Source organism: Oenanthe melanoleuca, chromosome 1 (assembly GCF_029582105.1).
Source record: "Oenanthe melanoleuca isolate GR-GAL-2019-014 chromosome 1, OMel1.0, whole genome shotgun sequence".
NCBI lineage: Eukaryota > Metazoa > Chordata > Aves > Passeriformes > Muscicapidae > Oenanthe > Oenanthe melanoleuca.
This window is the reverse complement of record NC_079333.1, coordinates 69,251,673-69,395,851: the sequence shown is the minus strand read 5'-3', so window position 1 is coordinate 69,395,851 and position 144,179 is coordinate 69,251,673.

Sequence of the window (144,179 nt, the reverse complement as noted above, 5' to 3'; positions counted from 1 at the left end):
AGCAAAGAAGAAAATCTCTTGGCCCTTCTCAAGAAAAGAGGATTGGAACCTCAGCTTAGGCCCTCTATTTCTATCTTCTGATTAACACAGAAGATCCTATTTTTTGCTTTGTCAAACAAAACAAGGGAATTGATTCGCAACAGTCTTGTTAGAAGAATTCAATATAATGCAATAGCAGAAAATTAGTAGTTGCTGCATAATTCTTTCCCAAAATCTAGTCTGCCAAGGCTTCAAGGAAGTGCTTTTCAGGGAGTTTCTGCAGACTCCCTTGGGAAGACAGTAATGATTCTGTGAAATCAGAGTAGTAGCAAGTAGTGTCACTCAGGAGTCATACTGTGGCTGGTACTGTTTCCCATTCCTTTAATAATGAAATAGTGGGACTCAGTGAACCCTCAGCAAGTCTGCAGATGACACCAAGCTGTATGGTGCAGTAAATATGCTAGATGGAAAGGATGCCATTCAGAAGGACATTGTCCTACCTAGATTTATAGATTTTAGTAATGCTTTTGACATTTTTTCTCACAGCATTCTCCTGGAGAAAATGGCTACTCATGGCTTGGACACTCTTCACTGAGTGAAAAACTGGGTAGATGGCCAAACTTAAAATGTGGTGGTGAATAGAGTTACTTCCAGATAGTCTGTTCCAGGTGGAACCTCCAGGGCTCAGTTGTGGGGATAGTCATGTTAAATTGGGGATCAAGTTCACCCTCAGTCAGCTTGCAGATGACACCAGTTTGAGTGGGAGTGTTGATCTGCTGGAGGGTAGGAAGACTGCAGAGAGATCTGAACAGGCCGGATCAATGGGAAAAGGCCAATGGGAGGAGGTTCAACAAGGCTAAGTACCAGGTCCTACTCCTGGATCACAACAACCCCCATGCAATACAGTAGACTGGGGGCAGAGCTGCTGGAAATTTGCTCCACGGAAAAAGAGCTGGGAGTGTTGATCAGCAGCTGCTTGACCATGAGTGCATCCAGGTGCTCAAGAAGGCCAATGGCATCCTGGCCTGATCACAGCAGTGACTGTCCCTCTGTGCTACACACTGGTGAGGTCACACCTTGTCTTGTGTCTGGTTCTGGGCCCCTCACTTCGAGAAAGGTTTTGAAGTGCTGCAGAGTGTCCAGAGAAGGGCAACAAAGGTGGTGAAGGGTGTAGAGAGTAATTCCTGTGGGGAGTGGCTGGGGAGATCAGGTTGCTCAGCCTGGAGAGGGGGCTGAGAGGAGACTTTATCACTGTTTATGACTACTTGAAGTTGCCAAGTAACAAGAGATAGGACAAAAAGAAATGGCCTAAAACTTTCTAAGTGAAGTATAGTTTGCATTTTAGAAATATTTTTTTTCACCAAAAGTCTATAAAGCATTGGAACAGGCTGCCCAGGTTGTGTCTCCATGGCTGGAGGCACTTAAAAGATGTGTAGACGTGATGCTTAGGGTCATGGTTTAATGGTGAACCTGGTGTGCTGGATTAATGGTTGGATTTAATTTTCAGAAAGTTTATTCAAACATAAGTGATTGAATGATTCCATGACAGGCGTGACGAGCATATCCAGTCTGTATGAGGCTCATAAACTTCAAGATCAAATGCAAAATACTGCTAGAGGGTTTAAAATGCATGGTCTTTAAAGGTTCCTTCCAACCCAAACCATTCTACTATTCAGTAATAACTGCTCTTGGTTTTTTTTCTCCTGTTCCATGCTTCCTTCTCTGTCTTTTTTTATTATTTCTTGTTTCTGTCAACTTTTATGACTTTTATTTCGTGTTCCTCTTATGTCCTAATTTACCAGGTTTCTACCCTTGTGTCAAGCATTTATTTACTTATGCGTTCCTCTCTTCCTCCTGAGCATCCTCCTTTTACTAAGCACTTTACTGCAATGGATGCAAATAGACTGAACAGTGAAGACTACTGTTCCAGAACAGATCCTTCACTTTCATGTGAATGTGCAGTTTCTGCTTTGTCAGAAATGGGAGACAAACAAAATTAGTTTCAAACAGCTCTTTTTCAAAGATGTCTCAGTAGGCTTGTTCAGTTTTGCAGTTCATTCATCTCTCAGTCAGTGATTGCACAATGCTAGAATTTCTTTACATTTTTATTGTGTGCTTTTTTATCACATAGAATAACCTCAGCCTGAGCATATTCAATATCTATACTTTCTCTAACTTAACCAATTGGAAATCTTTCTGATATATTTCTCACTTCAATATTCCCTTAAAAATATGACAGTTCTCTTTTATGCCTTACATACTCATAGCTTTTAAAATGTCGCACTCTAACATTAGAAAATAGGGAGAACACTAGAAAAGGGAGAAAAAAAAAAAAAAAGGACAAAAAAACAAGGACAAAGCCCTAAACCCAACCTTTTATTTCATGCTTTCTAGCTGTCATTCTGAGTGTTTTTAAAACAAACATCTATCCAAAGCTTAATGACACCAACATAATAGAATTATGAAAAAATTCTAGTCCATATCTAAATGGTTCTAAAACTGGGGAAAATAACTCCAATAAAACAAACAAAAAACAACTTCTGTCAATGAATGGCTATGCATACACAAATATTCATACTGTTTCCAGATCATACAATATGTAGTTTATTGTTGAAATTCAACTAAATAGTTTCAGTTGAAATTGTGCCATATACGTCCATATCTTGAAATATTTTTAAAAAGAAGTCATCTTTGCCTTTTATGTTGCTGAATTCTAAATATTTTTCGAAGTCAGAAAATGCTGAAAGAACAAGGTACTGCCATTCTCAGGGCAATGAGAGAAACAACAAACAAATGAAAGAAAAATAATTTTATGGACTTCAAAGGGACAACTTTTACTGTAGAGATTCCAGACTTCAATAGCTAGGGGAATGACTGATGTAGTCTGTAACAACTGATGACAAAACAATTGCCTTGGAATGTGGGAGAGAAAACCTCTTTCCTGGAAATGCTCAAGATCAGCTTGGACAGGTATCTGAGCAACCTGCTCTAGCTGAACATGTCCCTTCTTATTGACAGGAGGTTGTACTGGATTACCTTCGAAGGTGTCTTCCCACTGAAACTGTTCTGTGATCTATGATTGAATTTAAAACTAATAGAAAATGAGATTTGAATGCTATGTACTTTTTTCCCAGAAACTAAAACTCTGTTTAGCCTCACTGCAAACACTGCGTGAAGTCTTTTGTTATTCTCTTAAAATTATTTCCCCTCACTTAGAATTTGCATTTTTCCAGTACTTAAAGCCTGTCATATCCTAAAAGATATGTACATAAATTTTGATATATAAAATGCTGGAATCAATGAAAAAAATCTCATTTCATGAAAATGATTAAACCCTAAGGTAAGTATTTTTTTCATGATATATATCTGTAGAGCAGTTTGACAGGTTTCTAGTTCTTAAGGTTTCTGTCTTGAATTCCTTCCCCTTGTCAATGTTTCATTAATGGGACATCTGTGAGTAAGCATATCTTGGTGAGCAGGCTTTACCTCAGGATGTGATGAGAGGGAAGCATTGGTTTACTACAGGCAGCTTCTCTTTTGTCTCTACATCTAAATCAATCAGGCTATTTTTGTGTTACTTGTCTGGCTACATAACTTTTAAACTGCTGCCTCAAATGCTATTCCTACAACTCTGCTTTCTCTAGAATTGCTAAAACCAAGCAAAGTACCTCTTAATGTGCTTTCAATTAAGGATGAGAACAATGTTATTACATAGGCACATTTAAGTACTTACCTACATTTTGAAAGGGTCAACACTAAATGATTTGTGATGTTTTCTTGAATTTTATCTGTCCTTGGTGCCAGATTTTATTTGGAATTATAATTTGGGTTTACGGTTTAATTTTATTTATTTATATTCTGCCTATTATTCTCATTTTCCAACCTTCTTTTTCATTTTTTCTCAAGTTCCCAATTATGTTTCATGTGCAAATTCCATCAACATAGTTTATCTGATCTTTCAGGCTATTGATGAGAAACAGCTCAAGTGACAAAATCATGGCTGACCCACTGCAGAGAGCAGAAGAATAAATTTACAGTGAAGTATGCAGATATCACATAACAACCACACACATTTGCAAGTCTTGTTTAATATGTAGAGCACATACTGTCATTTTATATCATGCGTTAGCTACATCCTTTTCTTTTTTCTTGTATTACTCTATTACTTTGATCTCTGAAGACTAAATTTTACAAGACCTTACATGTTTTCCATATATTAAAAATAAGTAAAATTAGTTTGATAAAATGATAGTAAAATATTCAATGAATCATATATATATATCAGGGTGACATATTTTTTTTATAAAATATTTTTTTACTTGTTAAATGGAATGTATTTTTAAAATACATTGAACACTTCAAAGGACACTAAGACTGTTCTATGTTCCCCAGAAGGGCTGTGAAATAAAATGCAGAATTTGTTTAATTGTAGTGTTTCTGGAAGTACTCTAAAGAAGAATTAGGACTAAGCAAAATATTATACTTACATAATTAATATCCAGTCCAGAGATGCAGGAATGTTACTGTACTGGATGTCATGTTGCAACTCGTATTAGCACTAATTCTACAGAATTCACTCATTTCAATGTCATCTTCAAACTGTCTTGGAAGTGCTATTTTAACAACAGAACTGCACTGTACATTTATTGTTACTAAAGGCAGTTATTGTTTTATTTGGTGGTGCAGAAGAGACAATTTTCTGTGTATTCGTTACAGCTTTAATGAACAAGGTCTTTTACAACCTAAGTTATCCCAAATTTGAATTCATGATCCCAATATTTCTTCTTTTGAAAAGTCTATCTGATATTATTATATAATTGATTACCAGTCACAGTTTTGGATGTCTTCCCAGCCATGTTTCATACATAACTTAGTTTAGACTCAGATTTCTCAGGGCTGTGCTCAGTTTGATTTTGAATTTTACTCCAGAGATAGACACCTCACAGAATTCCTGTACAAACTGTTTCTGTATCTGACACCCTCAAAATAACCAAGCAATCTTTTTATGTGTGTTAAATTGAATTTTGTGTATTTCAGAGTATAACCATTTCTTCTTGTCCTCACTGAATCACTGAGAATAATTTGTCTCTGCCTTGCTTGTATCTCCCTCCCCTTTGTTAAGATCTCTCTGAGCTCTCTGTTCTCCAAAATTAACAGTCACAGATATCTCAGGCTCTCCTCACAAGACAGATGCTCCTTCATTCCTCTTCGGGGCAGACCAGCTGATCAATTTACAAAAAGAGCAAAAAGAATTGCTTGTAGTGGCCACCATCTAAGCCTCCATTTACCAGAAGCCTAGAGTTCACTGTGGGCTACCTATTCTGTGAACCTTTCTTATGTATGGCAATCCTTGGTCTGCTGCAAAAAGCTGAGAATTCTCCTTAAAAAGCCTTTATAGCCTGTGCTTCCACTGCACTCCCCAGTAAACTCCCTCCTGCTCCTGCTCCTGCTCCTGCTCCTGCTCCTGCTCCTGCTCCTGCCAGTGGGTGAGGACAGAGGTGCATTCACAGTTTGAGGTGGATCTAGCTGGCTGTCCCTTTTCTGCGTCAATTTGAATTTATCCTAGAGATCTCAAAGCAAAGAACTGGTCTGCAGCCACTGACTGTGTCTGGAGGAAGGCATGTGCACTCACTCTCCCACAGACAATTTATGTCTCAGGAGAGGAAATACTTTAACCCTGACAGCTGCATTTGGTATTCCTTACATACCTGACAACCTTTCCCCACAAGCTGAACTAATCCTCCTATTGTCTTTCCTTGGGACAAATTCTTCTGGGACCTGCCAGGTGCCCGTGTAAAGTGCTTTCTCAGCTGGGAAAAGACTGGCTCTGTTTATAAGTCTAATCACCATCCAGTGCAGGTTAATTCAGTCATTTGAAACAGAAAATCTTCCTCCATTTCACTCCCAAGTTTGAAACATTAGGTTTCTGTCGGATCATACAAATTTGCAAGGCTGATCTTTGCCAAATTTGATGCCCTTCAAAAAAAAAAGTCATGCTAATTAGCAAAATCTGTCAGTAGCAGTTGGTTTCTGAAATATCTTGAACTTTTAAATAAATTTGCATTACTCAGAATAGCCATACAAATTTTTTTTTATGCAAACTGTGTGAAAACAAACAAAATTTATTCTTTTTCCCCCTGGTGAAACTCAGTATTCTAACATGACCCTGGTGTTCACAATATAATTTTCAGCAGACTGACTTTTCAAGTGGGAGACTCAACTCACTCAAGGACAGTAGAACTGTCTGAGTAAAACTATTTCTCTTGATTGATTAAAGAGGGTGACTGTATTTTAACACAAGTGCCTCAGTTGACTGCAGCACAATCAAACTTGAGGGAAAAAATGTCAAATTCTAACATTTTTTTAAATTGTTCTATAAATTACATCAGTAGACTAAGTGAAAATCATTTAAGTCCTTTTAGAAATTGACTTGCAAGGTCATGCAAGTGAGCAATGGTCTCGTGTGATAATAGACATGTCGACACTTTCATAAACATTAATATTTTTATTTATATTTTTAAAAGTGCAACTTTATGCAGCAGTGTTTTGTGAAATTTTTGGCCTACTTGTGCATTCACCAATGTTTTTTCTCAGAGTACTTTAGCAACAAGAAGCTGTTGTTATTGTGATGCTTTTTCTAATAACTCAGACTTTCAAAGATTATTTCTTTTTAAATTTTTTTAAATATAGTGGTTAGGATAAAGAATATTGAGTACACAATCATTTCTGTAAAAATCAGAGAACTATTAATCAGCAATTTCTCCAATCACTTCTAGAATACTTAGTAAAATTCTTGTACTCTTCATAGTTAGCAGTTGCCCAAAGGAAAAAGAACAAAATTAATAGTTTAGTTACTGTGCTCATGTGATGGTTCAGATACAGAGATCCTAAGAAGTGTCACATTCCATTTCCAGCATACAGAAAAAATTAAAAACTTCAAACAGTTCTGCAATGTTAGTTTATTCATACTGCAGGATTTGCTAATTTTTGTTTGAACTGCTGGAAATTAAGAGCTAAATATTTGACTTTGAAGTGAATCATTGGTACTCATTTGCAGACTGAAGTGCATGACCTACCAGTAAACACATGCAGAAAAAAACACTTTAATATGTGCTTGTAAGAGGAGTCTTTTTTGATTGACAAATACTTATAGTGTAGCCTTTGAACAAATTAATTTATTGATACTAAACCATTTACTTAACAGTACATTAAGTATGAGTGAGACTCCTCAAAAAAGGACTATTGTTTGAATTAATACATTGTGAGATACCAGTATACACAAGGAGAGAATGATGAAAAAACATCAATACAAATGCAGAAATATAATATGATAGTAGTAAGGTACTTACATAGAACATATTCAATTTCTTAAACTCTATACAATTTTTATATACTATTCAAGCAAGCATACAAATAATGGAAAGAGAGGAAGGGATGAGGACAAGAGAAGAAAGAAAAATACTGTAATAAATGTAAAATGTCATTGTCACAAAAAAAATGCTGCTTGATATGATATTCCTAATTGAACAGGTTTCAAGTACTGTTTATCAATCAAAAAGCAAAGCATTTTTCAAAATTCAGAATACAAAAGAATTGTTCCGACAAGAAGAGAAAGAAAAGGCAAGAAAATATTCACTTCACTGTTATCCAATAATTATCTGTCTCTCTTTGATAGCTGATATTTGCTGGAATAAAATTCAAGTTCAAATGTTAGTTCTTTAAATGTGAAAAAAAAAGTTATTCGGTTTAATAGTCACATTCTGTATATAAAATTAAGCTTGACGAAATTGACAAATGCAATATAATTTTCCCAATAGATGCATGTTATGTGAATATCAGCCAGAGGAAGATTTTGTGTAGGAGGATCCAAAAGCAAATGCCATAATGACTAATTCTGCTTTGTGAACTATTTGTTCATTTTTATGGTTTTATTTTTTAATTAAGATATATTTAAGAAATGCTTTATTATTTTATTTTAAATTCACCTTGCACAATAAGGAGGGCTATTTTTAATTAGTTTATTCATTTTTACATCATAGTGTGTCACTACATAGACATTTCATGTATGGTCAGATACAATTATTTATCACAGGCAGCTCTAGTCAAAAATCATGTTTTCAAAAAGAGAATAACACAGGAAGGATAAAAAGGAGCAACCAAAATTGGACTTCTGTTTCCTAAGTGGTGACCTTTATGAAACTGAAAACCCCATGGAAATAAAGAACATGTCAGATCTTCCTTCTATTTTCCTTCACATAAGAGAAAATAATGAAAACTAAACATTAAATGAGTTCTGCCATGAAGAAAATAATGTCTAATAGAAAGTTTAAGGACTGTTTGGTTCCCCCCCAATCCATTAACCATAACTCATTTATGCAAGTAACAGAGGTACCCCGGTGTCTGAAGGGCCACTACCCCACTTACTTCAAGGCAGATGCTACAAACCAAGACTGACCACTCCTTCTGACTCCAACCAGATCCCAGTAGCTGGCACTTACTCCTTGTAGCACTCACACACAGGCAGAATAGAGGGTGAGATTATGGAGAACTGGTTAGGATTAAATAGGACAGGACAGACTGTGCTGGTCAGGCACAAGGCTCAGCCACAGAAGTGATCTGACGGTCCCATTTCACATGTGAATGCATCTTTCTGTCTGTTCCCTCTTTGATCCTTGCCAGTTTCCTTGAACCACACATTTCTTTATTCATTTGCACAGATTTACCCACTCCATCTGTGTCTTTAGTTCCCACTTTTTAGCTACAAAATGCAGTTAATCCTCTCCACACCTGTATTTGGAGTTTTTAATAACCTGTCCAGTACTGTGACTGACATGGTTTGTTTCTTGCCATTATCTCTATTATTGTTTGCTTGTAAGGCCTGTGTCTCTCTGTTTTTTACGTGCTACCTTCTCCTTTTCTTTATGAGCACGTTTAACAAGGTCTTTAATCAGATAATCCTCAGGGAGCAGACATGCTCTCTTTCTGCAAATTCTTAAAAAGACCTGAAAGGATAAAACCTTGCACAATATAGTCTGACCTCATAGGTGACTTTGCACTGAACAGTAGACTGGCCTAGTGGCCTTCTCAAATGCCTTCAGAGTTATGAGAGTTATTGAATTACCCTACTGTTCTGTAAGGGCATTTAGGAGATTATGCTAATTTAGGGATTTTGTAACACCTATTTAACGACATCAGAGGGAAGGAGACCTTCTTTGTTAAACTCTGTAATTTCCATGCTATGTAGCTGACATTCTCCAAGACCCCAGGTTGGAGTATACTTCAATAAGTATGGAGATTATTTTTCTCTATCTCAAGAGTAATGCTTCAATTGTTAACTGTCTACACGAGATAATGTTTTGATGTAACCAAGAAAGAAGAAACGCTGACATACTGAAATCAACACTAGTAAAAATCATTCCTGCAGCTCAAGACAGATGCAATCCCCTGGAGCTATTTCCATATAAAACTCTACTGTAGTCATGTTATCACTTGACATATATGTATGTCAGCCATTTTAATGCATTAATCAACAACATTTGAGATACAATCTTTTAATACAGCCCTGAGTTTTTCATCCTGAGGGAAGGATGAATACCTTGCACTGGGTTTACATGGCTAGGTTTTGCTAGCAGGAGGTGTTTGTAATGTAGAGGTGACTCCTGTGAGGATCTGCCAAAAGCTGTTCCCATGTCAGCCAGTTCCAGCCAGCTACAAGGCAGTCCCGCTGCTAGACAAAGCTGAGCCAACTAGCAACATCAGCAACGCCTCAGAGATAACATTTTTTAAAAAGTAAAAAATGTTCCACAGCAGCTGGAAGAGAGATTTCAGAAAATGTTAGAGAAACAGCTCTGCATATATCAAGGTCAGGGTAGAAGAAGGGAAAAAGGCTTTCTAAGAGCCAGACCGGAGCAGGAGAAGAGCATGAGGAGGAAGAATCAGCAGAAATTATGAAATGAACACAACTCCTATTTTCCATTCCTATGCACTGCCTATGGTGGGGGGAAAGAAAAGATTAGGTAATGAAGTTAAGCTTAAGAGGGGAGAGATGAGGGAAAAGTGGGTTTAGATTTTTTCTTATTTCTCACTATCCAATTCTGCTACAGTTAAATGGCAATCAATGGAATTGAATTTCCCTAGTTGAGTCTATTTTGCCATGATGGTAAATGGTAAGCCATCTCCCTATCCTTGCTCAGCCTGTGGGCTTGTGTCCTATTTCCCCCTCTGTCCTGCTGGTGGAGGGAAAATGATAGAATTGCTTGGTAGGCATCTGGCAGCCAGCTGAGACCAAGCCACTACATTCTTTAAACTAATGTCTAAATATAAATTTCCAGAGAGATGAGTAAGACTTATTTATGCAATTTCAGAAGCTTCAGTACCGTGTGAAAAAAGAGTTACTGCCCAATGGTGTGTGTCTCATTCAAATTTGAAAAACTTCTTTCTCTCCTGAAAGAAAAATTTTCTCTTAGATTCACATGAACATATTTTGTATATATACTCAGAAATAAAAGCTGAGATATTCAGTGTGAAAAATATAGGTAAATAGTAGAAGGTGCAAGGGGATATAAATGGATAAAATGGAAGTAAATGTAAAGGAATATTTGTGGATGTCAGTATGAGCTTTTAATTTGTCTGATATTTGCAAGAAAGTTAAATTTCAGAGTTACTGCTCCACTTGTGATTATTTATTATTTTCATTATATTTCTTATCTGAAGATACTGCTGATGGCTATTTTGCATATTTTCTTTCTCCTTTTTCCTTTTTTTTTACTGAAATCTACATATATCCCTTTCAAATCAATTTATATCAACAATTTTAAGCTTCTTCTGAAAAAATAAGTTGTCTTTAATATCAAAGCTAGAGCTTTTCCATAATATGGAAGTGATACAATAATTTTGGTTCTAATACATCAACACAGTTCTAGAATAATACTTTTTGAACACCTGTGCAATTAGGGCCTGGTATGGGGAATGTTCAAAACTAAATTATTGTATTTACAGCTTAGAAAGGAAGAATGAAAAATCCCTTTTGTGGCAACACAGACACTTGGTAGGTGACAGATTTATCAAAACCCCCTCAAAAAGTCTGGAGGTATCATCACATAGAATCATCAGTATTTGCTCAGCCCTTGCACAACCCAACCACAATGCAGAAAATTCAAAATAATGCATGTAATAGCCATTTTTGCTGAACAGCAGTGCGAACACAACAGAACCTCATTTAAATGTGCTTATAAATTGTGATAAGAACTAGGCATGCGCTATAGGAAAATACAAATCAATAAGTATTTCCTTTATATCCATTACATTTTTCTCTACACTGACTACAAATGGACAAATTAGAAGTGACTTTTGTTTTAGGTATTGGAGATCAAACAGAAGAAAAACAAAACAAAAAACAGCGCTTCAAGGGACTTCATGCTGTGAATCTTTCTTCCCTGATGAATCATCATTTGCCTCCATTTACAGCTAAAACCTTAGAGATTTAATGTGAAGTACAGAGAAATTAGGGTTGAAGAAAACTACAAGAGGATTTCTCCAAGTGTTTCCCATTACCAACAGCTCAGCATTTTGTGACTTATCCTTGATCCCTCTGTCCTGCCAAAGCCATTCAGTACCGATCCTTAGATTACTGGACCTGACAGTAACGTAGTCCCATGAGTGTAGTCTTCACTTCCTAAAATCCCCCTCTAAAGTACAATCTCTAACAAGCAGAAAGAAGAATTGGATTCTCAGATACTCTAGCAGAATGAAAACCAGCTGTCCTTTGGAAGACAGTGATAAGCAGATGGAAAATGCAGCTTGAGAGTTTTGTTAGCTTGGAACATTTCACTGCATGTTCTCAACAGGTGTCAAAGGGAACGAGTTAATTAGCAGAAATAATCAGCATGCATTTTATTTAGTAATACTGATCAGTGAGTTTCAGGTATAATAGGCACATGAAAAATCTACCTTTTCTTGCAAGAATGAGAATTTCAGAAGTGTTCATCATGGAACTACGTTTATTTTAACTGAAACCATGTGAATCCTATATTTTAGTTCAAAGACAGCAAGTGAACCAATATGCATACTTTGCCAATGAATTCTTTGCCTGTTGTTGAATTAATAGCAATAAACTAATATAAAGGTTTATATTTCTAGGAACTTTTTATCCATAAGGGCCAATTTGTGTAGTTTTGCTAGCTAGGTAAGAATTAAGCAGAAATCTAAAAACATTTTTACAAATACGGAAATTTCACATGCTACTCTGGACATTCTGGCATCATCAACTATTTCTCCAATACAAAAAACCTGCATGTGGAGCATATTCTCATTTTCATAGCTTGAGATCTAAATAATTTTGTTCTGTTTTTTTTTTTTTTTTTTTTTTTTTTTTTTTTTTTTTTTTTTTAATGGAGCTCTGCTTAGCCTCTTTTTAGAAAAGTAGCATACGAAATTGAATTCAAGTGGTCCTTCATACAGCTCAGCATTGCTCTCTATCTCTTTTTATTGCAAAATTATTCACTCATTTCTTAAATGGTCTCCATTGTGTTATACTACTTCCTTAGGTTTTGTTATATCTGTTTAGCATTTAAATTCCCTCTATTTTCTTCACATCAGCTAAACAATGTTGGAATGTGTCTTCTCCTCTTATATTCCTGAAATTAAATAGGTTTTTCTTGATTCCTGTATGGATATGATTCCAAACTTCCAGAGAAGAAAATTAACAAAACAATACATGCACCGTAACATTTATAGAGAGCTGAGAAGATAGAAGATGGAAGAGGGAAAAAAAAAACCCACATTCTATGAAGTGTGTCTCAATTGTTGCTACTCCTGAGTGCTCTTATCCTCTGTGATGTTGGAGGAAGAAAGACTGTAATGAAAATAAAAGTCAAAGGAATAATCAGTGTAGGAGACATGACATGGATCAAGACATTCTGCGCTAAAGAAAGTTCTGTAATAGTAGTCTGACATTTTTTGATAACAAGGCACTACTTTACAAATCATCATTCCATTAATATTTACCCCAAATTCAATTGTCCCTCTTAGGTCACACTGGGCACTTTTAATGACAGAGAGATTTAAAATTGCCAGTGAATTTCTTGTATAAATTGTCTATGATTTCTTAATAGGTTGTAATTTTTTCTGATTCTTTTATTGCTGTTCAGTCAGCATGAGCTGAAAAATACAACTTTGAAGAAAAAGGTAAAAAATCTGCTCACTTGGGCCATAGTCACATTATTTCTGTGTCATAAACTGAGACCATTGTTAAAATACTAAAGTCCACACAGCCCTCTGTAGTTTTTCTTTGTTTCTAATTGCTCCTATTCCACCGGGAGAAAAAAAAAAAAAAAAAAAAAAAAAAAAAAAAAAAAAAAAAAAATATATATATATATATATATATATATATATATATATATATATAAAATATATAAATATATATATGTATCTTCCACTGAGTTCTATTATCTGATTAATATTGCAGTCTTCAAGATGTTAGGACTGATATTGAGAACTAACAGATGGAAATAGGAAGAATGGAAAATCCCTTTTGTGGCAACACAGACATAGGCTAGATGAAAGTGATAACCTAGGTGGGAACCTCTGCTTGCAAATATCCTTTCTCACCTAGTATTTAATATGTCTGACTACCAAAGTAAGATCAGAGCAAATACAGGTAAAATATTTACCTCCCTTACAAATCTGTGATCCAGAAAGTATTCCTAAACTTATAAGGAGAGAGAAAGCACCTAGTTGTCTTAGAAAAAGAAGTCACAATAGCACCATGCGGTCTCTCCTTTTTTTTTTTTTTACTTTTTTTTTTTACATTCAAAACTTTCAAACTATAAGTCTTTAATAGAGTTCTGTTAACCAAGGTATTTTTCACATCAGATTTTGCAGGACAGTGCAGAAAAGGCAGTCAGCAGCTCTGCTGAGGACAGCATAAGCAGCTCAGCAATAGTGGTAATATGCCACAAGTTCTGGATAGAGCAGGAGGTGGGCTTGTTGTGTTCAGGAGTTAGGTGGAGTACCATCTGTGTCATCAAATGAAGGAGTTACAGAAGCCTGTACACCACAAGAGATAACCAGAAGGAAATCAGTAGGACCTTCTCTGAGACCCTGAAGTTGTAAGAGCAGTCTTAACTCCCAGCTCTGGGATGTTGTAGAATCTGTACTTTTAGGAATGGGAAATGGACTTGCCTATCAGCAGCTCATTACTGAATATAGGAAGCTGTTCCACTTGTAGATTTGCAACTGTAGAAGAGCTTTAGTGCCCTGGAAGCAGGGCTGAGAGCTTTTCCCAATGAAACGTTGAGCCTGAACCCTACAGCATTAAGAAACATTAAGAAATAGCCTCAGGTTTGTGGGTCTGATTTTTTTGGAAATTTAGCCAGCTCTGTATCAGCTGGAGAGAAAACACAGCAGGGCACAAGCAATCAAGGAGGTTTCTTGAGTGCATTTTATGATAACTTCCTGATGCAGATAGCCAGTGAGGGGAATCTGAGCTACTGGACCTCATACTTACAAACAAGAAAGAAATGGTTGGGAGTATGAAGGTTGAAGGTTTGATTGAAATTACCATGAGGTGGTTCCATTGAGGATCCAGATGAGAGGGAGCAGGGCAAAAATATACTTTAGGTGAACAACCCAGATGTCAGTAGTGTGGTCAGTACCACGTAATATCTTCTTCAGGATTGGATGCTGGGATTGAGTGCATGCTCAGCACTCCAGGTGATACAAGGACAGGAAGAGCTCTTGGTACACTATCTGGTGTACCATCTGAGCTTCCAAGGGATTCAACAAATTGGTGAAATTGGCCAGTAGCAACCTCATTAAGTACATAAAAGGGAATTGAAAATTCCTGCACCAGGGGAGGAATAATACCCATGCACCAGCTCAGGGCTGTCTGGCTAGAAGCAGCTCTAAAGAGAAGGACTGAGGGTCTTGGTGGACAGTGAGCTAACCCCAGGTCACCTTTGCTGAAGGCCCCCTTCTGTGTCCTTGCAGAAAGAAAGGCTAAAAGCCTCCTTGGTTGTACTAGGAAAAGTATTGCCAGAAAGAAAGTTGTTTTCTCCCCTCTACTCAGAACTGGTGAAAGACATTTGGACTTCTGTGCTATTTTATGAGTTCTCCAGCACAGAAGAGGCAGGGAGCTGCTGCAGTTAGTTCAGCAAAGGGTCACAAAAACAATTAAGAAATTTGAGCATCTTTCATGTAAGGACAGACAGCTGAGGTTGTTCAGTCTGGAGAAGAGGAGACTCAAGGTTTGATCTTATATGATTGCATTTGTACTAGAAGGGAGTGTGTAAAGAAGACAGGACTAGACTCCTCTTCAAAATATCTAGTGACAGGACTTCATCAGAAAATTACTTTTTTACTTCAAAGAGTGTCTTGAAATGAACAGCTCCTGGAAGAAGTGGCCTAAAAAGATTTGGGGTCATTATATTTGGAGATCTTCAAACTCTGCCTGGGCATGGCCCTGGGCAACCTGTTCTAGGTGACCATGAGTGAGCAGAGTGTTTGCACTAGATGATCTCCAAAAGTTTCTTTCAGCATTATCCATTCTGTGATTCTGTGATTTGTGATTATTCCACAAGTATAGGTAACTTAAAAAAAAAAAAAAAGAGAGAGAGAAGCAAAAAGAAAAAGGTTAAAAGGATGACAAAGCATTGTGCTATAAATGTCAGGAGCTCAAACTATACTGTGAAAATAATCATTAAAATAGTTTTGAATTTATTGAAGTAATGGGCATGTTTCAGTTGCCTACACATCAGTAATCTTAGGCAATGTGGAATATTGTTCTTCGGTGCAATTGTGCAATCTATTAAATTCTGCATCTGTCAACAAAGTGCTGATATCAGTGAAATCTTAGAATCTCAAAATGGTATTAGGCATCTATGTTTAGACACCTTAAATTCTTTCAAAAATACAAATGCTTGGAAAGATTTTTTTTTATTATTATTAATTTTGAATAGGAAACAGGAGTTGTCACCCATTTAGCTGTATTTGTCTTTTTCTTCCAAATCTATCTCAGAAATAGTTATTACTAAATATGATCACTATGAATGCTGGGAGCAAAGGAACTCCCACTTTCATATTTTATTTTGGTCTCAGCAAACTCTTAAAACATCCTGAAGGATTATATCAGGTTCTACAGGAATAGTAATGTTTGCCTGTAGCAAAGTCAATCTTTCGCTTACTGACATCATTCAAATACAAAATTCCTCCATAAATTATTAGAATTTATTGCAGTTGTGGAATTTTATATTTTATACATGTGATAAAATGAAACATAAATTTTATAAGGCACAAAAAATTACTGTTAAAGTGATGACAAAAGCAGCCTGATGAGATGAAAATTACTTTGAGAAAGCAAGAATATTCACCAAATAAAGATGATGAAAAGAATAACAAAATATCAGAAATCTTTTCTGTCTAGAAACATGTACTGCAATGATAAGCTTTAGAGAAAGTGGTGCTATTTAAAGTGGCTTTAAGTATTGCTTTAAAAAGATTGGAGCTCTGAGCCTTGACCAAGGTTTAATAGACTAGAAGGAACATTGGCCCAGAGAGCTTTGCTTTTTTTGGTTTTTGGTGTGTTTTTTTTTTTTTTTTTTTTTAACATTTATAGAAATAGTAAAAAGCCACTTTAATACTCCGATTATAAACTGTCTTAAAATTCTGAATTATGTTTGGATTTGAAGGGACATCTTCAGTGTAGTGTTCCTGATTTAGGAAACTACTGTAATAGGATCACCCATTGTGACTTTCCTTCAGACAAACTTAATAACTTTTGGAGTACAGAAGGAAAGAAAAAGCTTCAAGATGCCTCTTGAGAGATGGGGATATTAGTGTCTCAAGTGGTTCTTTGTTGAATGCTAGGTAAACTTTAGTGCCTTTGACATCTTTGTCATGATATTTTATAAACCCCATCGAGCAGGTTCAGGAGAAATGGATTAACTATCAGTGACTAGCTGGTACTCAAGCTAGGACTCATTACCATTTAGACATTTATAATCTTAATATAATCAACAGGTGGCTACACTCTATTAATTGAATTTACTTTTGGCAGAAGATAGCAAATTTATTACATACTCTTTTAAAAGGAATCTGTCAATTTTCAGAAAATTGCAAATAGAAGTATCTGCCCCTTCTACAATTTTATCTGATCATATCTAATGTCAAGTCATTCCGTGGAAAGTAAGTGCAAGCTGGATTTTCTTAGTGAAACTCAGGAGAATGACACAGACTTTTTTGTAAAGGAGCTTGTCATGCTTGCCCTCCATAATTCATATCAAGAACTTTTCATCAAAATAAATCCCAAAGGCATAAACACTATTTTTACAACTTTGAAATAACGTTTTACTAATTATGGAAAAAATCCATAGCTATGAAACCTGACCACACTATTAGTTACTCTAGTGTATATATAAAATAGTTCCTATGACTTCAGTGAAATTGTCTGTAATTTAAATAAATGCAGATAGCGAGCATTTGTCCTAAATTCAGATTTCGCAAGGTCTTTCAAATATTATTAACAATTAAGATGGAAGAAATATTACAATATTAATCTTATGCTGGGACTGAGAGACAGGACTTTAATATTGGAAGGAGTGCAAAAAGTAATCCAAGCAAAAAAACAAAACCTGAGCAAAAAAAAGACAGAGCATCTGAGCGTAGAAGTACAGGGTATTGAAATCTGAAGTCTTGAAGTCAGATTGAAAACAGTTTATTGAAGTCAAAGCATCTTGAAGTCCAAGCACAGAGTTACAGGGTATTAAAGTTGTTGAACTCAATATTGTTCTCACAGTTTAGTCTTATACAGGGTTGCAGTTCCCAGCAGTTACAGCTCTAAGCAGTCACATTTCTAAGCAGAATTTTCCCCACTAGTACAGAATCAGCCTATTGTTTGAATTACTTGGCAGCCTTACAAAACCATATAGTTTCAAAGACCTCTCTGGCTGAATATGCTGTGCCTTTTCATATCTACAAGTTCCTGCTTACAGCCCATCAAGGCCATAATATCTTGTTCTGCTGTGCTCTCTGTTCCATCTCCCATTTGTTTTCCCACAATCTTATTTTCTTGTCTATCCCTTTTTCAGTAAATACTTCATGAACTACGTTTGAAATATGAAAAATAATGAAATATCTGTGAAATAACAGTAAAATAGTAGAGTTGGTTATTTTTTAAAAGCAAGTAGGGTTGATGTGCCACTTTGCTTTGATCATACATCTATGCTTATACTAATATACAAGCAGAACAAAATCACACAGCTTCATATATAAAGGTTTGAAACAAAAACCAAAACTATTCTTCCAGAAATTAGATTTAAGTAAGAGAAATTTCATGGATGCCAGGACTACATCCTACATCAGAATTAATATTCTTTAAATGCTTTTTTATCTGTGTTTATTTCAAATTTCCTCCCTAATATTATAGGAAAATGAACTGTTTATTTATGACCTGCCTTTTTCTATGTTTATTTTTGTGGCTGAGGTATGATACTATGTCAGTATTTTTACATTGCATAATTGTTTTGAAAATTATTATGCCTGTTCTGAATAAACAAGCCTCAGGTTTTTGAGATCATGTAGCCAGGTTAGAGTGTTATTGCACAGTCCAGCTAATGGACACTACTTCTTTAACTGTGCTACTTGTGTTATGTGTGATATGAAGCTCAGGTGGAGCTACTCAGCCTCTTGCTTGACACTTCATTTTGTAATGGAGTTATGTTGGGTGGTATTCTGATCAGATGTAGACAACTACTGTGTATATTAATCACCACAGTCCTTCCTGTAAATGGAGAAAAACAGCTACTTGTGTAAGACAATTAATCTTGCCCTAAAATAGATGCATAAATTAGGTCAGATGAATAGTGCTCTGAAGGAGACCATTTCTCTTAGCTGACAGACTGACTGACAGTCACTAATGAAGCCTAAGGAGAGCAGGGAAAATGTAATATTTGTGTTGTGTACTGCTAGGTTGGATGAGAGGTGTCCCATGTACTTTGTGAATATATATATGTAGAGTGTTTGGGTCAGATCTTTCGTAGTGTTGAGAACTTGTTTTGTACAAGGAAATACTTCAAACAGACACAATTTAATTGTATAAATATTCATGTTTGTTGTTGAAGGGCTGCTCGTTTGTTTAAAATTAAATGCTGATATGAATAAGTAATTCATGGCAATTCTATAAATAGATCCACTTGAATATTTACAGTGATGAATATAACTATTAGTGCAAGAGTGCATTACACTTTACAATGGAAGGTACTGTTACAGTGAAATACAGGCAGATCTCACTCATCTCACTGATGTCAAAGATAAAATATTTCTTGTTACCAACATCATAATAGCTGTATCCTGGTATTAAAAAAAAATCTGTTTTGACATTCAGAATTTCTGATTCATCCCATAACTTGATGTCATGCATTTACAGAGGCATAAATAACAAAGAAAGTAGTTACCAGCATTTGCCCATTATGAATGAAGAGATTACCAATGAAATATGGAAGGCCAGCCTCTTATTATTATGGGGAGAACATTTAAATTCTATATTTTAATATCTATATTAATTGATTCAGAAATAAATGTGTGAACTCACAGACTGTTTGGGAAAAAAAGAAATAGGAAACTGTAAATATATTAAATGATTCTAAGCAAGAAAACAAAAAATCATAACAAAACCCACTAGTGACTACAGATTCAGTGATGACAAGGGGCACTACCATATCTTCAAATATTTTATTTTCTGAAATATGTGTGAAATAATAACAATCTGTAAATGTTTTTACATTGTTTTCACATTTCAAATTCTAAAAAGAAGTATCAAATTAACAAATCACCATGATTATAATCTTCTCCTTGAAGCAAAAGTAGATCATAGAAAAATTAGAGCCTTGTTTTTCTGAAAATGATGTGGCCCCAGCCCAGGGGCAGTTGCCATTTTGCCTTTGTCTGGGAAACCATGCCAGGCACTGTCTTTGGGAGGTGTTTTTGCTTGTTGGGTGGTGAACACGCTTTTGTGGGTAAAAGTCTCTCTATTTTTTATATATTCTTTTATTAATATTTTTGTCGTCATTCCACTAATTGCCCTCAGTCAATGTTTCTGTCTCAACATGTATGGAAGAATTAGTTATAATAGGTTAATATCATGGGTGACATTTAACATTATTCCTATAAAGTTTTCTGTATTGGAATAAGTTTTATTTAGTGTAATTTTCAAAATTTGTGTATACATTCAACAAATTTCAATAAGAAATCCTCAAATATCTTTTCAACCTGCAGATACACATCAAATATTAAATTACTGAATAAATTTTAAAAAGGGCACCTGAAAATATCTCTGTCAGAACTGTTTTTGAAACCTAATTCAAATATGATTGGACATTTGTTAAACCAAAATCAAATGGGCTTAGGGTTTGCCAAGTTGAATGGGCTGAGTTAATGCTTTGTGAGATGTTTTATGTTGATTTAATGCTGCTCTAAACTTGTGCCAAAGTTCTCTGATTTTCCAGTAAAGTGATTTTTGTTGTTTTGAATGCTTAAGAATATTGTGTCAGTATTTCTCCCATGTGTGTAACTCTGAGTGCATGGAAAACCATAAGCTCTTTTAAGATTCTTGTCTAATGAGGTTTTTTGGGGCCTTACAGTTGACTCTGCAACAGAAAAAAAAAATAAAAAATTCTACCCTAATGACATTTTGAGGCACTTCACTTACAGACTCCATTTTTTGGAGGGGACAAGGAGTAGCTTAGATATTTTAATTACCTATTCCTTCTATAAATAGACTAAAATATTGGAAGAGATTATTCTATTATCTCTTCACCTTTCCTTTATCTCAGGTCGTGTAGGGTAAAGAGAAGATGACAGAAATGTGATTTTGTGTTGATGTTCCCACAAAATTCTAGGTCTGCTTCCTTTTTCTGATTTAGCTATGTCTGTGTGGAACCATTGGAAATGGTACTTTCAGTCTAAGCAGAAATAACAATTCTCAGTGGAAAGCAACATTCAGAGTGGGCATGCCACATTTTTTTGTGGGACAGATATATTCCATATTGTGCTGTAAAATTTAATAAATTAATCTATAAGGGAGTTATAACTACTTCATTTGCAATGAAACATCATAAAAATAATGCCTAAGTCATCTCATAAGAGGACTTCTTTGTGGTTTTGCTATTTAGAACAACTTTTTTTGGTTTGTGCCTTTTCTGAGCTGACAGTTTTTAATTATGTAGATGTAAACATCAATGATTGCACCTACTCCCACTTGCATACCCTGTTTTTCTTTCCCAGCAAGTGAAATTCAGTTCCTTTTAACTTAATATTGACTTTCCTTCCATGCATTGACAGGAATGTTTCCGTTAGACACTCACAGCTTTTATATTTAGTAGCTGAAAGGCAGAACAGTAGATGAGCTTCAGCTGTGAAATTCACTGTTTCCATATGGAGCACTCACTGCTCTATTTGCTGAAAGCAAAATTCGTCTCAGAATTAAGGCTCCCATAACTTCAGGGCTTTTAAGAACTGAAAATTATGAACGAAATGCTGTAGATTCCTACATATTATGAGAAAATCTAACACATGATAAAAATCTTACACAGGATGAAAAATTACTGACAAGGAAATCTATGTGTTCAGAACAATTCTCATGTCTAGAATTGCTAGTATTCTTGAGTATTGAAGTTGAGGTGAAAGAGCATTCAGTAGCTGGAAAATACAGTGAGTATCTTTTAACATATTTTCTTTTTTTTAACATAAGTTTTCTTTATCAGAAATGTTGTATAATAATTTAAAAAACCCTTTCAAATCTGACATCTCAAGCCTCTCTAAACTCTGCTTGCTATTCTATTAGGAAAAAAAATAAAGCCACAACAGTAATTTCAAACAAGCATTTTATCCCAGAGCCTTCAGACTATTAGATATTTTATATAAAGTTTCTTAATCTCTAATTCAAAGAAATTTATAAGTTGATTGTTTAACTTTTGCTGGTGATATGTAGTCATGGTACTACTAAAGTTACATTCTGTATCCTGCAAAAGAGAATCACAGGAAAAAAGTTCTAACTTCAGGGAATAGTAATTTACTTATTTACTTCAAAAGGTGAGACTTCCTTTCCCTTCTTGTTAATGCATGCAAATTTTTGCCTCTTTATTGTTACTCTGCAGTAACAACTGAAAAAAACCCAAATAATGCAACACATCTAGCTCCAGGCTGCATTTTGTACCTCCCTGAATACTCTTTCTCTGCATTATCTGACACCCTGGGAATAATAACCTGTTGAATGAAATTGCTGTGAAGTGCTCTCCTGACATCCACTTTTGCCATACTCACTCAAAAATGACATCAACTGTTATGACTTTGTGGTATCTGTGGTGATTCCTGAAGGGATGTGGGAGTATATAACTGAATGGCACCTAATTTTGTTTGAGTAATTTAATTTGTAGCTCTTGGAGGTGATAGACATGGTATTTCATAACCTAAAGGTCAGTAAAGGAAGAGTAAAATACAAAGACTGAGGTGCACAGAGAAGTTCACAAAGGTCCACCTCTACCTTGAGGGCAGATAGGCACCCTTGCCAACAGCTAGTTTTTTTTTTTTAATGTGATGTTTTTGGATATTAAAAAATATATTTAGTTAATTCAAACAGCTACATTTCAGAAGCATATCTAACCTTCAAAATAAGAAAAATATGTAAATAGTCATCTATAATAATAATATGAGCAGAAAATGTAGTTCTCTCATTTGATAGCTCAAAAGAGTGATAAACCTAAAATTATACAAGCCACCATTCTTATTTATCCAGCTGTATAATTTGGTGGTGCAAATGCACTATATACTACATTTATACAGGCAAATAAAAACCATCTGAGTTGCTTTCAAAGTGTATTAAATTTAACTAATTTGGAATGTAAAAGCAGGAGCTATGAGAGGCAGTAAAATTCTGTAGAAATGCTTCCTTATATCCATTAACTTTCCCCCTAAAGAGCTTAACTTTTTTTCTGATTGTGTCCTGAGTTTTATGTGTGCATTTAAGAAGCATAGGTGAGAGCTAAAGGACAAGAAAATTATTATATATATATATATATATATATATATATATAGTCATGGTATTTTTTCTATTAGTAATGATTTCTATGTAACACAAATATGTTTTGTTGAAGCTGATGTACATCTTTAAACAGCAACTATGATTTTGTATAGGAGGTACTAATTAGTTGATCTAATATTTCATTGTTTGCAAGGAACTTTCCCTTTTGATAGCAAGGAGGAATTTTCTACATAGTAATAAAAGATGATACAAATAAATATAGTGTAAAGTGATAATGTGTTATCTTTTTGTTTAACAGGACATAAGTTTTTCAGGCCTAATGTGTTTGAGTCAATGCACAGTAAAAAGGAGGGCAATTCTGTTTTGTATGTATCACTTTACTCAGATAAATTTGATGGTTAAACTCCCTTTAGCAAACCAATAATTTAAATAATAAGCAAATTATAGTCAAGTTACATTAAAATTAAATTTTGCTCATTATTTCTTATTTGTATAAATAATTTTGAAAGCTGTAATAAATAACTTGACTTCCAAAAAATAAGACATCAGAAGTGAAATACATGTCTTATTTTGGCAGTAATCTGCAGGTTTTGGCATTTTGCTTCACCTGTTTTCCAAGCTTAACAAAAACAATTTTATTTTACACTATTGCATGAAAAGTCATACACAGTTTTCATGCCACAGTTTCCAGTTTGTGACAAAAAAAAAATAAAATGGCTTTTAGTTGAAGATTAAGTAGCAATCCCAGTTTGTCACAGGCTCTGTGACCTTCCTTAAATTCCTTATACCAGTTGGAGGAAGGAATTTGACCACCTCGTGAGCTTTAAACCAAAGTTGGGAGTTTATTTACTATTCATTATTCTTTGTTTCTTCTATTTGAGCTGTTTCATTAATCCAAGAGAGGTTTGCAGAAACTAATGTGACTTAGGTGATCAATCACTTAGAATGAATAGTAAAGAGCCATTATAAACAACTCAAGGACAACTGTCAACAGTCAAAGTGTTTGACATACCTTTGTTTCTTTCTGACCTAACTTGCCTCGGGTGTTTTAGCTCTTTGCCTGCACATGTTTAGTGTCTGAATGTCACATTTTTTCTGATCTAGTGTCAGAGTTTAGCATATCACGCTGTTCCTTGTCCTTTTACCAGTGAAGTTTGATACTAGAATTCGTTCTTTTTGAGAGCTCTCTCCTAATACTGTGAAGTCACAGTTGATTGTCCATTAGACTGGGAATTCTTAGTTCTTTCTAAGGTCTTGCTTATGTTCCAGCAACTGCTTTGGGCTGAAGAGTCAATTACTCTAGGCTTCAGGTAAAATCAGAAACCACACTCTAGAACTCTCTCTTTTTTTTTTTTTTTTTCCCCCCCATTACCTGATATTCTGTCATTATCAATGTCTACTGATTTAAAACATCTGAGAAAAAAACATTTCTAGAAGGACTGCTATTAGTCCGTGGAAACCACCTCATCTTCTTTTCTGACACTATTTCCAACTGTACCTTATTTATTTCATCAGAGATGTTCCTGTATCATCACCTAGCTAAGTCATTGACTTAAGCCTAAAAAAAAGGCACCTCCATATAGCAAAAAGTAGTGATATTGTTTTTATAATTACATTATTTTTAGAAAATTGAACTGATCTTTTCAGCTTTTCAACAAAAGATTAAAAGCTATTTCTTGTACATGTTGCTTTCAATAAATAGTCTGGCTTTAAGAATGTTCTTTACATAAGGAAAATTAACTACAATTAAATTTAAAGCTGTCAAACTTTTCTGTGTGACAATAAGCAAATTTTGAGTTATCTGTATGTAAACTTCCAACATTCTTTTGAAGGATACATCAACATAATCAACTTTTAAAATAAATCCTTGTTGCCAAGCTGTTCATTATAAACCTGTAGAAAATTATTTTTCTCCTATAACTTTAAACCTAATTTAAATTTATTTTAAATCCAGAAGCTGTTTTTCTTTTTTCCAGGGGAATGAGAAGGAAAATATTGTAGAGATAGATATACTCTATAAACCATATTTACTTAGGTAATTAGGCTAATTCAAAATTTTACATTAAATTCCAAAATATATTTATTTTTATGCAGTCTTATAAATTGCTCTTTTTTTTTTTTTTTTTTTTTTTTTTTTTTTTTTTTTTTAACCTGATGAGGCCTTCTATGAGAAGGAGTTTTTTTCTGAGTACAGAACCTTCTTCTGGTGCTATAAATAATTTGATCTAGCATATATTTTCCACTGCATTTATGCAAAGAACAGAAACAGTTCTAATTTTACAAATTTTATTTAAAAAAACCCTCAGTTATCAAGAATTTTTTTGAGAACTAATTTGAGTCTTAGAATCAAGTCTTAGTACTGTACACTAAAATGGCTGCTCTATTTAAAGGCTTCAAGTAGTTGTCATTTCCAGCATGTGAAGTTTAGTTTTCTTCAAATCTAAAGAAATTAAAAAAAAAAATAGATATATAAAAAAAGAACAGTATTTTCACAGTACCTTTTTCTGGTTCTCAGTCAGCTCTACAGTGAGCGCACTGATTATTCATCACAGTTCTACAGTAGAGTACTGTAATCACTGCCTGAAAAGCTGTAGTTATACACTTGTAGCACAAATAAACAAGAAAACAGCTGATGCCACAACAATTGCAGAAAATTCAACAGGAAGTCAGAATAAAGGAGGAAAAATAAACAAGTTTGGAAGTTAGCAAAGAAAATTCTTGTTTATAGCTAAGGATTCTGTGAAATATTTATAATATTGTCTTTCTCAACCACTTTTTTTTAAATGAAGATTCTATTTTAAAAATAAAATTAATCTTATGATATATAATATAGTATTAGGGAAAAAAAAGGGTGAAAGAAGAAAAAGGAAAAGAGAGCTGCACTAAACTCATGGTTGCAAATCTGTTGTAAATAAAGTTTTGCTTTTAGCTTGTGACTAAATGTGGCTCTTGAGAGAGTAACCTGGAGAGGTGTCCCTCCTCAGGGAGAGATCCTGATATGCAGCTGGGCAGGAAAGCTCATGGGGTCTCAGCTGCCCACTGTTTATGGAATGTGACAATTAATTTATAGTCATATTTGCATACCAACTAATGATTTCTTTCTTCTAATGGTTTCTTCCATATGTGACTTGAGTCAGGCCTTGACCAGTGTTATGGTTTGGGAGATGCATTGCTCCTGTTGAACCTTGGCTATTCTGTTATTATCTGCCTCCCCCAAAATGTGCTTTGAGGATCCATTATGACCCTCACTGTCACAAGGAGACACACAATATTTGCTCTTGGAAACTAATTCATTCGGGGACTGAAGTCCTCAGAGATTTTTCCAATCAGTTTTCCAACAGCTCTGAGTTCACTGCAGTAGGTACAGCTCTGCAGACTCTCCTTCAAGGAAGTGACACTTCAGCAGGGACTTGCAAGTTTACAAAATACACACTCTTCATTATTTGCAGCAGAAAAACACAGATGAAACATATTTTACATGCCTGCAATCTGTAAATTGTTTTTTTATATCTGGAATTACGGTTTTGGGATGGTGGCAATTTAATACACAAACATAAAACAGTTTTATTAAAAATAAAAATGTAAAATAAAGATGGATTTTCAAAAGAAGATCTTGTCTGAGGAGACTGACTGAAGAAGCACTTTTGAAATTTGTCTTGGAGTTTCTTGTCCTGTCAGTGCAGTCAATCATAGCTAAAGTATTATCCATCATCTTAGGGTTATGCATGTCAGAACTTCAAGAAGGAATACATGGCAGATTTGAAAGAATAATTCTTTATTCAGTATAATCACACAGTGAATAAGAACAGCTCCTCTCCACCCCTACAGATGCCTAATGTATTTTTTACTGGCTTCAATCAGGAGCATTTTCACCATGCAAATAAGGGCTTAATATGGGTGAATACCTTGCATTAGCCCAGCTACAGCTCTGAAAAAAGATGCTCCTCTCCCATTTCATTTTTCTCATACCTGGAATGAAAAACAGAGCAGCATCTCCTTTTCAAGTTTAATAACATGCTGTGTTTTCTCTTATTTACACGATTTTAGAGGTGTTTACCAACCTCAATGGTTTTGTGATATTATTTTCATTGTAGTTGTGGTCTGCACAATAGCCTATAGGTGTGTATGTACATATAAAAATATAATATACTCTGTAATAAGTTATATATGTATGTCTATATGTATCAATATGTACATCTATATGTATCAATATATACCTATACACACCATATGTAAAAAACTTAGCTTGCTCATGATCGGTTTTAGAAGAGCGGCCTCAGTCGTTAATTCTTTACTTCTGAGACAAAAAGAAGCTGGAATTATTTTATATGATTTATTACTTGTCTTGCCATGAGTCTAAAATGGAGAAAAAGCTATGCTTCAGATAAAAATTTTGCATATTTGACATCTGCTTTAGTTCTGATGAACTAGGATCCATCATCTAAAAAGGCAAAGCAATAAAGGGACATGATCTAATTTTTTTCTGTTAAAACATATTTTATAACCAAATAAACAAAATATCTCTATGCCCCTTCCATGATTTTTCTAGGTTTAGACTGGAAGAGGAAAATAAGCTTTCCTCTTTCAAGCTCTTAATCATATCTCCTCTTTCCACTAATAATATAGGGGAACTTCAATAGTGAAGCAAACTATAAAAGTATTTAGTCAGGTGGTTCACTGCTGAAAGCTAATTTAGCATTTCACCAAATACAGACACAGAGGTGATGACCTTAGCTGGTTAAGCAATTTGCTTTCTTTTAAAACTTCAGCTACAGATATGATTATTTTCTTACTTTTATTAAATTTCTGTATTTTTCGATTTGTGATCTCAATCAATAATATGAACTTGAAGTCTGAAAAGGTCATAACAAATATTCTGTACATTTCCACATCTGAAAACACTCTGCTAATGCTCTCGCTGACCCATTAGTAAGGTCAAGTTGTTCTCTTTCCGTAACAACAAGTACCTCATTTCTAAGGAGATGTGTTCTTTCATTTTTAATGCAACTTGACAGTTTTGACAGGGAAAGATAATGACAATCTAAAATAGCTTTCAAAAAAGTTCAAAGACTAAAAAAAGATAGATGCATGCTCTATAGCTTTTGAACTGTTCAAGAAATTGAAGTAAAATAATTTATTTATGGTGCTGTATGAATGCAAATAATATGCATCTGGTATTAAAAGGGTGGGACTCTCAAATTATGATTACAGGTAGTTGTATTTGGCAATGAAAATGGATTATGCTCGCTCATTGCAAAAAAGTATTTGAGCTGAGCATTTAAACACACTCTTGCTTGTTGCTAACTTGCCTTGTTCTAACTTAGGCTACAGACCCAAAAATCTAAATATTATGGATCTGTGGAGTAATCAATATGTTTACTTTGCACATGTAGTGGTGCAACCACGGGCACCAACTCAGCTCTGCACAAGTGCTCACTCAGTACCACCCACAGTGAGATGGAGGGAGAATCAGATGGGTAAAAGTGAGGAAACTCGTGGGTTGAGATACAAACAGTTTAACACTAAAAAAAACAAAAACAGAAAAGTAAGCCAACAAAGAGAGAGGAACAAGCCAGTCACTTTTTATAAGACTGAATGTCTTTATGCCAGCCTTAGAGTTCTGCAAACTTTTTTGCTTTGTAAAGCTTCATAGAATGACATCTGCTCTGAATATTGCCTTGACCTGTTAAGATAACTGAGGCAATTTTATGTAGGCACATCTCATCTATAGCTATGCATCACTTGAACTGCAAGATTTCATTCTGATTTTATTTGGTTTACTCATCCTAGGAACCTTTGTTAAAAAACTTCACATCTACCAATATAAAATCTTATACAATTCAAAATCGCAATTGTCATAGAACAAAAAGAAATGTTAAACTTGAAATTCTGATCTTTTAAAATCATAGACAGCTGTACACACACACACACTTATGAACAAATGAAAACACAAGAATTTTCAGTATTACCAGATAAAATAGATACATTTCAGGGAATCATTCTGGAATTTAGGCTAACCTGCAAAGAAATTATCCTGAAATAATTGTTATGTTTAGTAGAAAACATTTTAGGTGAAGTGTGGAATTGCTACTTTATCTCCATAAATTCAGTAAGCCAAGTTTAACCTATGAAATTTTAAATGAAATCCCTACTATCATTTTTATGATCATAAAAGAAAGAATGGAGGTAAAAAGTACTTCCCTTTTTAAAACATTAATAGGATCTAATTACTTCTTTCCCTTCACTTTTACATATTCAAGTTTGCAATTAAAAATAAAATATTTTAAAATATTTCTTTAAAAATTATTAAGGATCAGGTACAGAATTTACATTTGGATGTTAAGAAAAAAAAGTGAAGTGCACTAGTTTCACTCTTTACATCACAATGGTTGGATGATAAGAATTTTGTGCTGAGAATAGAGATGAACCTTCTTTTAGAACATGAATTTGTTTTTATGTCTGAGCTTTGAACTCCATCATAAGCATACAGGCCTTGGATTTACTTTAGATAAAGCAAAAAATGTTGGAGAAAAAAATGAAAGGAAAAAAGTTATATTTCTTCATATATTACTTTTAGGGGGTTATATTAAGAATTAAAGATATTTTGTTGTTTGTAAGTTCTGAGATACTAATGTAATTTTACTCAGATTTCTGAGCTGTTAGAAAAATAAAATCACAGAACAATGGAATGGAATGGAATGGAATGGAATGGAATAGAATAGAATAGAATAGAATAGAATAGAATAGAATAGAATAGAATAGAATAGAATAGAATAGAATAGAATAGAATAGAATAGAATAGAATAGAATAAAATAGAATAGAACAATTAATTTTGTCTGTAATAGATATCCTGAGATCATTTCCTCTCATTCTGTCACTGGGAGAACAGACTGACCCCCACCTTGCTGCAGCCTCCTCTCAGGTAGTGGTAGAGTGATAAGGTCCTCCTTGAGCATTCTTTTTTCTAGGTTAAAAAAAAAAATCTCCCTCCACTGCTCCTCATGAAACCTGTACACCAGACCTTTCAGCGGTTTTATTGGTCTTGGACATGACTAAGGTACAATCACTTACTATTTGTTAAGATGCAGATTGATTACAGTATTGCAAGTGTCAAACATAATATGGTCTGTATAGCAATCCTTAATCTCAGATCTAGTAGGAAAAACAGTGTTACAGAGTGTTAAAAATGGAGAGAGAAACACTTCTGTCAAAAGACTCTGAACATTTTTTGTGTCAGTTCAAAGAATACACTGTAGACACTTTGACATATCTTTACCGCTTTCTGATTGGAAAATTAAGAGAACTTTACTGAAAATCATGCAGTCTTGATTAATTATTGATTTGGGAAAGTATAACAGAGGTCTACTGGACATATGGGTGAATTACAAGTGTGTTAGAATGGTATGTAATTGGTAACATCAATACCGTCAGATCCTGCAGGAACACTGCCTTTGGCAAAAGAAAACTGCTCTTTTCACTGAAGAACCTAATTAGTTGTGGAATAACAGCTCCATATAACTTTGAAATCCCCATCTAAAAGTATTTGGCAATTCAACAATTTTATTTGAGAAACTGCTTCTGCTGGGTCAAATTCTGTAGCTTTCCCTGGTTAATGTTCTGTAACGTGCTTTGCCTCTCTAGATATGAATATTGCTATCTGAATCTGTTAACTGGCAATGTGTTGTCTGAATAAAACATTCAGTACGTGAAAGGAAACAGAAAAATTATTCCCTTATTTAATTTCTTGGATTTATTTAAAAAAGAGTATTGATTGAGAAAGGAATAAAGCTTTTAAATGTTTGTCAACTGTTTGTTTATTGTTACAGATGCTTTTTCTGATCTCAAAGAATTTACAACCTAAACAAATACTTTTGGAATTCTACATATCATACAGGTAATCTTTTGAACTATTTTTTAAATAACTTTTTGTTTTCATCTTCACTTTTACCTGAACCACTAGAATAAGTGCAATCTGCTTCAAGTAGAAAAATAAAATAATGAAAAATCTAAATCTACCTTCTTAATTTTTACTGTATTTTAGTATAGATGGGCCTAAATCAAACTACACTCCTGGGTTTCTGAAGTGGACCATATTGATAGAAGCAACTTTCTCCTGTATTTTTGTCTAAGCTGGAAACAAGTTATAAACTGTACCTGATTGCAGCAAGATGCAATCCCTTCTGCTCTAAAACCTGGACTTTTTAAAGCCTAGAAACAAGTGTACAGTGTCCAGTTGATTGTTTTAAGGTATGATTTATATTGGTGACTAAAATAGCACTTAAAGCAGTCACATATAGGGACACAAAACGAGCTGTTAAAGAGTCCAGTTCACAAGTACAAGGGATGTAATGTCAGGCAACAGTGTGAGGCTTGTACAGCATTAAGACTTTTTTCTACCACTTAAGTCTGGACCAAAAGGCATCTCTAAGATACTAAGATGTACTGATACAAATTCTCACAAAGTCACTGACCTTTGAAATACACGTGAATTTGCATTTAAGTATGCAAGCTGCCTAAAAGGTACATGATAAGACAGGATTGTTAAAAACATTGCAGTTTTGTGCAGAGAACAGCTACAAAAATTATTTAAGAAAAGAACACAAGGGAAATTTAATTACTATTTTTACCTGACATATTGAACTCTGCCATCACAAAGACAGGGTGAGTGAAGTAATTGAAGAAATTATAGGCCATGTCTCCATGGCCATTTGGAAGTAGATATTTTAATTTTTTTAATGGAAAATAAACACTTAAAACCATGATAAGGAACCATACATTTTGCTAAAGTAACTAGAACAGGAGTTGGCAGGCTTCAGTAATGTGCAGTACAAGTGCCAGTTCTCTAAGTTACCACATGTATCTGCAAATAGTCAGGAGATATCAGAGGATTTATGGAGGTCTCATGCCTTTCAGAAGCAGAACGGAACTTTGGGATCCTCCAGGACACCTCAAATGGCAAAAAAGATTTTGTTTAAGCAAGTGGATCATACTCCAGGCATTTTCTGGTTATTAAAAAAGCCAGGTCAATCAGCCCAACTATAGATATTTACAACTTATCTGGATGCCTCAAGTTATTTATTGACTATCACTGTAGTATGTGAAGGCCTCACACTGAGCTCAATCAGGGCACTTAAAACCTCTTGGAACACTTAGGGTGTGGACAGTCTACTCCAATACATTACTGTCTCTTTTTAACTGAATATGTTTTCCTACATGTTTATATTTTCATTGCAGCATCCTGGCGTCACACTTAGGGCATGTTTGCAGAGCCTTAGTCCATGACATATCAGGTAAAGAAGCCTGATGACTGAGGGTTTTTTTTTTGTTTGTTTGTTTGTTTGTTTGTTTGTTTGTTTGTTTATTTGTTTTTTAGTTTATTCAGAAGAGTTAAAAACTTGTCATTTTAGAGATATGCATACCCACAATTACAGTTGTAGACGTGTGGGGCAAATACACCCACAGTGTAAGGCAGCATCCAAGCTCTCATGCTGGCCTTATAAAAAAAAAAGAATTGGATAGTTACCTGAGAAGTTTTATAGGACATAATTCATACTTCATTAACATCCTATTTGAAAATATCTGTGTATGCACAGATGTGGCCACTGAAATTTGTCCATGTCCTAGAATTTTTGAACTGCTTGTTCTTAGATTTTATTCATAAGGCTCAAAAACTTTAATTGTAAGTTGTGAGCACAAGATAAATTGAAATAAAATATTGTCTATTTTCAAATTTAATATCTCTAATTAAATTTCTGTACAATCCCATTTATTTCATATGAACAAATCAGATTGATCTTTGTAATCTGAAATTTGAGAACAGAGAATCCTGAGAATGACTTAAGCAAGGAACATCAATCAAGAGACAAGATCAAATAAGGAAAAAATACTACAACTCTAAAATAAAATAAAAAAAGTAAGCTGAGTTAAAAAAAAAAAGACCATTTCTTCCTTGTTGACTACAGGGATTTATTGTAGCTAGTGATAGATACCTTAAGCTGCTTCTATACTGCAGGATAAGCATACAGCTTGATGTGTTTTACCAGATCACCTGGTTGTCCAGACTTATTTGCTTGTATTGATTTTGCCAGGAAAAAAAGAAAAAAAATCACTTTAGGAATAAAATTCTTAATGTTTTATGCAGCAATCAGTTTTTTTCTCAGTTATTATTCTCCCCCTATTTAGTTTTAAGGCACATCATATTGTTTGGAAAAACTCTCAAACATGGCACATGTTGGTAAATTAATACACTTTCTCTTCATTTTTAGTATACATTTACTAGTTTTAACCAAAGGAAGGTTCTGAGTTGCAAAAGTACCACTCTCTTATCACAGTTTCTCAGAGCAGCTCCTGACATTACACTTCCCTTAGTCTTGGTATTAAATGTTTAAATACACTTGGGATTTTCTCTGAGAAACCTGATCAAAAGAGATTTAAATGGAAGTACTAAACTTATCTTAATTTTTTAAAAATTATTTTTCTACTCATAAAAATTAGTTATACCAATAGTAACTAAAGTTCAGAAATATATAATTGTTGCTCATCTTTTTCCACTTTAGGAAAAAACAATTGTTGCTTATGGGATGAGAAATCAACTTAAAATGTGATGAAAACATCTAAGAATTATTATCCTAGAAGTGGATCAGGAAAGGATTTCTGGAGTATATAAAATGAAAACTTTTAAAGTAAAAAGTATTGTAATTAAAATATTTATTTCTATAATTAAATCAGAATTCACAAGACACTGAAAAATTTTGTCATGGAAGGTGTGCTACAGAACTGGTTAATTGCCAAATAAGACTGATAAAATTAGCAAATCAATGAAATTTCAATTGCTCTTTGCCATGCTAGTTCCAAATAATTTTTGAAATTATTCTTCAGTTTCTTTTTTTTTTTTTTTTTAATTTTGAAGTGTTATTTTTTTTCCTTCTGCTATTTTAAAAGACAAAAAGTTAGCTTTTTTTTTTGTACCACAGTACAAATGGGTTTGTTATACCCTGAGCAGCTGTGACTGTTCTCTGAAATCTTATGACTGTGCATCACAGTATGGGGCAAACTGCATTCTACTAAGTATTACAGGGATAAGCCTCGTGAGAGTCAGTTCATCCCTGATTCTGCTCACTGTAAGGTTGAAATGTTGTGCTACAAAGCTGATAAAAATTCATGGCAGCTACCACACTACTTACAGATTTCAGCCTGGCATATTCAAGGTAGAATAAAAGTCCACCCTCTCAAGTGGAAGGAGTTTGAGGGAGCATTATTCTCTACCACTGTGCAAGGGTGCCTATAGATCTTGGGGACATTCTTGCCGTGTTTGGCATATGTTATTCTCTCTTTTGAAAAGGGGTTTTTGAAATGAAATTGCCATTGCTTGATTCTTTAAAATTTAATTGTAATATGTCTGCAGTCCCTATAAAATATTTTTAGACCTGAAAATATACTGGTTATTAATAAAGGGATAAATTCTACCATAAAAATTATGAATTTTACTTGTCTTTAGCAGGTTTTTTTTTGTCTATTTATCTGGATGATTTTTTCTACTTTTACTTTTATGGAAATAAATTAAACATTTCTATTAAGCTTCCTTAATAGCATTATTTAGTATGTGTTTTTCACATGTCATTTGATTAGTTGCTTCCTTAAATTAAACGGGACCAGTTTATTATTTTGTTGAGATTTTTTTCCTTACTCATCTTTATTTGCCTAGTATGTCCCATTGCTTATTAAGATGCAAGAAAAAAAAGTTTGTTAGATTAATTCTTCTAGAGAACACACAGTAGCTTGCCTAAAAGTGAAAAACGCTCTTTATACCTTACTTTTCTATAGCTGTTTATTGCTGGGAATATGCTCTTGAGGGTAAAACTACATGTATTTTAATTAGATAACACTGAATATTTTAATAAAGACCAGATAACGCTAGAAAAAATGTAATATTTTCAAAATATTAAAATATATATTTAGTATTTAAATGCTTTATTATTATTTTTATTATTATTATTATTACTATTATTATTTTAAAAATCATATAGTCCTAAGTTTCCATTTTGAATATTTAAAAATATGAAACCATGCTGTGGACACAGGTATTTGTACATATATAAAATCAATGTAAATACATAAGCATTTTATTATACCATCATAATGAAGCAGAGAGATAAAAGGGCAGCATTCAGCAGTCCTCATGTAGATGTTTAGTGTCACTTGAGGTCTCTTGGGTTGTCAAGGATAATAATGTAAGTTTGACAAATACAACACATGTTTTCTGACAGACTCATGGCTTTTTATCTAATCCTAGTATGGTCAGGTGAAACACTGGAGGTCACCAAAACTAAAGAAAAAAAGTCTCCATTGTCAGCTGAATCCTACCCTTGGCAACCATTCTGGTGAGTTCTTACAAGGGAAAGAAGTTAAAGGACAGTAAGGTACAAAAACTCTTCTTTAAAATGTTGCTTATTCTGACATCCTAAAGTATTTTAAGTGGTTATATATAGACCAAATTCAAGACTCTGGATGAATAGATTGACAACAGACTGCATGAGACCTAGACAGCTGAGCCTACCCCAAAATGAGTTATATGGAGTGGTATTCCTTTCTCTGCATGAAGGCATCTACCAATTTCTAGGCACCATGAGGTGCCTTTCCCAGCTTCCTCCTTGCTGCAGGAGGTAGACCTTTTACATTTTCTGTGAGTTGGGTCTACACAGCAGAGTAATGGTAGCAGCAGGGTAGGAGAGGGGGGTGGTTCTTGTTTCAGGGGTGGCTGCTGTGGGAAGCTACCAGCCCCTGTGCCCAGGAGAGCCAAAGCCAGCTGGCTCCAAGACATACCTGCTCCTGGCCAAGGCTGAGCCAGCCAGCAGCGGTGACAGTGCCAGTGCCTCTGGGAAAACAGATTCAAGAAGGGGAAAAAAGCCCTGCACGGCTTCAGTCAGAGCAGAGGAGTGAGAATACCCAAAGAAAGATTGCTGATTTTGTTGGATTGTAGTGTGGCTGCAATCCCCACATATTGCAATCATATCAGAGCTCGTACAAGTTAATTGAAACAGATATGCCTTTTATAAAAAGAAACTTTATGCTTCCCACTGACATTCTACTATGAATCAGACATTTATAATGTAGTAAAGCAGAGGAACATACTTGTGATCAGGCTGGAGCTGGGAAAATTTGTGGAACATTGTACATTTACATCCTGGTTATGCCGCAGACTTATAGTAGTGCCTTGGACAAAACAAGTGCTAGATTCAAATGGGAAATAAAAAACAGACTTAAATGTAAAATTTAATAAAACATGCTTGGATTCTGCCTAGTCTTAGAAATGCCTTGTGGCTTTATTTTTTCTATTATGGTTCTAAATAAAAGGAAGCATTGGAAATATGAATCTTTTGGAACCAAGAAACACGTTACACATCTGTCCTAGTTACAGCTAGGGCTGTAGTTGTTAGAGTGCTCTCTGTGTTTTGGATTCAGAATGAGAATGGTACTGATGGGGTACTCTTCCCCATCCAAAGAGGGTGGGGGGAGAGAGGAGGGGATGGAGTGAATGGCTGTGTGGTGCTTAATTTCCAGCTGGGCTTAAACAACATCTGATGCCTATTTGCACAGCGTATTACTGAAATAATATTACAAGTGTTAGAAAGATAATCTGTGGCTTCTGTGTTGAAAGTATTTCTATTATATTTACAAAACACAGCAATTTTCTGGGAGAGTCATATTCCAGGATAATTAAGATAGTAGCTTAAAACACACAGCTAAATATAACTATTTAATTTGGTAGCATTTTGCTCACAGGACTTAATTGTGTTTTCACATAGTTGATGTTGACAAGTTTATTAACTACCTCTATTTGTTCAGCAAGCAGGATCAGAGAACCTGCAATACATCACAAGTTAACTAATTTTCTGAAGTAACTCTACACTGAGTCTTTGTTATCTGGAAGTATATTATTTAAAACTTTTAAAATATATTGACTACTGTTTGCTTTCTACTGATGTACTTACTTTCTGTCTTAAACTTCCTGCCCTCAAATAATATATATATCTTTCTAAAACAATAGAATAGTTAGTTAGATCACAAAGGATCAATACATGGTTCCTCCTGCACAATAATGCACAATAATGCACAATACCTTCTTCTCTGATGCTGTTGACTTGTCATAGTCTTACAGACTTCTGGGGCTTCCTTGACTCCAATTTTTTAAAAAATTGTTTTGCATTTTTAACTTTTAAGTTTGTGCTGGTTCTTTTTCTGTATTCCAGCATCTAAGACATGAAGATTCTCAAGAAATTATGGCTATTTTAGTAACATACTAGAGCTAGCCCTAACTCTCACTGAAGTAGGTTGAATAAGGCTATTGATGTTCACTCCTTGAATTATTGGATTCTTTAACAATACATTCTTTACACTGTTTATGCATTTTTATAAGATTTTTATTGTTTCTCATGGTAACACTTGAATTTTTTCTTAGAAAAAAATACTTTTTGCTTTTAATTTACGCTTTTCAAATTACACTTGAAAGTAAAAGCTAGAAACTCTTACTTAGGATTTCATACATGCTGAGTATTTTAAGAAAATAGCATCATGTCTTTATTAGTGATATAGTTAGGAAAAATTAATTAAAGCAATTAAGTTTTACATAGTATTTTATGCATCTTTTTTCATTTCATCTTACTTTTTTGCTTAATATGTTGACTCACTTATTATTGTTACTAAATTTTTGGAAACATTTGAGAGTTCTATAAAAATCCTGATGAATGTGCAGAAAGTTATTTTAAAGTACCGAATTGAATCACATTTCAGTTCATCACTGACTTGTACATGTGGGACATGGAATTTTGGCTGCCTAAAGGGGAATGAGTAGGAAGGAGTGGGAGTGCTCTGAGTTTCCCATATCCTTGCAGTTAATAGGTCATAGAGATAGCTCTACTTACCAATATCTTTTTGCACAGTTTTGCAAGAGGTAATTATGGTCTATAAATAAACAAAAAGTAGATTTATTATGCACTTAGAACTTGCACTAATCCAGCACAGTCATTGGAACAGTTAAATGTAAAAACGGAAATTAAAATATTTAAGAATATTAACATCAGCAGAACAAGACAGAAAATATGTTGCAATTAGATACAGAAATAAAAGATTTGAGTCTAATTTTAGCAAATGATGATGATACAAGGAATTAATCTAAATTCTGAAAGAGGAATCCAGGAAGCTATTTTGCAAAAGTAATTTTAATGCATTATTATTATTATACAAAAATACTTTGTTGATCTTTATTTATCTGCATTTTTCTCCAGTTGTGTTTGCAAAAATATGTTGATTCTTCTTCCTGCTCTGGGGATATTGAATCAACTTGGGGGCTGAAATTGGACTTTGAGATAATAATGTCTCAAAGTGTTTACAAATGCATTTTCTTATCATTAACAAAAGCAGCATCTCTCTGTGGCAGATAAAAAGTACCAGTTTAGCCATGCAGATGGAATACTCGACGAGGTTGTAAATCTGCAATTTGGACTGATTATATGTGGAACACAAAGAATTTTAATCTCTTTAACAATTAACTGGCTGAACTATGTTCATATATCAGCTACGACAGAAGGCAGCTTATTAATAAGTGAATATCCTTTCCATCCCTTCCATTTGACCTTGTAGATACTTTCCAGTAAAATAAGTTACTTGAAGCCTTATCTTTTGAGTCATTTGAAACAGAAACAGACATAGCTGAGAAAACAGAAGAGAGGAAAACAACTTACTGAATATAAGATTTGAGGCTATGAGTAGTGCCAAATATGTAAATCTGTGACCACATAAACAAAATTATCTTTATTTCTGTTATGATGACAAGATGGTTTGTGATGATATTAGTAGAATTATTGCTTTTTCCACCTGCCCTTTATTTTCTGGTTTTCTGTCCACACTCATTTTTTCTCATGTATTCTCTTTTAGTAAGGAGTTTTCTAGCTAAGTTTTTATAAGATAATAATAGGTGGAAATTTTTACTAATAAGGTCATGTTGTGTTTCACAGTCTGGAAGAACATGTCTTACCAGGTGTTTTACCAGTCTGTTTTAAAGTATTTTTTACAAATTCCTTGCTAAAGTCTGGCATTGCCCTACCTTCATAGAATGTCTGATGATGACCAAAAGTCTAGTGGACCATATAATCCACTTAGTAGATCATCTTACTGTGCCCATGGCAACTTCAGTGCAGCCTCCAAGAAGTGCTGGTGGTTAAAAGCCAAATTGCAGCAATAATTGTAGCAGCAGAAGCAGGAACTGAGAAAATATTTAGAACTTGTTTGGTTTTTTTCCAGGATACCTAGTCTAAGGAAGATCAGTCAATTTTAATATAGAAAGCAGGAGAAAAAAATAAAAGTCTCTGTGAAGTGTCTAAGAGAAATAAAAATATTAATTAGGTCCAAGATGGCATAATTGACAAGCAGTAATCTTTATTTTTTTTGTCTTATTTTTATAAAAAGCCCAGTCTTTCTTTCTCCATATAACCACTCCATTCTTCATGGAGCTTCTTATTAAAAGGTGACTCAAATTTGATAAGTGGAATGTTAAGTGCTGTAATAGCCATGCTTTCAGTACAAATATTGTGTAGTAACCCAAGTGACTCCATTAATCTCTTTGAAATTAAGAAAATAATGTCAAAAGCTATAAATTACTTTACCTACATAAAGCTATAATTTAATAAATGTCTCCCCAATTCTACCCTGTCACTCTAGCTTGAAAACTCTATATTGCTGGTTTCTACAAAAGATCATTATGCTAATTAAACTTCAAGTGATTTGCTTTGCCTAAAAATACCCCAGGTAGCTTTTGAAGTGATATTTTATTTCTTTGTTTCTTGCTGTTTGCCTCTTCCATAGGAGAAAACTTGTTAGAATTTCAAGAGTGAATAAATCTCAGTCAAAGAAATAAAACCACAGGTATGCAAACACAATGAAAACCCAGAAATGATTGCTATGTTTTATATTCAAACAAATGTAATTAAGAAAAGAATGTTGTAATCTCTGTGGCAGTTTTTCCTTTCAGTATATGCAAGTATAATTCATTCATGTGAGTTCAAAAGTGTCTTTGGAGAGGAAATGACAAATGACTGAAATAATTAGATTTTAAAACAGAATTTTAAACTATATCCATGAATATGTTCTTTAGAAGACAATATCAGCTCCAAGTGTTAAATAATGAAACTTAGGACAGCTCTGTCTGGCATAAGCTTTATTAGCTAGAATAGCATTGAATGAGCATGGTTCTCTGAGTGATTGCAGAGCCACAATGTATATACTGCCTCAGAAAGAAAAAAACAAACAAAAAACAAAAACAAACAAACAAACAAAAACTCCCAAACAAAAACACAAACAACCAAACCAAACCAACCAAAAAAAAAAAAAAAAAAAAAAAAAAAACCAAAAAAAAAAAAACATGCAAAAAAGCAAAACCAGGTATCTGTGCCTGGAAGGGATGAACTCCTTAAGTAGCTTCCTAAGTGCCACACTTCCAAGAGGGATACAAAAGTAAATAATGAACCATGTAAGGATGACTCTTCGTGGAGCCTGTAGAAAAAAAACCACAACCAGTATCATACTAGCTCAGAACTGGGTAGTGGGGAATCATCACAGGCTGTTAGACTGTACTTGAAAGGAATGCTCTTCTACTTAGGATCAATTTCTTAGTTGAAGAAACTAAGTACTTGAGAGCTTAATCTCTCACTTCACAAGCAACAAACTAGAATTGGAGAATTGGATATAACATATGTCCAAAAACTTTTCAAGGCTGGTAATGCTGACAATAATACTGAAAACAAAAATGAAGTGCTAAATTTAAAAATTACAAAACATTTGTAAAGTGATTAGCTTCCAAGTTTCACTATCAATGTAATAAAATAATGTTGACACCCATGAAACCATTACACAAATTGAAAATTATTTTTTTTGTCTGATCAGATTAGCACAGTTTTTTTTCTTGTGAAAATACTCTGTACAAAGTTGAGATATGTAAAGGGCTGCTGGCAATTCCTTTTGATACTCCTTTATGTTGAGAATTGTGATGCCCAGGATGGTATGATGTTGCTATTAATGTCAGCTGCCTGCTGGAAAAACAGTTAGCTTACAACAACAAAGATTTTCAAATGCACAGATGAAGAAAAAAACCATTAATAGGAAACCAGATGAAATAAGAACAAGAAAGGAAAGGAGCTTTGATAAAGCATGCAGTCCAAGATAACTAAAAGCACTACAAGGTGACCCTGGGTTTTTTTCCCCATTTATTTCCTTTTTTACTGCTGCTATATCATCATGTCATTTTGAGAAGTGTTGTTTTAAGATCCTAAACAGAAAACAAATTTCTTTTATTCTTTGTACAGCAGCCACAGCTACAATAAAAAAGAACAAATTAAAAAAAAAATAATACACTTTATTTTGCTAATCTATTGTAGATAAGTAAATAGAGAATTTAAGGTACAATAATGGGTTGCAAAGAGATTTAAAATAACAAATTTAAGAGGTAATGAAAACTGATATAAATTGCATAGGTCTTCATTAGGGGAAATGTGCATTAATTTCATGCTAATACTGCTGTTAACTTACATTATAAATTCTCAAATCCGTTCTTAAAAGACTGCATCAACTATTTAATAGATGACAAGTTTTTTGGGTATGTTAATGTTTCAATTGGTTTTCAAAAGTATCCACTGTGCTGAATTGGAAAACATAAGTCCTTTTCATAATAAAAGCTTTTGTCTCAGAGGATGCAGAGCTTTTTGAGTCTTGGAGCCTTCCACTGAAACAAACATTTCCCTCCTTGAACAACTTGTAGAGTTGTTAATATGTTTCTCTCTAAGTAACATTACAGTACTTGGGTAGAAACGAGCAAGAGAAGGCAAGAATAGAAGTCATTCAGTGTTTGGAGTATTATGCTGCATGTATACTGGTCAAATGGTTGAACTTTACTAGTCCTCTACAGAAAGGGGACTTCTAGTCCCAATTTTTTTTTTTTTCTTTCTTTTTTTTTTTTTTTTTTTTTTTTTTTTTGCCTTCTAGTTGGATGTGATATGAAACCTCTTTAGTAACCATGACATGGTTGTGAAATAACAGTGGCATCTAGGATTGTGGATGCAAGTGAAGCAATCACATAGGGATATGAAGTAAGACTAAAAGTGTAATCCATTATCCTGAAACTTAACTGAAACTAGTGTGGACTTGGCTACAGACATATCTTCATGTGATTGTTCTATTCTGGCCAACTATCTGTGAAGGACATTATTATCTCAATTCAAAATATTAATCTAGACTGTTTAAGTTAAGAGGTTATTGTCTTAGGACACGGGAGAATGTCATGGTTTAAGAATGGTACTCCCCAGTCCAGTGCCCTCACCAAAACCTTTTCAAACTAGATGTGAATCACTTGCTCTCCCTCTTCCCCCTCCCTTCTTGCTTAGGGGTTGGAGTTGAGAACTGGAGGCACAAAAGGTGAAATCACGGGTTGAAATAAGAACAATTTTAATAGAAACAGCAAGATAAGAAAACAAACAGTAAAAGCAACAATACTAACAAAGGTGTACAAAGAGAGGGTGTAAGATACTCACCAAGCTCAAGAGAATGACACAGTGGTAGATGGACCCTATTCCCACCATGCTTCCTTCCCATCTGGAAAGAAATGCCCTTCTAGGAAGCAAGAGAGTCTCTTGACCCAGGCAATAATAAGATGGTATAAAATAACTTTAGGGTCTTGCCTATGCTTACACAAAGCCAGGCTCTGCCTCCTCATGGTTACTGTGAAAAATTAACTCTGTCCTTGGCTGAAACCAGAACAAAGAAATAAAAATCCATTTGCATTGCAAATCAGATCAGGATTTAAATGCACAAAAACCCCACACCCACCCATATTTTTTAATAATTTGTGTGTTGTCATCTAAAGTTTCAGAAGAACTAGAAAGTACAGAATGTTGTTGGGCAAGAATGTCATAAACTTTTAAGATGGTTTCAAACTCCAGGCTCCAAATATCTAACTGCAAGTGTCTGAATATAAATGTTGAAGTTTCCGTCATGGATGTAGGGCTTAGACCAATTGTCAAAATTCCCTAAATTGCCTTAGTTTTAAGTGCAATTTGACATGGAATACTATCTTGCCTGAGTTCCAGTTACCAAATTGTGGGAGCAGAGATCAGCTGAAGGTCTAGCCTAATGAAAGTGTCTCAAATACCCTAAGGTGTTTCCAATGACTTTTGATACTTAAGTTTGCTCCTGAGAAACTACCCTCTAATTAACAATGTTGGGAACTGATCTCTCAGTTTAAGGTAAACATCTACAGTTTGTCACATGTATAGCTCTCTGAATCAGTGACTTGCCAACATAAGCAAAGTGGATCCCATGACTAAATTTAGAAGCCTGCATTCTTAAGCTCTGTCCAAACCCTAAAATTTAAATACATTATTTAATGCAGATGGATCCTTTTTAAAATATTCCATAATTAGTGGAAAGGGAATGGAATAATGTTTTCTTTATTCTAGGCATTTTTAATGCAACTGGTTGTACTATTCATTGCAAAGCCATAAAGAGACATATATAAAGTTAACTACAGCAAAACAGATTTTTCATTATACGTCAATATCCCTCACCTAACTGTCTCTAAATCTAAAGTTCCAGAGAACCTGCTATGTATTCCAGAACTGCTTATATCCAGGTTTGGGCCATTTGAAAGTAAACAAATCATTCACAGACTGCTCACGTACTTTGGATTCTATGCTCTGAGCTTAGAGATTAAGAAGAAAACTGTGCTGGGGAGTTTTGCTGGAAGTGCAGTGAGTCTTTACTTCAGGGACAGCTATTATTTGTGCTCATGCTTGTTGCCCAGGCAACAGCTTTTGCAGTGATCACTCTTCACTATTATAAAGCATTAGCCTAAAAATGTAGAGATTTAGCTTTAGATAGAATAGAATAGAACAGAACAGAACTATTTCAATTGAAAGGGACATAAAGAATTATCTAGTCCAAGTGTGTAACCAATTCAGGGCTGACCAAGGTAAGGCATGTTATTAAGGGCACTGTTCAAATGCTGCTTAAATAGGCTTGGGATATCAAGCTACTCTCTAGGAAACCCATTCCTATTCTTCTTGGTAACAAAATGATTCCTAATACCCAGTTTGAACCTTCCTTGGCACAGCTTTAAAACATTAAATGTCCCATCACTAGGTAGCAGGGAGAAGAGATCAGCAGCTCCCTCTCCACTACAGCTTCCTCCTCAGGAAGCTGTAGAGAGCAATGAGGGTGACCTTCAGCCTCCCTTTCTCCAACCTAGACAAGCCCAAAGCTCTCAGCTGCTCCTCACAGGATATTCCTTCCATCCCTTTCACTAGCTTTGTTACACTTCTCTGAATTCATTCAAACACCTTCACATCCTATTTAAATTCTGGGATCGAGAACTACACACATGGTGAGGCTGCACCAGCACTGAATACAGCAGGATAATCACCTCTTTTGACTGGATGTTAGTAAAGCATTTGATGCACCACAGGATGTGATTTGCAATCTGGGTGCCAGGAAACACTGACTCCTAATGAAGTGCATCATCCCCAGACCAGCATCCCCAGATCCCTTTCTGGAGGGCTGCTTTACAGCCACTACTCTATCAATTTATACTTTGGCTCTACCAGTTTATATTTCAGCCAGCTCTTCACCCAGTGCACTGTGACCCCACCTGTCCCACAGCTGATGGGTGCTGTGAGGGGTAATATCAGAATCCTATAAAATCCATAAAGACTACACCCACTGCCTTCCCCCATCTCACTAGGGGGGCGACACAGGGATATCAAGCTAGTTAAACAGGACTTTTTCCTTGTGAACCCATTTTGACTGTGACTAATGATGGCATTATTCTTTAAATGCTTTTCAGTATTAGCCTGTGTAACCTTAGCCATAATTTTTTTCCAGGAACTAGGTTAGACTAACAGATCTGTAGTTATTCCACGGACTCAGTATATAAAGCTGGGGGAAGGAGGAAGAAGGGAGGTTGTTTGGAATGGTGATGTTTGTCTTCCAGGTAATGATTACTCCTGGTGGACTCCTGCTCTGCTGGAGATGGCTGAACACCTGAATACCCAGGTGTCCAAGGGAAGTGGTGACTTAATTCCTTGTTTTACTTTGGTTTTGTGCATGGCTTTTGCTTTACCTATTAAACTGTCTTTATCTCAACCCACAGGTTTTGTCACTTTTCTCTCTCCCACATCCCAGCAGAGACCAGGGGGTGGGGTGAGAAGGGCATGATTGAGCTGCTATGTGGTTCTTAGTTGCCAGCTGGGACTAAAACATACCACTTTATTTAGGAATTGCTTGCCTAGCCTTTCTACAGACTAATTTGGAGACACTGCAGTAATGTAAGGCTGCCAATGCATAATACTTAGCATTTATTTTGAAAGTATGCATATAAAGCCAGGGCCAAAAGATCAGAAAGGAAAATGCAAACACAAAATCAATTTCTGCTCAGAAGTCCATTTGATGATGAAATTAGAAAATTTGGTGCAGAGAGCTCTTTTGGCAAATTGACCTCCTTCAATTCCCCTGATGATACCCATTACACAAAGTTATTTTGTGAGTTTATGTTTTCAACAGTAGGCTTTCCAAAGAGGTTCCCAGAGGAAAATTGGTTTTTTATCTTATAAATTGTAATATTCTTAAGGAACCAAGATTCTTCATGGATCCCTGGTGTTCCTGGCTCAAGTTGTACAGGCATGTTAAGAGACAGCATTCTGAAAAATCTGCCAAAAAACTTTGTGAGAGAGAGTTCAGAACTGCAGCAAGACTATAGAGGAAACTGAAACAAAGGTTCTAGACATCTAATCTTTGATACCTGAGCCAATAAGTTTGGACAAGTTTTAACACATACTAGAATCACTAGGAAAATTTCAAAGGCATAGGGAGTTTCTGCTGTTCAGTACTCTTTCTGGAATTCCATGAGGTGTAAAATAAAATTCATCATTATATAATGGAACACAGATAATTTAGAGTCCCGGTACACAGTGAAGCACATGCCTGCTGGGCATTTTTGGGCAGCATGGTTGTCTGGAAAAACAACCATCAGTGAAATTGGCAGTTACTACCAAATATCTTCTGTTCTCTGTTTCAGTGATATGAAGAAACTGGTCATGGAAATAATTTTAGCTTATTTGCTTCCAAAATCCTGAAGTCCTTTCCTGTGATAATTTTAACTAATGCCCGTATTATTTTATCTGATTGTGTTTTCTCTGTTTAGACACAGGTTTCAAGTATTTGCAAGGTGAATAGTTCTGTTTGATAAGGAAATGATGAGGCAGCTTTTTTTGGTTTCCCAGGATTATTTTCAACAGTGTCGATACCTATGTAGGTGGGAGCTAAGCTGTAAAACGAGTTCTCTCTCTGTAGTTGAACAGTAGGAAACTTCAGAAGGATAGAAGAAAAAGAAGGAAAGGGAAAGCTTCTCTTTATGTTCTTCTTGGTGTCTCAGAAATTATAATACCCAAATGTATAAAATCAGAATTTGTATTAAAAGTAGTATGATTCCACATTGCACTAAGAGGATGTTTATTTTTCAGTGCTCTCTGTAGCAATGCCAAAAGCAAATCACCCTTGTCTGAGCTAAAACTGAAGAGAGCAAAGTCTGACATATGGGGGATTAGTGAACTCAGGACACAGGATTCAAAGTATTGAGAAATAATATGTATGAGAGAGTCAATGAGGAGATGAGAAGGGAGGCCTGTGATTCTGAGGAGCTGAGACACTAACTGGTTTGGATATTTTTAAGGTCTTTTAAACAGTAATAATGAAGGCTTGTCTTTGAAGAGACTCCAACATTTGTTTTTTTCTATGATGGCTTTGAAAACCTGACTTTGTCCCCACAGATGTGCACAACTCACTGAGCTTTTATCCAACCTATGAAAATCACACATATATTTGATGGAGAGCAAGAGAAAATAAACCATTCTATCCAAGGGTGACAGTGAAGGCCTAAGTATAATATGAGAAATTGTAGCAGTCTAATGAAAGACCATGGTACCACCTTTCCCCTTAGGATGCACATACTGGATGAGAAAAGATATGCAACTGCACATAAAGATTTGTGGTGGGGTCACCCTGACTGGATGGTAGGTGCTCACCAAAGCTGTTGTCATCCTCACCTGGACAGGGGAGAAGAAATAAAACAAAATGTTCATGGGTTGAGATAAGGACAGGAAGAAATTACTCACTGATTACTGTCATGGTTAAAGCTGCCTCAACCTGGGAAATTAGTTCAATTTATTATCAAAGTAGGATAATGAGAAATAAAAATCATAAAACACCTTCCCTTCACTCCTTCTTTTTTCACAGGTTAAGCATCACTCCCAGTTTTCCCTGTGTCCTCCCAGGCAGTGGCGCAGGCGGACTCCATTGGGCACTGCAGTCAGTTCATACATATTTACTATTCCTTTCTCTTCAGGGGCAGGACTCCTCACACTTCTGTGCCACTCCAGCACAGGATCTCTCCCATGAGAGGGTCCTCCATGAACTTGTCCAGTGTGAGTCTTTCCACTGGGCTGCAATTCTACAGGGACTGCTCTAGGTCCCTTTCCATGGGGTGCAGTTCTTCAGGAACAGGCTGTTCCATCGTGGGTCTCCTGCAGGGCCACAGGTCCTGCCACCAGCAAACCTGCTCCAGCACAATGGTTCCACAGGATCAGAGCTGCCTTTGGCCATGAATGTTCCAGAACAGGGTCCTCCACAGGCTGAAGCTGGATCTCTGATCCACTGTGGGCTTCCATGGTCTGCAGGGGGTCAGCTGCTCCACCATGGTCTTCACCATTGGCTGCACGGGAATCTTTGCTCTGGTGCCTGGAGCATTTCTCCCTTTGGTTTCACTGATCTTGGAGTTCCCTGACCTGTTCCTTTGATATCTTATCTCTGGCTGCTATTGCTGTTGGACCCTGCCTTCTCAAATCTATTATGCCAGTGGCCTTACTGCTTTCCCTGATGGGTTGCACCTTGGCCAGCAGTGTGTCCATCTTGGAGCCAGCTGACATTGGCTCTATTTGACATAGGGGAAACTTCTGGCAGCTCCTCACAGAAGCCACCCCTGTAGCACACACAGACATCACCAAAAGCACATTCTACCTGCCCCCAAAAGCATCTTACACAAAGACAATACAGTTTGTACTTATTTTGCTGTAAGTTCCACTTTTTTTTTTTTAAATGCATTGTGCTACTACTGCAATTTACTATACTGCAATTAACTACATTAGAATAACTGCTCTTTTTAGCTGGTACAAACATGTTTTTTATATGCTGAAAATATAAGCTTTTGTTAAGTATTAAACTTTATCTATGATTAATTTTTCCTTAAATTTTGCTGGATCAGAACATTTCTGAAATTTCACTCTCTCTCATTATTTACTTTTACCTGTAGGGAATTTCAATATTAGGCTTGCCTCCATTTTTTGCTCAATCTAATTTTATAGTCATTTGAATGCTGGCTTCCCTGCCTACCTAAATGCATTTCCCTTAATATTTGTAATTATGTCATGGATGACATGTTTTATGGATGCATTACTGTACAAACTCTCCTGTTGAATCCATTTGCAGTGAAACCTGTACTTGAGCCTTGTTTTGTGTGCAGTGCTTTTCAAGCATGTAAAAATCTCACTTTCAAAACTTTTCTCCAACTTTTCATTGTCCAGTATGTCTCACTTTTTTGATAATTGTATGAGCATTGCATAATTAACAGATAGACCTAGTCTTACTGTTCTAAAAATTACTCTCTGTACAATCCCTCCTCCAACTTCTAGCACTTCCTTCTGCAACTGAGCCACACTGGTTCAGTGGCAACACTTTTTATCTATCACACAATGGATGAGATAATCAAAGACCACAAAAATTGTATGTCAGAGAGTACTTCCTTGAAGAAAAAGACTCTGTAACTTAGGATACACAGGCAGATAAAAGAAGATGCATAAAAAAACCTGACTCTATAAGAGGTCTGGAATTGTAGTTTCACAGATGTAGAGCTATTATATTTTAAGTCACATAACATCTCTCTCAATTGATTCCCTTCCAGTTTGTGACCCTCTACTTTTCTCTCCTGATGTGATTTTTCTGCATAATTTCCTCTATACACAAGGTTCCAACTATTTTAATGTAAATGACTCCGAGTTCTCACTTTTCACTTCTGACCTCTCTTCTCTGTTTAATCCATCATCTACCATCTTCATTTTAGCATGGCTCATAATGATGTTCCTATTTTCTTCTAATAGTCCTCAGGAGGACTTCTGAATATAGAATTATTCATATGAATAAGATAATTTTATTTTAACTTTGAGCTCTTCTATCTGTATTTTGAATCTCAGAAGGACAAAGTGCAAGACTGTTCCAATCAATGAGTTGTAAAATTGTTCTGTATCTCATGCAGTTCTGTAAATTTTCTTTCTTGTTAAATATTTAAAAAAGAAATATGCAAGGCACTATTGTACATAATTTGCAAAGGACCTTATACTCATTTAGTACAGACTTTTGCTACTGCATAAAAACAGGCATTTAATCTTTTAAAGTAATGCATTGAATTTTCTTCAATTTTTGTACTTTTTATCCTCTGTTTCTCAGAGGGAGATTTTCAGAATCTCATTTCTCTGACTGACATTAATTCTATGTAATCTAGATTGATTTGCAGACATCTTGTATCTATTTATTTTGTGTCCATATTTTCCTGCAGCCTACTTGTTTCCCCAGTGCTAACATTTGAGTCAACAACCTGGTGCAAGTTAGTCAAGGATATTTAGAAGTGCAGTCTTAGCAGCAGGAGATGCATTACCTGAATTAAATGTACAGCAGTGTAGGACTCATCCCAGCCTCAGCACCAAATCATAAAAGCAGCCCCAGACAGTGACAAGACCACATGCATATATTCCTCTGCACTAAATGGATGACTAGAAATAGTTAACTCTACACATCTAAACATGGTTAATGATTCTGGCTCCCAAGGTGAAGTAGTGCAGAGAGATTTGTAGCCACTACCTTGGCAGCAGGCTGCCATACCCTGTGATTTCACTTCAGTGGAACATTTGTGACACCTTTTGGTGCTGCACATGTATTTTAACAACTCTTTAGTACTGTACATGCTAGATTTTTAGTTAAGGGAATCCTCCTACTCCTCAAGGACACTTGCATTTGCATTTAAAAGTTACTGAATAAAATTCATACGGGAAAGTGAAAGAACATACCAGACAAAAGCACTTTTCCATCCAAAGGTTCTCTGGCACTCTGTAGTCTCTCTGGCACTAGACTAAAAAATGAAGCTTCCTTCTGCTTAGTTTCTCTCCTACCAATAAATGTTACATTCTTCTCTGCATAATGGTATAACTACAGCAGAGAGTACTTCCTAATGCCTATCTAAATTGGCTTCCAAATTTATTTAAAAATCTCTGAATTCCCTTATGTCATTATATGCTGATTGCACAGAGGAGTTAGAAACCTCAACTGAAGATAAACTGCATCGTCTTTCTTTTTTCAGACATGTATATATGAATAAGAATGAAAACTTTTCACTATTCATCGCTTTCTGTTGAGTTGCAACTCTCCACAAGCAAGAGATCTATGGAGAGAAAAGAAATGAAGAATGATGTAGTAGAAATTAAACCAGCTCATATTTTTTATGAATAAGGTAATTTAATATGTCTCTCCATCGGTAACATTCATGATTCCCTGCTGTTTTTTCAGCTTTTCATAGTATTAGGTGTGGAACACATGCTATTAAATGTGATATTCACCTTCACAAAGGAATTAATCCTTCTGTTACTTCATTTTATTTGCAGAAACAGAGCTGCTTGTCTATGGGATAGGTATCTTAGAGTCCAAGAAAGAGAAAAAGACAATATAACAAAGCTAAATGTTTGTCTTTCAACTGTGGGAAAACATAGGAATGAACATTGCTGATGGAAAGCTGTTTACTACAGAATTAGTAGGAAACTTACTGGATAGGCTTTGGATAGTCTCTAGTCAGTGTGAACAGTTAAATAATTGAGAAATTGTAAAAGAAAAAGAAAACTGTTAATTTATAAGGAATTTGTGTGCTTTCCTGGCATACTAGTATTAATGAGGACTTGTTTAGCCAGTGAAAGTGAGATCAGAATGTTGTACAGAAAGTCAGTGGATTCAGTGCATACCAGGTTTGCAGAGATCAGTTAGTACCAATGAGTAGATCTTCTAGCTGAATTCTGCATGCCACTGTAAAATATTTATCTTCATCACTCCTGAACTTCTCTTTTTTCTTAATAGTGATAGATATAATCCAAAGTGTCTCTTATAAATGTAGAGATGAATTCATCTATCTTTAGGTCATTAAAAAGAAGAAAAGCAACTGCTGCATCAAGTTACACATCTGTAAAATATAATTTAACTTAAAAAAAGAAAAAGGCAGTAAAAAAATATCAACCAAGCAAAGAAAACCTGTAGCACCAGGTGTTTCATTATGACAATTTAACTGCATGACCAAACACAACATTGCCTTTTGCATCAGAAAGACACAATTATTATATGTCCATTTTTCTATAGATCCCACTTTTCCCCTCCCCCCTCAATAGAAAAGTGTAGCCTAAAAAATATCAGGATTTTAAAAAAAAATCTACACAATCTTACATGAACATTTTTATACATGAGGTTTCACCCTTATTTTAGATGTTTTCTAATGATGTACATTTTATTAAGAAAATTATGACATGATTATGAACATGATTTGTACATTTTTGGGACTAGAGAATGATTTCTCAGATGATTGCATATGATTTCATTCTATGGCACCTATTCACCTGCTGATTAGAGCAGCTGGTCCTGATGCATAAATTGCTTTAAATATCAAGGAGCTTTGTATCTCTAACACTATATTATTGGAATACCAACTAAAACAAAGTAACTTTAAAATCAGATCTACTCAGTGAAACAGAATTAAATAAACAGCCACACCTGCTATTTTTAGAAAGTTGATTCTTTCTTTGAATAAGGAGTCTGCTCTTTTGCCCTCAATTATGGAATAAATTATCTTTGGGATTTTTGTAGTCTCACTCTCTTTCCACTGCCATTGAGAAACTATGGCTTATTTCCTTGATCTTCTTCAGTGTCTTTTGCTTGGCTCATGCTTCAGTTTCATTATTCCTCATATATTCCTGTCTCTACTTCCTTATGTTGCACTACAGAAACTTCCTTCAGTTTAATATTGTCTTTTATTTAGGGGTGGTGATTTTTATCAACCTCTTTTTTCCTTTTACCAAAAATAAAAGAAACAGTTGCAAGAATATAAAGAAACTTTTTTTTCCTTCTAACACTCAGTTACGCTCTTTCAAAATAATAATATCCACCTAATAAAATACGTATCTTTTTGGTGTAGTATGAAGAGATATTCATACCTATAAGCAGGTCACAAGAATAATATATTTGACCCATTATTGGGACAATGTCTCAACAAAATTGAGATCAGACAATCAAGTGTGGTATGATAAGCAGAAATGTCTGGAGAAAGTGCTTGAAAGGAACACAAAGTTGCCTTAATTTAATGGCTCAAATGATTAGGATAGGATAGGATAGGATAGGATAGGATAGGATAGGATAGGATAGGATAGGATAGGATAGGATAGGATAGGATAGGATAGGATAGGATAGGATAGGATAGGATAGGATAGGATAGGATAGGATAGGATAGGACAGGACAAGATAAATAAGTATACTTCCTTTGAAGATAATAATGAGCATTAAAATACTTCAAACTCCAAATATATATATATAAAAATCTAGGTGACTAGGATTTAGATGAGTAGGGCATGTTCACTTTTTCCTTTGTATTTTACTAACAGTTATTCTGTGACTGCTACTTGTCTAAAAAGTGGAGTTGGTACATTTAATATTTCTATTAAATATTAAAAAGTTCTTACTTGGCTTATGTGGCAATACTTTGATTCCATTTTAATACTAGTACTACTCAGATAATTTAATATAATTCTCTTGTAGTGCTGTATAGTTCTTAATAAAATGTTTTAAAATAATAGATTTTTGCTTATGAAATAAACCAGTCAGTTGTCCCAAAACAAGTCCTTAAAATGTAACTGCTTTTCCAGTAGCTGGACATCAAAAGGACTCATTTGCCTGCACATTTAAGAGAAAGGTTTGGGCATCTGCAGACATTCCATTATTGCATGCAGACAAAGAAAGCTAGTGTGAGTACACTTTTCCTCTTACAGATAGATTTTTGGCAGGGGGTAATTTTTTTGAGGGACTCCTTTTACCCTAACTGGATAAATGAACATTAGGAGAAGATAATGATAAATTTATGATTCTCTACTTCCTCATTAATAAAGTTAGGGTAAAGATGTCTAGGAACCCTGGTTCTTGGTAAACTCTGAGAGAAAATTCCTCATTTTTTTCTACATAGTCTGATAAAGTTCAATTTCAGTAAAGCACAACAGTAAAGCACAACAGGAAAGTCAAAACTCACAAATATCTACAGAAGTGTGACATACCATTTCATCTCTCATTTTTAAAAGTGCAAGCAGCATAAAAACTATCTTCTATTTTGATTAGGAGTATTCTGCCTATTTTTCAGAAACTGTGTCATTTTCTGTATTCTTTTTTGGATTATAAATATCAATAGCCACTTGCACTGCCCAGTTTTTTTAGCTAGTGTCTAACTCTGTCAGAGATGTTTCCACTGCTAGGAACATAAGTGTCCTCATAGATGGGGGAGAGCAGTGGATATTGCCCACCCAGACTTCAATAATGTCTTTGGCACTGCCTTACGTGAGATCCTCGTGTTAAAAACATGTTGATGTTGATGTATGGGATGGATGACAAGACAGTGATGAATGATCTCCTCTCCTATGAGGAAAGTCTAAGAGGTGTGTGACAGTGCTTTGGAGGGGGAATTTATCAGTGTGTATAAATACATGGAGGAGGGTGAGAAGAGCATGCAGTCAGGACTTTTTCTGTCTTGTTCAGTGGCAGGGCCAGAGGTAACAGTCACAAACTTAAATACAGGAGGTTCCGTCTAAACATAAAAATTTTTTTTTTTTTTTTAGGGAGGATGACTAAGTACTGACACAATTTGCACGGACAGTTTCATGAAAAGTGTCCCTGTGTCCCTGCTTGGGGACTTTGGAAACCCATGGTTACACTGTCCTGGATTACTGGCTTTAGGTTACCATCCTTAAGGAGGGTGGTTGGACCAGATAACATCTTAAAATTCCTTCCAACCTCAACTATTCTGCATTTCTGTGGCACGCCATTTCATCACAGACTTCAAACAAAGCCCATTTTCTAAGAAGAAAACAAATGCTTGTACATTAAATCTATGCAATATTTTTATTTATATTCATAGTTGCTACTGCTTCCAATACATTTGAGAGTGTGAATATAATTTTAAATTAAAAAAAAGAAAAACAAAAAACCAAGCAGCATAAATAACAATTTATTTAAAAATATCCTTTTTTAAAATTTCACCCAAATTGTATCTAATAATTCTGGGACTTCTAAATGCTAAGGTGGTACAGTTGCACAAATTATAAACACATAAATATGTGTAACCTTTTTTTATGTGAACACCTAAGACAAGCATCACTTTTATTTTATATATATGAAGTATGTATGCACATATACATATACATATACATATACATATACATATACATATACATATACATATACATATACATATACATCTGTTTTACACACTCCAACACAAACTGCTCAAAACAGTAGAGCAGTTTGGTTTCTTTTTTAAAGTGGGTTTCTTGGGTGAGAATCTGATCCTGTCACCTTGTGAACAAGGAGATTGGGTCCATCCTGAAGAGAGAGAAACATTCCAAAGAAAAATAAGGCCCTTATAGGTAGATTTTATTTTATTTTACCACTTTTCTTTCAACCTTGTCATAACTCACTACAGCTGATTATAAAGTAATATACAATTAATTTATTTGAGCCATAACATCATGAATGTTAATAAATTTTTTTTAAATTTTTTTTAAATACAAGAGAACTTCAGTTGATTAGAAATTATTGTAAAAATCAAAATACAGTGTAAATAAAAATAGAAGTTGTTATTGGTATTGGTCCAAAAAGACTTTTTTTTTTTTTTTTTTTGGTCAGGCAACAGTAAAGTGTTCTTAAAAATAAAACTCCTTTGCTATAATTTAGTAATTTTTAGTTATCTTGTTATCTTTCAGCCTTTTAAAAAAAAGTATCTCTTCTAAATGTGATTGGTGATCCTATAAATTCAGGATAATAATGATTTTCTTCACAAATAATAAAATCCATGGTCTATTTTTAAAAGCAGCATTTTTCTGTCTAGATGTATAATAAGAAAAGAACAACTAATAATATTGCTCAATTACATTGTCATTTCTATTGTATTCATATTTCATTTGCACTTCCTAGAATAGGAATAATTTCAGATAATTTCAAGGTTGCTTTAAATATTTACCAGCTGGACACAGCCATATAAATGCTACTAGCTATTTTATTGCTATTATACACATTTTAGCTAAGTAAAAGGTTCAATTTTTTTCACATACTTTCAATAGGAATGTTGACTTCAGCAAGTGCACCTCCTGAGGAGAAAGATAAGTGAAATCACAATCATAGGGAGTTTTCTTACTCAGCTCTCACAAATGCAAATCTGAAGTTTCATATAAAGATCAGAGATTAATTCATTCATATGAATGATATGAATGCTTTCCATAGCTCCATATGCTTTCTCCCATAGACATTCCTTCCAGGAAGAGACTGACCTGCAGGAAACAAAGCAGAGTCAAAGGCTATGAGGCTGTAAGTAAATAGAGGTCCAAAATTAACTGTCAGACTAGTTCAGTTCAGGCTTTAGGACTAGAGCATAACACTTGGTGTGTAGTGTTGACTGACTTTTAGGTATCTTCTGCTTTCTTTTAAATTCATGTTCTACCTGCAAATAGAATTATTACAAAGAGATCAGATATGAGAGAGAAGGAGGAGGGACGACAAAAAAAAACAAAAAACACAAGAACAAAAATAAAACCAAACCAAAACAAAACCAAAAAAAACCCCAAAAACAACAAAGAAAAAAACAAAACAAAACAAACAAAAAACAAACAAACAAACAAACAAACAAACCCAGAAACCACAAAATGTACTGCAAGATGAAAATAAACTACAAAGTGTAGGTCCCTGTTCTGACTAAGACTTATGAGCCTCTTGGTTTCAGTCCAACTTAAAATTTCTTTGAAAAGCACTTTTAATGTGCAGAATGGAGAGTCTTTCAACTCATCAAAATTCTCCAAGCACAGCACTGAAAAATTTTCTTAAAATTAGAAGAAATGTTTAATACCATAAATAAATCTTCATGTACTTTTTGTTTTCCCCACAAAAAGCTTGAATATTTCAATGATGAGCCTGGCTTTTTCCTAATTATTTGGCATATATTTTTTCTTTGTTTAAATGTGTTTTAAAGTTTCATTAGAAAACTTTTAGCTTATTTATATTCATCATTTGTAAGACTCATTTGTAAAAAGAAGGTTTCATGAGTGCACTGAAAAAAAAAAATGCACTGATTAATCACAGTCTTGCAGTAGTTAGAGCAGGTAATATCCCTACCTGGATACAAGTAGCCTATACCTTCAAATCAGCCTAAGATATTACAGAAAGTGCTTACAATAGAAGAAAGGTTGTGGAAGAGACTTGAGTCATGTAGCCATGAATCAGTGGTCTGGGTTTTAGTTGCTTTTTTGTTTTAAGTTTGCATAAGTTAAACTTGCCTTTAAAAATGCAGTACAAAGAACCAACTCTTTTCAATACACAGAACTTCAGTGAAACTTTATGTGACTTTTATATATACTGTCTGTGTAAATGAAGCTTTGAAATATTTCATGTTCTTCTGTTTTTCTTTTGCAATGTATTCCTTTAAAAAAAAGAAAAAAACACTTGTGCATGAGTTTTTTCCTAGAAAATAAGTGTATGCAGGAACAATCTGTCAAAAATATGTATCTTTTTAGGTCCTAAATGGAAATTGAAGACATTCACATTCCTTAGCTGGAATTGATTGGTTTGTGTTTGTGGTGGCATATCACTATCTATCATCTCATAGACTCCATGATATGTCATGTAGCCTAGATCATCCAGTCTGCAGGATGATGGGGAAGCAGAAGCCTGTCTCTGTATATCTGCCTCTCCTGATCCTTTTCATCCTGTTGGGAAACATAAAACTAGTCAACTTGTCATGAGTAGGAAGGAGCAGATGAGTTAGGAATACATACACATACATATACATATACATATACATATACATATACATATACATATACATATACATATACATATACATATACATATACACTCTAACAGACATAAATCTGTATGTATATATACCTGTTTCAATGCACTGACTTTGAGAGTCCAATCATTCCAGACTCTGGAAAATAAGGAAATACCATTGTTAAAAGGAGCAGTCCACTACAGGAAGAAAATAAAGCACCATTTTATCTGCATGCATTTTTCTTTTCCTTGTGTTATTTTTTAGGTAACACTTAGTTACTAAGTTTGAAGAAACGGTAGAGTAATAATAAAAAAGACTATAAAAGCAGCACTGCAGAGAAGTAAAGGAGGATTATTCTCTGGGGAAGACATTTTACTGTTTGAAAAAGCTAGTATAAGGCTATGTGCTACCTACATGCTCAATCATTGCATATTCTGGCTATATTGAAAGTGGAGTACTAAAAACTATACACAGACTTTTCCTTCTGTAGAATGTTTCTGAAAGGATTGGCAGGAATTTCTACTTAAACACTATTTTCTTTCACTAAAATTGTGGTGCACTGATGCCCATAGGGAATGCAATGTAAAGATACTAATGGGTCTCCATCAACTTTTGAAGAATTATTTCAGAATCATTATGAATTCAGTCCTGTAAATCCACAACAGTTCTGTATTATGCTGCAAATTTACTGACAGCACCAAGATTAATCTCCCTGCGGTTATTGTTATGTTTTCCTTATTAATTATAGTAATATCAGAGTCCCACTCTTGACTGTTATTACTTCATAAAAAGGAGTAGTGACAGTGGTATCATACAGCAGCCTGTAAGGAAAGCATTTAATAGGTGTGTGGTGGTAATGCTGCCATTGTTCTAGCTAAATATTATAAGAGACTTTCCTTGAATGAGAGGGTGTTACCTGCTTAGTTCAGAAATATGGTCTTGCTCCAGCTATGACATATGAATTATTGATTTAAGACCTTATTTCTTCTTTTCTTGACTGTGGTAAAAGAAAAATGGCTAATGCATATAGCAAAGCAGTTCTAATATCTCTTTTAGTCACATGGCTGATTCTCTTGTGATCTCTGTCATGTACAGCTGAATTAAAGGAACTAATGTCCAGTGAGGCTAAAGATGTAGAAAAGGCAATTATTTTGCTTTCAGTGATTTGCAATGTACAGTTTTTTACATCAACTCTATTTCTTACTTGAATAGTATAATTAGGGTAGCCCTACTTTGAAGACTGCAATCATGGCTTCCCATGCAAATTTTCCATGAGGAGAAATACTATATTTTTTAAGCCCTGAGGTATCTACATTAACAGTGGTGTGCACCCACATCAGGAGTTGAGCATCACCATCTTAAATAAGTCACATGTAGTGCTAGAATATCTCCAAGAAAAAAACAAAAACAAAACAGGTATTAGAGAAATTCCTATGGAGCATGCTCAGCATCGAAAGAGCAGGAAATCAGAGCTTGTCTCATTGGCATCCCCACAGTCAAAGACATTCAGGTAGGATCAGTACATTTGCAGCCCTATCACCTATGTAACTCTTGTTTGGTAACACATGGCATTTTCTGACTGTCCCCAGCTGTGCTCTAAAGGCAGGTTAAACCTCATTTCATATGTATCCAGTCACAGCACGTGTTTCTAGCCTATAAGGACTATGCACATTTGCTAGCACTTGTCTCTAGCTAAGTTTTCTTGATCTCATCTCCTTTGTACAAACATGAAACAGGCACTGTTTAATCGGTTTAAAGGAGTGTCAGCCAGGGCTCAGCCAGCTTGTTAGAAGTGGTCAGAGAGAAAACTTTTCTGTGCAAGCTGTAAAATGTTCTTCTGGATAAAAAAATAATCAAAATAGTCTGGTTACATCATGAAAAGTTTGCTTGTAATGTAGAGTTGGGGGTGGAAGTACTTTCCAAAGGACGGATTTTCCTAAGCTGCTCCATGTGGAAGAAAGACAACTAAAAACCAATATATGTAGGACTTGGAAAGGTTAAATGTGAGTTGCACCTTTCTTTCTGAGAAAATAAAATGTGTTTTGTTGACAGGAAAAATAACTGAAAAAATCTTTGTGGATGCTTTTTTTAACAGTGGCAATGGGAAGCATTTCTTGCTGTTTCTTGCCCCTCCCAGGACTTTAAACTCATCTTCATAAATAATATTTAAGGTGAGGAAAAAATTCTGTGAGAAGGCCTATAAATAGACTTGACAGCACAAGGGACTAACAGAGTCTTTTGTGGCCTAGCCATGAAGCTCACTTCTTACCCAAGATCTCTGTAACTCTTTGTATTCTGCAAAAATAAAAGACCAGGATTGTCTTTGCCCTGAGGCTATTTGGCAGCAGTTGTCTCACAGTGACACTGTCTAAGGCTGGCTCCCTACACAGCAGAGCTGTCTCTGTGGGGGCTACTTGTGTTCATCAAAACTAGAAGTAGGACATAAATTAGCAGCTAAAGTTTCTGAACAATCAGAAGTCCTGTGTTTGAGCTCATTTCTTTTGGCAATGTAAATGCACTCAATGTCACAGGAGATCAGAACTGTTTTTAGTGCACTATGGACTTAGGCTCTGTCAAGGTGTGCTTAAGTCTTACAACTCATTTCTATAAATCCATTGTGCAAGGCAATAGGAATGCTTCTGTTGGCTGAAAAGTTGTTTTTTTGTATCCCCATTATGTGCAATATCTGCACTATATTCTTCACATGAACCTCTCATCTGCTTCAGGAGATGAATGCCCACATGCTGTGGGCATGTTTGGTCTGCTGATAGAGCACCTCATGCCAAGGGAAATCTGTTCATGGCATCAAACACTGTGCTGTCATGAGAAACCCAGACCAGCAGACAAGCAGATGATTCACTACAAGTAGTTATCTTCTTCTAAACCCCAACAAAACCCCACATATTCCAGTCAAATTCCAATCCACCATTTAAACACTGAAATAATGGAAAAGTCCCCTGAAACCTGTGCTATGCTTGGCAGCAGTTACACTGTTCTAACTGCAATAATTTCACTTAAAATCCCTGAAGTGTAAAGGCATCTTTAGGCTCAAAAATGAAGCTGAGGAAATTATAAGAGAGTTGGAGAAAGTGACATCCATGGAGATGCCAAAATTAAGGTGCAATTTAACTTACAGACTATGTAAAAATGGCACTATGTAACATCAGCACCAGGTTGCAAAGTTTGCATAGATGAGAGTAGCTGGTGTTAGGGGGCAGGACTCTTTCAATCCTCTTGCACTTACCTTAGCATTTGCCTGGCAAGTTTTCTTTAGTCACATTCAGGACAGGTTTAGTCAAATAACTAAGCATGAAAATTGTCAGTTTTCTTGACACCCCATCTGCTGCTTCTGAAGTTGCCAGTTACTATCTCTTGGTGCCATTCTAAGGCCTTTTTAGACTATTCTGAGAATCTAACTTGACTCAAATTTATGGGAAAGGAGCTACTGGTCCAGTCACACAGAAAAAAAATGCTGGTTTGCAGTCTGGGAGTCAGTGAGGTGGCCATTGATGGAAGGTGGGAGTTAACAGCCCACTCCCTCTCCCCCACACTGAAAGTCTACTGATGGCTGGAGACATTACACTGTTATATCCAGTACTTTTTTAAATGTTCCAATTATATTTGAATGTCACACTTTTCTCATGTGGCTAATGGATAATCAGTAAATACATTTACCTAGAGTCACTATGTCAACACAGTTTTTTTTGTCTAAATTTTCATGCTTATTCATCAAGCTACGAGCTAGGACTTGATCTTTTTCTCTTATTTGACTCTGTCTTCTCAGGAGAAACACGAATGTCTATTGTTTCCCCATGCTCCATGAGTAGTACAGAAACAAGCATAAATATTGTAAAAACATACAATGCTGTTTTATAACATAAAGACAGAAAAAAAATCTGATTTAAAGATGCTTTATCTCTTTTGGCAGCATTTTTTATGCTTTTGAATGTTTGCACTGTTTGGCTTCTCAAATGGAATGCAAAGGAAAATATGAATATTACTTATCTCAAAAAAATCACTGTTTCAGTATTCAATATTCAATATTCAGAACTTTTCAACTATGCAAGATAGAACTAATAAAAATTATCATATTATCTAATGAAGGTACTAAATAGGATCTTCTGTTTTACAGTTTGAGACACCCACGTTACTAATGGAATAGTATCTTCACATAGTTTAGTTTAACTAGATTTAATTTCTTGGATTTGTTAATAATGTTGGGATAATTTCTCACATATATCTAATTTCCTTAGCAGAGACCATGAGGAAATTTGAAGAAGACCACGTTTTAGTGTCTCCAGCCTATATTCTACAAGTCAGAAAATGAATGAAAATGCTGTGGCTGATGAGTGCTATGGAATAAAGTATAAACTGAAGCAACCTTATCTGATTCAAGAGAACATGCATCTTATTTTATTGGCAGAGAAAGTATGTTTGGGTGGTTTAAAATATAATTCCAAATAAGCCCTAACATTGATATTTAAAGGCTGTTCCAAAACTTTCAGGCCCTCAATAGAAAAAGAAAAATTGGAAGGGTGACAAGCAGGAAACAATAAATAAAGCTAACTCATGACCTAGTTAGGACATGAACCACTGGAAAAGTAAGCAGTCCATATAACTAATCTAGTAGTGGTAATTTATAGTCTACTCTTTGTGGCTGTTTGCAGTTCTTTGCTTTAGTTGGAAAATACAGATGGTTCTGAAGCTATTTGCATGGCCATAGAGAACTTCTCCTGAAACACTTCCTTTTAAGACAGCTGCATAATTTTTTTTATTACTTTTCTACAAGTTGGAATGCTTCATATCATTCAAAGTCCTTGTCTAACCTCTTCCTTTTATCCTAATTCATACTACTATCTATCTATCTATCTATCTATCTATCTATCTATCTATCTATCTATCTATTTTTTTGATTTTTTTTTTTTTTTTTTTTTTTTTTTTTTTTGTCGTGCAAAAAGAACCTAGCAATACAAATTTGTGTTGTCTTCTGTTAAATGAACAATAGAAATTCTATCAAGGCCCCTTTTGGAAAAGTCAGCTTTTACAATGGTTCAAGTTACATGGGATTAATTTAATTCTCTGTGAAAAAAAAAAAGCATTTCCTTTTCCATCTTTGTTATTTTTTATGTTTCATTATGTTCAATGGGCCCCTTTTCATTATGACAAAAAGAACAGACATCTTAGAAAAGAATTTTAAAAGTTATATTGTAAAACTTCAGTCTTCATTAATCTTATTCTTTCTCTTTTCTCAAATACATTACATAAATAAACTTTAGACAGTCATTTCAGGATGTTTTAGTCTGTTTTTTTGTCAATAGCAAGATGCATTTGTGGGATCTTTCAATTTTTGTATGAAAATATCTTAGATCCCCATCCAAAGTGATTACCAGGTGGGTTTCTTTCTGATAAGTATAAGTTCAGTTTTCTTCAGTGCTTGAAGCATTGAATGAAGCATTTTCTGACCATGTGAATAATCATGAGTGGATCTCCCTAGAGATCCATTCCTTCTCCCAGATTTTCTGAGTTTTATTAAGTTTATTATTATTTATTCTGACAAAAGTGAAATTGCAATCCTCCTCTTAGAGATTCAGCTGTTTGTGAATCATGACCTAGTTTTGATATAGCACAGCATTATAACCACAGCTCAGACATCTGGGAAAACTGCTAAACTGTGAGAAAATACCTAGACTAGAGCCATGCAAGATAAGAAAATGTAAAATTGCAAGATATGATGACACTGTTGAAGTACAGATACTTAAGGAGCTGAAGAGGTAACAGACTAACATGAAACAATCAAAAATTTTAAAGGAAAAACAGAAAATCAGAAGATGGAAACTCAGCAACATTGAGGATTATCCTCTTTCAAAGAGTAATAGGGCCTGACCCTTCCCACCTGACTGACAGCTGCTTGGCCAGCAAAAACTCATTGGATGTGTTACAGAGATGGTGAGCAGGTTAATGCTCAGCCCAAGAGCTTGCTCATCTTAGCTATTTGCTGCGTGTATTAGCCAACAATTACCTTCATCTGCTTTCAAGCATGTGTGCTTCTTGCTGAATCTCTGCACAAGGCAGAAGGTTTGTGAATGAAAAATTCCAGAGACAGAGATTCAAAAGCTAGCTTTGAATCTAAATATTGGCAACAAAATGTGGGTGTTTTTCTCACCAATTTTTAACAATGTCATTTATGTACACAGCAGCAGAATGTTTTCAACATTGTTCTCCATTGAAAAATGTTGATTTGTTTGAATACAGCTGACTCACATCATAGTTAGATGAGAAGCTCTTCTTTTGTATCATCACAATGAGCTTTAAGCTCATTATGAAAACAAATTGCAAGATAGCCCAGAATTCTTGGTTTAAGGATTTGTGAGGTACCTAAAGGCAGAAGTAAGCATTGAATTGGATTTATAAACTTTTGAAAATAAAAATGAGTGTGTGAGAAAATGTCATATCCAATATCCTTATAATGATAAAATTGAAATTCTGTTTAAACCAACATTTATATCAATTTTTCCCCACTCTCTTTTTTTGTTACTTTAGAAATAGTCTACTGTCATGGTTTAGCCCCAGTCACCAACTAAGCACCACATAGACTTGTGCACTCCATGTTCCAGCAGGATGAGGTGAAGGGAACCAAAAGGGTAAAAATGAGAAAAATTGGTTGAAGTACAGTTTAATAATTCAAATAAAAATAATAATAATAAAATAAAGGGTAATAACAAAAATTATGGTAAATTGTAATGAAAAAGAGAATAACCAAGAGAAAGAATAAAACCCAAGTAATGTAAATGCAAACAATGGTAATGGTACACAAGCAAAAACATAATGTCCATCCAGTGTTTGAGCAACAGTGCTCCAGGCACACCTGCTCCTCATCTATTGCTGATCATGATGTCACAGGGTGTACATTATCTCTTTGTTCAGCTGAGGTCTCTTGTCCCATCTGTCCTCTCCCTCAACTTCTTGTGCAGCCCCACCCTGACCTCTGGTCCAGCAGGATGAAAAGATCAGCCCTGCTCTCTGGGTAAACCCTGCCCAGTTATAATGGAAACATCCCTGTGTTATTAACAGCATTCCACAAACCCCAAACCAGTCCCATACTAGCTACTGTGGTGAAAATCAACTCTACCTTTCCTAAACCAGCATGTTCTCCACCACTGATTCTACACCATTTTCATCCTGCTCAGATCCCACACTATCCAATATATCCTCAATAACTATCACACCAGTTCTCAGCCTTTGATAAATGTAAAAATATAATTTCCTTAGGCTATGGGCCACCCCTCTGAAATGCCAAAAAATGTCCATAAATTGTAGAAACATAAAATTCATAGAATCATAGAGAGACAGAGCTCTAAACTCCATCCCCCTTCTCTGAAACCAGGGAGAGAGAAAAGGCAAAGTTTAAACTTTCACCTTCACTCTGATAATATTTCAGAGACTGGGAGAATTTATAAGAATTCTGTATTTTCTGCTTCAAATATTTCTCCATGTATACAGTAAACCACTCAGTGCTCTTAATGGAGCAGCACTGTCTTAAAAAATAGCTCATATTTTGTCTTACTGACTTGAGTTACTCTACACTATTTCTCCAGTTCATAAACGTGTCAAGCATTTGTTAGGTATTGCATTTTTCAGTGGATGAGACAAAAAATATTCAGGTGAAATCTGTGGAATGTTAATGAAATTCTTCACTCTCACTGAAAAAAAATTGACTGAATAGTGACTTTTTTGGGTTTCTTCATCATAAGTGAGTAACTAGAATTACATATTTTAAAAGGAGATTTTTATCCTGAAACATAACTCTCAGGAAAAGAACCCCACCAAAATACGCAAAAAAATACCCCCTCAAACACTTCTAAACCTTTAGTGATTGTGACTTAATAAAATGAACATTAAACCCCATAAATTTATATGTCTGCAAGAAACAATTCTTACTTGGCTTAGAATTTGTTTATGGATGCTGCAAGACATCAAAAATAAGACAGCTCAATGCTTTATATATTTTTGGTCTGTAAAAATATTTTTAAAAGGTGGATTTGGCACTGATAATTATTTGGCATAACTATTTTTTTGTAAACTGAAAAGCTAAATGGAAAAAAAGCAAAGGACAATATGATAAAAATCTGGCAATTATAGAAGACATTGAGCGGCAGGACAGCCTTGGGGGTTTTTAAAGTTCTAGTAGTTTGTAATGAAATGAGGCAAAATTGATTTCAATTTTTTGTCCAAATTAGGGGAATGCTATTATTTAACATGGAGTAATTTTTTTAAAATGTTACAGGATCAATCAGGTTGGAAAAGGCCTCTAAGATCATCGAGCCCAAATTACGACCTAACACCACCATGTCAACCAGACCATGCTTTCCATAAACACCTCCAGAGAGAGTGACTCACCCAGCCTTTCCCTAAACAATCTTTCCATAAACACCTCCAGGGAAAGTGACTCACCCAGCCTTTCCCTAAACAATCTTTCCATAAACACCTCTAGCGACAGTGACTTGACCACCTCGCTGGGCAGCCCATTCCACTGTCTGTGAATAAATTCTTCCTAATGCCCAACCCAAACCTCCCCTAGTGCACCTGAGGACTATGTTTTTTTGTGCTAATGCTGGTTGCCTGGAAGAAGAGGCCAAACCCCATTTGGCTACAGCCTCCTTGCAGGCAGCTGTGGAGAAGGATAACGAGGGAGATTTCTCCCCTGAGCTCCCTTTCCTCCAGGCTCAGCACCCCCAACTCCCCCAGCCCCTCCTCACAGGCCATGCACTCCAGACCTGCTGGCTAAATAATTTTTTTTTTTTTTTTTTTTTTTTTTAATTATCTAATTGTAGAAAAATAAGCAAATTATTTACAAGGCACTATTAATTGTGGAAATTAATTCAACAGCAAATTTTCCAACATTAGGTAGAAGCAAAGGTAGTCTTCTAATAAAATTTATTTTTTTTAATATATTTAAGATACTAAGTTCTCCTTGAGTGTAAAAAAATCTGCTTATTTTTTCATTTGTGCAGTCTTTTGTGGCATGCTATTTTTTGGTTAAGGATAATTATTAAACAGGATTAAATTGTGAGAAAAAAGTTTATATGGAGTATACCTTTTTCTGACTGTGATATTCTGTGCTCAGATAATAATAGGATAATCACTGCTTATTATCCTAATTGTAGATTGGTTCAATCAGAATACATTAATGGAAGATGGGCTGCAAAGGAGCTACTTTAGTTAAAACATATATGCAGGCATAGCCAGGGACAGTGTGAAGTGAAAAATAACTTATCTTTTGAAAGTCTTTCTGCTCCCCCAGTATACAAATGTCTTGAGATTTTTCTCTAGGACCTAGATTTCATTGACACAAAGCCAGGATAGTGCAAGTCCCTAGACCACCATGATTTTGGCAATTTCCTTGTTGTTAAATTAGTCTTTGGGATCTTAAGGGATTATTGATTTATTCTGAATTGATTAAAACTAAAGTGTGCAGTAGTCATTTCATACATTAATGTCCTGCAGTTTAATTCTCCAGATAATTAACACTTTGTTCTGTAGGGGGTATGTGTGGGAAAAAATGTAATTGATTTCAGTGTCTGGAACAAAAAAAAAATTTTTTTTGAGAAACCATTAGAGAAATTAAAGCATTACTGGAACACTGAAAAACACGATTAAATTATTTTCCTTCTTCAGTAGCTAAAGGGAGCAAAAGAATACAATTAATAGTTTGGGGGATTCTAGCTGAGAGAATATTGCTATTAGGATGCTGAAACAGTAATGCTTAAGAATTATGTTTCCTGAATGAATAAGGTCTATGAAGCTGTGAATATCTAAAATATATTTTGATCTGGAAGTGGAATTTTAAGTGCAAAATTTTGAAATATTCTATGTATACAATTTGGGGTACAACCTCTCCAAAGGAAACATGAAGAAAGAAGTAGGAAGTGTCAGCTCTGGCTTTTTCAAGGAAGATTACAAGCAGAACTCAGAGCTATGGATGTTTCTACTGAGACTGAGGCATTTGGAACATTCACTCCCCAGATGTAAGCCAGAAGAAGATTGTGTGTATTCAAAGGGTCAGAGCACTCAGCTATGGATGTGGCAGAGCCAGTGTAAGGTTCTACTTCTCCTGTAGTTGGCTGGGGGTTGCATATTCAGCATCTCAAAGAATGCTTTGATTGACCTGCATCCAAACTCTCATATCAAGTCTTTGTTAAGAATTATTACCTTTGCCAGAGAGAGAATTTACACATAGAGCTTAGGAGATGGAATATCCAGCTTTATATAAAATATTTACTTTGCTGAGAATTTAATGAAGATATTTTTAAAATTATTTTGAGCATTACAGAGATTCCAAGGTTATATTTATGCTACTAAGTAAAAGGCTAGGGAGTGAGCTTGAGTGCTGTGATTGCTGACACTGCACAGTTGTTGGCTTGCTTTCTGACCCTCTTTGGGCCACTGAGACATTCCTGTTAGAAAAAGGACAATCTGAAATGAAATGTGAACACAAGGTAATCTCTTCTACTTATCCTTGAAGCCAGGGATACATCCTCACCTCTCTCTTATCTAGCAACATAAAATGTATTGCTCAGGGTTCTTTTTCTAGATAAGAGAGAACACATTTTAGCTCCTGGAATATACAAGCATATTCTTGTTCTCTGTCCCATGAAAAGTGAAGGTTTTTCAACAAGGCAGCATAAAAGAGAACAATCTTCTGGCTCTCTGGCTATAATCAATTTTATAAGCTTCTGGCTAAATCATCCACGTAAAAGATGTTGGTTCAGACTTTCATTTTCAGATTGAGTGACTGAGCTCTGTCATCCTTCACCCTGGTGAGTGGAGTACTTGCTGAGTTACTGAACAAAAGGGACACACAATGTGCCAGGTCACTGTGTCTACCCCAGTATTGAACACTGTAGCGATTTCAGTCAAATAATTATCAGACTGGTTTTTGTGATTAATATAAGCAGGTGACCTAGCTTTTATGACTTTGAATGGTTTAAGAGGAAACTAAATATCTTCCTGAGAAACTTTGCTGATGTATAGGGAGCTTAGTGTGTCCTGCAGAAAATGTAGGATATTTTGATGGTCGTATTTCCTTTCAAGAACTTTGATACCTCAGCAGGTAGGCAGCATCTGGCAAACATTCTTAGAAACTTTTGGGGATTTTTACATACAATTACGTTAAAAAATTATATATTATGTATATAATTTGAATAATTTGCAGGTTTTATCCCAGAAAATTTAATATTTTACTATGCAGCACAGAGCAGGAAGCAAGAAAACATTAAAACAATATCCCTGTCACAGCCTGGCTCTTTTATATCTGGAATGTGTGAACTCACATTTACCTGCTTGGCATTTGGCTTTGCATAAATGAAGGTTCCTATTAAATGGCCAAGCTTCTGAGCTCATTATGAGAACATTTTGTATTAAAAAATAACATGTCATGAATAAATACAGTAATTATAAATCTACCTCCATATGTGAGAATGAAGTTAAAATCCTTTTCATTATACTGATTTATCCATTTCTACTAGTTTCCAATCATGAGATCACTCAAGAATGACATCTTTTTTGATTGCTTCAGATTTCTTAATTTGATGTTTATAGTCGTACCATTCTTCTTTTGTGTCCTAAATATTATCATGTAAGCAAAAAATTAATTGAATTTTGATAGGTTTTAATCTAATATTTTGACCAACTTTCTACTTCAAACTTTGCCAAAAGGTTCCACATAAGAACAAATAATTTTTAATGAAAAAAAGGTATGGAGAAGAGAGAAAATTGCTTACTCTTTGCAATTGAAAGACTGAACTCTTAGAACATGTCACATTTATAATGGTATATGTCTTCCACACAGAAGAAAATAAAATCCCCAGAAAGGAAACAAACAAATAGTCTCAAGGTTAAAAAGAAGACAAGTGCTTAGAATCAGGATGGTTTGCCTTTGTTTAACTTTTCTTTTTTTTTTATTTTTTTTTTTTTTCTTTTGTGAATTACATAAAATATACTGGTTATCTGTCTTTGTTGAAATCCTCATCTGATTTCTGTTTCTTGCACATAAATGTACTGTTTCCTTGCATAAATCCCCTTGACATTTGGAATCATTCTCTCTTTTAACACTAGAAGAACATTGTGCACAGCACTGAGGATTACAAAACCTAAATTCCTCAGAAAGAAGATAAAAAGTCTACATTTTGACAAAGCATTTAACAATTTTAACTTGTTATTATACACCATCATGCCAAAGGGAATTTGATAATATCTGCATTTTGACAATGTTTCTTTAATTAACAAAATTGGATAATTCTGTTACTGTGGGGCAGACCAATGTTTGTTATTTAGGCCTGTAATCTGTGAAATCTAAATTTGTGCTCTGTGCAGGAGTAGTATGGGCTATTTACAAGATGCTGTTAGGGCCACTCTAATCTCATCAGGAACACATCAGAAAACTCAGCTTCTCAAGCAGAGAAAAACATGGTGAAATTGTTAGCTGCTGCAATCTTAAATTATGCATGATTGTTGACAGCTCATAGTGTGAACAAATGCTCTAATGTTCCTTTACAGATTTTCATTTTTTTCCTAGCCCTCCACTCTATCTATGCTGCTCAGGGTGATTGAGAGATCAAGTTTTAGGATGCCCAGAGTTTAAATTGCTTTGCTTCATTTAGCTATTTAGAAGCTGTGTGTTTATTTTGCTATACTTTATAACCTTACTTATGCTGCTGTTCATGTACAAACACTCTTTTTGTATGTATAGCACAGCAGGAGATACATTTTTACATAATTTCACTGTCACCAAGCATCTATCTAAGAATTTATTGTGCTGTCTACTGTTTTTATATGCTACAGCCATTCTAGAAGAGTTAACTACTCTTCCAATAGGAACAGATGGAAAAAGACCAGATCAGGAAAGCCTTTTTGATTAATAACTTTTAGTATTTTAGATACTGGAAGGTTGGAGACCTTGGTTCATGCTACTCTGATGAGGTTAAAGAAAAACTACACAGGAAAGCTGCCCAGGAAGTGTCAGAATCAGAAAGTCATCCTTGTCAAATATGCCAAACAGATTCTGCAAAGCTCTTCTATGCAAGCTTTCCTTTACTGTTCAGAAAATGTAGGAAACAAGATCTCTAGCCCTGCAGTCTGCAATATTAAAAAAAAAAACTCCAGTAATCAAAGCTATTTTTTCCATCTGTTCCAAGTGAATGAAGATGAGGCTATTATAAATACAATTCTGATGCATGAAAATCATATAGGCTCCAGATAGATAGAGAGGCTGTGTTTATTTTTAATAAATCAGATGAAAATCACACCAGATACAGTGTTCCAATTTGTGTTAAAAAACCAAACCAAACCAAACCAAACAAACAAACAAAAAAAAAAAATAACCAGTCACATTTAAAACAGAGTTTACTGCATGATACATGAAAATCATAGAATGAAAGAAAGTCTTGGTTTAGAAAGGGTTTTAAAGAACACCTAGTTCCAAACCCCCTGCCATGGACAGGTTCACCTTCCACTAGACTAATTTGCTCAAAGCCCCATTGAACCTGGCTATTAATACTTCCAGAGACTGTGCATCCATGATTTCTCTGGGAAATCTGTTCCAGTGCCACATCATACTCACTGTAGAGAATTTCTCACTAATCTCTGATTTAAACCTACCCTATTTCAGTTTAAAGATGTTGCACCTTGTCATGTCACTACACACCCTTGCAAGAAGTCCCTCTTCAGCTTTCCTGTAGTTTCCCTTCAGGTGCTGGAATGCTGCTGTTAATGTCTCCTCAGAGCGTTCTCTTCTGTTCACCTGGGGCTGAACAATCCCAACTCTCTCAGCCTGCCTTCATAGAAGAGGTGCCCCTGTCCTCTGCTCCTATTCATGCTGCTCCTCTGGACTCACTCCAGCAGCACTACATCCTTCTTACATGTGGAGTCACAGGGCTGGATGCAGTGCTGCAGGCAGGGTCTCACTAGAGTGGGGTAGAAAGGCAGAATCACATCCCTTGGTCACTGGCCAGGGATACAGCTGACCTGGGGTGTGAGTACACACTGATGGATCATGTTCAGCTTCTCACCCACCAAACCCTTCTCCCCAGTGTTTCTCTCAATCCTTTTCAGCTTGTATTTATACTCGGGATTGTCCTGACCTAGGAGTGTTTGGTCATAAGGTTCTCACATAAGGTTCTCTTAAGCCTGGGGAGGTGCCTCTGGATGGAATCCCTCCCCTCCAGTGTGTTGGCTGCACAGTTTGTTGATGGCACAGTTTGGTGCCATTGTCAGACTTGCTTTCCATGTCATTGGGACAGTGTCAGATGCTTTGCACACAAGTGCTGATAATGGATGTGTGTAAGATTCTATCGTGCTCTCCTCTGCATGACTTGGAAAATTAATGTGAATATATTTCATTAATGGCAATACTAATTATGCATATAAAATCTACATGTTGCTTTGAAACGTATTTCTAATTTGACTAAACTTTTGGGTTAACTGTTGCGAAAAGCTTTTATTTTTCTTTCTCCTTAAATTATCATAAAATCAGCACAAAAAGAAAAATGGTAGAGCAGGTTGCACAATAAATGGAATGAAGTGTAAAGCTTTGCATTAGGGTAAAAATATTCCTAGGTCATCTTCAAAGATCTAATTTATGATGTAAAGTCCAACTTTGACCAGTTGTCAGTTCTTCTCTGTTTATAAATGTTATTAAGCTGCGTCTAGGATGATTGATGAATTGTTAAATTAAGTCTATTGGGAGTCAAACTTCAAACATTAAAAACCAAGGCATAATTGCAGATTTCCAGCTCCCAAAATATAATTAATTTTAATGTATGCTCAAACTGAGGTAGCAAAATCGTCTAGTCATGCATACAAAACTTTAAAAAAGCCTTCTCTTTTCTATGCAAAAAGTTAACATACATATTTTATATTTTCTTTCAGCATTACTATAAAAATATGCATGATCAAGTACAATTTTTTTTTATTTTTTTTTCATTCTTAATTATTTTTTTCTTTGGAATCTTAGTTTACTCAGACCTCCTGAAGATAAGATTCAAAAGTAAACTTCCAAGACAAGCAGTGATTGGGTCCAACTCTATTATCCATACCTTCTGCAGTTCAGTTGTCACAGGGCTGCTAAATTGTGTGTGTTTGTACTATGCTACAACTCATTTTGATTTGTCTGACTAATACCCCTCTCTAAGTGAGTAATATTTAAAATAAGAGGCAAAATTTTGTTAAACACCATTACAAATTAATATGCAAAAAACCAAAAATTGTATTAGCAATGCTTTCTAAAAACAAAATCCTTCAACCAGATTGGCTTTATCAAAGAAGAAATACATTCTATCTTATAATGATCAGCTCAACATAAGAAATGTGTTTCTGGTGGCATTCTGAAATAAGTTTTCAGACTGAAACCTAACTTGAGAATTCTTCCTCTTCATATCTGACACCTTGTGTTTATTCTGTGTTTTTTGGTCCCCAACAAAGAAAAAAAAAAATTGTCATTTATTTCATTACTCTGCACTGAAATCAACCCATAATTGTATGTTTGGTGAGTTTTGTATTTGAAAAATTTTATGAGTTCTAGAAGAACCAACCAAATCAAAATAAATGAAACAATGATAAAACAAAAATCCCATTATTTAATTCTGATGTATCCCTGAGGCTTGCCCCAGAAGGTGAACCCAAGAGATATATTTATCATCAGAGTTTAAATCTGAGTTTACTGTTCAAATGTCAGGAAAATGATTTTTTAATAACCGGTATCCTAAAATCACCAGTGGGGAAGGCTCTTTATTTCAGCTGCAGTGCAGCCTTTGTTCTCTGCCAGTTCCTGAAATCATTATTGGAAAATCATCTCAATAATAGATGAGAATCTTCTATTTTTGGAAAACAACTACTGCTTTAAGCAGTTATGGAATTCTTACATGAATGAAGAGTGCTAGTTAGAAATATACTAGAACAAAGATTTATGCAAATCTTTTTTTTATATTCTGTATTGTGTGTTTCCATCAGAGCACAGATTTATTTTTCACATTTTAAATAACTACCTAAAATAGAATGCATTCAGGAAGAGGAAAAAATGTCAGATTACCTAAACTCAGCATCTCTTATGCACTCAGGCTGAGATAATGCTTACACAACACGGAAATTCGAGATTGTGTTTTGTCCAACCTGACAATACATCTATTAAAAAATAGTTTGTCCCTTTGAAGTGAAACACGGTACAGCAGAAAATGGTAGCTATCTGCAGTCCTCTGTGAGACCTATCACAGCATCAGTGGGAAAGACAGCCTATGTTAAAGACTTCCAAGGCACTAAACATTTTATGGAGTACAATTTGAGTTCAAAAGGTAAGGAGTAATGCTGGCAAATCCTCTGACATGCCTCCCTGAAGTTCTCAGTTCATTCAAGCTCTGCAGCTGATGGAAGTCTACTAATACTGTAGCATGATTCAAAAAACCCCAGTGAGCTCATATAACTCTAAACTTGTTAGTCTGACACTGGGCCCAGAGATAATAATACAAAACACTGATTCAAAATCCTTTGCTTTAGAGTTAAAGGAGAGTAATATTCTTAATGCCAGTCAAAACTGTGACAAAAAGTTTGATTTTCTTTTTATGAGAGTATAAATTTAGCTCACAAATGTAACACTTGTTCAGTATTTGATTACTTCCTGCAAAAACTTTGATTAAAAACACCTGTACCACAGACAGAACTGGTATAGCACAATATGAATAAAATGTGCTCTAGATGCCTAATCAACATCTCAAATCCCACTGTTGGTGGGATCTTGATTGAATGGGGGTGTTTTTGGCAATGTTGAATAGAAATCACTACTAAGTCCTATGAAACACAATATTCCCTCTGGGAATAAACTAGGAAAAAAACTTGCCATTGCTAAAACATAAGTATGATGTAAAGGAAAGGATTTTAAACTAGAATGTTAATCATGTAGAGGGATCTGATGAGTGTATCTCATGTTACCTCCTCAGCAAGTTGGCAGGTAATGTTCTGGAGAGCAGGTACAGGACTTGCCATACAGAAAGCAGGAAACAGCCTTTGAAAATGGAGCCATAACCTTGGATAATATTCAGTATTTACAGCAGATAATTAATTTATTCTTATCTCCCTCTGTGACTTAAGGTTAGAAAATTTTGACCACAAAACCAAGTATTGTATGTGTTTTTGTGGGAAAAATAAAAACTTCTACTAGGATCTTTGATCTAGACAAGAGGCTGCATCACAACCATTGAGTCAAGGGTACATACACTTAGAGATTAAGAAATAAGAAGAAATATTTTAAGAATATTTTAAGAATATTTTAGTAAGGAATATTTTACAGTGGAATCTTCAATTTTTTAAGATCATGAAATTTTCCTCACTTAGTGACTTCAGCACAGTGAGGGAAGAGTCACAATAAGTATAGCAGTTTATGTCATATATCAGATTTTAGAAGATGATCTAAACTAGAATTTCAACATTATATACAGAATTCTGTACTATGCTACCTCAGAAGTAAAATAAAAATTCAATCTTAAATAAATATAAAGGACGTGAAAGAGAAGAAATAAAAGTTACAAGCAAGTCTAAAGGGAAAATCTATTGTTAAGATTGGAAGACCCAGATACTTTCATCTTGGTTGCAGGACAACTGCCAATATCTATCACAAATTATTTTTCTTGAGTATCCATGGAAAAGAGTTAGCAAAGTATTGTAAATTTTCATCGTTGCACACTTCTCAATTATTGCATTATGAATATCAATGGATTGAAACAAAGCATAAGGAAAAGCAATGAACAACCAAACTAAAACAACAAGGAATTTTACCTCAGTAGAATGTAAAATATTATTTTTAATGTGTCTTCTTAGTAAATACTCAGCAGGAGTTACACTTGTATTGCCTGGGGGTTAACAAGATGATGCAATGTAGCTTTTCTTGACTAGTTTCCATGATTCTTTGGAATATTGATTTTTGCAATAGGTTTCTCTTAAGGGTAAAAATATCTGAAATTGGTCATGAAATAACCTGTGTGGGAATTGGATAACATCCTATTACCACTGTTTCAGAGAAAGGAGAGCTAATCAGTATCAGCTAAAAATATTTTTTCCTGTTGCTTGTAGAGCAAGGTGCACTCTGTGTGCTACGACTGAAGATGTAAAGGAACATTTGTCTTAAACTGTCTTTAAAAATGTGTTCTATGACAAATTCTGTGCTATTTCAGCATAACTGCAGTACAGCTAACCCATATGTGATACTTTGATGCTCCTTTTTATTAACAAAACCCAGTAAAATGCTAATGAAGACTACATATGTAGATATATTCAAATTATTATATAATTTAAACTAAATCAATTACAATATATTAAAAAAAAATTATCCTAGCAAAGCTACTCCTATTATCAATGAACAAATATTACCTTCCATGGAATTTCATTTTCTATAGATATTTGGCTGCCAGTCTCATATTTCTTTCAGCATTGAACAGAAGGAGGTGACATTTGAAAATTCATAATATTTTTGTAGCTCACTTTTCCACAAAGAAAGAGCTTTGTGAATGTCAAGAATAATAAGAAATTTAAAGTTAAGTTTGGGCATCAAGAATTCTGCTTAACCTGAGACAGTCAATAACTCCACCAATCCCTACTTAATTTACAAACACTGTTTCCTGTCCTCTGCTCACCTCCCATATTGTGCCATCAGAAATGTTTAGACTGTGCTTACTCTGTCTTTCCATTTTAAAGTGGCATGAATTGCCCTGTGGAAATGTGTGTTTGCCTTCAATGTCTGCACAAGTAAGCAGAAGTGAGTACCTTAAGTTGAAGTGGCTGCTTTTCAACACTTACATGAAAGTAAATTAATCCCATCAATAGGAAACTATTTTGCCCTGCATGTGGTTACTCCAGCATCCTGAATCAGGAAGCATCCTGATTTTTTTAAGAAAAGATGTTCTTTCTTCATTAGAAAGCTGGGAAAAGCTTCATGGAGTCAGTATCTGGGATTTGTAACAGAACAGGCAGAAAAAACACCAGCAGGCTAATAATATTCATTCTGTCATTTCACTCTAGAAACAGCATAGAGCAACCCAAAGCAGGGAGTTCATCTCCCTGTCACCTACAGGAACAGTTATGACTTAGGCATTCCTTGGGAAAAATTAAGTTGTTTGGTTGCTCTTTAAAGACTGCCTGTGAAGGAGATATTTTTTTATTGTTACTGTAACAGGCATTCATAACAAAGACTTTTTGCTTTAGTGTAATTCATTGCTTCCTGTTCTAAGTTATGTATATGCAGAGAACAGAACACACTTATTCATTTCTTTGAAATTTTCTTTGAATGAATTCATGATTTTTTTTTTTTTAACCTGGGATAAATCACTTGAATCTTTCAATTGTTTGATTTTGGTTTCAGTGTAACAGACACGTTATATCATTCCACTTGCCCTTTTCTGGATCTGTTCATTACATCCCAGATTCTCAAGGCCCATAACCCAAATGAATCAAAGATCCAGCTCCAATCCCTGTGCTGAAATGAGCCAGGAATATAGATTTTCTCCTATTATTCTTCCATTACATACAATGAGGACTATTTCTATGTTTTCTGATCTCAGTTATTTTGTGGTTTGGTGAATTTATTTTATTTTTTTTTTATCCACAGCATGCACATTTCTCTAACATGCCCATCTTGTCATTCATTATAATCCACAAATACTTCTCTGAAAAACTGTTACCTAAATATTTGTTTTTCCATAATATTAAATTGATTTTAACTGCCCTTTGTAACCTTTACTTCCCCCTGTTGAATTTCTTTCCATTTTTCAGCAGTTGAATGGTCTTTCATGGCTGCTTGGAATTTAAATCTTTTCCTTCAAACATAGTTGTAATCTCACCATTTGTGCAGAAAGTTGAAGACCCAAGAAGAACCCAATGCAAAAATGGAATATATTTTAGAAAAAAAAAATTCTACTTTTCTAAGCTGAACTAGAAGTTCAGCTTCGAGTATCAAAGCAATATTTTCCTATGACTATGGCAGGAGAATAATCACTTTTTGAAATCACACAAAATCCCCAAAATGTACATGGATTTAAAAAATTATACTCTCTATTAACTATAAAAGCTTTCTGGATAGATATTAGTCTTTCCATTAAATTCAAAATGAGTTCTCAAAATCAAAACTAGAAGAAAAATAGTCACAAAGAACTTTCTTCACAAGTGTGGATCACTCAGTACCAGAGCACTTCTGATTCTTGGGCAATTTCACCTGCTCTCATAATTTTTACAGTGGCTAAAGTGCAAGAAATCACTGAAGTACAGTCGCTGAAATACAGGGAGTTTTATCACTGAGCATCTTTGCATTTCTCATAATCAAGAAAAAATTTATGGATGATTCTTTCTGCTGGCGTAGCATTAACAACTTTTTCTGCAAAGCAACTCTCAACAGCAACAGAAAAGAATATCAGCAATTGAACTGATGAAGTGAAAGGAATAACTTAAAATTAGAGTGGAGGCATGGACCCTGATATTTAAGCATATGTTATACTGCAATATGGTACATGTATATATTCAGATTATTTACTTCTTTATGGATTTTAATATTTTAAGAGTAAAAGATGAAGACTGAGAGATTCTGGTCAGATATGTATTTATGCCTAGAGATTATTAGTTCTGTAGTCTCTGATATGAGCAATTAAAGAGAGATTCTCACTTCGGAAGTGACTCATCAAACTAATTTAGATGTTGGCATCAAAATCTATTTATGAGAGCTGAAGTGAATTACAAGCAGTGAAGATCTTTTTTTCAGTAAATGTGGTCTGTGGAGTTCTCTGGACTTCATTCAGTTGCTTGCAAAAAGACAACTACTTACATCTGATATTTCATCAAGTATCTCTTCAGGAAGCTGGTTATTATAAGATATCTTTGTCATTCTGGAATGGGGAAATCTGGGCTGGGGTACTAGATGAACCACATGACATATTTAAATTTGGACACTGAACTATCCTCTAAACTCCACTGACTCTACCTCCATGGTCTAGAATGTACACATCTAACTTATCACAATTATCACATTGCAATGTGATAAAGCCTACTCTCTATGTTTTGGTTCTAACTGACCAGTGATGGTAACTGAGTGGTCAGCACAGTCCATCCACTTGTCACAGAACCAGAGCACAGTGCTAAACTTTTAAAGGAATAGAGAGTATTTAAATGCAATTGTGTTTTCCCCACATTTGTGAAGTACCAAAGATAACAAGATACATTTTGAGTTCTTCTGACTAGAGATACTTCAAAATTTTCCTGTTAGACTACCTGTTTCTTCAAATTTTAAGAGTATAAAAAGCATAAAATTTTAAAGGACTATAAGAATGAAACTGATGCTGGTGATTAAAGGATATATCTGCAAGCAGTACTTTCAAGAATTTTTAGGATTTTCAAGGATTTTTACCTCGATGCTGGCAGAATACACTAACCTTTTCTTATTCTAGCCAGTTGATTCATTCCAGCAGTGATTATGGAAGATTATCACATCAAGTTTTATGATAGGCCAAATAAATAATTTGTGAAATCCCATGAAAACTGTTCCTTTAATCATCTCTTCCCTCTAATGTATATTTAGGGTGTATTCTACAGATGTTAAATGAGTTTGTGAGTAACTTGAAGCAGCTGCAATATAAAATTACATGTTTGTGCAGTGTATAGAGTAATAGGTTGTGTTTCAACTCCAGATTAATACACATTATCATATTACAAATATCCAATGAACAAAATATAGAAAGATATCACTGGATGATAATCAAGAGAAAAAAATATTCTGGAAAATTTTGAGCTTCAAAAGAAGCTGCTATACTTCATTCACTAAAACCCCCAAAGACTATGTCCTACTTTCTGATGTTATTGATCCAAATTATCTGTGTGTGAAGATCCTATTTGAAGCAGAATTTTTTCATGTGATTTTACCACACATATATTGCCTGGGAATATTATTCAGTTGAACTATTGTGTGGATTATCATGGGGAATTACCCAGTGGAGTTGCATGTCTCAAAACACTGTTCCTGAAAGAGAAGCCACCACGATAGAACTTGAGATAAACACAGATGGCAGAGCACCTACAGCTAGATTTTCATGTGTTTGTAGTCTAGAAAATATGCCTTACAATGAAAGAATGAGTTACTAAAATGGCATAAACAGAATGCTAAGAGGCATGTTTTTCACAGGTTATGAAAATTTTTGCAGAACAAAATGTCAACTCTGATGTTAAAAAACACCTTAACCAGTAAATTAAAAAAAGGACATGCTGAAGTTAGCAATATTCAAATTGAAAATCAGATATGTTTTGCTTTATTTACAATTTTTTCTACATCAGTTCAGTAAAAGACCAATAGGCTTTCACCAATTTTCCTTCAAATTTTGTCTTTAAAGTGGTGGTTTGCATTTTTCGGTAGGCTGACCTGAATTATCTGAATGGTACCTTCTTGTCCTAAAAATGTAGCTGAAATCTGGAAATGATTGACATTAACTGTCAGTGAAAAACATCTTTTAAGGCACCAGAGAAAAAAAGACTTTTACACACTTTTAGTTCATTTTCACAGAACAACTCGAGCTCGGTAAGTTTAACTAACTGTTCTCAGCTCATGTTCACTAGCTATTTTTTTCTTTTCAATCTCATATCATTTTATTCTCCTGTGAAAGATTTGCTCATGCAAAAACTTTATTAAATTAAAAATTATCAGTGCTACACAATATTCATGTCTTGCATCAGCCACAAATTTTAACTTTAGAGCAGCAGAGACTTTTCCACTGTCTCTATTTGGACAACCTTCCAACATATCTCAGGTTTCTAGAACTTTTCATTTGCTGAAGCAGCATCACCTCTTCCTCCAAAACTTATCGAAAATTTACATATATGAAGCATTTTACCACTAATTTCACTACAGGATTTGTTTAGATTTTCACTGGATTAATTCTGTGTGCATGAGGAGGCTGTTCATATCCTCAAAATTTTTGAAGTTCTTAAACTATAAATACTTCCTTTATGAAGAAACATTCAGTTTATTGACCTTATTCCATCTTCAACTTTTCAGCATGATGAAGTTTTATAATATATCTGCTATGAACAATTTACAATAAATTGGAATTGATGTACACACACACACACACACACATCTAAAAACCACCACCCTTCCCCTGTAATCACACACCACACACTGTTATAATCAAAGACAAGCTCAATTTGGGCAATTTGTTTTAAATAGCTTTTTTGCAATTAATGCCTGTAGGGTATTTTTAAGTCCTCTGTAATAACAAAGCTATCAAAAGTACTTATGCATACTGTGTCTCATGTAACTATCAGTAGAGTTAGATAAATAATTCAGCAAAATAAAGGTTTCTAGTCTATTAAAGTGCAATCAGATTTACAGAGATGTTTAGACAGTTCATAACTACCTCTTTCTAGAAAGTTGATAAAATGCTTTGATATAATTTGTACTATTTGATTAATAGAAATGAAATAGACAGGCGGACATACTGCCCTCTTTAACTATGTGGGAGTTTCATGCCTTCAGGATTGTTAAGAAGCTTTATACCACAGAGAAATATATACATAAAATGTCTATGATCTACTCCCAATAGTCTTCAAGGTATTGGATTGCCACAATTCTTATTCTCATCTTCATCAGCATTATCGTTATCTAAAGGCTGATGTTCCAGAAACCAGCCATTTCCAACTTGGTAGAAAAATTAAGTCACTCAGGCAGTTGATTTTATGCTACTCTATGTTGCAACTCTACATGCATGCTAAAGTAACACTTTTGAATTCATATTTTGTGGCAAATTTATATAGAAGATACGAATAGCTTTATTTTTTTGCCTGTGTTCATCACCAGTTAAATCCTTGTTTAGGTACAATAAATATCTGTTTACATTTTTATTAGTTTTTATTTTGAAACAACTGAAAAAACTGACACAGCTGTGTACATATTAAAGTTGGAGGTAAGTAAGATTGCATCATTTACATATGCAGGCTCTTGACCATCCCCATTTAAAATGAGTAGAAAAATGCATGCTTATTACTGATTTCTAAACAAGCTAGATAAAGTCCTACTAAGACTACTAAGAGTGTATAAAATTTGAAATTCTTTGCTGCACTGAGACTGGCATTTCTTGTGTTGAGGAATAAGTATCCATTAAAAGAGATGTTGGTAAAGTAATACATCAGGCTAGATTGGAAACATCTTTATTTGATTTATTTCTTTTTTAGCTTTTTTCCCTTAAGAATTAATGACAAAAGGAATGGCAACTTGGATCCAGGATGAAAGTTCTTTATTCCTAGGCTATAGAGTCACACTAGCAAAGGAGAGACAAGTTCAGTCAATTGTTTTGTTTTTTCCCCTCCTTCTACAATACATATGTTCCATTCTCCCTCTCTTTCTGTGTTTCTCTTCAATTTTGATGAATGTAAATTAGCAAAATCCTTGTAGATATTAAAGATATGAATAATGACAATCACATTAAAGAAGAGAACTGGCTTTGACAGACCACAGGTTAAGGGAACTTGGATTTCTGCAGTGGGCTCTTCAGTTTCAGGATCCTAGTAAGAGACAGTTTGGTAGAAATAACTAGTGTCATCTTAAACACTGTATTTAATTTATTTTCCCCTCAAGAAAAAATCCAATTAAGAATCCAATTTTTGTTCTTGACAGCTATCAGGCAAACTTCTACTCTCTTTCTTTTCACTTTTGGGGTAAGAAGAGTGCTTGAGGCCAATTTGTTTCAAAGTCCTGTATCATCAGAAATGTAGTTTTATTCTGGGCACTCTAGCTATAGCAAGAGGTTCAGTATTCCTCAGGCACTGAGAAAGCTGTGAAATAGTGTTTGTTGCTCAGAGTAAAAGTGACTGATGGTTTTGAATACCAAGACCAAGGCACAAATCTTGATCATTGTAAAAAATTCAAATTGTAGCTTTGTGAAAACAACTTTTACTAAATGTAATTTTTCAACTGAATTCTTAATAGTAAAAACTATATATAAAAGCTATATATTAACTGCAACTATATTTGTTTTTTCTTTAAAAAAAACAAAAACAAAAAAAAACCCCAACATTTCTTTGTTTGTAAAAATATTTATTCCTTCAACAAATTTTAAATTTGGTGGGGAAATTTGTCTGGCACTTCTTCCAAAGAGCTAACCACCAAGCAGTTATTATCAAGGTACAAGAGTACTTGATAACATAATCAAAAATCTCCACAATTTATGCTTCTCTCTTTATTTAGGAAGATATAACGATAATATGCAGTAGGTAAGTAAATTACAGAAAATTGTCTGTTTAAATCTTCATACATATTTAAAAGATAGAGATTTCTTTGCTGATAAACCAAGCTCTGCATCAGTCTTTTTTTGCATGGTATTACTATAATCCTGCTGTGTCTGGAATGTTGTTAACCTTATTCTTCTCAATTCCCTTAATAACAAACAAGGCTTGAATGCTTCCAGTTGTTATGCCATTCCTACCATATACAGGAGGGCATCTATAATTAACCCAAATAGATCAGATTATCATCTACTGTTACTTGGTTTAGTGGTTATTGAGAGAGACTTCAGCACCACTTTGTAGCTGAAGTTCACAATCTTGCAGGATGTGATTTAAAAAAAAAACAACCTCTTGTTACCTATATGAATCTACTAAGAACTCTTTCCTGATATTTTTTAGGTCAGCATAAATAGTGTCAAGAATAAATTTTCTCCCAATGATTTCCAAAGGAAATAAGTTAATGTTCATTGCACCCTAATTATTTGTATTTAGTCTTAATAGTCCAGTGTATTAGTTTTTGAGTGTGTAAAAACATTTAAAAAAATTATGTTGCTTCTTCTATATTAAAATACATCAATATTGTCCATTTTCTTCTCTAAGATATACCAGACTGCTTTAAAGGGGCAGCATCTGACCATTGCTTTAAAAAAGTCTAAATTATAGTTTGAGATATGCTGAAAAGATTATGAGTTCAATTTATAAACTTCAAACATCAAATTTTTAAGTCTCATCCGTGGCAAGGTGCAGCTGTATTCCCATACATTTTTCTAGAGACTGCTTTTGTTATGTATAAATAGAGAAACACCAGGTACAAATATCTTCCTGGAGATCTAAAGAAGCAGAACTGTTGATTTTGCCAGAATTTGGAGGCATAGACTAAACAATATTCAACTGCATTATCTTACATAAGAAGTATTTTATCAATATTTGTAATATCTCTGTATGCTGCATACAGATCTGCACCTGCTGGGGAAAAAGGAAAAAAAAAAAACAAAAGAAAAAAAAGAAAAAAAAAACAAAAGAAAAAAAAAAACTATGAAAATAAAGCTTGCTATTCAACAACATGTAATAAAAAACCCACAGCAAATAAAACAGCCAGTTCACAGAAGAGATGAAAATTTTGTATAGCATGAAGAATGCAGTGCTCAAGAGTTAGTGCTATATAACCTTTTCAAAATTCCTAAGCATCAATTTTCTTGAGTGCTAATCAAATACAAGTTGTTATTGAAACATCCTTGTTTTATTAACTGCTATTGTTTTCATAGCATTGTTGTTCTTAATAAGGTTACACAGCACTAGCATTGCAGCATTATATGCTGCAATTGGGTGAAATTAATAAATTTTCTGAATGACCACAGAAAATAATATTTCCTTTAGGTAAGGCATCTCATAAAAGCCTCAGAGAGGAAAAAGTAGCATGGAAAAAAAATTCCCTATAAAATATGTTCAGTCTTGAATTTATGCTATCAGACATTTACATGAAGGAAATGAAACTAGGAAAAAAAAAAGAAAAAATGTATTTTAGGTGGGTGCTGAATAAATTTAGGAGAAATTCAACAATGCCTGCATTCTATATCATTGCATAATTAGTCTGTCACTGAATTGCTGCAGTTATTGAAGATCTGCTGCAATATGGAGGCACTCTAACAACTTTGTCAGATTGTTCTTTCTATGTGTAAATTCTTTTAATGCGTGAAATTAATTGAAGTATCTGAATCACCAATCAAACACCTAATCAACATTCTAATCAACAGTCAAGTATCTGACATGACAAATTGGGTTAATTGTCAGCTGCACATCAGGAAAATTAAATTATTAATTTAGAAAATTTAATAAAGCCCTTTCCAGAAACATTGTTGAAGGTTAACAACAGACTGGACCTTTTAAAATAAGCAACCTGTGGTGTTGCTTGTGGTCACTGCACAGAAGTATCTCAGAACAAATCATTTTATAGTCATAGAAATGTCTCAAGAAAATATTTGGTTTTATCACAGCTAGGAGAATCATGAGCAAATTATATTTTTATCAAATTTCAATAGAAAGATATACTTTAGTGTAATACTATTGTTGATATATTTAAATACTACACAGTCATCCTTCCTAATAATTTAGCCACCATGTGATAGATATTAACCTGTATATACATTTAATTCAATCAATAAATATAGATTTTATTGAATTCAGTTAAAGAAAATGTTATTATAACCACATTAGGGTTATACAATTAACTACAGGTATTTTCTCAAAATAATCAATTGCAATTACCTATATCTAGAATAAGTATAAGGCTCTAACACTTTGCCAATCAATTCTATTGTCAAATTATATCTATTAGACAGAATTTGAATTCTTAGCATACATTTGCTGAATTACTGAAGAGTTTTTTTAGTTTAAAGGCCAATTGTTCATCTTCCATGGCTTTGCCACTTGTATGCTCCTATAATTCTGAAACAAGCTACAGAGAAAGGTGAATGCCTGAACACCAAACTGACTCTGTAGGCAGACATGTAGATCCTACCACTTTTTGCACCACTCCTTTTATATTTTTTAAAGTAGGAATCCAGTCTGCACACCACTGAGATTTTGGCATATGAATTCCTGTAATTATTTTATTTATTTATTTCTCTGACTATGCCAGAACTTTGTCTAATAGGCTGGGAATGCTAAACAGTTCATGCTTTACACAGTGGACTATTTTTGTTGATAATTTTTTAAACATTATAAGGCTTTGATTTAAATCATCCTTGAAAGACTGATATATAACTATATTAGGAACATTTCTGAGCCTGACCAGCATGACAGTCTAGTCCACTATTCTGTTCCTGACACTGCAGCCAGTGAGATGAGTTAGGGAAAGTATGCGAGCTTGCTTGCATTCTCCAATTCTTTTTCGTGGTACTTAACTCTTCAAAACAAGGTAACTTGTGCCTATTTCAGCCTTCCAACAATTTTGAATTTATCAGTCTTTTATCTTAGCCTTGTTCAGACTGGCACAAATGTTCAGAGTATGGTTATCACCATTCACTTAGCCTAGAGTAGATCTCCCACACTTATTTACTCTAACCTATAATCTGCAAAAATTGTTATTCTTAAAAAAAAAAAAAAAAAGAAAAATCCATTATGAAAAAGTTGAGAAAGGGAACTGATCTTATATGTGAAAATATGATTTTATTATTCTTCTTATTAATTTCTTGAAAACCTATTTGAATAAAATCACACTCTGTAATAAGGATCCTAACATATGCAGTCCAATTATCCACTTATCAGTAATTTCCGTGAATCATGCAGTTAGAATTGTTGTACAAAGACTATATTTTTTCTTTGTGTTCTATTTATCCCTTCCATAACCCTCTCTAAAGGTCGGTGGGATCAGTCATCACTCAGGTCAATGCTTTCAGTCATTAGTATGCAGAACTCTCCTCTGGGAGGAGGTAGGTGGTGAGGGCAGTGGTGTTTTACCTCCCCATTCTCAGGTCCACCAAATAATTTTTCTTTGGTGTTGTTACAAAATCTACTTGGACGCTCTTTATTTCCTCTTTTACTCACAAGTTAATTAGTTGTTTACCTACTAATTGATTTTATTAGATTGCTGCCACAGTCCTTCCACGGCAGAATCAAGATCAAGTGGAAGCAAAATGATGCACTGCTATGTAATAGGAAATAAGATACTGTGGGATCAGTGCTCATTTGAAGGACACAGCCCTCTTGACCCTCTCCTGATCCTCTTTGGAAATTGTTGCAGTCACAGCTTAAAAAGATCCATAGTCAAGACAATCCTTGACAAGACCAGGGGCCTGAATTGCTAAGTCATTCAAAACGTAGTGACCTCCACCGATCAGTAGAAACACCAAATTTTCTTGTCAGCACAATCTGGTGGTTAATCTCCCTTTCTCATGGGTGCAAAGACATGCTCAGTGTTGTCCACAGTTTAAAGAATTTCCATGACCTTTTTAAAGTGTGCTAGTGTGTAGCAGTAACCAAGAGAAGATCATCTTTTCAGTAATATGATAGTAAGGATATTAGTCAAAAAAGCAAAGGGAAGGGCTTTCCTTTTTTTTTTTATTTTTATTTTTTATTTTATTTTAAATTCCAAATACATTAAACAAAATTTCAGGGCTATTATCAGCACAGAAGCAAAGGTTCCTTTCCCCTGATGAGAGTAGTGCTCCTTGAGTAAACTGTGAAAATCCTCATTTTCATTTTTTCCCCAGTGTAAAATAAAAAAAACCCACTACTTTTCTCTCTGAGTCTGGAGTGGGCACTTATACGGCCTGGAATAGAGGGAAAGAGAAGGCAAAGTCTGTGGTCTGTGGGAGCACCACAGACTAGATAAATGTGAGGCAAATGTAAACATAGAGACTGAAAGTAGATTGTATTTAAGAATTGGAAAACTACAGGTAGGGCAGGGAAATAGCCATGGATTTGTTGGGCAGTTTAAGGGGCTGCAAGTGTCTAAGGGCACCTAAATCTAGGCTGATGAGGGGGTTGGCTGAGTGGCAGAAGGTGGTGTGGACAGGAGGATGTTAGAGTTACATTATTAAGAAATGTGAAAGAATGCAGAAACAAAGCTGCCTGGCTGCTGGGACTCCATCACAGTTCTTGCAGCATCCCAAACTGAAGAAAGAAGTTCAAAAATGCAAGAATCTTAAGAAGATGTGGGGCATCACTCTAGTTACTGTAGAAAACATTATGCTAAGTAATGGATAATGTGGATAAAGTATGCTGTTTTAGGCTATATTGAGGCTGCTCCATATATACCTTTTGCTACTACTGGTCTCTTGATTTGCTCAGCCTGGAGAAAAGGAGACTGAGTGGGGACTCATTGCAGTTAAAACTTCCTCCTGAGGGGAAGAGGGGCTGACACTGGTCTCTTCTCTGTGATGACCAGTGACAGAACCCAAGGGAATGGTGTGAAACTGTGTCAAAGGAGCTTTAGGTTGAATTTTGGAAAAATATTCTTCGCCCAGCAGGTGTTTGGGAACTGGAACAGGCTCTCAAGACAAGTGATCACAGCAGCAGCCTTGACACTGTACAAGAAGATTTTGGGCAATGCTCTCAGGAACTCTACTAACTCTTGGGGATTGTTGTGTCCAGGGCCAAGATTTGGACTTTGATGATACTTTCTAACTCAAGGTATTCTATGATTCTATTTTCTTTTGCTTTTTCATTGTGGAAGGTAATATCCCCATATAATTGTTTGTAGTAGAAAACCCCATGTCACCTTCCTATGATTGCCATTTTTGTAAATTTTCCACCCTTGAAAGCTCAGTCAATCAATCTGTTTTGCATCTCTCACATTTCCAGCTGAAAATGTGATGCATTTACATTAGGACTCATTCCTGTTACTTGTTTCCTTCCCTAGCATTATACTCTGTAATTTTAGCCTGGAGCTACAAAAAATTATGCATAGCTTAAATTCATTGTTTTCTGCCTGATACAGTGTGAATACTGTGAATTACCCTCTTGATAGCCTATCCAAGCTGCTGCTTTCATTCCACAAAGATATCTTAATAATAAGTTCTTAGATGCTGGACTCTCACCAGACTGATGAACCCAGGTTAGGGATCTGTGCCATGCAGCCATACTGTGTCAAATATCTATAACAAAGAAAGAAAGGAATGTTCAGCCAACCATAAGATACTTCTGTGTTTCCAAGGAAGTGGGGAAGACTGAATGAATTTCAAAGAGTGTGGAAGTATGGGATATTTTAGAGTTGCCTTTTCTGCTTCTGATCAGCTCCTTTCTCTGATGCTGTTTATACTGGAGACAGGGCCAATGACCTGTTTGCTGTCCTAGAAATATAAGCTTGTGTTTCAGCAGTCACTGGCAGGACTGCAGCCTTTTCTAATGCTGGGTGCCCTTATGTGTCACATATGTCAGTCTTCTTCTTTAGGAAAAATCAGTGACTTCCTGGGAAATTTGTAGATGGAATACCTACATTTGCAATGAAAGGATAACCTCCATGAAGAACCAAGGGAGATATGCATACCAGTATTTTTAATGTTTTGACCTTTCAATATCATGAGACTACCATGAAGCTGAACCATTCTGACTGGATGCCTGACATTTGTAATGTTTTCCATTATGTGAATGGAAGAACAAAATGTCCTTGGGTAAATGAATCACTGTTAAAAATAGCCACCTATAGTGGGAGATAAGTGTCACTTGGACACCTGCTTTAAATGAATGAGCTTCAATTTCAAGTGCCCTAATCACTAGATGAGAATCAAGGTCTCTTTTTCTGTGATTTAATATGAAGACTCCTACTTGTATGTTCAGTGGCTCAGCTTCCAAAGAAAAGGTGATGAGCAAAGACAATCAGAATACATCACTGCTTGGTGATTAAATCATCCTCTTCAAATGAGAGGAGTGAAAATTCAGTCTTTTGCAAGCAGTGGGAGAACTAGAATGAATGCCTAGGGATGACAGTTTTATGAATGTCAGTGCTTACAAAATTATGCCATGTTGGAAAACAGGGGGACTAAGATGTCAGTAGAATGGACCCTACAGAGATAAAACATTAGAAAGGTTTATGTAGTTTGAAGCATTTCTTGAACTGAATGCTTAAAGTAATTTAATGTTGTTCTTTTAATATATAGGTAATATCAGTATAACTAACCATACTTATAATAGCTTTTTCAAGTGCTTATTATAATGTCAATTCTTCCTGAAGAAATGTTTTTATGAAAAGAAAAAGTCACCAGGAAGATTATCACTATGAAAACCTTGTTTGGTACAGTTGGAAAATCATTCAGTGTGTTTCAGACTCTTGTTTACACATTAAAATAGCTTGCATTTTCTAGTGTTTGAAAAGAACTCTGCTTGTAATTCATAAAAAATAGCTTTTTTAATGTTGTTATAATTGCAGAAGAAATCACAGCACATGAAAAATTCAAAAGAGCTATTTAGAAAGTCAAGAACATAGGGATTCAAACTTCTTGTAGTGCTTTTCTTTCTACAAGAAATAATTTTACTAGTGATGTGAAGAAGTAAACATCTTTAATAGAGAAAAAAGGCAAGAAAACAGAAATCCCCACGAATCCCTCCAAAAGAAAATAATTTCATTTTTTAAATGCTTAATTGCCCACTATTGGTGTGCATCTTGCTTAGGTGTATTATATCTACATGTTTAATTCAGAGCTTATCAGGTCTCCTATATGGTCTCCTATACTGCTAGCCATGGGAAAATTGAAACTTATCAGAATACTATTCGAGAAATAAAAGAAAATTATTCATCTATTCATAACATGGCAAAGAAAAGCTTTTCTTATAAAATAGAATATTCATGTATGTGTGTCTATCAGTATGTGTAAAATGTCTGTGGCTTCAAATAAACTTTAAATTTGGCATGTGAAGGATAGAAAAGTGCATTGAATGATTTTAGAGGCAGCAATACAATAGATAGCTGACTCCATACTAATGCATGTGTATTTTTTTAAAACAAAGTGAAACTTTTCAGACTGTGGAGGTCGATACATAAGAACTAAATACTCATCTGGTGTAAAATACTATACTATAAATTTCCAAAATGGTTTAGAATCTTTTATTCTTGTTGAGATATTGAATATATTTTCATTCAAATTCACTGAAACATAATAAAGACATTAAGCTGTTAGAGAGCACCCAAAGGAGGGCACAAGGATGGTGAAGGGCCTGGAGGGGAAACATGAGGAGCAGCTGAGGTCACTCATTCTGTCCAGCCTGGAAAAGAGGAGACTGAGGGGAGACCCCACTGCAGTCACAACTTCCTCATGAGGAGGAGAGGAGAGGCAGGCACTGATCTCTGCTCTGTGGTGACAGTGACAGGACACAAGGGAATAGCCTGAAGTTGTATCAGGGGAGGTTTAGGTTGGATACTAGATAAAGGTTCTTCACCCAGAAGGTTCCTGGGCACTGAAATGTGCTCCCCAGGGAAGTGGTCACACACAGAACCAGCTTGACAGAGTTCAACAAGATTAATCTGAAAAATTTTTCTTGACTAGGCAGGTATTTAGAGCATAGGGTACTCAAAAAAAGCATTTTTAATTTTAAAATACAAATTAAAAAATACAAATTGTGTCTTAATGTGATTGTTTTAAAGTACAATTTTGCAAAACATTTCTTTTACAAAAATTGCTAATCTTGGCAAAACTGGGTCATTGCCTTGTTTCCTCTAACTCTGAAATCTGTCATTTCACCAATACATGGCTGAGGGAACTGAGCCTAAAAAAATATATTAAGGAGTAAAGTTGCTTTTAGGTAAATTGTGAGCAGCTGGTTTCACTGAATAAATGTCAATGTTCATCATTCTGAAAATTAGTAGCTTGGAATATAGCCATTTGATCTGTGCCCTTCAGGCAAGGTACTTCTCATAAACCACTATATTCCTTTAAAAGAGGAGAAATAAATTTTCTTGAAAACATGGTGCTTACTCCTATGCAGCAATAAAATCTACTAATTCTCTAAATCTACCCTATTCCACTAAAAATGTCTCAGACCTTCAAAGAGACAAATTTTGTGTGGCTTTCTTTTGTTTTTTTCTCCACCTGGACATACAAAGTGTATCTATACAAAAAAAGCTTTAATTTTTAAAGAAATTCCTGACACACAAACTGGTTTATTTTATCTGGAAAAAAAAAAAAAAAAAAAAAAAACAAGAAGAAAAAGTATTATCAATTAAATTTATATCTCTACATATAAAAGATCCCAGCTACATTATGGCATTGTGAGTTAAAATAACAGCTGGTATCAAATTCTGTAGTGCTTTAGAGCTGATAAAAAATCTTATTCAAAAGTATGATATGTATGTGAAGTTTAGAGTTTTCAACAAAATTTAAGCTTTTTGTTAATGTTTTGTTATTCAGAAACCTTGCCCTATTAAGATAAATACAATAATTTTTTTATCATCATAATAATTTTTATATTTTAGGAAACAAAGATAATTTATAATGTAAAGAAAAATGGAAAGGAAGTAGTTTCTGGAATAGTGTTTTCATTGTCCTGATTTATCAAAAGAATAAAAATTAAAATTATGCATTTCATATATTTGATTTTTTACCTAAATTTTTAAACTATAATAAATTATTGATAATAAATTATTCTTTTTTTTTTTTTATGATTGTAGAATCTGATTAAGCTCTTTACCTTAAATTTAAAAAAAAAGTGCCACCACACTACAAATAGGTTACATAAGCCTCTCCTTGGTGGTCTCAGAGCCTCATATGTATGTTTCCCATACATGTCAGAATTGTTGTCAGAATGGTTTTGGGTGCTTTGAGTCCACTAGCATTAATGAGCTTTTTCAATGACATTGACTGCACTTCATTGGTATTAGTAAGAGAAGTACTGGCACAATCTGCAGCATGGTGCATGTGAGCTGAAGGAAGAACCACGTGGAAGCAAACAGCAGACAGAGCAGGCACACATCTTGTGTCAATGTTTACTCATTCATCTATCCCATTCTTCAACAGCATCAGACAGACATGAAGACAGAAGATTCTGAAATGGAGGTGGAGTCAGTGAGTTGAGTACGACTCTCCAGGGAAGAGCAGTGCAAATGGAAGCAGCTAAGGGATGCAGGAATTCATGGAGTGATTTTTGGGCTCTCCTTCCCAAAGGGTGCTGCTCTGCTCACACAGGTAGCTAAGAGATGTTTATTCCTGGAAGCTCTAGCAGTTTCTAACAGCCCCTGGGAGCTAATCTTTCTGAAAAGGTGCTTGCATCTGCCATCTTCAGCCATTTTAAAATCCTTAATTTAGAGTTGGGAATTGTCAAGTACCTCTTCAGCTGGCACCAGGGAAAGCAGAGCCAGCTGGGAGCACAGCAAACAGAGGCAGCAATTTGTGCAGCAGTTGAGGTGGATGGTTTCCAAAACTCTCTTGAATGTGACGCTCAGTGCTGTTCCTCAGGGCATGGATCCCAGCAGCAGGGGAAGCAGCCACCCCAGCACATCAGACACCTCTGGAACTCCCATTAAATTCTGCAGGGAGGACACAGCCTTCCAGCACAGAGCATGGAGTGTTTGGTGCCTTTCCGTGAGCCTTGGGCAGGCAGAGGTGGTGCCATTGCTGAAGGGATGTCTCTACAGGCTGGGAGGTCAGTCAGCAAGTTCAGCTCGGCTGGAGGAGCTGAGCAGAAGTCTGCACAAGCTGATTTTCAGTATGTGGCAGTTTTAGACAGAGATGGCCAAATTTTATATCAGGCTTAATTTTACATTATTACAAGGGCAGGTGGAATAAAAGTAAAGAAAACCTCAAGTTATTCATTGGTCATATTTATTATTTTTTTATTCCATAAAACTTTTAATCCTAATATCAAAATGTGGCTGAAATGTCTTTTCTCTGTATTTGTTTCCAATTTCTTTGGACATAACTATCAGATGACTCCAAAATTGTAAATTGGTTCATGCAACTTTATCTTTATGAGTTACAGTAATAATAGATACATAATCCGCAAGAACCCTAAAAAAAATTATAAAAAAAACCCCACAAAACCCCAAACAACAAACCAAAATAAAAACCTAACAAAAAATTACAAAAAACCAAAAACCTCCCCCAAATCCAAACAAACCACCAAAAATAAACACCAAAACAAAACAAAATCCCCAAAACAAACAAAAAATCACCAAACCAACATGGAAACACTTCCTCCAGTTTTCCTAGAATTAAAAAAAGCTTCTGCTGTGACAATTGGTATCTATATTTTTGTGTGTAGAACCTCTACTAGGATATAAACTTACATGAAAATTTCCTTCCATCTGTTTCAGCTCTTGTCTGAAGGAAAAAAAAAGAAGGTAGAAATAAAAGAAGAAACAAAATTTTCCCCCTTACATGAAATAAAGATTTCACCATCTGTACTAACAGAACATATGAAACAGCATCTGCTAAAATTAACTAAGCATAGATAGAGAAATTGACAAATCTAGACAACTCATGCCCAAGACTCTCAAGGGAAGTGGGAAATTACTCTGATAGTAACACAATTGGTTTTACCATCTAAACCATAAATTTCTTGTGATGAACAGAATAGTGGAATTACCTCCAAACCACTAATTTTATTTTTAATACCTCAGAAGGAAACTGGAGACTTTTTAAAGCCTCAGAGGACTAAAAGTAGTAGCAATGTTTCAATTACAATGCAGAAAAGGCACAGGGAACATTTTCTGTTTAGGCAGGTGTTTATCTTTGATAAAATAACTGATTTTTGGCTATCAAAGAGGAATCAGAAATAAAGCTTATAGCAAAAAATCAGGCTATATATTTTGAAACCCCTGTTTCCAGATGGGGAGGGTTTGATACTAGCAGACTCCTTCTACCCGTGGAGTATATATGGAGTATATATATGGAGTATATAATATATGGAGTATATAATTTTATAAATGTTCTTTTTATCCCTACTCCTCAGGGCTCTGTTTATTGCTCTTGGATTTTTAATAATATGCCATAATCACAACATATATGATTTGGGACCTAAGGGATTATAGTACTTGAGGACAATCTCTTAGATCCAGAAAGACAGGAAGAATTGGTTAGTGCAATGATTTTTTTCTTTTTTTTTTTTTTTTTTTTTTTTTTTTTTTTTTTTTTTCCCAGTACAAAACATCATCCCAGTACAAACACATCTCATCTCTGTGGAGGATCAATTCACAGTATGTGGACCTGCTTACTTTTAAAAAGTTGAATTTAGCCTGCTTCTGGGCATTATGTTGTAAATTAATTATTTCCATTATTTTGGGGTTTTTTTTGTTTTGTTTTGGGGGTTTTTTGTGTTTTTTTTTTTTGTTGTTGTTGTTGTTTTTTTTTGTTTGTTTTTTTTTGTTTTGTTTTGTTTTTTGTTTTTTTTTTTTGTTTTTTGCTTTTTGCTTTTTGTTTTGTACCAGAATCTGTTGCAAAAGAGAATCCGTTGCTTGATTATCAGAGAGCTTTTTTCAATATGTAGCTGAATAAATGGTATGCATGCTGCTTTCATTGTATGATGACCTGTAAAAGTTTCTGAATATGCAATCCTTCTCAACAAATGCCAAACCTGCCATCCTTAGGATTCTAAAGAACATTGGAAGGAAGTTGTCAACAGTGCAACAGTTTTGACTTGGTTATTAATGTGATTTTTCTTTATTAGATTATTTAAATATCAGGACTAAAATAACTTCTTGGCTTCAGAAATATGCTGTGAATAACTTCTTGGCTTCAGAAATATGCTGTGGATTTTTTTCTTTTTTGCTAAAATACGATTTAGAATGCAAAGAATGCCTCATTTGCCATCCTAAGGCTTCACCCTTCTATACTACAATTTTATTACGGGGACATACACAGTTTATTCCACACAAGACAGCTACATGTTACCACTAGGTACTGATTAAAAAAAAATAAAATAAAATTAAAAGAATTTGTACCATTCCACCACACAATACAGCTATGCTGAAGCTAAAACCACTCATGCAATAGTCTTGTTTTTAGAGAAGTGCTTTTTTTTTTGTAAATTAGATGAACAGAAAGAGCTGGGCCAGGCTGGCCTAGACATATCCATGCAAAGCAAGACCAGCAATCTTTGTCCTGGGACCTTGCAGGGTCGGGAGGAAGCCTGTGGCCTTCTTGTGAGCAATGGCAATATCAAGATACAGAGCAGAATTCTTTCAGTCTTCAAAAGCAAGTGTAGTTCTCCAAATGAAACCATAAATGCAGTGAATAAAGACATTATTGTTTACTCATCTCACACAGTTTTTCTACGAATAACATTATTACTGCAGACTTTAGACCAGTTTTGTAATTATCTTTTACTTCCAGGTAATTTATATGCATTTTTCATCTAATCAGTTTATCTACATCTCAACTTCCTGTAGTTATCTATTCTGACCAAAATAGAAAATCCATAGTTGACTTTATTGAATACTCGTTTTTAGATTTTTAAATATTTTTTTCTAATTTTTCAAAATAATTTTGAATTCCAATTCCTGTCTCTCTTATTTCCTTTACATGGCATACAACTAGTTTCTGAAGACTGAAATGCAGACAGTTTATTCACCAAAAAATTTATGTGAATGAAGTGAAATGACCTGTGTCATACTGGAGGTCTGATCAGATGATTTAAAAGCCCTTCAGGCTTTAATAATAAGGTAATATCTATAAAATATATGAAGTTTCAAAGACATTTCACTATGGTAAATGATTGCCAAAGTAGCTTGCATTAGGATAATAAGTAAATAGTGGTCGCTTAAAACCTGAACTCTAAATTTCCTTATTTATCACCAGATATTTTGGCTTAGTTGTATTTATGTGAAGATATACATATAACAGTTTATGCTATGTCTTGTCTTACAATTACAATACTTTTCAGAGTAATAAATTCACTCTTGAAGTTCTTATTGATCTGCAGGCTGTTATTCAATGCCTAGTCCAGCCCCCAACAGTGCATTTTATAATAGTGTATTAAAATGGGAAACAATACATTGAAATTCTTGCTTTATAAGGCATTGCTACATGAGCAAATTTCAAGTTATTGGGATTGATAGTTGTAATATAAGTAATAACTGCAATAAAGAAGTCTTGCTGGCAAATAGGAGATATTACTGTGAGAAATTAGAGAATTCTTCCTATGCTGCCTAACACTGGAACCACATACATTTAGAAATGCCTCTGCATTTGATTCAAGAGTTGGGGAGGGGGAGAAAAAAAAAAAGACAACCAAACCACACAGGTCATTGCATCTCCTCTGCTATATTCCTACACCTGTCATCCAGGTAATCTTGACCTCATTTTTTTCCTGTGTTTGACATCATGAAGAGTTAATTAAAATCACAACCACAGACCATTAAAAAAGATGTAGACAGGAAAAGCTTATGGCTCAGAATACCAAATACAAGCTCCTTCTACAAGGTCATGAAGGCTGCACACCCAGAAAACTAGCTGAAAATTAAATATGAGAAATCAAAAAGGTTTAGGCACAATTCACAGTGAGGAAACCAAACAATGACATAAAAATATAGACATAAAGCATGTAGTATAAAGAAATATTTTAGAATCTAATTTTACATTTAGCTAAAATAATAAATAAGAGCTGCTCAAATCCCTTTATTTATGAAAAAGTGCTTAAAATTAGAGAAAACCTTGAAAAAAAGCATTGGGAAATACCACTGAAAAAGAAAATGCCTCTAAGACAGCAGTTTGTTGTTTTTTTTGTTTTGTTTTTTTTTTTTTTTTGCTTTCTCTCCCACCTTTCTTTTAAAACATATATTTTTTAAAAATCTTAGAACTGTTGGAAGGGACCATCTAATCCATCCCATTTTTTTTTAAAGGGAGCCCAGACAAGACTATTTAACACTCCATTTTGAAAACCTTCAGAGATGGGGACTCTACCTAATCACTGAGGAGTTTGTTTTCAGTACAAAAAAATTCTTTCTTGGATCAAGATGAAATGTTTCCCTGTGTAACCTATTTCATTTTGCCTTCTCCATGCTGCCTCTTATGAAGAGAGAATGTTCATGCTCTTTGTAGCCACCCTATTAAGAATTCTCTTGGATTATTCAAAAAGACAATGAATACTTAAGCCAGCAGTTTGAGTGCAAAAAGTGTTATGCTCTGTCTGTTTACAGACATTTTCCTCTGTGCCTTTTCTGCAATTTGCATCCTCCATCAGTTAGGACAGGAATAGTTTATTGATATACATTGTGAATGTACATGGAGTCATATAATGGTGTGTGTTGGAAGGAACCTTAACAATCATCTGGTTGCAACCCCGACTGCTGTGGGCAGGGAACCTTTCATCAGACCAGGCTGCTCAGAGCCCCATCCACCCTGGTCTGGAACAGCTCCAGGGATGAGGAGTCCACAGTTCTCTGAATAACCTGTTTCAGTGTCTCAGCACCCTTGCAGCAAAGATCTTCTTCCTAATATCTGATCTAAACCTGCTCTCCTTTCAGTGCAAGGCTGTTCCTCCTCGTCCTGTTGCTACATGCTTTTATTAAAGCAGTAACCACTCCTACTCCAGCTCTCTGTAAGACCCCTTTAAGTAGTGGAAGGCTGCTGTGAAGTTGCCCTTACAGTACAGTACCTGGCACAAGGAGTTCAGATGATATTTAAACAAACAGATTTAATATCAAGATGCTAAGGTAGACTAAGAAGTACATAAACACTACCAGAAGCTAACTATTTTCATGACATGTTTTCAGCTTCAGGCAATATCAGCTATGAGTTACCTGAAATAAAATTTACTTAATTTAGTTTCACATCCTCATGATCAAAGATAAGGAAGTCTCAAAAGTGCTGTGGCACACAAAAGTGCCACAGTCACTGAAGTGCCATGTTTTCTCTGCTGCCAAAAGCTAGATGTTGCTGCCACTCCTTTGTACATCAATGGAGCAAAAATAATGCCTGGAGATGTTTTGCTCTCTGCAAGCCTGGCTGAGATGGTAGGATGTAAACTAAATTATAATTTATCTTTTTTTATGTGTTCAAAAATATAAGAAAGCCAAATGAGCTAAATGCTGAACTAATTTACAATTACCTCTCAGTGGGTTCTGAATGTGGTCCATAGTGCATAAACACTGGATAAAATGAGAGAACACAAATTAATAAGTACTGCACTGCTTAAAGCATCAGAAAATAGTCCCTCCTAAAGACTAATTACAAATTAAAAGATGCCTATCAAATTAAGCATGCTTCAGGCAAGCAGAAATGGAATAGATTATAAAAAATAAAGAATTAATACTACATCTTCTTCTCACTTTTTCATTTTAAAGTATTAATTACAATTTTTTTCTGAAGATATGACAGCAAATCTGTTCCTGTTTTATTATCCCTCTGCACCAGGGAGCAGATAGAGCATATCAGTACTTGCCTACAGAGCAGAAAATGTTTCTTTTGAATAGTCTCTTGTAGCATTAATTTTGTGACATATACAAGTTGTTTTTGAATTGTGTTTGATGGAGTTTGCTTCTAAAACTATTGAAAAATAGAGCTGAAATGTCCTGTTATTGCCATATCTCAGGAACTCTAGTGCTAGCCTCTTTCAAAGAAATTTTCTTCTACAGCATGCTGTCCCCTTTGTAAAAGTCTCCCTTGAAAATTAAGAAAATACTTTACCAGTATTTTTTTCCTAGTGTCTAATATTTTGGTGAAAATTAGTAATTTTTTTCTAAATAAGCAAGAAGTTTGCTATCTTAATCTTTTTAATAATCTATATTGTTAAGAGTGGGATCAGTCTTTTCCTCTCAAGGTTAAAAAGAAAATACAATTTCTCTTCAGTCTTTGGTAATTCTGATGGTTCTCTGGGATCCTGCATTTGACCCACAATGATAATGAAATGTAAAGCTGAAACAGAGTGCCCTATTCCACCCACAGACTTACCAAGCTGAGCAAGTGAATGGATTATTGTCTTTGATCTTTGTGTTGCAGCACAGTATTTCCTTTTATTTTTTTAAATTATATTGCAAATCTTTAATTACTATTTTTCTAAAGAATGTTTTGAAATAGCAGCTATTCCTTACCTTATATTTGTAAAAATTCTTAGTTGGTCTTGAATATTAATTTGAATGTTGGACACAATTTAATCCTCTAAACTTTTTATTGGCTGTTACTTTTCTCTTTAATAATTTCAACTCCCTGAGTACTTAAAAATAGCAATGGCTTTAAAAGTAACCTAAATATGTAGATGGAGCAGAATTCAAGCAGAGAACCATGAAATACCTGATATTCACTGTCACTTAAAACTCATCTTCCTCACCTCCTTGCATCTTCCTCCCCCATTTTTTACAAGTGTAAAATTCCTCTCACAAGGTTCACCAGCCTTTTGGCAAAAATGCATCTCTGCCAGTGTGTCAGTGAATTATGTTTTTTTCTAGAAGCATTCAATTTTCAGAAGGGGTTAGATTGTCATAAATTTCAAGTCCATATTGTCAAAACAAGCTTGTAATCAGTTTCCAGCACATAGGATGCAACTATGCCTCCTCAAGCCCCTCCTCTTACTAGCAGGATCAAAGAGAAAACTACTTGGGAACACATGCTATAAAATCACACTCCTACAACCAGGTTTGCTTCATACTTTCAGAAATTCTCTTTTAAAAGTCCACCTATGTTTTCAAAAATTCACTTCTATTTCAAACATTTTATGCCATTGAGGTGGCCGTATTAAAACTGCCCCAAGAGACACATTTCCCATTTCCTACAGACTGTCCAAGGCATCACTTGAGAGAAAGGAGGCAGAAATGAATAAATAGAAGAATGATTTCACAGGTACTAAAAACAGAAGCAGCAGGTTTCACATTAAGAATTAACTTAGAAATATGTTCAGTTTCTGCAAAGAGTGTGTCTTCCTTGCTAGAGCTGTACAAATGAAAAAGCTTTCCTTGGCAAAAAAGGAGCAATAGCTGGGTAGATTCATTATCACATTCTGCATGCTGCAATATCTGCAAGAACAAGACAGTGAAATATTATTTTAGGCAGCAAATGTGAACCATTCCTCAGTAACCCCCCATTAAAATCAGTTGTTTTTTTCCCAGAAGACAGACAGTTCAATCAACCATTGCAGTTTAAACACAATCCACATTATGTCTCTACCTGTGTAAGACAAATATGGAAAAAGTGCTAAGGGCAGTAAGCATCTGTTATAAAAATGAGCTATATAAGCACACACATGTCATGCCATCAGCCAGAGAAAGAAAATATTTGAAGTAAGTGTGTCTCCTTTAGGGACAATGGGCCTGATTATCTACTACCTAAAAACTTAGAGAAACCTTACTGACAATGAAAGATGTTTCTGTTTAGATGGGATAGCATTTTACTGTTGTTCAATGGGTAGCAAAGAGGCAAAGAGAAATGTATAAAGTCATATTATTGAGAAGATACTTCACAGAAGAAAACAAAAAATGTTTAATCTTCACACAGAGTTGACCCCTAATTTTCTGTTATCTTATTTCTGGCCTGTGCTATACCCCACTCCTCCCAAAAGATTGACATTTTGAGATATCAGGACCAAAACTGTAAAAGCAATCTGTCCTACTGAGCAGGTTTCATTTTCACAGTTAAATGTGGAATCTATCTAATTTCAGACATTCAGGTGCTGGAATGTGCTCGCAGCTCTTGTAATCAGTGGGAAGAGATAGGTATTGTTAATGCCATTCACCAAGTAACATCATAGACTTAACGAGTTTAAAAAAAGGATCTCCAAAGTTTCAGCCTTTTTCCCCACTAACTGAAGAGGAAATGTAGGGAACCAGCACTATTTAAGGCTTTTAGCTAGATGTGGTTAAATTTCTCTCACTGTAAATGGCCAAGTCCCTTTTGCATCCACTGAAATGTAAGTGCAAAAGGACTTTGGATGTGACTGTGTGAATGGCTCCTAGCAACAGAGGATGCACAAAACCCTAATCCTTAGATCTTGATTTTCTATTTGTTCAAGTCCAGCATTTAAAACCTGCCCAGCCTTAATGCCTTTCCTTTTTCTAAACTACATTAATCTATGTAAATGTGTTATGTTTCCATTGGCACTTACAAGAGCTAACAACAGCAGAAATATATTTTGGGGTAACATAAAGGATAGGATTTTTTTCATATACATATGTTTTCATGCCAACTGCAATGTAAATTTCTTTAAGGGTTAATGGCATTGTGACCTGAATGAGAATCTCCCTCAAACTGTCCCTTTCCTTAAATTAAAAAGATGGCTATTCTTGGTTTCAGGTTTCCTTAATATGAATGCTTATTCATAGTAACAGGACCAATCCATAAAACATGAATTGCTCTTAAATCACAAAATTATTAACCACTGTAAAACAAACACGGCTATCCCATGCCTTAAATGATGTACACCTATAAAGAACAAGTGCTTTCCAAGTTACTAAATGGAAAATTAATCCTGAAGATGCTGGGCAGGGTCTCCAACTTATGAAAAACGGTAGAGTTTCATCAAAGGAAACTAGGAGCAACAGTGTTTCAGTCTGAAACTCTGATGTCAGCTCCAATTTATCCCCACCACATAGCTGTATCATGTAGAGCTAGTATAATTACGCATATGTTCTTGTTGAGTTCTGTTGCAGTTTTGTGTACAAAACACTATATTAAATGCAAGATTCTTCAACACTCTGTTAATAGGGAACCTACTAAACCCCCCCCCACATTTAAGGTCCTGAATTCTATTAAGAATTCTATTTCTTATAATTTCCAAATTCTATTAGGAATTTATATTTCTTATAAGGATATTAATTTTGCCTCACTTCACTGCTTTGCTCAGACTAGGTGTAGATGCTATCAAGTAATTTTACTTTTTGGTAATCTGTTCTCTTTAAGTTCAGAGTATGAGGAACTAAAATGTAGAACCTGGACCAACAGAGATCTGCTGAGACAATGCCAGTAGCCAAAAAGTGGTATAAGCCTAGATGAAATGCAGGTTGACAGATATTTTGTATTTTGACAAAGTATTATATCTACCTTTAGCAGCCAATCGTCCAATACAGCTTCAGTATATTACTCTGAAGATACACAGTAGGAAAAAGTAGTACTCATTTTTAGTTTAAGTCAAACCAGGAAGCTTTCTATTGATCTATTAATGGCACATGATTAACAGGAATTATATGTTTAGGATCAATAGCATCAACAAAACAGGTGAAGCAGAACACCTGACACTGGAAGAACAACTCCAACCATTTCTAACCACCCTTCAGCAACTGTTCCCCAGAAGCTCTAACACATGCACACAGCTGCAGGGTCAACTCCCCTGTCCATCCATGTGGGTTGGGGGTTGGTGTCCCAGCTTTGTGTAGTTTCCTTGTCCATACTCCAAGGGCTGTAGTCCCATGCATGTTGCCCACACACTTCCAGAAAGAGTGCTGCTGAGTGCAGGCTTCTCCTGGCACTCATGGGAGATTGTGCCACCCAGTCTGGGCAGGGCAGGTGTGCCTTGGGGAAATTGCAATCAAGGGCCCCCTAGCTGCAATGGTTACTGCTTACTCTCTCCACCTGTCCCCATTTTCACATATGTATATACTCTCGCTATTTTTCAAGATCATTCTTTTCGCTTTTTTTTTTTTATTTTTTAATTTGCCTTTTCAGTTTTAGTCCTACTGAAGGTCACCTGCTTCAGGACTGTCAGATAAATGCCCTCTATGAGAGTTTTTGTCATCCATTATCACACACTGTTTACATTTCCATTCTCTTTACCAGCTGTTGTTATCCTGGTCATGTTACTAAGAGAAAGCTGTGCCAGGACCCCCTGCATTTTTCATTCATACTTAATATCTTTTTACATATTTTTTATTCTCATCTAATCTTTGTATTTCATAGTTTTTTAGCTTAATGACTTTTGCTTCATACGTGCTTACAGTATTATATTTTTCATTTCCCACAGGTACATTTTTTGCTTGTTTAAAATGTTATCAATAGATGTGCCACATCTTCTCTGGTTTGCCATAGCTCAGAGATTGTTGTAGACAGGTGTGAGGAAAGTAGATATGTAGCTAAAGATGACAAATTATTCTCCATAACCAGTCTGGATCCAAACGTATAAGACAGGATAAATCCATGGAAAAAGATACCTAAATACCAAGGGAATTTATTGGAACTTTTTGGAGTGGCACAGTGTCAAGCTGTAGCAGCCAGAAATTTATCTGTGTTATAACTTTCAAGTACATGGCTCCAACTTATAAAAATCACTGGATGAAACTGCTACATATATTTGGATATACCTCAGTTATTGTGTGCGATTTTCAAATCTGAAGAGAAACATTCTTGTTTTATCTGATTCATACATATATATTTTATATGAAAAAGGTTGCAATTTCTGTCATGCTCATATCATATACATGTTTTCTGTTGTATCTTCTGATCTCCTAGTAACTTTACATTCATGTGATTTTAGTTCCATCAGTGAATTGTCATCTGCTGGTAAGAACTAACACTGACAGACTGACAGAATTGCAGAGAGAAAGTACCATTATGACTATTTAGAATGGCCTGCTGCTTAGTACAGGCTATAGATTTGCACAGAATTACCTATTTATTGAGCTCTTTATTTGTGTTTCAGATATGGCATATTTTAGAAAAATTCCAGTCTTGATTTGAAGAATCAAGAAGTCATTACAGATTGCTGCTAACAAAACCCACAAAACCAACAATCTCTTCTTCTCAAAGCTCCCCTGTTATTTTTGTTTTACTGCCTACACAACCTGCAAACAAATTTATAGAATTTTTGTCATAAGTTTTTTTAACAAGAAAAAATATCTAGGCAATTCTAGGAAACAAAACAAACAAACAAAAAAAAAAAAATTAAAAAAACCGGAAACGTTTTTTCAGTTTCCCACATAGTTAGACTGGAAGCTGATGGTCACTTGGGAAGTATGTAAAGTTGAAATAAGTGACAGAGAGGGAGATAAAGTCCATATTCAAAGGCAAAGTAGTAAATCCTAATAAAGACGTGCTGGGAATTACACTGTTACTCATACATGCAGCCATATACATATTGGCTTTATGAGACATTAAAGTCTCAGAGACTGTGATGATGACTGGACTCTAATTTAATTTCTAATAAGGTAAATTGATTTTCCTCAAGTCAAGCCTGTTTTGTCCATGATGATAATTGGTGAGTGAGCTCTACCTGATCTTATCTCAACCCACAAGCCTTTCATTGTATTTATTTCTACCTAGTCTAGCTGAAGAGGGGGGTGATACAATGGCCTTGGAGGGAACCTGGTGTCCAGCCAGGGTCATCCCACCATAACATCTCCTCCAGGATACAGGTTTGGCAGTGCTGTTAAGTAAGTTGACAAGATTTGTAACAGACAGCTGTGTATTAATCCATGTCATTATTCATAGCACACTCAGGATTTTGGCAGACTGTATTTTATTGACTTTTATTGGATTTGCATATATATATGTAATACATTACATATACATATACATTACATGTATATTAAAATAGTTTTATATGTGTGTAATGCTGTCTTAATTCTTGATTGTTAGCTTAGGAAAGACATTTGGTGCTGCAGGTAAAGTCTGGTCATTTTGAGAGCCTTAAACAGAGTATCAATTCTTGTAATTTTACAGAATCATTGTATTTATTTATTTTATAGATATATTTTTTAATTTTTATTTATTTATTTATTTATTTATTTATTTATATTTATATATATTTATATATTTATATATATTTTTATATATATATTATATATAATATATTTAGATTCATTTGTTGTCTATTCTATATTTATGTTCATTATTTATATTTATGTTTATTATTCTATATTTATTTCAAAATATAGAATAAAGTACCTTTTCTGCAAATACCTATTAAGATGTGAATAATAACCAAAAAAATTACACAGAGAGGGAAAAAACATCTTTCATAATGCATATTTTCATGAAAGAACATGTTATTGTCTTGCTGAGCTCTAGTTGTCGGCAACAGTTCTGGTCTTGACAAAAATGCTTATGGTAATATTCCTAGTGGATTATTTGCTATGATGACCCATTTTCACATTTTTTCCCGTCCTTTTTTTGTGTCTGACAAGCTGAAAATTTGTGAAAAATACGCTGAAGGATAAGTACAATCTAGGACTTAGAAGATGGAACTGCAAAAGCTGAAGTATCTGTTTATTTTTTTGTGATGATGTTCGGATGGTTTCTCCTAATAATCCTGTTGATATCTTATGTACAAACTTAGGATAATAATATTTATAATTTTCATGGATCGCTATCAAACTGTAATTTGCCCATAGAGTTATGCATTTTGAGAAAGACGAAGCTGCTGGGGTATGAAACTTCGTTTAATGATGTGTGTTAATTCTTAAAAATTATAGTTCAGCAGTTTATAATTCAGTAAACTTGACTTAAAAAAAACCCTGACAAAAATCTACTCACCAAAACCTTAATTTTTTTAAATAACAAACTTGAGGTCTAACTTCATTTTTTATCTTTCTCTTTAAACTTCTTGCATAGCTGGAACTTGTTTTTTCCTAAATAGGATCTTTTAAATTGTAAAAGTCACCATTATAACTTGGTTTTCTCTCTGTAATGAGTACAAAAACTATGTGTTCTAAAATTCAAATGGGCTTCTAAGCAAAAATGTTACTTATGCTGCTTTGACATTCAGAATGAATGTTCCACAGTGATATTTGATCGACTGTCCACTCCTTCATATCTCAGAGGGAGAACTGATTTTGTTATTTGAGTTCATAGAGCACTAACAGACTAATTCCTTTAAAAGATTAGAGTAATTGAATTTTGAATTTTATCACCATCTTCAAAGACATATGGTGTCATTCACAGACTCAGTTATTCTGCCTCCAGTTTATCTACAGATATCCAGTAAATGCCTTGACCTTGCTCTGAGGAGATCCAGGTATCATCACATTTATTTAGTTACTGTATCTTTACATATTTCACCCAATTCAAGTCAGTTCATTTTCGTTGATGCTCATGATATTTTTTGAGAAGCTATTGATGATGTGTTCTTAAATTCAGATGGTGATGTTGTATAAATCAATATCATATTTCAAGAAAGTTTTAAATTTACATTTACACTTGGAAGTATTTCGATAAATCATACACCACAGAATTCAATGACCTCACAAGTCATATACGACAGTGATTATGGGTTTCCATGAAAGGGAAAATTTTGGAGTACCTAATTGACAAAAGGTCTTTTGCTGATACGTACCAGGGAGATTCAAGGAATAAAAGAAGCTACTGAGCTTCCTTTTGCTGTGTGCTGCCCATCAAAAAATGCAAGTGCCACAACACAGAACAACTTTGCTCATGACCATTCCTGTAACCTTTGCTAAGGAACAAAACTTTTCCCTGATTTTTATTTTTATTTATATCCTTTTTCTTTCAGCATAACTACTTGAGTGTGCATTATTACTACCATGTGCTCAATTTATGTCTGAAGCGTCCAGAAACAATGGTTCCACAAATCAAGCTTAAGCAGACTCTGTCTCTGGCTGCTGTTCTACTCCAATACATTCCAAGTGATTAACACCACCTGTGGCACTCCTAATTCACAGCAGCAGACAATTATATCCCTTGGATACCCATTACGGGTAATTATTCCCATGACAGACTATTAGATATGGGCTGTGAACATTTCAGCTGTAAAGTTTTTTGCAATTTTATTTCAATTCTGATATTATCATTGAGAGGTATATTTGGGGAACAAATCAGTGTTACATTAAAGGTATGCTTGCAACAAGCAGAAGATTCATTTTTATTGCTGGAGTTGTAGTCAGATTTATTATTTAAATATGTGATTAAGGGAGATTTTACATATTTGCCATTACAAGATGATTTTATTTCATTATTTTAGTACAAAGACAATAGCAGGTCCTGTTGATGAAGCTATGCTAGAGCTAACATTAGAAACTAATTGTTTTGTTTTAAAGACTGACTACTCTTCTTACATATCTTTTTTCCTTTTTACTTCTGATTATATGTTTGATCCCTTTTAAGTATGTAGAGGAATATTCAGTGTAAAAAAAGGGCAAAATTCATAAAACTTTTGTGGTGCTGTAGCATTACTTTTAAAGGTACCTTGGGGTTTTTTTATGTTTTTATGACTGTTTTTTTCTTTTAATTAAATAACATGCTTGCTCTCAATCAATATCACAATCATAATATCTTTGATTTCCTATCATGTGAAATATGGCCTTATGTTGAAAATGAACACCCTTTGAATCTGAATTGGGAATTTAGTTTAAGACAGAATGAAGTGTACTGAAATTGATGTGAATAGCATAGTAAATTTAAATTTGAATTATTGAAAATATGTTTCTTCTTTGTAGATTAATTTTCAAGATTTCTATTTATAAAGCCATTAATATTGCATTTTAAAAGGAAAAAAAGAAGAAATCAATTTGCATGTTTATTATATTAAAATGGAACAATGTAAAATATTACATTTTTTATGTAAGAGAACAAAAATTAAAAATATAGAATTAAGAGTAAAAATCTTTGCACATGATATGAATGTATCAGTCATGGTTCCATTAATAAGCCTGAGTTCACATTGGATTTCCTGTATTAACTTAGACTCTTTGATAAACATGAAGAAAATGCTTTCTGTAGTACTCCTATCAGGATCCCCCCTCTACCCAGACCTTTACTGGATAAGTAAAGACCTTAGTTATTAATCATATTTGATCCTATTTTGGGGTCCAAGGAACAGACTAGGTAGCTGATAAGAACTCCATGCTTCTTTCACATGATTTATTAAACTTTTAAAGTCCTGGATGCAATTCACAAGGTAAGCTACAGCTGCTCTTAGAGCCAGCTCAGGCCAAGGCTTTGGTAAAACCTACCTGACTTCTGTAATATGAAAGAGAGGTTATGTTCACATCATTCAGAAGGAACAGAACAAACCCAATCCTCATTACTGTGGCATGACAAATGGCATGACAAATGGCATCTGACTCTGCGGCACGCACAGTCTGACTTTATCTCCATTTGTCACGTGCCAGTGGATCTCTGAGAGACACAGAAGTGACAGAAGTAAATGGGATTTATACAGAGTCTGTGTGCACTGTAGGTTTGTACTGTGCAGCAAATAGTGTGGAAATTTGAATCAAAGCTATGACATCTTACAGCCAACAGTGTGGGCATGAACAGCTCTCTGAAAGAGTTCTTCCTGTCATGATAGTCTTCTGTCAGCAGAAACACAGCACAGCTTCCTCAAAGTCTAACTGGTACCATGCCATAAATTCAGAGTTGGAAACAGCATTACTTTGAACCTCTGTAATTATTTTTCAGTTCCTCCAAGCTAAGCTTAATTCCTTATCCTCTTTTGACAGGTAAAATAGGTGATGGAAAATATTTATGAAGTTATCTGCTATGGCTGAAGACTACCCTAAGGTAAATCTCAGGTTAGATGAATTTTTTTATATAACAAATCAACATCAAATTTCATGGGACAGATTGGCCCCAGGAATTCAAAGTAACTATACAAGTCTGAAAATAAATGTGATCAAAAGACAATGTATAAAACATGTAGATGTTTAGATATTTGAAGTTGATGGTTCAGTGCAGTTCTTTATGGAGGTATAAGCTTATTTCCAGGAAATCAGTGAGTTATATCTAAGTATCTTTCATGAACTGAGCTCTAGTCTGTATTTACTGAAATTAATATGATAACTAACAAACACTTCTGTATCTAAGCCAGAAATCAAACATATTTAAGAGAATTAGTGATTAAGGATGTTCCTGCTAACATATATTATTTTTTTTCAACACTGAAGAGCTAAAGCCAGTAGTTAACAAGACTATAGAACAGCTTTTGATAAGATCAACGAGCACATGCATACTCAATTCACAGAGCAAACGTGAATTATTTCAGTTGAAAACCAGTTTATTCTGATCTTGTCCGGTGAGAACACACCAATTCAAGTGAAAAACTAAAACCAGCTATACACTTCAAATGCTGAAGTTCCTGCATTTCCTGAAAAAGCAAGATTATATTTACTATGCATGACAAGGTCTGAAAATCAAGATAATTCTATACCTTGATACCATTTTAAAAAGCACACATCACATACCTAAGTCGTATCAAAAAAATTCCCTGGAAAAGCTCATACTGTGGGGGGAGAGGAGGGAAGAGAAAGGGGAGAATAGAAGTTGCTTGTAGCAATTTGATTTTATAAGCCAGGTTTTATACTTTAAACATGAAGGACTTTGTTGAGTTTGTGATAGAGACAAAGCAAAACCCTTTTCCTTTTACCAGATATAAAACTTCAATGCAGCTCACAGAAGTCAGTCAGACTCAGAGCAAGGGTTGGACACTGGTACTCTACAGACTGCTTTTGCTTTCCTCACTTCATCCATCACAGGTCAATTGCTAAATCCTGGCAGCTTATAAGAGCCCATCAGGTGTGGAAAGCATTTGCAGAATACTTAATGGCCACATGCTACAGATTTTAAAGTTCAATAGCACCATCAGAACAGTCTGCTGAAGAGTCCTCTTAGAGTAATCTGGAAATTAACATTAAACTCCAAGGACTCTTCCTTATACACACGTATCGAAGGTAGTAGAAAAGGCTCAATGTTTACTGCTAACACACTGATAGGCAGTCCAGGGCTTCACTGGTGTTGCTAAGTGTGAAAATTTATTTCTTATATCTAACTGAAAATAAGAAGCTGAATCTATTTTCCCCTCTCCTTAAGAAACAAACAAACAAAAAAACCCAACAAAAATAAACAAAAAACCCCTTGATCTGTTAATGAAAGACTGTATTGCTGAAAACGCACAGTAACCATTCTTGTAATTAACAATACATTGCTTTTTTCTTTGTGATGTAGTTCATTTTGTTGATAACTTTTTCTATTTTACCAGGAAAGTCATATATTTAAACGATGAAAAAATCTTGTGGAGCATGTGTTAAATGTCTTCAGAGCTGTTGGAAGCAGTGCAGGCTCCTTTTCACACCCTTTATGCTATTACTTACAAAAGGTCTTTTAGACTTCAGCTCCATTCTGACTGTGTTTATAAATAGAGGAAGAAATAATGCCATCTGTCAGTCATTTTCTCCATAGGTTGAAATTACTCTCCATTATGAGCAGCATATCTGAAAACAGACCTGCAGAGAGTATTTCTTTAATGTCAGTAACTAAGAAGGCACTATCTAGTAAGTTAGAACTGATGTTATTGTCATTTTATTTTTGTGTTCAGACCACTACCATTACCATAGAATGTTCTACTGTTGCAGCAGTAAAGAATTGAAGAGATATTTGCCTATTTTAAAACTTACAAATAACACTTCACTGACACTAAAAATATTTTTAACAGCTCTATTTTAAGAATGTAATGGAAAATGAGTTTTCTAAACTTGACAAATTTAGAAAACAAATAACAGCTATTATATTCATACTAAAAGAAAATTGTAATTTCAAACATTTCTCTTTTCAAGAAAGGTAGTTGGCTTAAAGCACAGTTTTTACTTTTGTACTACTAATGTCCTCATGCAAAATGAAGTTTCAGTACTTTCAGAATCCATGTTTCTATTTATAACATATCCCTTTTCAATTTGCCAATTTATCAAACTATGAAATGGTACTTGAATGTGAATTGCAATACATATATTAAAAATGAAATGGCATTTACTGTAATTCTATCCTGAGAAAAATGTCTATTTCACATTAAACTTCAGAAGATTCCGTTGAAAAGCCTACTTCAAACGTTTCAGATGACAAAACCTAACTTTTTAATAATTTTCAGGCTTGCAAAGCATTCATAACAGTTCCAATGAAGTCAATATTTTTTAATCTCTTTTTGCAAACTTTTGTGATCTCTTCAACTGTGCTACATATTGTTCTTCATTGTGTCCTGTAAAATAAAAGAAGTGGAATCAGACCACCAGACAATAAAAGCTGGAAAATCTTGCAAGCACATCTCATGCATCATCCAGAAATTTCAACGTTGCACATTTTGAATTTCAATAAACTTTATATCTGTTGAATGCCTTTGGGGGCTATGATCTCAGTATTTCACCATTTTCAATAGAAGACTGTATTAAAAAACTATGATAACTTTCTGTAAAATATTTAGTAGTCTTTCACAATTTAGCAAATCTGACAGATTCTTCTGTCCTATATTTATTTTCTCCTGCTTGATTTCCTCCCAGCTTTGTTTAGTATGAGAAGCTCTTATTCCTGCTTAATATTCTGGTACTTACATCGTGGTTTGAATGTAATAGAATTTTCTGTGTATAAATTAAAGAGTAAATTAAGGAAATTTCTCTGTAGACCTTGTGGTTGACACCAAAACAGATGAGCAAGCCTTTAGAAATTGCTCCAAATAGAAAAGAGTCTAAAAGGGAAATCGATTTTGATGGCATTGTCAGAGTGAGAGGGATCTGAATAAAAAGTGTTATAGCACACATCTGAAACATGCTTCATTATATTTGTGGGAGACTTTTGTCCTCAGAACCATTGCTGCAATAATGTATACAACTCTGTACAAACTAATTATGTTTAAAGCAATAATATGGAGATTACAGGTGCAGAAATCATAGACTGGGAAAGACTTAATCAAAGTTACAGACTGAGAAGTTACAAACATAATTCTATAGCTTGCTAGGAACTTGCATTGACAACATCGGCAAGAGTTCTGGAGTCTGATGAATCCTAGAGTTTAGCATCCGCTCTTCCTACTCTACACAGGTTCAAATGCTGCTATGCTGAGACAACTCAGAACCATCAAAACACACTACATATGCCCTAGAGGAATTTTAAAAGGATACAGAGTAAATATCCTAGGAGAATGGCTGGAGTTGGAAGGGATTTTAGAGATCATCTCATTCCAACCCCCCTTCCATGGGCAGGGATTCCTTTTATTAGACTAGGTTGCTCCGAGCTCCATCCAGCCTGGCCTGGACCATTCATAGGGATGGGGCATCCACAGTTTCTCTGGGCAAGCTGCTCCTGTGCCTCACCACCCTCATAGCAATGAATATTTTCCTAGTATCTAATCTAAACCTACTCTCTTTCAGTCTGAAGCCATTTCCCCTTGTCCTGTCACTACAAACCCTTGCAAAAGTCTCTCTCATTATCTTGTAGGTTCTTTTTGGGTACTGCAAGGCTGCAATTACCTCACCCCTGAGCTGTCTCTTCTCCAGGCTGAACAACCCCAACTCTCTCAGCCTGTCTTCATAGGGCAGCTGTTCCATCCATCTAATAATCTTGGAGGCCTCCTCTGGACTCACTTTAACAGATTAATCTCCTTCCTGTGCTGGACCCCAGGGCTGGGTGCAGCACTGCAGGTGGGTCTCACAGAGCAGAGCAGAGGGGCAGAATCTCCTCCCTGCCCTGCTGCCCACGCTGCTCTGGATGCAGCCCAGGACAGGTTTGGTTTCTGGGCTGGCAGTGCCCATGGCTGGGTCATGTCCAGCCTCTCACCCACAGCACCCCAAGCCCTTCCCAGCAGGGCTGCTCTCAGCATGCTCAGCCTGTGCTGACACAGCGGATTGCTGTGACCCAGGGGCAGCCCCTGGCACTCAGTCTTGGGAAACCTCATGAGAATCCCTGGGCCCACTTCTCCAGCTAGTCCTGGTTGCTTTGGATGAAAACCAAGGACCTCCTTCAACCTGGAATTGAACCAGAGACTTAGGGATTCCTGCAGGCCAAACTTCTACCATCTGCTCTGCCAGCTGAGCTTTCAAAGGGAGACATGGATGGATGATTACATACCTCTCCTGTGTACCTTGGCAGAAATACTCTGTAACATGATTTGTCAGTCCTAGTCCAACCAGTCAGAGATGGTCCTTTCAATTAGAGCTTTCCACAAAATATCTTTTACTCTCTGCATGGTTCCTGTCACAATAATATGTTTATCCTAAGGGATCTAGAAGGCTTCTACTTTCAAATAAACACGTCCATACAATTAATTTTTAATTTGTTTTGTAAAAAAATTAATGAAGGAGAATTGCCTATGTAATCTTAGTAAATTGACTTTTTGTTTGTCTGCCTGGGTAAGGGTATGTGTGAATGTGTGCTTATGTTTGTTAAAGAAGGGCGATGTTTAAAACTCACTATTATCATTATATAAACTAATTCAATACCATTCTACTTTGTGCTCTTTTTAATTTTATCTTCAAATGCTTATTTTTGAATTCCCAATTGCATGTCTGCTTACTGAACCATTTTTATGACTGTACATTCACCTCAGTAAGAGCCAAGCCCGTACTCCGACTCATAGTTCAAATATAAAACCATAATACCAGCACACCTTAATCAACAGTAAAATATTATAAAAGCCCCCATATGTTCTCAAAGCAGATTTGAAATCAGAAAATCAATAAAAAATTAAGGACATTGTATTAAAAAACACTTCCATGTAAGATAAATAAGTTCCTTATTTCATTCTCTTGTCTCCTTATTATGTCCCTAATGTATCTAGCATCCATTCCCCAAGACTTATCTGTTTCCTTTAAAGAAGGTTTGCTTTTTTCAGTCTTGAATTAATGTTTTATGTATTTGATTGTTTTAGGTTAATAATAATTTTTAAAAATGAAAAAGAAAAAACAAAAAAACAAAAACCCTATGTGATTATAAGATATTAAATACTAGCAGTTAAAGCCATCTTGGATCCACTATCTGCAATTTACAGGCATGCAAGAATCTTTTGTAAATTACTGATAATATCTTAATTCCTTTCCAGGGGCTGTGGGGGAGAGTCTCCTGGAACATAATAATACATACTCCTGGAACATACTAAAATATGCCTTTTTGAGACTATTGCCCGCCAAGGTTCCTGCTGAGTGACATGATGACTTTTTTTTTTCTGTGTAAGTTCACTTTTAAGCTACTGTCTCTCCAGTACTTAGTGATGTTAGAATCATAGTATAACAGTTATTTGGCTGAACTGATTGCCTAGCTTTGATGTTTAGGAGTATTTTTTTCTTGTCAGGATATTCTTTGCACTAATAGCATTTTTAAAATTTTGGTTCTTTAATTTAGGAGGTTATAAAGAGCATTGTTGCAATTTGAGTAACATTAAGTTACCTGCTCCAAAGTTTCACGCAATGTCTTGGGATTTGGCTTGAACTTTCAGAGATGCTTTGTTGTCTTGCTCTTGTAGTTGAGATTGCATTTTCCTACTTAATGGAGTGTTGCAGAGAGACAAATAATATTATTAGGTTTCTTTACAATTTTTTTCCCTAGTATAGTAATAGCTCCCCAAAATGTGTGCGATGTTCCATGCAAAGGATGTTATTAAGTGGAAGTCTGGATATGACGTATAAATAAAAGGAATATAATATCCCCAAACTATGAAATCATGAAGAAAAAAAAAATAAAAATGACAGCACCAGGACAGAAAAACTCTGCTTCATTTGTCCTCAGAGATACAAGAAACTGCAATGACTGGTCAGGTCATTTTCCAGACATTAAGATGGAAATTCCAGGGAACTTAAAAGTTCATGCTATGTACCCTAAGTCCCAGTGAAAGCAAGTGGAATAAGTTTAGCAAGTTTTCCTATATTCCTAGACAAACTTTTTATTAGTGGAAAGATATATTTTGCCTGTTTTATTTCTAATGCTGTCATTGTTTAACCCCAGCCATTAATTCAAGCCCCACACAGGCATTAGTCATTTCCCCAACAGTGGGATTGAGGTACGAATCAGAAGTCCGCAAGCTAGAAAACCCATAGGTTGAGATAAAGACAGTTTAATAAGAAAAACAAAAGATACACACACACACAAGCAGAGCAAAACCAGGAAGTGATCCATTGCTTCCCATGGGCAGGCAGGTGTTCAGCCATCTCCAGGACAGCAGGGCCCCGCTATGCCCACTGACTTGGGAAGACAAACACTGTCACTCCAAATTCCACCCTCTTTCTCCTTCTTCCTTTTACGGTTTTTATGCTGAGCATGATGTCATATTGTCTGGAATATGATCAGTTTGGGTAGCCTGTCCCAGCTGTGTCTCCTTTCAATCTCCTATGCACCCCAAACTTCCTCACCAGTGTGACAGTAGAAAAATCAAAGGTATTAACAGGAAATTACCCAAGAAGCCACTGCAGAAAGACAGACTTTGGAGAAATCTCAAAAGCAGGAAAGAATTATGGGAGTAGGAATAGGAATAGGAATAGGAATAGGAATAGGAATAGGAATAGGAATAGGAATAGGAATAGGAATAGGAATAGGAATAGGAATAGGAATAGGAATAGGAGGCAAATGAAGGAAGTACATGCAAAGGCTGCCTTTGCCATCCAAGCACAAAAGGATATACATAGCATAAAATAATGTGTTTCTTAAAAAAAACATAGAGCATGGTCATCTCAGAAATGCAAGCAGGAAGTACTGAGACATTTTTAGGTTGGTTGCTTTTCTTTGGTTATTATTTTACTTCAACATAAAATACTCTTAAAATCTTCATACAAAATACTATGAAACCTATGTAACTTGCCACTTGGGTGGCAATAAACCTTAGGAATTCAGCAAGTAGTGGAAAGCAAATCTGTGTGGTTAGTGAAAAACAACTTGCTTCCAACTTAGAAAACAGTAATTCCACAGTTAGAAGTTGGGAGACAATTTGGAGAAATAAGTCCATATATTGCTCCTATCTCCAAAGACCTGTTTTCTTTTCCTAGTATCCATTACCAGATACTACTAGAAATTGGATACTGTGACAGCTATGTTTAGTCTTGTATTATTTCTATAATTTCTATTTTCCTGTTCCAGACAGAAACTGAAAATAACTTATTTCATATCCAAAGGAAAAGAATATAAGACTTTATTATTATTTTTGTATTTAATAATCTGTGCTAGAGTCAAAATGTTTCTAAGAAATAGATATCTGATAAGGATAATACTTTGAGATTTTATGAGGAAAAGGAGCCTTACATTGCTTAAGGATTGAAAGGTCTTGTGGATGAAAATGCATTTTCTGAAACAACCCAAAGCAAATTTGCACTACAGGTGTAGCAAACAATTACAAAGTACTAGTAAATAAAATTATATAATCTCTATTTCTTAAGCATTGATAGGTCAGATTATCTGTGATTTGCTTTGTGACAAAATTAAGTAAAAAAATGGATTAATAACACTTTTTTTTTTGCAAAAATTGTGTCCCTAATGGCCTCTTTGAAAGCAGTTATGCAATAAAGGGATGAAACTTTTATATGAATATATGAACATGGGCTTGCAAGTCGATTTAGTGACAGATGACTGTATATCTATGATCTTGTGATGCCCTCATGCTGCCATTGCTGTCATTGCTGGCACTGCTTCTTCACAATTGCCCAGAATTACCATAATAATAATTCATGCTTAGTATTCCTAGATATATTTGTTCAGTGTGCAACTTAAATTACTTTATATCCAGGCTTTTTATATCTATGGTGTTTTGAAAGGGCTTAGAGAGTCTCTTAATGGACTTTATGATCATGTCATAGTGGGCAAATCCTAGACAAATATTATTTTGGATGTATCTTTTATATTTATTAAGAGGAGATTATGTTCCATGTAAAGGTTGATGCTTATCTAAGTCTGACAGATTTCTTTGTTTCAGAGTTCTCTGGAGATAGAGGATGGTTCTAGTAATGTCTGAATAAACTTACTAGAAATGTAATATTTCATTTATATTGTTTTTCAGACAGGAATTTTTCTGAGCTGAATACAATCCAGTGCAGACAGATTTACCATAAGTGTATTAACAAGAACACTCTCTTCTCAGCTGCCTTTTCAAGAATAGAGATATTTGAATGTTTAATCATGAATTTTTTCCTATGGCATTAGTAATTACTTCTTTCTCCCATACTCCTTCCTTGTTACAGTAAGAGGCAATACCCTCACAGGAGGATATTCCATAGAGAAATTCCTAGTCATCCTGTAAGAAAAATATTCTTTTGTCTAAACTCACGTAGTAAAAAAACTCCAGTGACTTTTTGGTGACAAATGTTCTCGTAATACTATCCTGCTATAGTTATTTGACTTTGATATTGCATTAATCTATTATGGATCGTATGCATGTTGGGAGCCCTTTTATCTAAGAAGATATTTGTCTTTATTCAGTCTGAGTTTGCTGACTAGCTCAAAGGATCTGATTGGAGCAATCTTGAGAACAGTTTGCAGCTGATGGGTCTTGACAAAATCTCAGTCTAAAGCATGTTTTGGTGTAAAACAGCAGAAAATTTTGGGCCCATTTTGCTTCTCACCAAGATTTGAATAGTTAGAGTTACAGTGTGAACAAGCCTAATGGAGTCACCAATGCTCAATCTCCCTTTTGGGCAGAAAGCCTTTTCCTCATATCCAATCTAGGCCTCCCCTGACTCAGCATCAGGCTGAGATGCTTTAGCCATGTCACTGGTCATGAGAGGGAAGAGGTTGGTACCTGTCCCTCCACTTCCCATCTTGAAGATATTGAGGACTGCAGTGAGGTCTCCCCTCAGCCTCCTCTCCTCCAGGCTGAGCGGACTGAGTGACTTTAGCCACTGCTCATACAGTTTCACCTCTAGACCCTTCACCATTCTCATTGCCCTCCTTTGGATGCTCTCTAATGGCTTAATATCTTCCTTTTATTGTGGCTCCCAAAACTCCACACAGAATTCAGGGTGAGGCTGTCCCAGCGCAAAGCAGAGCAGAGCAGGACAATCCCTCCCTTGCCCGGCTGTGATGCTGTGCCTGATGCACCCCAGGACAGGACTGGCTCTCCTGGCTGCCAGGGCACCATGACTCATGTTCAACCTGTCACTAAGCAGGACCCCCAGGTCCCTTTCCTCCATGCTGCTCCTCAGCCTCTCATTCCCTGGTCCCTACACACAACCAGGGTTGCCCCAGCCCAGGTGCAGAATTCATCACTTGCCCTTGTTAAACTTCATATGGTCGGTGATTGCCCCATCCTCTAATTTGTTGAAGTCTCTCTGCAGGGCCTCTCTGCCCTTGAGGGACAGCTCCTCACAATTTGGTGCTGTCAGCAAACTTAGCATTCCCTCAAGTCCTGAATTCGGGTCATTAATAAAGATGTTGAAGACAACTGGGCTGAGGATGGATCCCTGTGGAATCCCTAGTGATAGCATGCCAACCTGATGTCACCCCCTTACTACAATCTTCTGTACCTGACCTATGAGTCAGATGTTCACCCACTGTGGTTGTTCAGCTACACTGGACATCTTGTTCAGAAGATACTGTGAGAGGCAGTACTGAAAGCTTTGCAGAATCCCAAAGAGATTGCATCAACTGGCTTATCTTGACTGCTTCAGTGAGTTGCCCGGTTGTAGAAGGAAATCAGAATTTACAAGTAGGATTTTCCCTTCATGAAGCCCTGCTGGCTGTGACCAATGACTGCATTGTACTCCAGGTGTTTTTCTACAGGGGTGGAGTTAGTCTTCCTCAGACTAAGTAGCATAGGGCTATGGTTTGGGTTTGTGCTGGAAAAAGTGTTGACAACACAGGGATGTTCTGATATGGCTGACCAGTATTTACACAGGGTCAAGGCCTTTTCTGCTTCTCATATCACCTCTCACAGCAAGGAGTCTGGAGACAGATGGGAAGTTGGGAGGGGACATAGCCAGGACACTGCCCCCAGCTGACCAAATGGATATATCCAGGACCATATGGCAACATGCTCAATATGTAAAGCTGAGGAAACAAGAAGGAAGGGAGGGCATTTGGAGGGATGGCATTTGTCTTCCTAAGTCACCTTTATGTGTGATGGAGCCCTGGATTACTGATTATGGCCAAACACTCACCTGCCTATGGGAAGGAGGGAATAAATTACTTATTTTCTTTTCTACTGTGAAAGGCTTTCACTTTACCTATTAAATGCTTTTTATCTCAATCCACGAATTGTATCATTTTTATTCTTGTGATTCTCTCCCATCTCAATGGTGGAAGAGTGATCGAGTAACTGTGTGATGTTTTGTTGACAGCCAGGGTTTAAATCATGACACAGATTTAATCTTCTGCTTGTAATTTCTCTGAAATTTCAAAGAGAAAGACAATATTCAAAACCGATAAGTTGTTCAGTTATGCTGAGAAACTCATCTTCTTGACTTTTTGCACCCATTATTGCCAACAATATTTTCATCTAAGCTAGTATTTTTCATCCTTTATTGTAGTCATTAAAGGAAAAATTCCTTTCTGAGACAATCTCTTCAAATCAAATGGCTGCAAAAGGAGATGAAAGGCTCTGTTCAGTTGACCACATACATGTATTCAGTGTTTTTTGAAACATTGTAGAACACCATTATGTTAAGAGATATTACTTTGAGAGTCTGAGACAAAATCAAGAGTCCTGTGTCCAGGTGTTGGACTCATGAGTACAAAAAAGAGTAAATAATAATTGTTAATTTTTAATTGTAAATTCATAAAACTAAAATAAAAATAAAAATATTAAATAAAAAAACAATGGCACATTCTTGTCTTCTCCCTTTTCCAGAATACATATTACAGCTTTCACAGTGCTAATTAACAATTGGAAGAAAATTAGCCTATTTAAGAAAGACAAGACCAATCAATTTACACTGCATCTTATGTGGCTGTGCTCTATAGGCATATCTATCAGATAAACTCCAAATTTAAATGAGAAATTGGGTAGTTTGTGAATGCATGAGGGTTTTAAGCATCAGTTCATTTGTCAGGCTTCAAAAGTTTTGACAATAAATTTAGTCAACTGTATGATTTTATCTGTTGAAACATAGGTGAACAGTTTCCCACCATACTGGATTACAGCTTTGAAAAATTTGGTGAATATCAATGAAACATAGATGTTGAATATTTCCTTTAAAAAAAATAAAAACCCAAAACTAAAATAATGCAAAATTTTAGATTCTTTCTTTCAGAATGCCAGCAAAGCAGTACTCCATCTTCACAGTACTCTTTGAGAGTTGGACTTTATCTCTAATTTCCCTTCATATTTGAGAGTATTCTGCACATTACTGAATGGAAACTAGGTTCAAATAATTGACGTTTCACATCAAAATGTTGATATCTGATCATAAATAGATTGATTTTGCTGTAAAATGTTAAGGAAATAGCAGTCAGCTTATAATTTCTCTTGCTGTACAAAGAAAAGCCTGAATTAAATCTTTTTGACTGCATTTCATATTTGTTTTATCATTAGATTTATCTAGTGTTGGAATTAGAAGGATAATGTCTAAAGAAAAGTGTCCAGAAAATATGTTAAAAATCCTCCTAGGAACCTCTGAGCAAATGTATTGCTTTTGCATGGTGAGATTTTGTTAATGGGGAGGCTGCAGGAGTGGCTTCTGTGAGAAGCTTCCCTCAGGTCCAGTAGTGCCAATGCGAGCCAGTTCCCAGGGAGACTGGCTGCTGGTGCAGGTCAAGCCCATCAGTGATGGTGGCAGCACCTCTGGGACAACATATTTAAGAGGACAGAATAAAAAAAAACACACCAAAAAAACCGCAGTAAAAACAGCACCCAGGACAGAGGAATGAGAATATGTGAGAGAAAATTCTGCAGACACCAGGGTCAGTGCAGAAGAAGGGAAGAGGCTTCAGGCACCAGAGCAGAGACTGCCCTGTAGCCCATGGTGAAGAGCACAGCAAATCAGATCAACTCTCTGCAGGCCATGGAGGTCCACATTAGAGCAATGTAGCCTAAGAAGGATCCCCTGCTGCAGCAGGTGGATGTGCACTGAAAGGTGTTGTGACTCTGTGGGGAGCCTGATCTGGAGAGGCTCCTGGCACAACCTGTGATCCTGAGCAGAGGAGCCCACAGGAGCAGGTTTTCCAGCAAGATCTGTAGCCACACAAGGGGCACCACACAACAGGAGGCTGTAAGATCTTAAGGGCAAGTTTCTAGTTCTTATTAACAAGATGTTGAAAACTTAATTTCAGTTCTGCAATAGACTCTTAAGAAAAATGGTTTAATATTTATGTTAAGAATAGTGAAAACCCCTGTGAACAGAATCCTGTGGGATAAAAGATGATACAGAGATTTTGGATGTGTTAGCTGTTCTATAATTCATATATTTAAACATCTTTATCTATGCATCCCATTGCCATTGAAATGCCAAAAAGTATTATTTTTCCCCAAGATAACATTACCATTTTTAAAATTTAACTTGATTATGGAAACCCATAAAAATATTTTTCATACACAGACAGATTTGGACCATCTTCTTGATTTGAAAATTATAGTCAGCCATGCAATCAGCAGATAAAAGGCCTCTAGTTATCTTTTGGAAGTTCTGTGCAACCGTAATCCTAGCTGACATTTGACAGATTCTCTGTCAGATTTCCATGTTTTATCTTTCCCCTCTGAGGTTATTTTTAAAGTGTGGCTAGGAAAACTGCACTGTATAAAAAGCTTATTTGTAACTGGCATGCTGCCACAACAACATATGGAGGTGCTGAACATATTGCAAAATTCCACAAATGTGAATCACGTATTAGAAGGAATCTTATTACACATGTGGCTTAGCAGTGCTCTTCTTTTCACAATATAAGGGCTAATTTAAGTCTATATAGAGGTATTATAAGCTCTTAATCATCTAAACTAATGATTGCATGAATATTAAAATTTATTACAGACTTGAATAGGATGTCAACTGAGATATCCATGAATATGTGTATATAGATAAATTTACCAAAATCCCATATATTACTGTACCAGGTAGAAATATTCTGTCTTCTTCCCTACACTGTGTTACCTTGAGGACTTTAAAATTAACTAGATAACTTTCTGTTTAGCTTGAAAGTTTCCCAGACATGCATAGAAATTCTTATTCTAAGGTGATAAACACTGTTTTTCTATTTAGTGGTGCATTACATTCAAGATTTTGGGTGGATAAGCTTAAGCAATTTGTCAGAGTGGCACCAAATCAGAATATTCATCTGAACTTCAAGGGACAAGCTGTTAAACTTTGTAAAAATCTGCTGCATAGAGGTTCTCCAACATACACCCCAGCAATCTCCACCTTGCTGCTGTTGTAGAAGCCATTGCAGAGCCAGGTTTGCTGGGGAGCCAAGGCAGGACTCACTGGCTGCACACAAACAGCAGAGTGCAGGGGCAGGTGCCCAGACACAGGCAAAGGTGGGGCTGAAAGGTGTCCTCTGTAAGGGAATCTCTATTCCAGACACAGGTGCTTCCAGCAGAGAGTGGGCACACCTCAGGGCAAGGCTGAGCCCAGCAGACAAGATGACACATTGGCTAAAAAGTATTTAAGAAAGGGGAAACACTGCAGGGCAGTGAGGAGCACACTGCTGGGGATGTGGGCAGTTTAAATAGGTTGGAAATGGAGTAAAGCTGAGCTTGAGAAAAGGTGGGAATAAAGGTGTTTTAACCTTTTGTCTTTGTTTCTCATTACTCAAATCTATTTTAATTTTCAATAAATTAAATTTCCTCCAATCAAGTCTGGTTTGCCTATGACAACAACTTGTGAGTGATATCCCTGTTACTGTCTCAAGCCACAAGATTTTTTTTATTTCTTCCCCTGTTCTTGCCCTGCAGGCAAGTGGGTTAACCCTCCGTGGTCAATGAACAGATGTCTACAATTAAACCAGTAATTTTAACCTCCCTTCATTCTGAGAGGGTACAGTGAGACATGCACAATGCATTGATATGTGTTTCACCTTATTTTAATTATAGACTCTCCCGTGAAAAACATGAAGCTTTGCTGACCCATGGATTCATAAATAGCTCCCATATTCTACTTGCATATCAAAGCCTTATTACATGGTTTGCTTTAAAGCCATGTGGCTATGAGTGCTGTTGGACACATAAATAAGCAGGAGCAGCCAAAGCTGACACCTCTAGGCTATCACTGGCTTCAGCTGAGTATTGAGTCCCAGGATTCAGTACCAAGTGTCAGAGCCTTGGACTCTGTACTGGGGGCTCAGCTGGCAGTGCTCAGATCCAGTGATGCTGTGCTGCCAGGAGGAAAGCTTTGTGGCAAAATGCTGTGAGAAGTAAGAATCTCACTCCTCTCAGCTTCATTTAAGTCCAGGCCCTATCCTTGCCTATGCTGTGTTGCAGATATTCCTATGTTTGTCTGTGTATTGTGTTGGTCCCAATGGCTTGATGTTGTGCTTTCATCTTCAAATCTGTTTCACTGCTCTGGACTTTTCTGACCATCTGGCCTTTTGTCTGATTGAGATTGCAGTGGTCAGATTTGCTCAGTGGCTCTTGCTCAGGGTCTGTGGGACTGCATGAGTTGGTACAGAGAGTACAGTCCTTCACACCTTGGAACACCCTTGGCTCATCTACTCTCAGAGATCAGCCCACTGGTTTTGCTCCCTGACCCTGAGTTGCTGCAGTGTTTTGATGTATATGCTATGGTCCTGTGTGAGTGTTTTGGAATGAAATTTATGCATAAATTCACAATATGTGTGCTCATAAATAAACTGTGTTAGGAACAAATCCCCAGCTCAGAGGTTTAATGGCACATCAGGCTGGAGGAGTCTGTACTGCTTAGTGGCTGCTCCCTCTATTGCAGATTTTTTTTTTTTTTTGGTATAAAATTAAGTAAAACAGAGTAATGGAAAAAAATAGCAATTAAATTATAAAAATAATCAAGAATACAAAGACTGTTTTTGCAAGTCCTCTTATATTTAGCAGCAGAGGTTTATATGTGCCTGAGACAAAGCAGATTGGAGTGCAAATGAATGGAGGTTTCTAATACATTCTACCTGTTTTCAGAACCCTTAGGAGAGCAGGTCTGTGCTTAATTACAGCTGTCTGGATTTCACCCTGGAGGTATAAAAATAGTAAGATTTATTTCAACTCTTGTTTGCCATTATATATGTATTGATTGTATTCAGCCAAATTAATTTCCTCTTCTCTAGTGTCATGCATGCAAATGAATAAATATTTTGCTTTGGCAGACACTTGGTTTGGAAGCTGAAGTTTCACTGCTATGTTATATCAATTCTGATATAAATAGAAATAGACCCTAATGTGGTACCAAAATTTTTGTTTCATATTTCATATTACATAAATAGTCAGACTCAGTAAATATCAAACAACTCTTTTATTATTTTGTATTTCATTGCAATAAACTCAGCATTTTAGAATGCTTTAAATATTGAATAAGTAGACTTTAATTTGGGAATAACAGTAAATAAATCAGTAGATTGTTGGAATTAATGGAAAAAGAGAATTAAATAATCATTCAGACATATGTTTTTTGTACAAGAAAACTATAAATTGATATATTTGGGTTTTTGCCCAAGCCAGAAGCATTGCAATTTAGTGCAACCTTGACAATGAATAATCTGAGTTAGGTATCAACACTTTTATGATTTTGTTTTCAATTTATAGAATCACAGAAATTTTAGGTTGGAAAGGCCTCTGAGATGGACAAGTCCACCTCTAATCCACATCCCCAAGTGTCACATCTTATAAATATCTCCAGCAGTGGTGACTCCACTCCTTCCCTGGACAACCTATTCTAATGTTTGATAACATTTTTGATGAAGAGTTTTCCCTAATTTCGTATCTCTGTAGTCAGTTGTGGCATGTCTAATAAGTTCCCTTTGTCACATTCTTTGGAAGATATTTCTTCTCTTAGAAGATGTTTTTTCTAGATTAATTAGACATATTTATTCTATGAACATAAAAGGCATGTAAGAATTACAGTGATCAGGGCTAACTTATGTGAGGTATAATATCACAGAATCACAGAGTCCCAAGGTTGGAAGAGACCTTCAAGGTCGTCAAGTCCAACCCAAGCCCTAACACCTCAACTAGACCATGGCACGAGTGCCACAGCCAGTCTTTTTTAAACGCATCCAGGGATGGTGACTCCATCACCTCCCCAGGCAGACAATTCCAGTACTTGATCACTCTATCTGTGAAAAACCTCTTCCTTTCCTGTCTCTTCTGAAGAGCTTGTAGCCATCCAGTGCAGCGCCCCAGCTGTGCGAGTTTCCAAGGTGGTGACTGCATCACAGCTCTGCTGCTGCTCCATGGCTTCCATTTCTTCTTGTTTGTTGGTATACATGCACTTCAACTGGGCTATTGATTTCACCCCTAACTCAGGCTTGCCACCCTTGGGCCTGCTTCCAGACAGCCCTTCCAACCTAGTTAAAGCCTTCTCAATGAGGTCTGCCAGCTCATGAGCTAAAAACCTTCTGCCCTTAACAGAGAGATGGATCCCATCTGGTTCCAGCAGCCCAGGTGCCAAAAAAGTTGCTCCATGATCAAAGAACCCAAACTTCTGCTGATGCCACCAACCTTTGAAGGACTTGTTGATAATGTGGGCTCTCCCATTCCTTTCATAATTTCTGCCACCAAAGGGACTGAAAGCTACCTGTGCTCCTGCCTCATCAACCACTTGACCCAGTGCCCTCAAGTCACTTTTGATTGCCCTGACACTGCTATTTTCAATCTCATCACTGCCAGCCTGGAGTATCAGCAGTGGGTAATAATCAGAAGATTGAATCAGCCCAGGGAGTCTCTCAGAATCCCACTTGTTTATTACATTATTTTAAAATACAAGAGAATCCTGCATCAATCTTTATTAATACATTATGTATAAAATAAATTAATTACAAACTTATGGGTTACCATTTCCTCTTATTTACTGTTCTTTTTTTATTATTTTCTGATAATATAATTGACTGAAAATGTCATTTTCTCAGTAAGAGTTTAACAATGCATCTACTTCAACAAAATTTTTCACAGTTCTTGAGATGGAAATTTTAGTCAAAATCAGAGACACCAATATCATTTGTGTAGCAAATGCTCTATCAGCTTAGGCATCATATTCTGAAAGTTACAGAAAGATATTAAAATTGTATAGTTTATAATTCAAAACCAGATCACATCCTTAGTTCCTTCATACCACATTCAAGCAACACAGTCACAACATCCCTCACTACTTTTTGATGTCAGCACCCCCCTGACATTTTCATTTTCTTTTTGCCTCCTAAAATGAGAGAAAATAGGACAGAGAAAGTAAAAATCTTGAGGTTTTCTCTGTAATTAGCAAAGGATGAGAAGATATTCTATATAGGGAGCACTCAAATTGAATGCCTACTTCAAGTACCTCTTTAGAGGAATCAATCTTTCTGCATTGCCTATATGAGAATCAATGTAGACTAGCCTTCTAATTTAGGTACATATATTTTGGATTTATCTGCCCTGCTTTAGGTAGCTAAAAGGCATACAAGTCTTAATTAGTCACTCTGGTCTCACTTTGTAATAACCTCCAAGGACAATTCACTTCATAAGGAGGGGCAGATGAATTGATCTCTGGGAAAGATACCAGTATCTTTTTTGCAAGCTGTAGAATGAGTTTTGGGTTATCAAACCATTCCAGCCTTAATTCTGTGGCTCATGTAATGATATTTATCCCACTGAGGAGCTCTAGGGCATCTGGCACATCTATGTAGAGTTAATAAAGACTGTAGAAGAAACCCATTCTCTTCCAGACAGCCAAACATGACTGGCAGAATAATAATCTGCTAAACATGTAATGGCACTAAAAAAATGTGTCTCATGGTCTAGAAGACCTTTAAAGGCCCATTCCAACTGAAACTCTTCTATGATCTATGATTCTGTGTCAAGAATCTAATAATTATAATTGAATGACATTCCAAATTTAGACAATTTAATTAAACTTTTCTGTCAGAGTGTTTTCTATTTAGGAAGTGCTGCTTCTTTTGAAATGTCAATAAGAAAGTAAGTAATATTCAAGGGTGATCATAATATTTATTGCATAATGGATGGAAAGTATAGAAGATAAGAAGATAGTTGATAACAATCTTCTTCCCCTTCTGATGTGACAAACCCCAGGCATTGCAGCAGTGGTGATTTCACCTTCTCAGAACACACAGTGTTACACAGAATTCCTGTCAATGATGAGGTTCACCAGCACAAAGTCCTGTTTATCAATACAGATTCATCAAACACTGGCAGCATTAGATCTGAAGAATGTCTTAGCCAACATATTCTAACATCCTAATCTCACTAATGAAATTATAGCTCCTGAAGAATGGCATACAATATTTCCAGTGAACAAGAAAATGCAGTGTCCATATACATTTACAATAAACTGCACATTGGAAAGAGGGATGTTGGCAACGTATTGATTATGGGTACTTTGGTTAATTATATTATTATTTAGATATACCTTAATTAAACAGCAGTCACATAGTAAATCTTTTCATATTCCTGAATGATCACATGTGATGTCTACATATGAATTATGTCTACAGACTTCCAGCATAGACAGTAGCCTTCAAGGACTTAATTCACTTTTCTAAGGAAATATGGCAAGTGCCATTTGACTTCTAGACTGTCTTCATTGGCCTCCAGCTCCATTTTCATGGATCTCCCATCTGTTTTCTCAGATAATTTAAAGCAACTTCAAATAACACTGAAGGCAATGTTTAGGCAGCACTTACAGTCTTACAGTCTGTGCAGCACAAAAAAAAAAAAAGAATTTATCACAACCAGGCACTATGGTTTAGGTTTGTTTGTCTATACATCAGTGCAGCCATTGTTTTTGCCCCAAGATCTGAAAGATACTCACTTGATTGATACAGGTCCTACAAGATACCTGGAGTGATGTTCTGGAGCACCTGGAAACTTGTAAAATAACTAGGATTAAGGATCCCCCCTTTTAAGCAATTTAATCAAAACATTGTATGTCTACTTTAGAATCATCAGAATTACTCTTTAGACTCCACTAATGGATGCTCATTCATTTTATTGAGAGCTAACATACCTTAATCACATTAGGTATGTAAAAAACCCCACACCTGTATGGAGATATTTCTGTTTCTTGAATGGGAACAGAATGATTTCTATCACATTAAAGCTGTGTCTACCTGGTCTGTCTGAGATCGAGCTAAACTTCCCCACAGCAGTCCCTGTACTGCTGTGCTTTGCACTGATGTCTGGAAAGGCTTTGTAATAACCAGGGCTTTAGCTACTGCTGTGCAGCACTGGCACATCATCATCACTCTCTACAACATTCCCCATTGTCCCACACTGGCAATGAAGAAGATCTTGGGAGAGGAAAGCTGACTCAAACTGACCAAAGTGATATTCTGTACCATATGGTGTCCACTCAACAACCAAAGTTAAGAACTAAAAGGAAAGTGGGGAGGAGACTTTTTCCATGTTATTTTCTCCCCTCCCTGTCCTACTGAGGGCAGTAGTGATAGAACATGTTAGTGCATATCTGACATCCAGCCAAGGTCATCCCACCAAACAACTCCCATCCAAAGTCATGTGTGTTTTAGGCAATGTGAATATCAGCCATCAATTTTAGATTTCTCATATTCAACATGTTCTATTTTATATAGAAAATTCTATATTCATAACACTAGGAACCTGAACCTAAATTCCAAACAACTGGTCTTCAAAGCTGCTAATTTAATATTTCAAGGTTTGAGAAGGGAGACAGACATTCAAGTTTTCATTTCTCATGTAAAGGGGAAAAAAAAAGGAAAAAAAATCATTAATTGTCTCTGATCTAGTTCTTATCAAAATATTTCTTAATGATATTAAAGCCAAAGGATTGTCAGTTATTTTTATAATTTCTTGTCTCTACATCCAAAAAATTGGCAAAACCTCTTCTACCTTGTAGTTTCTTCTCCAATTTCCAGTGTAGGTTACATTGTCTGTGATAGATTTTAGAAAAGAACACTCATCAACAGCTAAAATTTCTGTTTAAGATCTGCCATCTTAGCATCAAATTGTCATTGGAATTAGGTTCCCATAAAGGATTTGTGCTGCACATAACCATTCAAGGAAAGCTCTCCTTTTAGTTGGCTCTGTCTGCAGTGTGAATGGCATGCTATGGCAGAATGACAGAGAGGAAATCTGGATGTTGTACCTTCATGCATCTTCTCCCCAGCAAGACTTATCAGAACTCAATGTCATGTTTAAATGAAACATTTATATACTCAGTTATTTTTAAATCATGGCAGATTAGTTAAGACTTTAGATTTTATTCAAAGTATCTGCCTGCTTGTTTGATTTCTTTTTCCCCAAGGCAAGCCTCAGACAAGTTTGACTGACAGGGCAACAAAATATTCTTATTGTCAGTATCAGGATTTTCATCAGCATCAGAAACAACAATTAAAATAACAAAAATATTGGGTTTTTCAGTGAAACCCAAGATGGAAACCATTATATCCCTTCATGCTGAAATATTGTGGCCAGGAATACCTGTCAGAGGACTGCAGAGAAAGAAGGAAAAAGATAGCTTTAACTCTGTGTGACTGTCTCTTAAGTGGAAAAATAAGGTTGTTTTTCCTTTTTATATGTTGATTTTAATAGTTTTTTCCTTTTTTATAAGACATAACATGGTAATGTAAAATTCTAAAATCTTTCTAAAAGCAAAGGCTTTTGGAAGGACTAGACTCCTATTTTACAGTATAGAAGAACATCTAAGTCACTATAACACAGCATTATGCTCCTTCTGACTCACTCTTCTTAGAGAAGAGCGAGACAATTTTCTCTTTTAGTATACTTGAAATTTTCAATAATGTCAACAAGATTTTTTTTAAACCAAAATTGTGTTACAGACTATTAGTTGATATTTATTTTATTTTATGAGAGGGAAATTATCATAATTTACTTTTGAAATGTGATTTTATTTATATGCTGGGCATTGAGATAATTTGCTAAATTTTGAAACATTTATTTGCAAATAAAGATAAATGCCATTCAATTTCATATGAAAACTTATATAGTCAAAGACAGCTTTTAGAAACCACCTACCCTTTTATCGTGTTATTTGCATCTGTTACATCTGTTATAATATTTTAGTAGTGATTTCTAATTTGCATCTTAATTAATGAACTCAGGTTCAACAGTATCATATTTAAAATTACACATTTTGAGAGGAATTTATTGCAGAAGAAAATAATACTAGATGTAAATAAAAAACAGGCTTTAGGGGAATAAAATTTGCAGTTATTCTGAGCTGTCTATTTATGCCTGAAAACACCTCAAAGATCATACAGAATGAAATTTTATGCATACAGAGATGCACACACACATATTGTCTGTACATATATTACAGTCAATCAAGTTATAGCACTGCTTCTTTGCTAGCAAGCATCTATTCCAGATATTATGGACTTATGTAAGACAAACTATTTATGTGCTGAGATTGTCAAGTATTCAACTGGTCATTATCTTTCAGCCTTATAAAACATCACCAGTAATTAACCTGCAGCAATATAACATGATTAGCATCATGTTTTTGTTCTCTTAAGACAGGTGAAGCTGTCTTTCAAGTGTGATTTTACATTTGTTTTTTACTTATTTAGATTTGTAATTCTCAGTCTATCAGTACTTTCTTTTGTTAATCCAGTTTAATTTTGTCACTTTTTTTCTTTCTAAAAAGCTAAGCATAATGACTGTGGTGGATGTATTGATATCCACAATTGATATTGATATCTACACCTAAGGCAGATCCACCTGATTATTCACCTGTGTCAAATCTCCCTTTTTCTTTTTGGCTATTCAGAACCAACAGCTGCAGGAGAATGGATCTAGACTGGTTTCACCTTTCCAGCATGCATGGCAGTGTAACCTCTTTCATTCCACTCATCTGATGGGATATTTCATGGAACTGTATATATTGTTAAGGGACTGGCATGAATTTATGCTAATATGTGTCCATTTTCTTGCAGACCTTAACAAAGGAAATGTTTGCTGGCCAGTTACCTTATATATAAAATTATTCTCAGTCAGGCTGTGCAAGAAGTGTCATCTAAATGATAAAGGAATGGGTTCTATCAACGTACTTTTGAAAGGGGAAAGTGAGAAATAATAAAAATTATCTCTCCTCTTGTTACTCACTTGCATTTGAAGTACTGCTTATTTTCTATGAAATGTATACTATACACATACTTTATTTCATTTTGTTTTCATACTCAATCCCTGTTAAATACCAAGATAAGTATAATAATTTTAGAATGGTTTTCTACTCTTGCAAGTACTGAAAATCAAGATTCTATTACAGTATACATATTCTTGAAGATATTACATAGAGATGGATAATGAAAAGATCGGATTAGAAGGAGTTAAAGAATGAGGCCAGTAACAAATTTCAGTTAAAAAAATCTAATTCAACATTGTGATTTCTAACATCAGATGTGATGATATTGATATTGAATATTTTGAAAATGAGATATAATCATTCAATGCATATCTTAGTGGTGAGGGAAATAATGTTCAGTGTTATGATGAAAATCGATATGGTAACAATAAGGAAGAATCTTCATCAATACTTATTTTAAGTCTTTTCTGGAAAGTTTTTGTTCTGCCATTAGTAATAAAGAAATCAGTAAACTAAACATTTCACAAATATTTTGGGTAAAATTATGGAGAAAGTTTTCATAATATCTCAATAAAGCAATCATTACAGATAGGATTGCAGTGAAGAAGTATTTCAGTGTTTTGCTGAGTGATATCTGCTGTTGAGCCTAGGGCAGATTTAAGCCATGGCAGAGTTTGACATATGTGACAGCATGCCATTTAGAAGTGTTGCCTGTGTGTTATCCCTGGGGAAGGCTTTGTTTGGCTCTAGTGGTGCAAGGAAATGCTGAGAAATGCAGGTTACAAATTGAGCAGTCCCCAGCTGTGTTATATACATTTGTGTCTGAGCCTATTACAGCCCTTCCATTTATGTATGATTAATCTGTGTCTGCTGTCATTCTGCTATAGTCGTTAAATATTCTCAGCATTGTGCAGTGGCATTGCTAATTGAGTAAAACATCATTAGATGCATTTTATTTTCATTTCAGTAGATCACAGTGATGATTACAGTGGGGCTAGAGTTCATGTATATGCCTCTGGCACATAATCACAATTTCTCCAACTTCCAAGCTTGCTGTCACTTGGTATGCTTGGTTCTGTATCACCATGATCTTAGATATTGCCCATAGGAAATAAAATTATGAGAAAACTCTAGACACCCCCTCCTATCACCATGAATCTTGACAATGGCTGTAATTTGAAGATTTCATAAGATTTCATGTTTAAAGAGCCACAAACAACATTCAGCTCTTAATCTATTCTAAATACAGATACTGTTATACTGTGACAAGAACTGTCTAAAAGCACCAGCTTTGTCAAAAGTTGTGGAATGGAGAAAAAATATTTAAAACTACTCGTCTGAAAAAAAAATATATAAGCAAGAAAGGAAAGGAAAATAAAGATTAGGAGTTCCCCTCTTAAAAACAGTAAAATATAATAAAGGACATTAAAGATTTTTTTCTTCCTCTTACATGGAAAAACCTGGGAATATAGCATGTGCTTCTCAGTACTTGTCCTTGTATCCTAGTCATTCTTATTTAGTGATGTGGGATACCATGCACACAGTCTGTGGATTCAAAATGTCTGCTGTGCCCTTCCAGCAATACTACTATCTAACAGCTTAGATATGTAAAGGAAAAACTTGCTAAAATCTCACCTTTTCTTTTGGTTGTTTAGAGGCGAGACAGCTATCTGACACTCCCAATGGGAAATGAGGGTTCAGATGCCACCAGTAAGATATTCACTGAAGGCATGCTTGTGAGTTTGGAGTATAAATTAGATAAACTTCCATTCTGGTGTTAAAACTACATTTATTTCATAGTATAGTATAGCCTGAGTGTTAGGTCCGTGTGATGAGCAGACATATCTGAACTGCTAAAAAAAAGGTCTCACTGAAATGAAAAGGCAGAAGTAAGAATCAGAAAGAGAACAAAGTTATTGAAAATTGAAGCATTTTGAGTCTCAGAAAACCCAGAAAAGCAGAACACTTGAAAGTTCATATATAACATGGTGTTTCAGGTTCCAAGAGTCAAGAAGCTGCTAATGTTTTTTTTTTTAACAAAGGAAAGAACTCATAGCTCTATCACCTGTTTGCTTGGTTGAAACCTTTGTTCGTCTGGGCAGTAACAAGTGCAACACTTGTCATCTGAGGGACAGAGGGACCAGGAAGGAAATGAATGCACTTATGTGTCAGTGCAGAATGTACAGCATGGCTTGCCTTCAAGTTTTTAATTACCATTTCACTGTGTTCACAACGTCCTTTTCAAAAAAAGACACCAACAGGAGCTAGAGAAGCCAGCTGATAGCACATATCTGAATGGTGACCAGTCCAGAATTAGGGAAGGTTAGTAGCATAAATGTTCTTTCATTCTTAAAGTAAAAACATTAGCAGCATGCAAGTCTTTTTGCATGGATTAACTCAACATTTATATTTTAATATGGGGTCACAGCTGAGGAAACAAGCATTATATGCTTTATGCATTATATAGGTTATGCATTAGTCATTTAATCATGAAATCAGAACAAACAAGCATTCTGATTTATTAAAGATAAGGAATCTCTGTATTGTCAGTAGAACTCATCAGTTACAGAGTACTTAATGAATATTTCTGCTGCAGAATTTCAACTTTCCACATCTAGGTCAGTAAACATATTTTGGATAATAAAATTTTTGTCACCTCATAATTATATTTTTCTGACCTTTTAAAAACCAAGAATATGGACACTCTTCTTTGAAATTTATTAAGATGGTTCCATTCTACTGAGGTTGATGGGGAGTAGGAAACATTTTCTGTGGCTGAAGGGAAGTGTTACCTTGTAATGAATTTTCCCTTCTGAGATTTTATTTGCACTGAGAAGCCTTCATCTTGTGTTTCAGCAACTTGGCACAGGTAGCCAATTAGGATATATTTATGTGGTTACTTGAATCCATGACAGAAGACTATGGGTCCTGAACAATTAATACTTTAATACTTTAATTAATTAATTAATTAATTAATTAATTAATTAAGACTTTAACCCACATATCCAACATAACTGGGTATTAACCCTGCACAAGATCTCTGTGCCTTGAGAGTTGCTCCACATCACTGCCACACGTCTTTTTCACCTGGTGATAATTTTGACATCTATGTTACGAAAGGTGTTCAGCAAAAAAAAAAAAAAAAAAAAAAAAAAAAAAAGAAGGCAGAGAATTTTCAGAGAATTTTCAGTCAGATAAAGCCACCAGAACATAAGGCAGGGTTTTAAGTGCTGCCTGTGAAGCCAAGCAAGACCAAACAATATGTAAGCCTGCAGTGAAATGTGACATTCTGGGGTTGCATTGTGAGAAATGCAAGCTTCCAGTGTTCAGCAAGCTATAAATAATATCTATTGAGAAGGCAAAATCCTCACATAAAATCTTTTAAATTTTTAATTTTTTAAAAAATGATTTTTCTCCCTCACTTGTCATGAAATGACAGTCTTAAATACACTCTCTCTGCTCTGGTGGGTAGGTGGGAAACAAACTATGAGTCGCATCTCAAAAAGTCCTACATAAGCCCTTGCTCCTGCTACTCCATCTCTTTCAATATTTTCTGCTAAAATACCAAGAATTCTACATGGAAAAAATGGTGCTTTGAAAGCCTTAATTTAAATTAATAAAACCACCTGTCATAAAAATAAACAACCAGAGGAACAGAAAAATCCCCCCTCAAACGACAGAAAGATATTCTCATATTCTAGTACTAAGGAAAAAAAAAAAAGATGTTTCCATTAGATTTCCAAAGAGCACTCTCCCATTAGGCATATTCTTATTATCCATTATTTCACTACATCTATAAATTTGCATTCTTTTAAATTAAAGATTGCCAGAAATAAGTACACAGACTATGGGGCAGTTGCTTTTTTTGTTTTTTTGGTTTTTTTTTTTTCAGTTGTCTTGAAGTCCTTAAATGGATTTTTGTTCACATAAGCCCAGAAAAATATATTTGATTGGCTTATTCCTGATATATTTTATCTTCAAACTGAAGGGATGAGGAAATTGTGAGTAACTGAAATTATTATTTAGAATAGAAACTGTTAAATAAAAACAAATGTTAGCACTGCTATTACTGTACCAGTAGCATGCAACCTTGAGTGTCATTTCATTAGATTCATATGAGGCATTTTTAAGTTCTTGGTGAGCTCACCATCCAAAAAAATAATACTTTGCAGTGAAATAGGTGGTGTAAAAGAAAAAACCAGACTCAAATGTTAAATTTTTAGTAATATAATAGTTCTCTAAATGAACAGATCTCTAAGTTAGTTTTCTAGCAAATAAAAGCTTAGAACTTTAAAGAGAACATATTTTCATTGTGCTCCTGTAGAAAATGCATAAAATTTTAGTGCACTACTTAAATTGCTTTTTCTCTGTTGCTTCCTAGGCATCTTGAAAGTTTCCAGCGTGAAATGAAATCACATGGTGTCTGCTAATAAATTCTCATTTTTAAATGCTGTGATTAAAAATAATTGGAGATTAATAATGCATAAACTTGATAATTCTTTGTATAAACAGCTTAAACTTTTTTTGTCTTGGTTTTCTTGTGTGCAAAACTGCAGCACAGGTTTAGGCCCTGAAAATTGAAAAGGTAAGAAAACTGTCACAGGGGACAGTGTAGGGGGTGGTGGATGGTGGGTTGTGGTGTAATTTGTCCTTTTGTAGGTGTTAGTTCAGGGGCAAAGAGGTTTGGTTTTTGTTGGGTTTGCTTGGGTGTTGTTTGTTTTTTTTTTTTTCTTCAATTAAAAAAAATCTTTTTGATGTTTTTTATTTAAAGGACTTTAAAGGATTAAAGACTAGTAACATAAATTTTGTCCACTGGCACATGCATAAAATTCCTGATAACTGAGCTACCAGTTGAAGTCATTATTCTTGATTGGTTTTTCATCAACACCTCACTTACCTAAAATTTTTCTTGTCATCTATTGAGTTTAAACAGTGGAATGTTAGCAAGCAAAAAACTTGAATCTGTTCTCTCTGGGCTCAATTAACTCTATCAAGTTAGCAGAGCAAGGAACAGCACTTTACACTGACAGGACTGTCTGGAATGGACTGTGCTCTAGGGTCGCGAGCCATCTCCTGTTCAATTCTTGTTCTATAAAGAAGTCTTTAAACTTTTCATTCAGCTGCTTATGCATTGCTGTCGTGTGTTCACTTTGTGATAGGGACCAGAAATCAAACGAAGAGAAGCCAGGTCTCTCATGCTCCTCTTTATCTGGCCCTTGCACACATGCTAGCAGGCTATGATTAAAGGACACTCTCCAGGTTCCCCCCGTAATAGCGTTCACAGTCGGATGAAGTACTAGCAGGAGACACATGCGTGGTCAAATTTATGCATAAAATTATCCTATTACTTTTTTTATTTGATGCCGTGTTATGAGAAACTGCAAACCTTTCCCAACTAATTTTGTTCATATCATTCAGTTTTATAAAAATCCATCACTTCTGTAGGGTCTACAATTTAGGGGATTTTTTTTCACTTTTTTTTTTTTTTTTTTTTTTTTTTTTTTTTTTTTTTTTTTTTTTTTTTTTTTTTCCACCCCAGGTTATAGTAGAACAGAATACCTGGATTTAAAGACAGGGTTTTTTCCTTTAGATCCCAGTTTCTTTCTTACTAATTAGCTGGCCCTCAAGATTTTTTTCTGTGGAAAAAAACAGTAATTTTAATTTTTGTGTGAAACAGTGTAACTGTTATTTGAAAAAGCAGACGACAAATAATTGTCAGCAAAAGATAGTTCTGAATCTGCAAAAGCTTCAAAAGGATTTTATTTATTATAGGAAAAGTAGATCACCCAACTACAAACATTTTGAAAATAATTGATTGAAGAAGGGTCTCTTCTTAAAAGAGGTAATAGCGATTTTATTTTTAAAATTATTAATTATATTTAATAATGAAATATTTTTTGTTCTTTAATAAAGACCTTTGAATATAGAAATAAATCATTATCAGGTACTATTGATGTATTTGTTATTTATTGAGATTAAATTATATCAGAATTTTAATTTATGGGAAAAGGTATCTGGAAAGGAAATGCATACTGATCCAGATATTCAATACCCAGTACAAGTCCCATAGGAGTTTTGCCTTTGGTTTCTACAGGGACAGGATTTTCTTCAAAAGCTTTTATTAATACAGCTATAGTTATGCTTAAGGGCATGGAATTGTTTTATACCCACATATTTCTGTAGAATGCTTCTATTCTGTAGATCACTTTATGCAGAGTGCTTAATAGTTTGTTATAATGATTTTCTTATCACGTCCTGAATTAGTTGCACCTGTTTCATAGAAGTTAATAATGTAAAATTAAAGTGGTAAGAAATCAGTTACCATTATTAATAATGTAGCACAGTAACTGGTAATACAATATTGATATAGATACAAGACATTTCAATGCTAGCTATTTGAGCCAATATCTTTCAGTGAACAACCTAAATTCTTTATGCTTTTGATGATTACCTAAAAAAGTGCAGAAGGAATATTAGAAATCATAAAATACAGTTCTCTAGAGTTCTAAGTCTCTTGAGGATTTTTGACCTTGAAAGGATTAAACAAAACCTGAATCAGGCATCTGTACAAGAGAAAAAACTCTCATAGACTGACATTTGTTGACATATTTCCAAGTCTGCTTCATGTATTAATGTAGAAAGATCAACATTAACTTAAATACTTATTGGATGAAATAAATACATGAACTAAAAAGAATCATCAATTCCTTTTTTTTTTTAACATGTTCTTGGAAGACTTTTTTTGTTTTATAAATATTTACTATTGTCTATACCCTTTGATAAGAACACTAGCAAACTGAAGTTTGATTCAGGATATTTGATTTCTATTTTTAGCTCAAATGCTCCAAGACTGACCTTGAGCAACTCATCTCATACCTCTTCAGATTTATTTTTTCTTTTAACTCTATTTCCCTAGTCTTTTTAGATAATAAGCAATAGTTTCAGGGCAGAAAATGTACCTCATTGAAAGTAATATATCTGGAGTTACAGGTATTCAGACTGCTTAGAATGTATAGACTATCATACACCTAAGTGTACAAATCTGTATTTCTTTCTCTAAATTTATCTCTTTACATGACGTTTGGTGCTTTAGAATTACAAATTTTCTTTTGTGGGATAAGGGCTTTTCATTAAACAGTTGAAATGGCTAAAATTCTTTATCCATATGAAAGCTACCAAATCTGTCTCTCATTTAATATTTAGTGTATTTCATATTTTCAGTACCAATTCAAAATGCAAAGGTATTAAAATTTGTTTAATATCCACTGAAATCAAACATGTGTGAATTATCACTCTTTATTCTTCAGATGACACTCACATAAATATCACACTGCAAATCCTAAGAAACTGAGATAATGGTGAACTAAGAAGAAACCTACCAGAAAACTTTTGGCATGTTCTATGATGCAAAGTTGAAAGTTCTTGAGAGGTAATTGGTCAGAAAGATCTCACACCCCAAAATAAAACACACAGGGAAAAATTCTGTTGCAACAGTTGATCTTTATAGATTGACTTAGCACTTAAGAACCAAGAAGTAGATGCAATTTCATAACAGCTCCAAGTAGATGGGGTAGGATGAAGTACATAAGCTTCTCATTCAAGAATTGTAGACTTGTGGCTGGAAGCATGGCCCATAAATAACTGTGGTAACAAATAATAGCAAATAACATCTGTGGTTACACTAACTCATGAAAAGAAAATTTACAAGGGCCATCAATCTTCATGCTTTAGGGCACGAGCTGATCACCAGCTGACATCCACAAGCAATCTCTCTCTCTTGGTGTTTTATTGCACAGTAAAGTAGATTACGAGCTTTTGTGACTTTGGAGAAGGAACAAACATTGAGCACGGGGACTGATAAGGTACAGGACTACAAAGACCATTGCTTCAATCCAAGATTACAATATTTGTATAAAAGTGTAAAAAAGTGTTGCAACTTGATTGAAAGTTTACAATTAATCAAAAGTTAGGTTATTCTGTGTGACTCATTAACTAATCACTCTGTGAGAAAAATATTTATTTCCATGGAAATTCAAGGCAAACATAAAAAAAAATGTTTATCTAGTAATGCTTGAATTTAAATCATACAGGAGACATTTAGGCAACTAGGTTAATATCTAGAAATTAAATAAATCATTAAAAGGCATTCTTCCTTTGACAACTATACCAGAAAAGTAATAGCAGCATCTTTTCCTTGAGAAGAGTTTAAGTTATGTATTAGAATTACTGCATTATAGAATTACGTGTCTCTAGCAATACAGAATAGAATCAGTCAAATTAGGAATTCACATTCAAATAAAATTAACATGAAAAAAACAGAGAATGGGTGAGTTTTCTTTATGTGATAGAAATTGGAACTTTTTATCCTATCCACCACATCATTTGGGGAAAAGTAAGAAAAAAAAAAAAAAAAAAGGCTATGTATTGTTTTTTATTCTTTTTACGTTATTGTTTTTTTTAGACTTGCTTTTATAGCTTAACAATTCTTATAACTACAAATATCTTTTTTTTACTTGGGTAAAAAACAATGTATTTCCAGAGGTCAAGCTTTATTACTACTGATGGAAAGATACAGGGTTCCTAAAAGGTTAAGTAGAAAAAGGTAAAGAACTACATAATGTTAAGTTGCTTTTCACAACAGTATTTTGAGCATGATAACCTATGGTGATTTCCACAGAAGACAAAATTTTGAGTTTATTTTGAGAAGGAGAAAAAAGAATCAGTGCAACAGAGCAGAAGTTAGAGATTACAAGACTGAATGTCAAGTCTCTAAAGGCAATTGATGAAATGAAAGTAAATATTAACATCTTATGTGGTTAGAACAGCATACAAAAATAAGATTAAATACTGCATAAATTATGAATCTTTGCAGATGCCTAACACCTTAAAATACATAAAGAGGACTACAAGAAAGTAGGAGAGGGAATTTTTACAATGGCATGTATTGATAGGACAGGGGATAATGGCTTTAAACCTAAAAAGTTTAGATACTACATGGAAATTCTTTACTCTGAGAGTGGGGAAACACTGGCAGGGGTTCCTCAGAGAACTTGTGGACGTCTCTGGAAGCATTCAAGGCCAGTTTGGAACTAGATGATTTTAAGGTCTCTTCCTGCTCAAAGTATTCTATGATTACATGAATTTAATTATGAATAATTTGGATTTAAAGGCGTTTAATCTATTAGGTATTTCTGCTATATGTCATGGACAAAATTTGTAGTGTAACTCTCCCGTGGTTAATTTGATTTGTATTCATGCAGGATTCACATAGTTAAGATCTGAATGAGACCTTGTTATATACAGGTAAGATGAGTACAGGTAAGCTTTTCTAACAAAAAAGTAGGTCAGCATAGGAAATGTTCCAAAAGTCTAGCATTCTAACTGAAACCTTGAATGTCATAAAAGAGAAGCTGTAAATTATTTTAGAAGACAACTGATTAATGGCATCAAGCACTCTTAAAACCCTAGGCTTAGATTTTTTTTTTCATCTCTAAAAAATAGACCAGATAAAGTAGATGGCCAGCTTATTTCAGCTGCTTGTATTTCTCTCTCCATTCAATTCAACACTCATGGGTCCAGAGGAAGAGAATAAACAGAAGAACTTAATTACATGCCCCAGTGAGAATGAAATAACTACAGAAGGCTGGGAAGGATTCTCTGTTCTTCTTTTTTATTATTACTTTTTAACATTAGGATAAAGAACATTCTGACTATTGGGAGAATACTTAATAAAGAAAACTTTTTGCTATTGTTACAAACTAGTAAACTATGTCTGCTTATGAATGCATCTGGGCACTGGGGCCAGGTGGTAACAAGCAGTGAGAATCAATCATAGAAAGTAAATCTTCAGAGCTGGGTGTCTTTATGCAGAATTCCTCTTGGAATGGTTCCTAGAAAATTCTACTGCCTAAGGGTGTCCAGATTCCTGTGTGAGACTGCTTATTGGCACATGCTAAAATCATCCTGGGGAATTTTCTAGAAGTTTGCTAGTATAAAATAATGTGTTCTGATGCTTGGGAGAATCCCCAAATACTGTTTAATTTACCTCTAAAGACACAGCTTCTAGAAGCTTCTATCTTCTCCCATAGATGTTTTCTATATTAGGAGCTTCATATTTAAATTTTCTCTTGCTCATTCAAGTCCAGGCATTTTTGGCCCCATTAGCTTTGAAATCTTGTTGCTGCACAGTAAGACAGAGTTGGTGGGAAGAATGAAAGAGAACTTCCTGTAAACTGCTATGTGTCTTATTTCTTAGCTTCCAGCAAGTGAGGCACTGGAACAACTGGTTCAGGAAAGTTGTGGATGTGCCTTCCCTAGAGGTTTTCAAGACCAGCTGGATGGACATCTGAGCAATGTAGTCTAGTTGATAATGCTCCTGCCCAAGGCAGGGAGGGCTAGAACTGGATAATCTTCAGGGTCCCCTTCCCACCCAAACCATTTTGTGATTCTGTGAACTTTCTTTTCTTAGCTAGGCAGAGTTTCCTCAGGATAAGGTAGATCTAAACTATATACTTTCCTCATCTGTGATGAATAAAATAAACAGGAGTTTATGGAAGAGAAAGTTCCTTTTGCTTTACAGCCATCATCACTGGAAAATCAGGCATTCTGAGTCCTTAAGTGCAAGGATTCAGATGCCTCTGAATCAGCCACCTGTTGATAAAGCTATTTATTTAATGATAGCTCTTGGGTAGCTACTGGCCATTTCTAAGCTGCTAATATTTATAACCTGAGGTCATTGGTTTGATCTGTGCTAATTCCCTGTGCAGTCAAAAGAAAAAGGATTTATCTCATTCAGCTATTTTGAAAAATCCTATGGAGACCTATGCTTCTCTCCTTTGGTTCTAGCCAGTGTTCTTTACTTAGGATGTTAGGATCCTCTAGATGTTACATAAAGCATAAGTTAGTTAAGTGTTTAAAGCACAGATACTGAAGCTTATCTTCTACTTTATCTCTTGGAAACAGAGAGAATTCCACTAAGAGAGGAAACACATTTTATGGTGTACGATGCACCACAAAGGTTTGTCCTGCTTCAGAAACGTCACTGTATTTTTCTTCTGCTCCAAAAAGAAAGAAATGAAGCCCTTTAAGATGCTTTATCTGTTTCACAAATTCTAATTTTCAAGCAGATGAACTGTTTGAATGACAATGTCCTCCAAAGCCTTTAGTTCTTTGTCTTTGCATAAAACATATTTGTATATCGAATATAATACTAATTCCAATAATGGTTCTTACTAATTAGAATGTTATTGTTAGCTTCCAAGAAACTAAGGAGGAAGGGGGGAGCTTTTCTTAAATGTACAGCAGTAGAAGTAGCGCTACTTTTCCAGAACCAAACTGTCACCAAGCCAATTTTTATTAAAAAAGATCTGTAGGAGGTTTTACTAGCCTCTGAAACCTGTGTGCTAACAGCTTTTTAAAAAAACATGTAGCCATTATACTATGCACAAAGCTAGAAGAAAATCATCATGCCCAAATAACCAAGAAATAACTCCTTTCTAATAAGTAACTCTAAAGGGTGCCATTTACTATTAAAAGCAGCAAAATACAGAATAGAAGTCAAACAAAACATATTCCCAAGAGAGAAATATTTAATGCAGCAATTGCAGCCTAAGAGATTTAAAGCATTTCAAAACAGATTTATGTTCATGCTTAGAAGCAAATGCTCTCAGAATGGCAATGATTACTGATGCAAATGATTTTCACACTGAGTGTTGCAGCCTGCAATTCTGGTAGTTGGGATATCTTTCTAATCTACTCTGGAAAAATACTGGCAAAATTGTTTTTTTTTTTTTTAAATCCAAAAAATGGTTTAATATTTCAATTCTTCCTTAAGTTAACACTTATTCAACATTTTATTTAAATGCAAAAGACTTGGTCCATGGCTAAATCAATTCCTATGGACATTGCTAAGATCCAAATTCTTCAAATATTTAAATGAGTGCTTTGCCCTAGCAGTGGATTAGAAATTAAATCTTTATATACTGGTAAAATGAATTACACTGTTCAAAACAAATCTACTTAAAAAACCTCTTCCACTTCTTATGTAGTCTCAGTAACATGGCTTGATCGTATTTATACGTCAGTACACATGCAGAAATACCAATAGCTTTCTGTATCTGCTAATAAATAAAGCTGTAGAGCAATTGCCTTTCAGCTCTTTATTCTGCCATACCCATATGCTCTCAGGCAGCCCTTCCTTCTGTTTTCTGCTTCCTTTTGACAAGGAAGTGCTCAGATATTAAAAAATAGGCATTTATAGATAATAAAAAAATTAAAATATTTTAAAATATGGGGTTTTACACATAAAACAACTAGTTTTCCTATATATGCTTCTAAATGGGCATATGGGTGCATATCATATATATATATATATATATACATACACACATGTATAAAGTATTAAAAATGGAGTAAAAATAGCTGTAAAAACAGGTATAAAGTAGATGGAACATTATGTAAAAGGAAGCAACTGAATAAGTAAAGTTTAATTGTGAAGAGACACCATTTAAACAAAAGCAAAAGGCAAACTCAGGTCCCTCCACTTTACCAACCTGTAGAAAAAGCCCTGAAATGCCTGCAGTGGTGAGCAGATGCTTCAAGAGAAGGAGCAACAGAAGTCTGGATGGTGTGGGAATAAGCAGGTACATTTCCAAGGGTTATAGCACTCTTGTAGGAAACCCTGGTGTAAATCCTATCATGTCTAAGGAATAGTCTTGTTCTTTGAGTCAGATTTGGAGGCCCCTGCATCCAGCCCAACAGTGATCATGCAGTATAAACAAGGCAGAATTTTGTCTGCATGGTAAGACACAAATAACTCTTAAAAAAATGGAAAACCAGAATAGAATGCCAGCTTTATAAAAAAGTGTGCATGGCAACAATAATGAAAAGACCCAAATGAGATCCCTAAAAATACTGCATCAACCAGAAGAACCAGTTAAGAGGCTCATGAATCATAAACTGGATTCTAAGGTATGTATGACAGAGAGAAGATAGGTAGTACTGGAGGGAGCTCATTTCCCCATGGCTGAAGGGGATTTTACAGCAGCTGCCCTGATGATCACAGTGGGGAGCAGGCTGATGCCATGTCACTGCAGACTGTCCTGTTCACTGCAAAAGCAGCAAGAACCAGGCTTTGGGACACAGACTGCAGACCCATTCTTCTGAGGACCACAGCTGCTGCAGATATCATAAGTGGAAAAGAAAAAAACAGTGTGTGTGTAACAGAGCTGAAAGACCATGATTATTGCCTGGTAGAGAGGAGCAGCTGGCAGTATGCCAGTACTGAAAATCTGCCCATGCATCAGTAGCACCTATACTACTGTCCTGTAGTAGCTGAGCAGTGAAACCCTGTTTGCAGATTGGCATGTTCTTTGAGGACTTTTTTATTTTTAACAGACTTAATAGGACTATGTCATAGTAGTTTATGGAATCATAGAATCGCAGAATGACTTGAGTTGGAAGAGATTTT